Consider the following 144179-nt stretch of genomic DNA (forward strand, 5'->3'; position numbering starts at 1 on the left):
TAAAAGAAATAGGCCAATCTGCCACCAAGAGGGGCAGAAATGGCATAGATTATATTGCCCCCTTTGGGGGGTGACCCTTGCCCAAGGGGCCACTCCCCCACACAAAGCACACACACACACACACACACACACACATGATCTCTGGTGCTAAGTGGATTCTGCCCCCCTTGGGGGCAGATGGGCCTAAACAAATAGGCCGATCTTACTCTAAGAGGGGCGGAACTGCCCAATAGTGCTTTTTGCCCCTTGGGGGCAACCCTTGCCCAAGGGGTCACCCCCCAACACAAAAAAAGCCACAAAAACAATCCCTGGTTTCTAGTGTCTTCTGCCACCCCTTGGGGCAGATTAGCCTAAAAATAAAAGGCTGATCTGTCCCCAAGGGGGTCAGAAAGGGCAATAAGTATATTGGCCCCCCAAGGGGAGTGACCCTTGCCCAAGGGGTCGCTCCCCCACACTGTAAAAGCACACACACACACACACACTAATTCCCTGGTGTCTAGTGGACATTCCTGCTGCCAGATCGCAGCAGGAATGCTGAAAGAGACATAGAGGGAAAGGAAAACCCTTTCCTTTCCCCCCGATGCCTCTTTTTTTGCAACCCCCCCCCACACCCGGAGGAAAAACTCACCTCCATGTTCTTCGATGTGCTGGAAGTAAATGGTTTCCAGCGCATCTGGAAACCCCCTGATGATGTCAGCGTGCAATCCCCTTCCAACCCTGACCTGAGGGGGTGGCCCTCAGGGGGAACACTGGTGCTTCCCCCGAGGGCCGATACCAAGATGTAATGATTATATCCGTGGCGCCTCAGCGCTGCAGCCACGGACGTAATCATTACGTCCATGGTGGGGAAGGGGTTAACTTTATTTTTGGTTTATATAACAAGCAGACAGCATCTAATGACTTGTCGATCACTGGTGAGATAAAAAGTACACAAGAGAAGATAATATAGGCTTTTAGACCTGACAGACTTCGGGTGGTCTTCCCCAAACGTTTTGCTTGCCTCCATTTTTCTGACTTTCTTTTTGCTGATTTTAGGTCTCTGTACACTTTGTCACTGCTGTCCAGTGCTAAAGTGCTTATGCTCCCTCCCCTACACTTGGTAACATTGGTTTAACCATAATTGGCATATTTAATTTACGTATAAATCCTTAGTAAAGTGAACTACAAGTGCCCAGGATCTGTAAACTAAATTCTACTAGTGAGCTTGCAGAACTCATTGTGCCCTGACACCTTGGCATGGCAACATAAACCTCTTGCTAGGCCTAAACCTTCCTTTTTATACATGTAAGTCATCTGTAAGGTAGGCCTTTAACAACACAGAGGACATGGTGCAATGTTTTTAAAAGGTAGGACATGTACTTTTAAGTTGTACATGTCCTGGTAGTGAAAAACTCCCATTGTCATTGGGATTGCCTTATCACATCTTACAAGTGTAATTCACAATCTGGAAGAGATAGGTTTGTCAAGTGTGGTGTCACTGAACTCACAATTTTAAATCACCATTTATGGTGAAGTTTGAGTTTAATTTAGTTTTTTTAGAAAGTTTCATTTACTTTCTTTAACCATATTGTGACTTCTGCCTGTCTCTGGTCAGTCTGGGCTAGGTGACAGCTGGGCTTTGGGTATTGCCTCTATACAGCCTCACACACAGGGGACCGGGGTGTGACTGCATGCTATTCCTGGGAGAATAGGAGGGAAGGGCTTGGCCCAGCCTCACACTTACACCTGATTAGGCTGTGCCTGCACACACACCCCTGTTACACCTGGCATGCTACAATGGTGTTTTCCCATACATTTTTGTTTCTTCTAGTAGGTTTTTGCTGATTTGCGCTTAGTGGCCTTAGGGCCCTGGGCACTTTCTAATTATGAGTACAATGTGAAAGCACACATGTGTCTTCCCACATATGTTGGGCAATGGCACTGGTCTGTGTTTGTGCACTAGCACCACAGGTGTTTTTAAGCATGCAATCGGCCTGTGTTAGCAGGCCTGTGTGTGCACTTGCACCTATGGTGCTTTTAAACATGTGTCCAGTCTGCTAATGCATGATTGTGTGTGCGCAAGGGCATATATGACCAGAAAGTGAAGAATACCCATGTGTGTTTTCACTACAAATGAGAGTTGCTCTCCCCATAGGTTAAAATGGGGGAAGTATTACAATTACTCCTAACTGCAACAGTAGATTGCAGCGCAGGAGCCTCAAAATGCTTACTTTCATTGAATTCGTCCTGACAAACCCCTTTCAATGGTAAAGGGGGTTTTGTCAATAATCATTGAGAAATGACACTTCTAGAAAGTGAACACACTTAGGGGGTCATTCTGACCCTGACGGGCGGCGGAGGCCGCCCGCCAGAGTTCCCCCCTCCGAAATACCGCTCCGCGGTCGAAAGACCGCGGAGGGTATTCTAAGTTTTTCCCTGGGCTGGCGGGCGGTCGCCAAAAGACCGCCCGCCAGCCCAGGGAAAAACTCCCTTCCCACAAGGATGCCGGCTCGTAATCGAGCCGGCGGAGTGGGAAGGTGCGACGGGTGCTGTTGCACCCGTCGCGTATTTCACTGTCTGCCAAGCAGACAGTGAAATACTCGTAGGGGCCCTCTTACGGGGGCCCCTGCAGTGCCCATGCCAGTGGCATGTGCACTGCAGGGGCCCCCAGGGGCCCCGCAACCCCCCCTACCGCCATCCGGTTCCCGGCGGGCGGACCGCCGGGAACTGGATGGCGGTAGGGGGGGTCGGAATCCCCTCGGCGGCGCAGCTAGCTGCGCCGCCTTGGAGGATTCAAAAGGGCGGCGGTACACTGGCGGGAGACCGCCAGTGTTGCCGGTCTGACCGCGGCTTTACCGCCGCGGTCAGAATGCCCTGCGGGGCACCGCCGGCCTGTCGGCGGTGCTCCCGCCGACCCTGGCCCCGGCGGTCTAAGACCGCTGGGGTCAGAATGACCCCCTTAGTGGCATCCCAGTCTTCTCCTAGGAAATGGGTACAGACAATGCCTCACATAAAAATGCTCCTAGAGGAATTGTTTAGATATAATTTCTGTATATAATATCTAGTCAATTAATGAATAAGACAACTCTGTACTGTTCAAATCCAATATATTCATAAATAGGATTCAGGAAGTAAAAAAAAATGTCAAAAAATACAACAAATGTCCATCCCATAGACAACAACACTATATAACCCCCCTAGATCACACAATTGTATCCCAACAGAATACCCAGGAAGGGGTTTAACCCCGCTCGGGACACAGAACTGCACAATAATTGCCTTTGTCGTTAAGTGACTGTATCGGTCTTTTGAGAACTATGATACATGAGGGTGACTGCTCTGTGCCAAGCTATACAAGGGTGAGCACAGGTTATAGTGAGTGTAATTACCCACCTCTGACAGAAGTGGTGGGTTCTGCCTGGCTAGGGCCTCACCTCAGCCAACCAGAATGTGCTGCCTCCAATAACCGCCCTGTATATTGTCTGGAGCAAGGGCAGAAAGGGTGGCCCTTTGTGCACTTCAAAGCTCTCTTTGAAGTCTCTCCCACTTGTCTTCGCCGTTGACACTTCACTACCATATTGCTGCTGTGATGATCGAGGACACTTCATCGCAGTTGACGACAATGCACCACTGCTTTTCAAATCTGAGCACTGCATTGCCAACTGAGCAACAAATCCTCCCCTCTACATGGCCCAGAATGATGAATCGCCTTCATTCTCCAGGTCGATGCCGAAGCATCACTTCACTACTTTCTTCAGCGCAGACCCAGAACTGATGCCTCAATATTGTTGAGCCGATCAGACTGACACATCTCAAGGACCAGGTTCAGTGGGACCTGCGTGGGTGTTGTAACCAGGTCTTTCAGCCCTTTGTGGTAGGCCTGAAATTCTGACGTTGGTCCGGTTTAGCGTAACCAGATTGCCCTGGTTGGAACTTTCTGCTTCTAAGCAATGCAGTTTCATTCATTATTTAAACATTCATATCTCGACAGGGTGTGGTTAATTTATGTGTGGTGTTTTCACTGTTTTACTGTTTGAAGTGTTGCACAAATACTATACACAGTGCCCATACCGTTAAGCCTGACTGCTCTGTGCCAAGCTACGAGAGGGTGCGCACAGGATAATTTGGAGCAGGAGTCTCCAACCTTTCTGTGTTGTGAGCTACTTCTGATCAGTTAGTATCACCCGAGCTACTCATGAATATTATCACTGTTACAAACATCTAATAAGATTCCAATCTGACTGCCCTATGTAGGATTACCATTAGTAACCACCTCTTGCAGACCCATACACAAGCCACACTACCGATGCTCCTTCAGTCATTTTCTCATGGCTGAGTATTCATTTACAGTGTGTGAGTGATAGGACAAGGCCTCCAACATGATCAGTCGCTAGTCTGCAAGTGGAGATAGGTGGACATGCTGCAGGCTGTGACACTGCCATAGGCTGTCAGTGAGTGTTTATTTGGTAGTGTAGAGAACTGTCATTGGTTGGGCTTTCTGTTACTCCAAATATCTGAGCTACCCTTCCATGAGCTACTTCCAGGGAGCTGGCATGCTACCAGTAGCTCCTGAGCTACTGGCTGGAGACCTCTGATTTAGAGTGTGTTGTGACTTACCCTGACTCGATTTGTGGTCCCTACTTGGACAGGGTGTATACCTCTGGCAACTAGAGACCCCAATTTCTAACACAGGTCTTGGTGAATATGGCAGCAGTCAAGGTAGATCAGAACAGCACAACTGATTCAGTTAGCTCCATTACAGGCATTATAACTTCTGCACTAACAAACCGTGGAGTTACAGCATGCAACTTCCCTGCCAATGTCTCTGCCTGGAGGTGCGTACAGAAACTACTCTGCCTAGAAGTGACACCACACACCACAACACCCAGAATATCTTGTACCATAAAAGCATTCAACCATGAACTCATCACGGTGTCAGTAAAGCTACCTCACTCACTCTCCCATCCATAGCTGTATCAGTCCCAGAGCATGTAAGAAATGCCTGGTACAAGCCCCAAACGTCTTTCGGGTAGCTCTGGAGTCATGAGGTCATGATAAGCATCTGATTCAGTGTAACAATATGTCATATCCATACGCTAGTCTCGCAATGCTGGGAGAGGGCCTTTCAGCCAACGCTTTGCAATTCTGCGCCAAAAGTAGCCCCAAAGCTACAATCCAGCTGCAGGCCTTAAAGGACATCTTTTTCATAACCCAGCAGCAGCGGGTAGACTGAATGGCCTCACCCATGATCTCCAAGCCACAAAGGACTCCATCAGAGGAAAAATCACCCATAAGTAGTTCAAGCCCTTTTAGTTCTCATACCACAGCTCTCTCCTGCCCCAATGAAAAGCACACAACAGCACTCCAGTGCAGTGGTATTCAAACATTTTTAGGGGGAAAAAATCATTGGGGCACCCTCTGAATTTTTCACAATTATTCTATCAAATTGACAATGTTTAACTATGTCTACATGTATATATCATTGCAGTTAAGTTCTGTTACTGTTCTAAAAATACAATCTAATACATGATGCCAAACAGATTATTCTGGTCAGGTAGCCCTTACTAATATGGCAAAGTATCCACAGTGTTATTATAAAAGGTGGGGGGGGTGGTTTTGAAGAGTATATCCAGTCCTTTCCCAGTTTTCAGACCAACTCCCAGCTTTTTTTTTTTTTGACCCTCATATATCTTCCAAATTTCCCTCAGATGACCAGTAGAGGGGGGAGAGGAAAGGGAGGGACAGAAAAGGTTCTCACCCACCTGCACTCCTCCGAACCCTGACCTCGTCACCCCGGTCCGGGACAGACCTTCCATCCAAAACTCTGTTGCGGAAAGGAGAGGGAAGGATATAATCATAGGATCACCTCTTATCTATTTATACCTCCCCACTTCCCAACCAATGCTTCAACGGGTTCCAAAATCTGGTCCTCTTACAAACTTTATACCATTCAATGAAAGTAGGGGGGACAGGACTGATCCATTTCCTACAAATCTCCCTTGTCGCCACAACCATCATATAAAACAACAGTTTAGCTCCATCTCTACCCATCTTCCGTGTCTCAATGGTCTTACCTTTGGGCTTGAGGGAAGAATGTCATTAACTGCATCCCCCACCTCTTGCCAAAACATACGAAGTAAAGGGCAGTAAATAAACATATGTAAATCATCAGCTGATGCAGAACCACACTTCTTACACCTCACCACGTTGTCTTGTCTCAGCCTGGACAATTTTTTGGGACTCCAGAAGGCTCTGCGGATAGAGAATAGATGATTTCTCCTTAACGCAGCAGGTTTAACAGTGTCATACAAAAGTGTAGTAGATACTTGCCAAAGGTCTTTAAGCTGTGGCTCCGAAAAGCACACCCTCCAGATTTCTTCCAGGAGATTAAATTCCCCATCCCCAATATCCAGCATCAGCCAATACCATTTCGCCACTTCCTTCTTCATTGAGGTGTCCAGCTGCATCAGGTCGTCAAGTCCATTAGTACTTCCCACTTCCCCTGTTACATTCCCAGCCCAGGACTTCATCTGAAGGTATTTGAACTTAGACAGGCCTCCTCCCACCTCAATATTAAGATTATCAAAGTCTCTAAGTTCACCATTATAAAAAAGATGTTTCTATTGCAACAAACCTGCCTCTTTCAGGGGAATAGCCAGGGAGTCTTTAGTCCACTCCGGGGAACCAGGAGAGTCCCAGATCGGTGCATCTTCATTATAATATGACAACTTCGCAATCTTCCTCAGCTCATACCACAACACTGCCCAATCACATAATATCTTAAATATTTTTTTTTTGAAGAACTTCGGATCCCCAAACTTATACAAAAAACTGCTCTGAACCTCCTGGACTTCCATCATAACAGTTAACACCCGCCCCAGCTCAGAACGATGACATGCAACAAAACTCTGTCTTACATTTTTTAACAGATATGCCCAAGCATAGTACTGTATATCAGGAGCTGCCAAACCACCTTTTTCTTTCTTTCTCCTGAGCTTTTTCCATGATATACTAACACCTTTTGATGCCCAAATAAAACTACTACTTTTCCCCTGCAATTTCTTTAAAGCAACCTTGTTAAACATTAATGGCAGTGCATTGAAAATTAAAGTTAATTTAGGAACTATCACCATTTTTACCACATTAATCTGACCTATTATAGTTAGTGGAAGATTTAGCCATTTCCTCAGGAAAAGGTCCACCTCCTTCATAGCCCGAGCAAGGTTTATTTCCACCATTTTACATATATCCTGTGTCACTGTAATCCCCAAATATTTGACTCATTTTTTTACATTTGCTACCTCATCATTCAGTTCCATGTTCCATGCCAACATTTCGGTCTTTTGATTGTTAACCGCATAACCAGAGATCCCCCCATAATCCTCCGTTAACACTTAATGAACTGAATTAGCCTGGCTTAGGTTCGCTGTATAAATCATTAGATCATCCGCATATAAAGAGACCTTCTTAACCAGGTCTCCACAACAAAAAGGCGGTATTCTCTTATCTCTCCTAATTCTACAGGCTAATGGTTCAATATAAAGATCAAATAATAGAGGGGATAATGGGCACCCCTGTCTCGTCCCTCTTTCTATCTTTACTAAAGGAGTAAGTGTACCGTTAACCAAAATTCTTGCGCTTGGGTCCTGATAGATTTTCTTCAATATTCTAATAAATTGGCCTCTGGTTTTATATGATTCACAAACCGTCATCAAGTAACTCCAATTAACCCTATTGAATGCTTTTGTTGCATCCACCATTACCACCGCCAAAGGCATTTGCAATGATGTAGCTAAATCAATTGACCCTACCAATCCCTGTGTCAATTCATGCATATGCCTTCCTTTCAGAAACCCTCTCTGGTCTGTATGTATGAGCTTCCCCATCACCATCGCTAATCTGTCAGCCAGGAGTTTAGCAAAAATGTTATAGTCACAGTTTAACAGTGATATTGGGCGATATGAATCACACTTCCTAGGGTCCTTACCGGGCTTTAGAATTAGCATAATAATCGCCTCTTTCCAAGAAGGAAGAAGATTCTCATCTCCCCCCATAATCTTGTCACATAATTGCTTCAGGATTTTTTAAATGCTACTACCCAGAGCTCAATAAACCTCCATCGGTAACCCATCTGGTCCTGCTGCCTTCCCCAATCTAGCAGCTGAGATGACCCTTTCTACCTCACTGAGCTGTACCGGTTCATTAACCAACCTTCTCTCCTCTTCATCCAGAGTCGGTAACTCTAATTTCCCAAGCCACTCCTTCAATTTCTCTTCCAACGGCTTCAAATCTTCCGTATATAAATCATTAAAGAAAGTTAAAAAACCCTCTTACACCTGCTCAGTACCTTTACTAATCTCACCCGAGACCTCATCTCGAATTTCTGTCACCCAATTCCTAACCCTATCTGATTTTATCTTCCAAGCCAACAATTTACTGCTATTCTCACTATACTCGAAATGCATCACCCTATTAGCCTCACATCTCAATCTAACCCTGAGATCCAAAAGAGCTGGCAACTCCAAACTAGCTGTCTGACGTTGCTTAACAAAGTTGTCCAACTCTTCACCCTGCTCCTTACTTAACATTCCCTGCTCACATTGTCGTATTTGAGTCTCCAACCTACTTATTTCTTCATTATATAATTTCCTCCTATATGAAGCAATCCTAATCAGACATCCCCTCAAAAAGGCCTTAAATCTTAAATGTATCCCAAACTATCGCTAAGGGAGCTGAACCCAAGTTTATCCTAAAAAATTCCTCTGAATCCGCCCACAATTCCATAACCACCTCATCCTCCAGAAGCAAGATCCTATCTAGAGTCGACCTTTGCTCCCTCCTTTTTGTTGGCAACCTAAGAACTAAACTAACTGTCGAGTGGTCTGATAAATGGGCTCCAACATGTACAACTGATTCAACCAAGTCCCTCAAACCCATATCCAACAGGAAATAGTCCATTCTGGACTGATGCCGATACTTGTTATTATAATAAGAATGACCTCTCTCTGACCCCCTTTTATCCCTCCAAACATCATATAACCCCCATTGGGACATCATTACCCGAATCTGACCCTGCATTTTCTCATTTACTTTGGACCTACTACCCGCAGATCTATCTAATTCAGAATTCAAAACAACATTGAAATCACCTGCCCATATAACTGGATCTAAATATTGTAGAAGAGAATCTGAGAGTTCCCTCAAAGGGCCTACATCATCCTATTAGGACCGTAATATTCTACCAAAGTAAAGCAATATTCAAAAGCAAACAGCTTCCCCACCACCCACTTCCCCGAGTTATCTATGGGGCCTTCCAGAAAAGAAATACTGGCATGTTTCTTAGTTAGAACAGCCATTCCTTCACTACCACTCAAACAATTTGAACTAGCTATCTGCTGGACCCACCCGCATGTCTTAAAAACTTCAAAACATTCCTCCCCAGAAAGATGAGTCTCTTGTAAAATCAAGACGTGAAATGGGACATCTCTCAAATATTGCACCAACCTTTTCTGCCTACTCTTTGCCCTGAGACCATTTACATTCCAGGACAGGAGTCTCAAGTTCTTCATTGCCATTTTCCGACATCCAGACCACCTACCTTCTTCCACCCCACCCCACCCCCCATCCCTCCCCCACCCCCCAGGTCCACCTACCACATTGAGGATCTTTTTATCCCATAATATACACCCTACCCAGTGCCCCCCTCCACCCTCTTCCTGCACCCCACCCAATCCCCCTCCTCCCCTGGGAACCCACCCAAACATTGACCTGACCTAGGTCAGAGGAGGATCACCGCTCCTAAGTTAGGACCTTACCCACAGTACCTCTCTACCAGGGGAACTCTCCAATCTTAGGTTAGACCAGCCTCATTCCTACCTTCTTTCTCAATTTTCATAATCAACTCAGCCACCTCCTTCCAGTCCGTAAAAGTACACATCTAATTATTTACCATGACTTTTAGAGATTCAGAAAATCTCAACTGAGCCGTAGCCCCCAGTTTTCTCATAATATCTATTCTTTTTCCCAGCTCCCACTGTTTATTCAAAGTAACAGCCGCAAGGTCTGACCGAATTTCAAAAGGGCATCCGTTTACCATCAACGATTTCTTTTTTAGCGCCTGGGCGAGAATATGTTCCTTCAAGGAGTATGTCTGAAAATAAACTAGGATTTTCCTTGGTCTGACCTTGTTGGGAGGCATTTTAGCCGGAACCCGGTGCACCCTTTGAATATCTTTAGCAATGTCTCCCTCTGATATTTCCACATTCACCTATTGCTTTATCAGACGTGCCATAAACCCTTTTAAGTCACCTTCTTCCAGCCCCTCCATGACCCTAAGAAACCTCAAATTATTCCTCCTCAAATTATTTTCCAGTGATTCCATTTTAGCCATCACCCCTGTTTCTCCTTTTAAATATCTTATCTGCTCCTTATTTTCTTCCACCGCCATTCTTAACTCCCCCACTTCCTCCTCTAAAGCAGCAGTACGACCTGCCAGATCATCAATTTTCTTTCCCAGATCTTTACAGAGATCCCTTATCTCCACCTGATTAGCATTAGATGTCTCAAAGCCACTCTTCAATTCCATAGATAACGCTTTTAACATATCAGCAATTGATTGCCCATGATCCTCTCCGACAGGTTGGAAAACCTGCATTGAAAACCTGCACAGCATTCACTTCTGCTTGCCTCTCTATGTAATTCACAGGAAGAGGGTTCTGTAACACACTTCCCCCATCCACCCGGAGGTCTGAGCTTCTACCCTCTTGACTAGCGGCAAACTCTAATCTATCAATTTTGTCCAACTCTTGCGTATTCATCCCTCCAGCTAACACACTGGAAGCACCTATATAATTGAAAATAAGACCTAACTGAAGAGGTGACACAAGCTCTCCTCTAACTGAGCCCACCAACACTCTTTGCATCCAGTTGCCTCCTAACAGAACTATTATCTTGCTCTGCCTTACTTCTCACAAAAGACGATTTCTGGGGCGGGAGGACTAGACTTTCAATTTCAACTTTTTTCTTACTTTTCTTAGCGCTACGGAGGGAATACACTTCTTGGCCAACACAATTTTTAAATACCACCTTCCCCTCTTCTTTCCCGAACCCCACCTGCCCCTTTACCCTGTCCACCATAAGTTTCTACAGTATTTAAAATATAAACCTGAAAAAAATCTTCCAGTCTTAGTACTTTCCTACCAGACTCAAAAGTCCCCAATTCCTCAACCTGCTGAACAATCTTGAAGCACCTGTTCTTCTTGCTTCCACCGATATCCACACTTGTGCTGGCTCTGCCTTGATTCCCCCAGAGGGAAACACGAACTGCTGCCTCTCTGACCCGGTTGAGTTTCAGAGAGGCATTCAGCAACAGGGCATCTCCGTGCTCCCAAGAGTGCTGTCTCCCCGCCAGCTCCTTCGTCGTTGCAGCCCCACCGGATCAAAAAACTGCTAAAAAAAGGAAAAACAATCCTCTGCAGTCACGCTTCAGCCCCGGTAAAGATTATATTAACTTTGCAATATCTTTTCGTGAGCTGCATCCTCTGCGACCGGCTCCTCAGACGGCCGCCATGTTCCCCAAGGCTCTGTTGTATGTTGTCCCCACACCAACTCCCAGCTTGTATATAAGTGACAAAACATGCTGGTGATGGATGATTACAGAGCGGTTTACTGCTGCTCCTTTTTTCAGCCTAAAACAAAGCCATGTTATTGTTTCTTTTGGCCAGAGTCTGGTGACCCCCATGAGATGACTTGAGGACCCCCAGGGGGGGGCGCCCCCCCATTTTAAAGACCCCTGCTCCAGTGGTATCTGAGTTGAGTAAAGCAGGGGCCCAGCCTGCAAATCTGCTAGTTTCTTCCAGAAGTATTGCATAGTACCAATATGGTCAACAGTGTGATAACAACGAGGTGACAGCGGAAGAGCAGCAGCTCTTTCCAGCCAGGGGTGCAGGAGATCTGCTGGGCCATGCAGCCAGTAATAAGCAAACATGCATAGTGCGACCCTATAATAAGCCTCCAAGGATGGACATTCATGCTGCCCATTGCATAAGGGAGAGTAGGCGTATCCCAGCTCACCCACGGCTGCTTTCCAGCCCAAGCTAGGTGCACCTTCAGGGTGGGCAAAGTTTGAAAACCCACGCTGGGCAGAAGCATAGGGATTTTGGTGGACAGAAACAGAAAATGAGGCAGCACTACCATTTTCATGATGGGGATCTGGCCCCTCAGGGAGAAGAGTAGACAGATCAAATGCTCAATTGCCTCTGTTAGGCACTGTACTGCTCTTCCATAGTTCTCTGACATCGCTACCTCCGGGTCTGTGTAAATCTGGGTGCTTAGATATCGTTCCAAGTCCATTTTCCACTGTAGTGGATACTCCAGCTGCACTTGCATCTTGGCCACAGTAAGGGGGAATATGAAAGATTTATTCCAATTGATTCATAATCTAGACAGACCACCAAAAAGGACAACCTCCCCAACCTCCCCAAGGACTGGGAGGGGTTATGTTCTGGGTTCCAGACATACAAAAGTGTGTCGTCCGCATAAGCCAACACCAAAAGATTGTAGTGTGGAAAACGTACTCCCCAATGAGAGTGATATTCACGCCATGTGCACGTACAGTAGCGGAGACAGGGTACAGTCTTGCTGCATGGCCTTCTTAATAGCTATTGGGTTTGACAGTTTGCCTTTAATGTGAACATGAGCCATTGAAGCAGTGTAAAGAACCTGGACCAATTGCAGAAAGACCTCTCCCACCCCCATGTGGTGCAGCATGGAGAACATAAACCCCCACTCAACCAAAATGAACACTTTTTCAATGTTTAAAAAAACACAGCAGCTCGCACGTTGGAGTCAATGCAAGAGATTGCACCAAAAAAAAGTCCTTAGATTATATATGAGAGACAGACCGGGTATGAAGCCAGCCTGCTTGGGACTAACTATGCCTGGGAGCAGAGGCATCAGGTGGTTTGCAAGAATTTTCTCAAAGACTTTTCTGTCTGTAGTCAATAACGACAGGGGTCGATAAGACGAACAGCAGTCAACTGGCTTGCCTGGCTTGAGCAAAGTGAACAACAGAGCCTCCTGCATGGTAGGGGGCATGTGGCCATCCTTTGTTATTTCCTTAAAGAGGTCGACCAAGTGTGGGATGACTTTGGTCTATTAGGCCTTATAGAAGGCCACCGTTAGTCCATCTGTACCTGGAACCTTCCTGCCCAGCATGTCTTTCAATGGGAACACGGCCTTTCCAACATGACCTGACCCATGTGTGGGTTTTCATGCAAGCAGTACAACACTTGCCTAAATCACACATGTGCCTTAACCACGCATATGTATGGTTATGGAAGACAGCAGTCTTGCTGTGCAGATGTGTGGAAGGAGGAACAGGAAGATTCGGAAGAGGAAGCTCTGGACTGGGCCAGGTAAATGGGGTTGGGGCCGGGTTTAGAGGGGTAGTTTTTAGGGGTGGGGCAGTTTTAGGGCTCAAGGCGGGGTTGTTTTTTTTGGCAGGGGGCGGGATTTTAGAGCTCAGGGTGGGGGGTTTGAGGTAGTTTTTTTAGCAGGGGTCAGGGTTTTAGGGCTCAGGGCGGGGGATTTGGGGTACTGGGACTGGGTTTTAGAGCCCAGGGTGGGGGGGAAGGGGCAGTTTTCAGGCGGTGGGGGGTCAGTGTTCAGTGTTAGGGCTCAGGGTGGGGGGGCATGGGGTCACGATAATTTTTTCAGGCAGCATGATTTTACGCCTCCAGGCGGGAGAGTGGAATGGGTAGTTTTCAGGGCAGTGCAGGGTTGATTTTAGAGCTCAGGGCAAAGGGGTCAGAGTAGTTTTAAGAGCAGGGTGGGGTTGGTTTTAGGGTTCAGAGCAGGGAGGGTTCAGGGTAGTTTTAAGAGCTGTCTCCTGGTTTTAAGGCTCAGGGCAGTGGGGAAGAGGCAGTTTTCAGGGATGGGGTCAGTTCTGGGGTTCAGGACTGGGGGGCTGGGGTCAGGGTACTTTTTGGCAGGGTTTTAGGCCTCAGGGTGGTAGGAGGGGAAGGAGTATTTTTAAGTGCTGGGATGGGTTTTAGTGCTCTGGGTGGGAGGGAAGGAGCAGTTTTAAGGGCTCGGTGGGGTGGATTGCAGGGTTGGTGTATCGGGTGATAGGGCGCAGGGCAGAGGGACTGTGGTGTGGAATTTACCACGCATATTCCTTTAGCAATCATGCTTTTACAGCAAAATTCCTTGTGAAGGCATGCGTGGTAAAGACGCGGTCATGGTTCAGACCACGTTAGCTTAGGCATGCGTGGTTTAGGCAGGCGTGGTTGCATCATACAACCCTTTCAACAGTGCCATGCCCTCCGAACGGCGTAGCAGTTCCATGAGATGCTCACTGCGTGCCTCCATCAGCCATTTCATTGTAATATGGGATAGGTAGTCCACCATGGCCCACTTCGCAAGGGGTAGAGGTCTGAATAATAGGTCTGAGTAATAACAGCAGAACAGGTCCACTACCTGATCTGCCACATGAAGAGGCACTCCCTGTTCATCATTAATAGTCAGAATGACGTTGTCTTTGCGACAAAGTTGAACAAATGCTGCCAGCATCGTGCCTATCCTGTCACAATTGCCATACATCCGTGCTGTAACAAATTTTCTCAGGAGTGTAGCCTGACTCAGAGCTATCTCATCATATTCATCTAACTTAGCTCTGATATCCTTAGTTTCTCTATGGGATCACTCCAAGCCTGCCAGCTTTGCCTCCAGACGTGATAGGCGGCCCTGAATTGAATGAAGCACATCATGCTTTGAGATTGTGAATCCACAAGAAGAGGCCCTGAAAGTAGTGCCAAACTTCTCAATGGACCCCAGTTGTTGATTGCTTGCACAAGTTCCTCATGGAAAGCAGCATCTAGCAGCAAGTATTGAAAGAACCACCAGTAAAATGTAAGGGGTCGCAGACTGTCCAGTTAAAGAACCAGTAACTCCAGGAAATGGTCAGAATATGTTCACTGTAGGTGCTCATAGCCGGAACCGAGGCACCAAGCTCCAGGACAACAGCCAGTAATCAATACGTGTGTGAATGTCATGAACTGTGGAATAATGGGTGCACACCCCACCGGTGGGGAACCTATGATGCCATACATCCATCAGTATGCACTGGTCGGCCATAGAGGTGATAGCACAGGCCACAGCCAAGGGCCTCTGGTGAGGGACTCAGGAATGATCCAGGTCTGTTTATAATACATAATTAAAGTCATCGCCCCACATCTGGGTCGTCTCCTCATTGAACAAGCCTAAGATGCAAAGTAGAGTAAAACTGCAGGTCATTGTAGTTGGGGCCATACATCCCTCACCAACAATGCAGCAGATTGATCTTTGTGACAACATGATACACAGACTTACTGAACCTTGACCCCAGAATCATGCTGGACTCAAATTAGTATGCCTCATGCATGTGCAGTGAAGCCCGCTGCATAACAGGTGCCCCTCATGTGTCTTTGCATGAGCATCACACTTCCCACAGCCAGATGTGTTTACTGTAAAATAGCAACATCAATACCGTGCAGTTGTAAATACATTACCACCTTTCAAACTCTTCTGTAGTCATTCAACCCCCTGACTTTCCATGTGAGGAAATTCAGTTGTAACAGGTGCTTTCACTGACCCCCTTTTCCCAGCTGTTTTCCCGTATTAATGATAAGCAGGTTACATTCCCTCTCTCTGGTTAGGTGATCATTTTTATTGTCCAATTTGAGTCGTATTACAGAAAGAGGTGGCTTGGGTTATTGTCAGCTCTTCATCCTTAGTTCTGGGTTTTCTGCCTTCGTTCTCTCCAGGATTGTGCCGGAGGACCTCACCTCGGGGACAGGAAAAAGGATACAAGGCGTCAGGTACGTTTTTTAATGTATTTTATATAGAAGGGGTGGGGGTAGTGAGGTACCACCAGAAAAGAACCAATATAGTGCACTGATAGAGTTTGTAGCTCCTTATGTGCTCCCCTTTGCCCATGACTCTATTTATGTGTGGGTGGCTGTATATGCACTCCTCAGTGGTTCTGTTCCCCTCATTGTCCCTTTCTTCCCAGTTTCTTTAGCTCCCCCTTTCCACCCCGTAAGAGGAACCGTACCTTGTTCCGCCCCATTCCTCCTGAGACGTGGCTGGGAGTAGACTCCGGTTGTCCCCTTGAGGCTGGCTTCTCGTCTCTTCTCCTTCCGTTTTCTCCCTCTGGGCTCTCCTCGTTTTTCCCCTTCATGCCGTCTTCACTATCCTGATTCCTCTCACTGTTAGAATATTTGTTGTGCTCCCTCCTCATCTACTCCGTCATCTCCTCCATCTCACTGCTATCTCTTCTCTCCGGCATTGTCTGCTCCTCCCCTCATTCATTTCCGGCGTCGTCATTTCTGTACAAAGACTTCCTGTGGAGAACCTTTCCGGCCTGCCCACGGGGACACGGTGAGCAGCTCCAGGACCGCCATGTCGTCTGTGGCATTCGTCCCATCCACTGCTTCCCGGCCACAGGTGCCTACCACCAGCAGGGGCATCCATTGGACTGCCAACCATATCCATGCAATGCAAACTGAGTGTACCAGGCATACTAAGAGGAAGCTAGCACTGCCAGCACTTGCTAGGGCAAAATGAACAGTTGTAGGCAACCCAGTCCACCGTCCACCCACGCTGCCCCCCAACAAATATCATAGCAGTATACTACCCCCAAAACCTGCCCAATACCCAATAAATGAATGTCTAAAGCAAACAGTGTGGTACACGCATGGGAAGAGAAGGTTCACACTGAGCGCCCCTGCTACACAAAGTACAGGGTGTCACATCATAAGTATAGTATGTGCCAATCCAATATCAACCAATCTTGAATAAACTACACCCCCACTCAACCACCCGTGGGAACCACAGCATGTATAAAATGCCCATCTTCGCACGCTTCTTCAGAAATTGCTGCAAGAGTTTAGGGTCACTGAAAATCTGGGCCTTCCCATCAACAGTCACATGCAAGCATGGTGGGTAAACCAGGCTTAGTCCATTTTCAGTTCTTGCAGCTTGAATTTAGCCAATAGAAACTGTCTCTGTCCCTCCTGGACCTGTTATGTAAAATCCAGGAATATAGAAATTTCAGTGCCCTTGTAGTAAAGAACCTGCAATTTTTGGGACCAGCAAAGTGCAGCTTCCCGGTTATGATAATTGAGCAGCCCTCCAATGATCGGGTGGGGTCTTTTGCCCCGGCACTGGGTAAGGTGGGTATGCTCCATCACAAAGATGTCTGAAAATGTCTCTCACCCCATTAGATCAATAAGCAGGTGTTCCACAAATTTCTCCTTGTTTCCAGTATTCGTGGATTCTTCAAGGCCTACAATGCAAAGATTCCAGGTCTTCTGTCTTGGTCCATTGTGTAGCAAGTGTAGAAATTGCCTTCTCCAGCGGTTTCTGTGCCACCGAATCTTCCACCTCTCTCCAGCATATCCAGGTGCTCTGCAAGCTTATAAATGCTCTCCGACACCCTTTTTATCCAATGAGAGAGGGCTTATATCTTACCATTAATCTTAGTGAGGCTGAGCTGCTCTAACTCAAGAGGCGGCAGAGCCAGTCTCATGCATCATCCTGCCCTCCTCACACAGCACAGGGTTCTTCTCTGATTCAAATTGCAGCTTGGGCTGCACTTTTTTCAGCTTTGCACATAGAAGCCAGTGGCTACAAGCCCACTGCAGGAGACTGGGATCATGAGCCAAGCACTAGACACTGCTGAGTGATGGAAGGGCTATTGACTTCTGCAGGCACCTGCTGTTGGAGCCTGGGTACCTGGAGACACAATACCCAATCACAGACCCAGTCTGGAATCGGCCAAGAGAGCAGCCCATCTAAGTGTAACAGTGCCAGGGTTGGTGCTACGGCACTGATATTGTCCTCAATTACCTATGTAGGATCCTAGGCTCCACACCACCTCAAGGCATGAGGTACAGCTCTGGGGATCCCGACAGCTACAGAAGACCCAGCAGTAATGTCTCACAAGAACACCACAATCCATGGCCCCCACCCCGCTTTCCTCACCTCAGCTATGTTCCTGCCGGGGTGGGTGCAGCATGGAAGCTGAGCAGCGTCCAGCACCCCCACCGTGTTATCACAACACATGAACAGGCATCTAAGAAGTTCAGCATCGTTCAGCGCCTCTGTAATGGGGAAGAGGGCCCTCAAATGTTGCTGGTCGATCACAGCACCCCTGGAACAGCAGGTAAAGGGCTCAAGGCCTGTGCCCATCTGAACGCCCAAGCTGGGCTTGACAGCACACTGTGGGCCTTGTGGCAACTGCCAGCCCCTGCAGTAGCGTGAGGCCAAGACCACCCATCACGTCCTGCCAGCCTCACAGACAGGTGCACCCTCCACAATCAAGGGCAACCGGTCAGTTACAGAGCTCGGGGGCTCCCTTTGCAGAGCTCGGGGGCTCCAGATGGGTGCAAACAAGGCCCCACCTTGGTGTGAGGAATCCGCAACAGGACCTGTGGCCCACACTCTGCTCCAGCTGTGTGACAAGTGTCAAAGGGCAGTGACAGTACTAGTATAAAAATATAAGTTAAACTAATATTATGGCCCTCATTATGACATTAGCGGTAAGTGATCAAGTGGCGGTAATACCGCCAACAGGATGGTGGTAATTACCATCAAATTATGACCATGGCAGTGATAACTCCCATAGACAGCCAATGTACCACACCAACCCCCAGGGCATTGACACCACTGACCACGGCGGTAGCCGTCAACAGCCAGACGGAAGACAAAGTACCGCCAACGCCATCAAAAGCCTGGCAGAAACAGAACACAGAAGACCAAAGACTCATCATCGGAGACACAGGGAAGAACAACAGCACCATGGAACCGTAACTGCAAGTCTTCTCCCGATGCTCATCTACGTCATGCTCGACCTGTAACACCAACGCCAACGAAGACGGTGATAGTGAGTACAGCCACCTAGCACACAAGGGAGGGAGGGAGGAAAACGAGAGTGACACACACACGCACAACACACACCCGGCACACACACACACCATACACACAACCAGCTGCAGACGAAAAACAATGGCACACGATACATGGCAGAATCATGCAAGGACAACAAGAATGCAGTAATGAAAATGTATTGATTATAAACAGCTACCAGAAGAACCAATTGTACGAAAACAGATATGTACAAATGTATACAAAGGGCCAATGCCCAGTCCAAAGTATTAAGGGTCCCACATGGCCACATGGCACAGACCAAGGCCCAGTTTGAATCCTGACTTCATCCGCATAGATCTCTGCAGGGGCATCAGTTTGTAAGTGGGCAGGCATCTCAGGGGGATGGGGGCTGGAGAGCACCTCAGCAGAATACGGCAACAAGCCCACTGGTTCGGGAGTGGGCTCTATGCCAATATCTCTCTGCTGGGAAGTGCAAGGCCACAGTCTCTCAGGTTGGTGACTTTCACACTGGTTCTGGAGGGGGCTCTATGCCCATATCTCTCTGCTGGAAGTGTAAGGCCACAGTCTCTCAGGTGGGTGTCTTTCCCACTGGTTCTGGAGGGGGCTCCATGCCCATATTTCTGTGCTGGGGAGTGAAAGGCCACAGTCTCTCAGGTGTGGAACATTCCCACTGTTTCTGGAGGGAGCCCCTTGTACAGCAGTCCCTGGAGGGTGGCCCACATGACTTCCGCTGGTGGTGATGGCTGCACTGTGTCATCTGGAGGTGAGGGCTGCACTGTGTCAGCAGGTGAAGGTGCCTCCTTGGCAGCCTCTGCTGGAGGTGAGGGCTGCACTGTCTCAGCAGGTGAAGGTACCTCCTGGGCAGCCTCTGCAGGAGGAGCAGGCTGCACTTCCTAAGCTGGCAGTGAGGGCCTCGTGAACACTGGTGTTGGTGGTGTCATCCTGACAGCCTCTGCTGGAGGTGAGGGCTGCACTGTGTTAGCAGGTGAAGGTGCCTCCTGGGCAGCCTCTGCTGGAGGTGAGGGTAGCACTGTCTCAGCAGGTGAAAGTGCCTTGTGGGCAGCTTCTGCAGGAGGAGTAGGCTGCACTTCCTCAGCTGGCGGTGAGGGCCCCATGACCACTGATGGTTGTGGTCGTGGTGGTGGTGTCACCCTGACAGCCTCAGCTGGAGTCGAGGGCTTCTTCCCCTTCATGGAAGGAGGCATTGGATCCTTACTCTTTCTGGCAGGGTTTGAGGGCTTCTTCCCCTTCTTGGAAGGATGTGCGGGCTCCTTACCATTCCTGGCAGTAGTCGAGGGCTTCTTCCCCTTCATGGCAGGAGGTGCGGGCTCCTTCCCCTTTATGGCCGGAGGTGTGGGATCCTTCACTGACTTGTCACCATGACTAGGTAGTGCCACCACTGTCCACGTGGCTGAGGTGCTGGGCAGGGTCTTGGGAACCTGCTCTTATGGGCAGGACGGGGGAGGGAAGAGGTCAAGTTGGGCAAAGAAAAGCTTCTTATGGACTGTGGGGCGGGATGAGGGAGGAGGAATGGGAGCGGAGGTTGAGGGAGTGGTTGTTGGAGGTGTATGTCTGCTGGACTTGGGTGCAGGTGCATGGGCAGTGTGCTGAGGTGGATGGCTGTAGGGTGTGTGAGTGCTTACATTTGTGTCTTTTAGGAGGGGGGACAGACAGGGTGGGAGAGAACACAGGGGACGCGTGCATGGATGTTGTGGAGGTGTCTGCCAGTGAGGTGTGTGTGCTGCTTGGCATAGTGATGCTGGTGGTGGATGTTGATGCAGTGAGTGCTAGTGGGATGAAGCAGGTTGCCTGTGTTTGACTGTGCCGCCTATGTGTGTTGTCTTGTGTGCATGCTATCTATATGTGTGCATGGGATGGGTTGGGGTTGAGGAGACTGGGACTGGGAAGTGGTAGTTGGAGGGGGCACATTAGGAACAGCGACAGTGGCTGCCATCAGAGAAAATCAATCTCTGTTGGGCTGCCAATCCACCGTGGATGCTCTCCAGGAATGCACTGCTGCATTTGGGATGGCATTCACAATGGTTGACTGCCCTAAAGAGATGTATCTAAGGATGTCAATAGCCTCACTCAGGGCAGCAGGGCTCACTGGGGCAGGGCCTGAGGTGCCTGGGGCGAAGGAGATGCCCACTCCTCCTGGGTGAGCGGGCACGGGCAACTCGTTGAGAGGCTACTGGGAGGGCGGTGCTGGTACGGAGGGTGGTGGCTGTACCTGCAGCTGGGAGGGGTCACAGAGGTGTCTGCCACCACCAGGGAGCTTCCATCAGAGGAGGTATCTGAGTCTGTGTTGTCACCTCCTGTCTCTGCCGTGGTGCTCCCCTCGTCCTCCTGTCTCACTGGTTCCTGTGGCGTCAGTAGACTCCAGGGTCCTGTGGGATGCAGCTCCCTCCGTCGCGGGTGCCCCTGCTCCTCCGCCAAATTATGCTAATAATCACATGGACAGGATGACAGAAGAAAAAAGGGGGAGAGAGAGAGAGAAAGGGAACACTGGGTCAATTATTGCACAAACACCACGGTTGGCATACACAGCACTGTCACACACAGGGATAAGGATTGAGCTCTATTCACTGCCATGCCAGTGATTTGGCTAGATGCCATGGGAAGATGAGGGCAACACACCACCAACTGCACCGCTCCTGGTAACCACAAAGCCCTGATGGACATGGAATGCTAACAAGCTAGGTTACTTGCATTTCCCATACTCCCATTACTCTTGAGCTGGATCATGCTGCGATGTTTGGCCTGGCATTAGGAAGCACCCACTAACTCACACCCATCACCCGGATCCCATGTCAATTGCCAATTATTGTAGTAATGCCCATTGTACTCATACCCTTGTGGCTGCTGTGATGCCCTCAAGCGCCCATCCAGCTCTGGGTAGGCCACCGCCAGTATACAGGGGGGTCAGGTACCATCGGGCACCCCTTCCTCGTTGGGAGGCCATCCCCAGCTGGACGTCCGTGGTGTTCCGTGGCCAGGGTCTCAGGTCCTCCCACTGTTTCTGACAGTGGGTGCTCCGCCTGCCATAGACCCACAGGGTACGCATGTCCTTGCTGATGGCACGCCATAATCCCCTCTTTTGATGGGCGCTGACCTGCAGAGGTTATACAGACAGGAGGACACCATTACACATACAATCCAGCCTGTCACACATATGGCCCACCAATCCCGTTTCCGTCACCACTGGCGCACACATCAGCCGGCTGTACACCACCACATTAAATACCCCCGATGACACGATGCTTGGACACACATCTCCATGCATCCTTCCTACAAGCATTGTGCTCAAAGTGTGATCACTTGCTGGTCTGGAGGCCCATACAGCAGTCCGTTCTGGGGTAGGACCCCATGCACCAATCGCTCCAACTCCTCTGAAGTGAAGGCAGGGGTCATTTCCTCAGTCACACGGACCATGGTAGGTTACAGACACAGACCACAGCAGCACACGCAGTGTAGGTGTTCTCCTGTTGAAGGTCAGGAAACAAGTGAGGAATCAGAAAATGGTGGTCACGTCCGTGGCGGTGTACACTGTCACCGCCAGCGCTGATCCCCATTGGCCACTGTACTCCATGGAGCCCAATATTATCCAATAAGGAATTGCATGGCGGTGCAAGACCACCTGCTGCCAAGACGCCCAACGTTGGAGGAGTTACCTCACTTCCACCTGTCCCTACATACAGAACAAGCGGACACCATTTCATGGTGGCGGACAACAGTCATATCAACCTTAATTGCATCATAGCCTACATTAGCACATACCTCACCATTCCCACTGTCCCATCACATAAATGCACTATGTACACTGAGGTTGTGGTTCCATTGTTCAAATTATGACAGTCTACTCATTCTTGTGTCGCTTAGGTACCTATTGCTGCGGATGAATAGGAGGAGGAGACAAGCCCCTGTGCACAGACCCCTTGTGGACTTGGCTACACTGGAGGACAGGCACATTATACTCATCTGTAGACTGGACAGAGCCACAATCTCAGAGCTGTGTGCCCAATTGGAGCCTGACCTGATATCAGCTATCTGTCATCCCAGTACAAGTGCTATCAGTGCTCCAGTGATCTGGTTCTTTCCAAGTGGAAGTTGGCTTGGCAGCAGGAATGTCACAGCTAATGTTCTCAATCGTGCAGGCAAGAGTTTTGTCTGCCCTGGTGAAACACACATGCAGCTACATAGCTTTTCCCCAGGTGGAAGATCTCGCCGCTGTGAAGGCCGGATTCAATGCAATGGGACATACACCCAATACTGTTGGGGCGATTGACGGGACACATATTGTGTTAGCTCCCCTGCCAGAATGAACAGGTGCTCAGGAATCGGAACAGTGAGACAGTGCAAGTGACCATTCCTCTGACTATTGATGTTTTCTGTGTGGCTGTAGCATGATGGCATCAACTTCCATTGCATCTCAACTTACCTACTGTCACATATGGCTTGTCATTTTACAGATGGTGGTGAGATAACAACTGTGTGCTGATGTGATGAGTATAGACAGCTACTATGGTCTCACAGTGTTCAGAGCATTTGCACTAGATGTGACTGTTTCCATAAATGCACATTTTCAACACAGGGACCTTGCACTGAACAAAATGCCACAGTTTCAGTTCTGAAGGCAATGCACCAGTTCTGTCCACACAATGGTTTCAATGCATCAATGTTTCCCATGCAACAGAGGATTTGTTGGCTCTGATGGAGCAAAATAACCTAGGCCCACTTCCAAGGGTCCAGGACTGGGGTAGCACCACTTTGCAGGGCAGACTAACAGATAGCAGAGTCCAGGTGTAGAAGCAGGTTCTTTGAAAATCTTTTATGTCCCTGAGACTTCAGATCAGGAGGCCAGCCAGCTAGCCCTTGGAGTCACTCTGGGTACTGGGTTGAAGAGATGCAGTTCCTGTTACTTCTTACTCCCAGGCTAGAGGGCTGCAGGCAGCAGGTAAGTACACCAAAGCAGTCCAGCAGAATGGTAGTCCTGGTAGCAGCACAGCAGTCCTTCGTCCTGGCAGGATATCCACCGGTCTAGAAGTGTACTGGGTTGGTGGTGTTAGAGGTCCAGTACTTTTATCCAGTTGAGTCTTTGAAGTAGTGGAGACTTCAAAGACAGGCCTTTGAAGTACACAGAGGTCATGCCCTTCCTGCACTGGTTCCAGACTCACTACTGAGGGTTATGCAGCCCTTTGTGTGAAGACAGGACACAGCCTATTAAGGTGCAAGTGAGGCTGTGGCTAAATCCTCCCTCCCATCCTGCCAGGATGGTCCATCAAGGCCCATCAAGTCACACCTAAGCTGCCATTGTGTGTGGCTGTCTAGGGGGAATACACAAAAGTCAACTGTCACCCACCTCAGATGTGATCAGAAACAAGCAGCAGCTACCAAATGGCTCAAGTAAAACAGTGCCAACTTTCTAAAAGTGCCATTTTCAGAATTTCAATTTCAAATCCGACCTCACCAAAAGTTGTGATTTTAAATTGTGACCCCAGAGACACCAAACTCAAAAACGTTGAGTTACACTTGCAGTAATGAAAATTGACTACGGAAGTTTCTCACTACCAGGGCATGTAAAACAAGTCCTATCTTTTCCATGTATTGGACCATGCTGTCCGGGGGCCCACCCTGGGGGTGACATACATGTATAAAAAGGGAAGATTTAAGCCTGGCAAAAAGTTTATTTTGCCAGGTCCACATGGTAGTGTAAAACTGCACATACAGGCTCTGCAATGGCAGGCCTCAGCTATGGTTTAATGGATGCCTAAGTGGATGGCATAATGAGTGCTACAAGCCCACTAGTAGCATTTAATTTACAGGCCATGAGTAAATGTAGTGCACTTTACTAGAGACTTGTACGTACATTAAATATGCCAATTGAGGATAAGTCAATGTTATAATGCTGAGGGGAGAGAGCACAAGCACTTTTGCAGTGGTTTGAAGTGGTGAAGTGCACAGAGTCCTTTGGCTAACAAAAAAATGAATTCATCAAAATTGAAGGCAAGCAGGAAAAAAGGTTGTGGGAAGACTACCCTAAGGCTGAGAGGTCGTAGAAGATTAGGTATGTTAACAGACACTGGTGGAACATTAACTGAGTAACTTTCCTCTCTCATAGTGGAAGACTTGCCTGCAGCACTCCCACTGTCTTGCCCAGAGGGGTGTGACAACAATGCTGGATCCCGCAGGAGGCAAGGAGCCAGCTGGAAACATGGGTGCCTTCAGGCTCCCCCTGTGGTTTCCAACGGTGGCGACTGGGTGCCCAGGGGTGGGGTTGATATTGCCCGGCCCTGGGGGATGTGGTTCCTGGAGCCACGATCAGCCTGGGGATGAGGGCCATGTGGCTTTGTTATTTTGATGAATTTCTATTGTTTTTTTTTTTTAACATTAAGGAAGATGCCCCTACGCAATTCACATTGGGGGGTGGGTTGGTTGCAGGGCCGTGCATAGTGCTCTCACTCCAAAGATTGCAGCTCCTGCCCCCCTCCTCCTTGCCATCCTTTGTCCAAGTCCATTCCTCTGCTCGCTCCTTACAGCCCTGTGTGGCTGTTGTTCTGCCACTGCCCTTCCTGCCTTCCCCGAACAGTTAGCTTGCTGCCCCATCCATCTCTTCCCAACCCTCTGTTGTTCGAGTCAATGCACAAACCCTTCCTCCTGCCCTGCATAGTCTGGTAGCTGCCATGGCCCTCCATTTAGCTTGATATCCCTGCCCGCCATTGCCCAATTCTATGCCCCATTATTGCCCTCCTGCTTAGCCTCTGTGCTTAGCTTGCTGTCCCTACCCTCCTTACCCGTTCCCTCTGATGCCTGTGTGCATGCCCCTGCTCCCTCCTTTTTGCCCACCATGTCCCAAGGACCTGCCACTGACCCCCTATCTACTCTGAGGGGGTCATTCCGACCCCGGCGGCGGGAGCATCGCCAACAGGCTGGCGGTGCCCCGCAGGGCATTCTGACCGCGGCGGTTTGGCCGCGGTCAGACCAGGAAAACCGGCGGTCTCCCGCCGGTTTTCCGCTGCCCTGGGAATCCCCCATGGGGGATTCCGACCCCCTCACCGCCATCCTGTTCCTGGCGGTTCCGACCGCCAGGAACAGGATGGTGGTGAGGGGTGTCGTGGGGCCCCTGGGGGCCCCTGGGGGCACCTGCAGTGCCCATGCCATTGGCATGGGCACTGCAGGGGCCCCCGTAAGAGGGCCCCACTTTGAATGCAAAGGGCCCACTTTGAATTCCAGTGTCTGCTTTGCAGACACTGGAATTCGCGACGGGTGCCACTGCACCCGTCGCACATCCTCCACTCCGCCGGCTCAATTCGGAGCCGGCTTCCTCGTGGGGAGGGGTTTCCCGCTGGGCTGGCCTCCGCAGTCTTTTGACCGCGGAGCGGGCAAATTGCGGCTCCCTCCAGGCGGGCGGCTCCCGCCGCCCGCCGGGGTCAGAATGACCCCCTGAGTGTCCTGTTGAACTGCCACTGCCCCTCCCAAATGCCTAGAAGGGTCAGATTGCTGCTGCCTGTCCCTGCCACCTCCACCCGGCCTGTACAAGTTCCATGCCTCTATCCCCTCCTTCCTGTCCTCCATGATCCATTTTACTACCACTCCCTTTTGTCCTCTATGCTCTGTAGTGCTACAACTGCTCCTCCTGCCTGCCCTGCATGGTCTGTTGTGATGCCCCTTCCCCTGTCCTCTCTTGTCTGTGTCCAGCCCCTACCCATCCCTTATGTCCTCATTGGTTCTTTGTGCATGCCCCTTCCCCTCCCTCTAGCTCACCATGGCTTTTGTGCAGCCACTAATCCTCCTGCTTGCCATGCATGGTCTTCTGTGCTGCCACAGCCCCTCCCTCTTGCCCTGTGTGGTCAGTTTGCCACCTCTGACCCCCTCTCACCTTCCCTTCCTTGTCTGTGTATGCCATAATAGTCTCACTGTTGCCCTCCATGGTGTGTTGTGCTTCCAGTGCCCATCCCGCCTGCCCTCCATGGTCAGCTTACTGCTCATGCATGGCCCCCGTTCCCCCTGCCCTCAATTTTCCATGTGAAGGCCCCTATCACCTCTCTCCTGCCTTGTCTGGTCCATTGTTGTACCCCTGCCACTTCCCTCCTGCCCTTTATAGTCTGCTATGCTGAAACTGGCTCTTGTCTGTCCGGAATGGTCAACTTGCTGCCCTTGCCTCTTCCCCTCTGTTCTCTGTTATCCATGTGAATAGCCCTGTCCCCTCTCTATTGCTTTGCATGGTCTGTTGTGTTGCACTGCTGTCCTGCTTGCCTTGTGTGGTGTATTGTGCTACTGCAACCCCTGACACCTGCCCTGTAAGGTCAGTTTCGTGCATTTGCCCATCTCTCTCCTGCTCTCTATTATACAAGTCCATTTCCCTACCACATTCATCCTGCCCTCTGTGATTAAATGTACCATGCTTGCCAACATTTTGAATTGGGAAAGCAAGACATTTTGAAAACAAAACCTGGGAAATTGTTTTTCCCCATTGACATATATTGAAAAAGAGGACATTTTAGGCAGGTGACAGATAAAATAAAACCCTCTAGGACTTAAATACATCAGGTGTCTCCTGTCTGAATTGGGTCTGTTGGCGTGATTGGTTGTACCGCCACTGCCTCTTCCTTCTGCCCTCAATGGTCTGTTATATTGCTACAGCCTCTCTTGTCTGTCCTGCATGGATGGTTCATTACCGCTGCCCACCGTCCCCTGAGCTTCATTGTCCGTTGTGCTGCCACTGTCCCTCCCACCTGCCCAGAATGTTCAACTTGTTGCCTCTACACCCTCCTCCCTGCCCTCAATTATACAAGTCTGTGACCTTGACCTCTGCCTCCTCACAGTATTCTAATGAACAACTAGATTGCTTACATTCTATATTTTAACAAAAGTGTGCAACGCCTGACGTCATCTGGATGTTATCAAAACTGTTATACATAATGCATTTCCTTTACAAAATATAAAAATGAGGTCTTACTCCCATAGAAATTATTGTTAGGGCTTTAAAAACAAAAATTAGGACATATTTTCTGAGTTCCCAAATAGCGACATCACTTTTAAATTATTTGCTATCTTTATGTTTTTTTAATTCAGTTGATCACTTGATTATATGTTACACTTAGGGGAGAGGATGTGGAATTATGGACAGAGCTGACGACTTTGCAACTGTGGAGCCAGGTTCGAATTTCGGCATCAGTTCAACATCCTGTGATTCTGGGCAAATCACTCAGGGCCTGATTTAGATCTTGGTGGAGGAGTTACTCTGTCACAACAGTGAGGGATATCTTGTCTGCCAAAAACCAAATCCCATTGTTTCTTATGGGATTTATATTTTAGCAAATGGGATATCCTTCATTGTTGCGACGGAGTAACCCCTCTGCCAAGAGCTAAATCAAGCCTTTAATCTCCCCATGCGTAAATCAAAAATGAATGTGCCCTTGTGATGAAGTAACCCCTCGGCTGAGATCTAAATCAAGCCCTTAATCTCCCCATGCCTAAAACCAAAATGAATGGGATTTACATTTCGGCAGATGGGATATCCATCATCATTGCGACGGAGTAACCCCTCTGCTGAGATCTAAATCAAGCCTTTAATCTCCCCATGCGTAAATCCAAAATGAATGTGCCCTTGTGATGGAGTAACCCCTCTGCCGAGATATAAATCAAGCACTTAATCTCCCCATGCCTAAAACCAAAATGAATGTGTCCTTGTGTAAGGTAACTGATGCTCATTTACAGCACTCCAATACCTTCGGGTCAAGTCTGCACTATATAAAACTGCAAAAAGAAAACAAAAATTTAGTTTTGCACACTTTTGTCATTGGGCTGTACTTGGGCTACATTTTGTTGATATTTGTGCTACATTTGCGCTCTTTTGTCTCTTGAGGCCATCTTGTGAGTCATATTTGTTATGAAACTCTCTAATATCCTTATTTACTGCAGTATCCTCAGTAGAAAATGTTTTCAATTTTCCACATTGATTCAATCAAGATGGCGTTCAAGTGTGCCAAACTTTTAGCATAACTTTAGAATGTCTACACTCTAGTAAAACTGCTGATCACCAGGGATTTAACTGGCAGCCTGCTGCTGGTGTTGAAAGACCATTTTTTTAGGATGTCAGAATGTTTTAATGAAATAGAAGAGGAAGATATTTGGGACCTCACTTACAACATATCCTAATTTTACTTTCTACAGCACTAACCATAATTTCTATAACAAAACAAATCCCCTCATTTTGTTTCTTTCTAAATGAAATGCTTTAGGTTTTACCAGTTTGATTCAATGAAGATGGTTTCAGGTGTGCCACACTTTTGTCATAAGTAAGGCTGTTAGTGCTCTGAGGGCCAGATGTATTAAAATGTTTTGCACTCGCAAACGGTATGAATCGGTAAATTCGGCCGTTTGCGAGTGCAAAACAGTGGTCTGCGATGCATGAAATGCATTCGCAGACCACAAATAAGAAATCGCTAAAATTGCGACCTGGAAATTGTGAGTCGCAATTTGCGATTCGCAATTTCCAGTTCGCAAGGCTATGCTGGAAAAAATCACAAATTGCGATTTTTCCAAATCTGGCATTTTGCCCCTGCAAAATACCATGCTTTGCAACCAGGTGGGAACCTGGTGCAAAATTTAAAAATACAGTTAAACTGCATTTTTAAATTAAACATGTAAAGCACACATGCCCTTTTGGCATGTGTGTACCTTACATGTTGAAAAAAAAGGTTTTGGGGTGCAGCACCCTGGCCTTTTGCATTTCCAAAATTGCGATTTCTGGTTCAGAAATCGCAATTTTGGAAATGCTAAATATTCGCAGCTATGGGCCATCAGGCCCATTGCTGCGAATGGGGCCGGTATCGCAATTTGTGATTCGGTAATAGCATTTGCGTTTTTTAAGAAATCTCTATTACCGATTCGCAAATGTGATACATGGCCCTTTGCGAGTTGGTAATAGCGATTTCTTAAAAATCGGTATTACCGAATCGCAATGGGCCGTGATGGTACATCTGGCCCTAAATGTTCTGCAGTAGACCACAGGGGAACCAACTGACAGGCTTCTCCTGTTGGAAGTACGATTAGTACGTTTTACTGACTTCATTCTCATATGGCTGAGAAAGACAGTGTGAATTTACAGAAAATATGTTCTCATTTTTGCTTCTGGAGCACTTTCCATAACTTTTATGGGAAAATCATGGGGAAACAGTTTTCTCTCAACATGATTCATGAAATCCCAGTACAAGGCTTTTTCACAGGGTAAAATCACCTTAGAACACACAAATCCTGAAATTAGTATATTCTTGTATATTATATGTTCTCCTTTTTGTGACCTTCAAACCCTGCAATTTACTACAATACATTTCAGTGAGGTGCTATCATGTATATTGGTTCCACGATGGCTGCCAGCACTTTCTTGTTGAAGTACTGACACCTAATCAGATCGCACCAGGAGATCTGGGCTTGGGCTCCATCCAGATATCTACATTTGTGTTTCCTTTAATAACTTTAAAACTACTGAATGGATTTACACCAAATAACAAAAAGCTTGATCAGCGCACCAAGATCTAGCTTTCTGCCAAATTTGGTGTAATTAAGTTCAGCGGATTGGGCTGTAGTCATGTCTAAAGACCTTATGGAAAAATGCATGCGGAAAAGATGTTTTGGGACCCCCCTTTTTTTATCAGCCCCCAAATCTTTCAACAAAGCAGCTGAACTGACTGTGATATTAGTTTTAAAACTTTTGTGAAGATTCCTCTAACGGTGCCAAGGTTATTGGCATAACAAAAAATGCTTTTCATATAGAAAGGGCCTGATTATGAGTTTGGTGATCTTGGTACCACCATGGAATCATTGTCAGATTCACTGCCACAGTGTTAGTGGTCCGACTGCTGTATTACGATGCATGAAGTTACATAGACAAAAAACCACCACAGTCCTGCCGCCGCTGCCAGCAAATCTCGATTACATCAATGTAGGCCAATGCGTCTGTCAGAGGGCAGACCGCCAGTGTTACCACCGGACCAATTACGAAGTGCCTTCCTGACGATGTAACTGTGGTGGTCCAACCACCACATCTGAGCTGGCGGAAAGTGAGGGGTATAAGGCAGAAACTCACCTGTACTCACCTTCACACATCCTGTGCCACCATGGAGCTGATCGTACATTTCCTTTCACTACTTGTGTTGCTTGATAACACCCAAAACTAACACTGTCGCAAATGCAACTGTTGGTAAGCTAAACTCTTTCCTATTGTTATCAGCTCCACAGCAATCAGATGCCGTGGTATGGACCTGGCAAGGAGTTTGTGGTCCCTGTGCCAAAAATTCGGTCCCTGTTCAGAATTGTTCTCATTGTTTCACCCAATCACAGCTCTATGATGTCCTCTTTGGCCAGGTCACTGAACCTGCACAGGCACACTCTACAAAAGTCAATACATATGCACAATTCATAATCAGGGATAGTGATGTGTGCATTAAATTGTGTCACACAACAGCACCGCCTCATCAATATCACACCTATTAATCTAAGTGACACCCTTACATTGCTTCCTGTTGTGATATCAACAACACATCTGTATGAATGTGTCATTAAGCTGAAACACGTTGTTGTATTTACGTGCGTACCCTCGCGCACGGCCTCGCGACTAGAACCCCGAAGGTGAAGGGGTTGCTAGGCGTTTGGACGGCGGCGCGAGGGAAACGCCGAGGAGAGGGACGACGGTGAGGACGGTTGGACGGAGCGGCGGTATTTGGGGGCGCTTGGAGACTGTTGATGTGAGTTATTTTACCGTTGTGAAATAAAGAAGACTTGCGCTTACCGGCCTCTTTGATTACTTCATTTTGGCGACGAGGTGGTTCGGTCTCCAGGCACAGCGAGCCCACGCATCAGCTGTTTAACAGCTATTTTCAACTTTGCCCCCAACGCCTTATTCGTGTGCCAGCACGATCGTGGAGGATATACACGAAGACACAGGCTGATTTTGGATCTGGCTTACTCCACCCCGTGGGAGGAGTTTCTTCTTCCTGTGTTACGCCAACCAGATATAGAAATGGCCTTTTTGTGTCTTGATGTGGAGAGGTTACACAATTGAAGACGAACCTTTGATGAAGAAGGATTTGGGTCTGCAACGCCTCCATTGTACATTCAGAAACAAGTTTGCTAAAAAGTTAAAAAGGAAAGGAGCACCTATACTCTCGGTATACACATAATGGTCATTTAGAAGGTATTTGAGGAGTTATTTATTCATGATTCAACTAGCTAGGAAGCAATAAGGGCTGGTTGGATTATTTATTTGTATTCAACATACAAAAACATTTACAAGAAAAGGGGGTCACAATTTTTGTTCCTGTTTCAAGGAATATTTCTTTAGCAATTTATTTTTGGGTCCAACATGCAATCTGTTCTCCCTCCACCACCATTTCTAGAGAGCCCTGGCGAACCACATATAGTATGGAAGCAGTGGTACGATGCCTTCGAGACGTACTTAGGGGCGATAGGGGCATCACGGTACAGGCCTGAACGCAAAAAATGTCTTTTCCTGCATTCCATTGGTTTTGAAGGGAGGGCTATTTTTAAGTACCTACCGGACTTGCAATTGGCCGATGGTGAAATGGATGAGTACCAAATAGCTGTGAAGAAAATGAGCGTCAGGTTTGATGCTCCTCCTAGCTTGGTGGTGGCCAGGAACAAGTTTTTTAAGAGAGAACAACGTTCTGGCGAAGATGTTGACACTTACATTTCGGCGTTGCGTCTTCTGGCTGCGGAATGTCAGTTTGAAGCGCTGGGTGATCAACTCATCAGAGACCAATTTATTTGCCAAGGGACAGACAAGTCTATCAGACAGAAATTGTTATCATTGGACAATCCAACATTGACTGAAACCATAAACATTGCAAAGAGCATCGAATCGGCGATCAAGTCGTCCAGAGAAATTGAACAGACAGCAGCTACCAGGGTCAACGCCGTCACCAACAGAGAAGATAAAAAACCAGTAGTTAAAACAAGTGGACAGAAGAACATTAAGTTTGCTCATTCTAATGTTTTTTTCAAACAAAAAAATGTTTGCTTTAGATGTGGAAATATGCCTCATCAAAAAGGGTTTAAGGCTTGTCCTGCTTGGAATATCCAATGCAGGAATTGTGGCAAGGTTGGGCATTTTGCTAAAGTGTGTCAAGGTGGCAAACGTGAATCTGTTGTGACAGTGATGGATGAGAATGAAGAAGCAGTTGAACACCTCATGGGAGAGGTTCAGGATATGGTTTTAGTTGTTGATAGTGGTGTGGTTAAGTCTGGGGATCCCGATAACTGTGTGGATCCGTATGTGTGTGTTAGAGTTGGAAACAAGTCCTTGCGTTTGCTGGTGGACTCAGGGGCTAGGATCAGCATGATTACTCTCGACTTGTTCAACCAGAATTGGAAAGATCGCGCTCTGGAGCCACCAGACAGGGCTCCAGTGTCTTATGAAGGGAGGAAGATTGAGCTTCAAGGTTTTTTTGAGGATATACTTGAGTTCAGGGGGAGACGTATACATGGGAAAATTTATGTAGCGGCTAAAGGTTTGAACATCTTAGGTTGGTTCCATCAGGGTTTGTTTGGTATGGTGTTGCGACCAGGTACATTGGAACAGGTTGCAGTGATTAGAGAAACGGATGTGATTGAAGGTCTACTCAACGAGTTTCCCAAAGTTTTTTCAGGAGAATTGGGAAAGCTGAAAGGTTTTAAACATAAGATAAAAGTAAAATTGCATGCTACCCCTGTCAAGCATAAGATTAGGTCGGTGCCTTTCAGTGTGAGAGAAGATCTGGAAAGAGAATTAGAAAGTTTACAGAACAAGGGGATCATAGAACCCATTGAATCCTCTTTGTGGCTTTCTCCACTGGTCGTAGCTAAGAAAAAGAATGGAGAGTTGAGGATTTGTGTGGACCTGAGAGCGTTAAACAGGGAGATATGGGTGGACTCTCATCCCTTACCTAATATAACGGAAATGTTGTCTACCATTAAAGGCGCAAAGGTGTTTACGAAGTTAGATTTGGCCAGTGCATATCATCAGGTGGAGCTGGATCCCGATTCCAGGTATTTGACAGCATTTGTATCGCCTTGTGGTGTTTTCCAGTTTTGCCGCATGCCTTTCGGGTTGGCTTCTGCAGCCTCAGTGTTTCAAAGGATTATGTGCACATTGTTGAAAGGTATTTCCAATGTAATGGTGTTTCAGGACGATGTTTTAATTCACGCCCCTGATCTACAGACACATAACAATACCCTCAGACAGGTGTTGCAGAAATTCAAGGATCATGGCATTGTTCTTAGAAGGGAAAAGTGCCAATTCATGAAATCCTCTGTGGAATATTTGGGTCATGTGATTAGTCAGGAGGGTGTTAGCCCGAAACCTGGTCTAATTGATGCTATTAAGGCAGCACCTCCGCCTACTGACAAAGCTGGGGTGAAAGCGTTTTTAGGCATGTGTGAGTTTTACTCCCGGTTCATACCGGAGTATGCTAGTCGGGTTAGAGTCTTGTCAAATCTATTGAAGGATAAGACCAGTTTTGAGTGGAGTGCTGAGTGTGAACGAGCGTTTGAAGATATCAAAGTCCACTTAACTCAAGCCAAAGTGTTAAAACCGTATGACCAAAGGTTTCGATGTTGCCTAACAGTTGATGCCAGCAATATTGGATTGGGGGCTGTGTTGACTCAAACTGTTGGGGGTGATGAAAACACCATTGGTTTCGCGTCCAGAGTTTTAAGGGCGCCAGAGGTGCATTACTCCGTAATTGAAAAGGAGTTGCTGGCCTGTGTCTGGGCCATCGAAAAATTCAGAAGCTATGTGTGGGGGAGGCATTTTGAATTAAAGACGGATCACAAGCCTTTGGTTTCAATTTTAAAAGGAACTAATGATAAGACAGGCACACCTAGAATTGCTAGATTAGTAGCTAGGCTCATGCAATATGATTTTGAGGTCATGCATATTCCTGGCGGAAGGAATATAAGAGCAGACTATTTGTCGAGATTTCCCAGGCAGTTGAGCTCAACGACGGATGAGATGGTGGACGATGAATGTTGTATGATTGCAACGGTTGAGGTTGACCAAGTCTGTGTTTGCTCTGAGACAGAGTGGAAGGAAAAGTTGGCTGGAGATAATGAGTTGTGTGCTGTAATGAGGTTCATTGCTGAAGGATGGCCTTATGAGAAAGACTTGACGTTGGCGAGCCAGCCATTCTGGAAAATTTCAGATGAACTTACAATTGAGGAGGGCATTCTCTTGAGAAATGATAAACTCATTCCTCCGGAGGAATTGAGGAGTTTAATAGTGAAGAAGGCGCATGATGGTCATTTGGGCACCACTATGACCAAAAGACGAATACGTGACAACTTTTGGTGGCCACGTATGGACAGTGAAATTGAGCATTTGGTAAAAAATTGTGCGATATGTTCAAATTCTGACAAGAGTCTGAAAACTGCCACGCCACCCCTTATGCCTATTCCGTGTCCTGGAGGTCCGTGGCGGAAGTTGGGGGTGGATATGGTGGGACCCTTTCACTTACTTAATACCAGACTACGGTATGCATATGTAATAGTGGATTATTTCTCGAAGTGGCCTTATGTCAAATTTGTACAGGAGCCTAATGCTAGATCTTTAGTCGCCTTTTTAAGAGAAGTGTTTATGAATGAGGGCTTTCCAGAAGAAATTATTTCGGACAATGGTGTTCAGTTCGTGTCTGATGAGTTTAAAGCATTTCTGAACCAAGGTTCAGTCAAACACCTGAGATGTTCCCTCTATCAACCTCAAACAAACGGTTTGGTGGAGAGATTCAATCGTGTGGTGGGGGACTGTATCAGGTGGGCTCTGAAGAATGGGTGTGATGTGTTGGCATCTGTACAAGCTATGCTTTGGTTTTATAGAACAACTCCTCATTCTACCACTGGGGTATCTCCTTTTGAAGCTTTGAAAGGGAGAAAGCCCAATACCCAAATCAAACCTGGGTGGATGTCTAAGTTTTTTGAACAAATGCTAGTTGGAGAGCGTGCTGATGTTATCAAGGCCAATGTGGAAGACAAGCAGTTTACACAAAAGAGATATTTTGACAATAAGAAAGGGGCTAAAGAGTCATTGTTGGTGGAAGGTGATTGGGTTGTGATAAAACTGCCAACGTTTGTCAAGAAAGGTAAAGCAAAATTTTCCGAACCGGTGTGTGTTGAACGTGTTTTGGGCAATGCAGTGAGGGTCCAAGGCAACAAGTGGTGGAACAAATCCAAGGTGGTAAAACTGAAAAGGAACTGGGATCCTCAGGCTGTCACCAAGAGTGAGTCAATGTTAAAATCGGACGTGAATAAGAGTGGAGATGAGGGTCCTGTGTTACGCAGGAGTGTTAGAGTACGTAAGTTACCTTGGAAACTGTGTCATTGACGGAACGTGTTATAACTCTGCATACTGCATGATTTTTCTGCAAACTCAATCAATGTTAATGTGTTTTAAATGTCCTAGTTCTTTTGTTTTTGTTTTAGGGGGAGGTTTGTTAATATTGGGAAAAAAAACAAAAAAAAAAAACTCAATGTTGTATTTACGTGCGTACCCTCGCGCACGGCCTCGCGACTAGAACCCCGAAGGTGAAGGGGTTGCTAGGCGTTTGGACGGCGGCGCGAGGGAAACGCCGAGGAGAGGGACGACGGTGAGGACGGTTGGACGGAGCGGCGGTATTTGGGGGCGCTTGCAGACTGTTGATGTGAGTTATTTTACCGTTGTGAAATAAAGAAGACTTGCGCTTACCGGCCTCTTTGATTACTTCACACGTCTTCTCTCCTAAATATTTGTACTGGACACTCACATATTACCCACATTTCAAGGTAATGTTAGGAAAATGCGATTAAACATAATCAGTGTGCGAAGCTTTCAATGGTCACAATGTAATTACTCTGCAGATTAGGTTTGCCTTTACCAGAGGGACCCTGGAAGGCTGGTGCCCTGGACCACAATTCACTTTACACATGCCTCAAAACCTCTATTTTCACAGAACCTGTGGCTTCAAGTATATCATGGAGAACCAACAGCATAACCAAGTGCAATCCACATGTGGGAAATGTGTAAGTGCAAGTCATGAAAGCAAACACAGCAGTGAAAGCATTTGTCACACATTTAGATAAAGTAGGTATATGGTACACACACGAAAATGGACACAGGTCCATTAAAATGTATACTTATGCCCTCATTATAACCCTGGAGGTGCGAAGACCGCCAGGGCCATGGTGTCGGTCTCACTGCCAACAGGCTAGCAGTGAAAACCGCCACATTATGAGTGTGATGGGTTAGCCTCTGACAACCCACCACATCTCCGCTCATACTGCCAGGGCGGTCAGACCCGCTGGGCCGTAGATGAACATCTCCGACCCATTGGTCCACAGAAGACCGCCGGTGGTACTAGGAGTTGGCTTTCCACCAGGGTTTCCGCGGCTGTAGCACGGAAACCCTGGCAGAAAGGCTATCTGTAACAGGGAATCTCTTCCCTGTCACCGGTAGATGACTCCCCACCCCCCACCAAGCACAATCCCCCCAAACTCCCTCCTCCTCCCCTGCCCCACCTCCAGGTAGATCATCCCCCTACCCACATACATGCACATGCACACAGACCCCCACACACACCCCGCATGCACTCATGCACTAACACTGACATACATGTATTCACTCACATGCATCCTTACACGCATTCACCACAACACTCATACTCACATTCATACACGTATACACACATGCATAAACACTTACATTCATACACGCACTCACTTCTACATTCGTACACGCAGACAACCATGTAAACACACATTCACGCAGACAAAACCCACTCACACACAACACCACCTCCCCGCCCTCCCACCCCCTCCCCCGTTGGACAACCGACTTACCTTGTCCAGCTAGGAGGTCATTCGGCAGGGAACAAGCGCTTCCACCTCCAGCAGCGCCCCACCATCAGGACACCGCTGTGCCATATTACAGGTTGTAATACGGCAGGAAGAGTCCTTTTGGTGGGGTGGGGCCAGTGGTGGAACCGCCTCTGCCCGCCAGCATAGCTACTGCTGGATTTCCACCCAAAATGTAGTGGAACTCCGGCAGTACCCATAATATGATGGGCGGAAGACCACCAGCACTGGCCGTCTTCTGGCGCCCATGGCTTTAGCGGTCTTTAAAAAAGACCACCAAAGACATAATAAGGGCCTTAGTATGAAAATGAAATACCCTCCATGTGTGGAGAAACAAATCTCTAGCTTGCACATATTAAACACCTATACAACCTACATCATAGGGAGAAATACAACCCAAATGATTTTGACGTTGGCCAAGCCAAAATGAAATACTTACCATATGAAATACCACCCAATGCAATGTCAGCCCCAATTGGATTATATCCCACATATCCATCCACTGTACAGTTCCCCTTGTCCTGGACGATTCTAGCACTGGTTCGAAGGACAGATCATACCAACCACATCAAATGGATCATCAATCAGGGTGAAACAAACACAACTGTAGTCATAGTCATCAAAATGGCAGAAAAGTAATGGCAGGACAAATGTGTAATACAACTAGCAATTTTATTTTAAACAATTAACACATGTAGTAAAGTAAAGGGCAATGGCCAGTCCAAGATAACAATGTGTGGTCCACCACACTGCTGTGCCACTAAACGTGCCTCTCATGACACTCCCATAGGAAACTCCCCAGGAAGGGGCGTCTACTGGGCAGTCCAGGCACCACAATGAAGTCATTTGGGAGGGGTTGGGACGGTATTGGGATGGGTGGGTTTGGTTTCTGGAAGGGAGGGCTTGACTTTGAGAGGTGTAAACTTGGTTTTGTGAGGGGTGGTCCTGTCTTTGGGAGGGGTGTCCTTGGTTTTGTGAGGGTTTTTGGGTTTCTGTGGGGTATGGCTGGGTTTAGTGGTGGGTGGATCAGGTTTCACAGAGGAGGATGTGGATGTGGAAGGGATGGGTTGGGGTGTGGAAGAGGTCCTTTTGGCTTTGGGATGGGGTTTGGTTTTGGCGGGGGTAGGGTCAAGGGAAAAATAAACTTTCCTTGGGAAAATGGGTAAGATGTATTTGAGGGATTAGAGGTGGGAGGTTAAGGAGGTAGAAGTGTCAGGTGTGGTTGGGTGTGTTTTTGGTGCTGCTGTCTGCATGTCTGAAGTATCATGTTTGTGTTTTGTAGTTGTCTGATGTGTGGATGTTTGTGTTTTTTTGTGGTATGTGATGTGGACCTGCTGAGTATGCTGGGGTGGTGGATGGGTTTGGTGGTGCGAGTGTGGTGTCTGGAGGAATGCTGGAGGTGGTGGATGGTTGTGTGGGAGTGGTGTCTGGGGGAACGGCTGGGGGTTGAAGATGGGTCTATGGGTGTGGGTGTGGTATCTGGGTCAATGCTGGGGGTGGTGTATGGGTCTATGGTTCCAGATGTAGGGGGTCATTCTGACCCTGGCGGTCGGTGATAAAGCGGCGGCCAACCCGCCAACATGCTGGCGGTTAAAAAAATGGAATTCTGACCCTGGCGGGAACCGCCAACAGAGCCTGCCACTTTACCACTCCGACCGCCACGGCGGTACAGACAAACAGCGCAGCGGTCACCGCCAACAGGCAGGCGGCAGACAATGTACCGCCCACCCTATCACAACTCACCAATCCGCCACCTTATCCGGGGCGGGAGCCCCGACGATAAAAACACGGCGGAAACAGACTACGAACGGGAAAACGCTCACCTCTATACACTCCACGAGGACGGAGGACAGCATGGAGCCCGAAATACACATCCTACCCGCTCTCGTCTACCTGCTCATCTACCACGAGTACGAACTCCGGCGCAGACGACAACGGTGAGTACCGCACCTATGACACAGGGGAGGGGGGGAGGAGGAAGGGTTACGGGCACACACATACGCATCACACCCACCCCCCAACTATCTACACACCAATGCAGAGCACCAAGTCAAAGTGACCCCACCCAAACCCCCCGGAATAACGAAAAGATATGATTCAAGTGAGAAACAACATTTATGTACAAAATAGGTTCATGGAAGACATGGTAAAATAGGAAAATGATGGAAAAAATTTCAAATGTAAACATTGCGTGACCGAGAAATAGAGGCAGAAAGTCCTGCACAGTCACAGAAATTGCAAATGTTCGTGGGCCAAAGTGTATCAACACATGGGCAAAGCCCACACAGGAGACCTGAGTCCGTTGGAGAGAACACTGCAGGGGCATCAGATGACAAAACTACAGGCACCTCAGGGGGAAGGGAAGGGGGGGCACCATAGCCGCATGAGTCCACGACGCCAGATCCAAGAAGGGGCCAGGTGTCGGTCTCACTGCCAACAGGCTAGCAGTGAAAACCGCCACATTATGAGTGTGATGGGTTAGCCTCTGACAACCCACCACATCTCCGCTCATACTGCCAGGGCGGTCAGACCCGCTGGGCCGTAGATGAACATCTCCGACCCATTGGTCCACAGAAGACCGCCGGTGGTACTAGGAGTTGGCTTTCCACCAGGGTTTCCGCGGCTGTAGCACGGAAACCCTGGCAGAAAGGCTATCTGTAACAGGGAATCTCTTCCCTGTCACCGGTAGATGACTCCCCACCCCCCACCAAGCACAATCCCCCCAAACTCCCTCCTCCTCCCCTGCCCCACCTCCAGGTAGATCATCCCCCTACCCACATACATGCACATGCACACAGACCCCCACACACACCCCGCATGCACTCATGCACTAACACTGACATACATGTATTCACTCACATGAATCCTTACACGCATTCACCACAACACTCATACTCACATTCATACACTGTAGGAAGTTGGCTCTGTATGTGCTATTTCAAAGTAAGGAATAGCATGCACAGAGTCCAAGGGTTCCCCTTAGAGGTAAAATAGTGGTAAAAAGAGATAATACTAATGCTCTATTTTGTGGTAGTGTGGTCGAGCAGTAGGCTTATCCAAGGAGTAGTGTTAAGCATTTGTTGTACATACACATAGACAATAAATGAGGTACACACACTCAGAGACAAATCCAGCCAATAGGTTTTTGTATAGAAAAATATCTTTTCTTAGTTTATTTTAAGAACCACAGGTTCAAATTCTACATGTAATATCTCATTCGAAAGGTATTGCAGGTAAGTACTTTAGGAACTTCAAATCATCAAAATTGCATGTATACTTTTCAAGTTATTCACAAATAGCTGTTTTAAAAGTGGACACAGTGCAATTTTCACAGTTCCTAGGGGAGGTAAGTATTTGTTAGGTTAACCAGGTAAGTAAGACACTTACAGGGCTTAGTTCTTGGTCCAAGGTAGCCCACCGTTGGGGGTTCAGAGCAACCCCAAAGTCACCACACCAGCAGCTCAGGGCCGGTCAGGTGCAGAGTTCAAAGTGGTGCCCAAAACACATAGGCTAGAATGGAGAGAAGGGGGTGCCCCGGTTCCGGTCTGCTTGCAGGTAAGTACCCGCGTCTTCGGAGGGCAGACCAGGGGGGTTTTGTAGGGCACCGGGGGGGACACAAGCCCACACAGGAATTTCACCCTCAGCAGCGCGGGGGCGGCCGGGTGCAGTGTAGAAACAAGCGTCGGGTTCGTAATGGAAGTTAATGGGAGATCTCGGGATCTCTTCAGCGCTGCAGGCAGGCAAGGGGGGGGTTCCTCGGGGAAACCTCCACGTGGGCAAGGGAGAGGGACTCCTGGGGGTCACTTCTCCAGTGAAAGTCCGGTCCTTCAGGTCCTGGGGGCTGCGGGTGCAGGGTCTCTCCCAGGCGTCGGGACTTTGGATTCAAAGAGTCGCGGTCAGGGGAAGCCTCGGGATTCCCTCTGCAGGCGGCGCTGTGGGGGCTCAGGGGGGACAGGTTTTTGTACTCACAGTCTTAGAGTAGTCCTGGGGTCCCGCCTGAGGTGTTGGATCACCACCAGCCGAGTCGGGGTCGCCGGGTGCAGTGTTGCAAGTCTCACGCTTCTTGCGGGGAGCTTGCAGGGTTCTTTAAAGCTGCTGGAAACAAAGTTGCAGCTTTTCTTGGAGCAGGTCCGCTGTCCTCGGGAGTTTCTTGTCTTTTCGAAGCAGGGGCAGTCCTCAGAGGATGTCGAGGTCGCTGGTCCCTTTGGAAGGCGTCGCTGGAGCAGGATCTTTGGAAGGCAGGAGACAGGCCGGTGAGTTTCTGGAGCCAAGGCAGTTGTCGTCTTCTGGTCTTCCTCTGCAGGGGTTTTTCAGCTAGGCAGTCCTTCTTCTTGTAGTTGCAGGAATCTAATTTTCTAGGGTTCAGGGTAGCCCTTAAATACTAAATTTAAGGGCGTGTTTAGGTCTGGGGGGTTAGTAGCCAATGGCTACTAGCCCTGAGGGTGGGTACACCCTCTTTGTGCCTCCTCCCAAGGGGAGGGGGTCACAATCCTAACCCTATTGGGGGAATCCTCCATCTGCAAGATGGAGGATTTCTAAAAGTCAGAGTCACCTCAGCTCAGGACACCTTAGGGGCTGTCCTGACTGGCCAGTGACTCCTCCTTGTTGCTTTCTTTGTTCCCTCCAGCCTTGCCGCCAAAAGTGGGGGCCGTGGCCGGAGGGGGCGGGCAACTCCACTAAGCTGGAGTGCCCTGCTGGGCTGTGACAAAGGGGTGAGCCTTTGAGGCTCACCGCCAGTTGTTACAGCTCCTGCCTGGGGGAGGTGTTAGCATCTCCACCCAGTGCAGGCTTTGTTACTGGCCTCAGAGTGACAAAGGCACTCTCCCCATGGGGCCAGCAACATGTCTCTGGTGTGGCAGGCTGCTGGAACTAGTCAGCCTACACAGACAGTCGGTTAAGTTTCAGGGGGCACCTCTAAGGTGCCCTCTGTGGTGTATTTTACAATAAAATGTACACTGGCATCAGTGTGCATTTATTGTGCTGAGAAGTTTGATACCAAACTTCCCAGTTTTCAGTGTAGCCATTATGGTGCTGTGGAGTTCGTGTTTGACAGACTCCCAGACCATATACTCTTATGGCTACCCTGCACTTACAATGTCTAAGGTTTTGTTTAGACACTGTAGGGGTACCATGCTCATGCACTGGTACCCTCACCTATGGTATAGTGCACCCTGCCTTAGGGCTGTAAGGCCTGCTAGAGGGGTGTCTTACCTATACTGCATAGGCAGTGAGAGGCTGGCATGGCACCCTGAGGGGAGTGCCATGTCGACTTACTCGTTTTGTCCTCACTAGCACACACAAGCTGGTAAGCAGTGTGTCTGTGCTGAGTGAGAGGTCTCCAGGGTGGCATAAGACATGCTGCAGCCCTTAGAGACCTTCCTTGGCATCAGGGCCCTTGGTACTAGAAGTACCAGTTACAAGGGACTTATCTGGATGCCAGGGTCTGCCAATTGTGGATACAAAAGTACAGGTTAGGGAAAGAACACTGGTGCTGGGGCCTGGTTAGCAGGCCTCAGCACACTTTCAATTGTAAACATAGCATCAGCAAAGGCAAAAAGTCAGGGGGCAACCATGCCAAGGAGGCATTTCCTTACATACACGTATACACACATGCATAAACACTTACATTCATACACGCACTCACTTCTACATTCGTACACGCAGACAACCATGTAAACACACATTCACGCAGACAAAACCCACTCACACACAACACCACCTCCCCGCCCTCCCACCCCCTCCCCCGTTGGACAACCGACTTACCTTGTCCAGCTAGGAGGTCATTCGGCAGGGAACAAGCGCTTCCACCTCCAGCAGCGCCCCACCATCAGGACACCGCTGTGCCATATTACAGGTTGTAATACGGCAGGAAGAGTCCTTTTGGCGGGGTGGGGCCAGTGGTGGAACCGCCTCTGCCCGCCAGCATAGCTACTGCTGGATTTCCACCCAAAATGTAGTGGAACTCCGGCAGTACCCATAATATGATGGGCGGAAGACCACCAGCACTGGCCGTCTTCTGGCGCCCATGGCTTTAGCGGTCTTTAAAAAAGACCACCAAAGACATAATAAGGGCCTTAGTATGAAAATGAAATACCCTCCATGTGTGGAGAAACAAATCTCTAGCTTGCACATATTAAACACCTATACAACCTACATCATAGGGAGAAATACAACCCAAATGATTTTGACGTTGGCCAAGCCAAAATGAAATACTTACCATATGAAATACCACCCAATGCAATGTCAGCCCCAATTGGATTATATCCCACATATCCATCCACTGTACAGTTCCCCTTGTCCTGGACGATTCTAGCACTGGTTCGAAGGACAGATCATACCAACCACATCAAATGGATCATCAATCAGGGTGAAACAAACACAACTGTAGTCATAGTCATCAAAATGGCAGAAAAGTAATGGCAGGACAAATGTGTAATACAACTAGCAATTTTATTTTAAACAATTAACACATGTAGTAAAGTAAAGGGCAATGGCCAGTCCAAGATAACAATGTGTGGTCCACCACACTGCTGTGCCACTAAACGTGCCTCTCATGACACTCCCATAGGAAACTCCCCAGGAAGGGGCGTCTACTGGGCAGTCCAGGCACCACAATGAAGTCATTTGGGAGGGGTTGGGACGGTATTGGGATGGGTGGGTTTGGTTTCTGGAAGGGAGGGCTTGACTTTGAGAGGTGTAAACTTGGTTTTGGGAGGGGTGGTCCTGTCTTTGGGAGGGGTGTCCTTGGTTTTGTGAGGGTTTTTGGGTTTCTGTGGGGTATGGCTGGGTTTAGTGGTGGGTGGATCAGGTTTCACAGAGGAGGATGTGGATGTGGAAGGGATGGGTTGGGGTGTGGAAGAGGTCCTTTTGGCTTTGGGATGGGGTTTGGTTTTGGCGGGGGTAGGGTCAAGGGAAAAATAAACTTTCCTTGGGAAAATGGGTAAGATGTATTTGAGGGATTAGAGGTGGGAGGTTAAGGAGGTAGAAGTGTCAGGTGTGGTTGGGTGTGTTTTTGGTGCTGCTGTCTGCATGTCTGAAGTATCATGTTTGTGTTTTGTAGTTGTCTGATGTGTGGATGTTTGTGTTTTTTTGTGGTATGTGATGTGGACCTGCTGAGTATGCTGGGGTGGTGGATGGGTTTGGTGGTGCGAGTGTGGTGTCTGGAGGAATGCTGGAGGTGGTGGATGGTTGTGTGGGAGTGGTGTCTGGGGGAACGGCTGGGGGTTGAAGATGGGTCTATGGGTGTGGGTGTGGTATCTGGGTCAATGCTGGGGGTGGTGTATGGGTCTATGGTTCCAGATGTAGGGGGTCATTCTGACCCTGGCGGTCGGTGATAAAGCGGCGGCCAACCCGCCAACATGCTGGCGGTTAAAAAAATGGAATTCTGACCCTGGCGGGAACCGCCAACAGAGCCTGCCACTTTACCACTCCGACCGCCACGGCGGTACAGACAAACAGCGCAGCGGTCACCGCCAACAGGCAGGCGGCAGACAATGTACCGCCCACCCTATCACAACTCACCAATCCGCCACCTTATCCGGGGCGGGAGCCCCGCCGATAAAAACACGGCGGAAACAGACTACGAACGGGAAAACGCTCACCTCTATACACTCCACGAGGACGGAGGACAGCATGGAGCCCGAAATACACATCCTACCCGCTCTCGTCTACCTGCTCATCTACCACGAGTACGAACTCCGGCGTAGACGACAACGGTGAGTACCGCACCTATGACACAGGGGAGGGGGGGAGGAGGAAGGGTTACGGGCACACACATACGCATCACACCCACCCACCAACTATCTACACACCAATGCAGAGCACCAAGTCAAAGTGACCCCACCCAAACCCCCCGGAATAACGAAAAGATATGATTCAAGTGAGAAACAACATTTATGTACAAAATAGGTTCATGGAAGACATGGTAAAATAGGAAAATGATGGAAAAAATTTCAAATGTAAACATTGCGTGACCGAGAAATAGAGGCAGAAAGTCCTGCACAGTCACAGAAATTGCAAATGTTCGTGGGCCAAAGTGTATCAACACATGGGCAAAGCCCACACAGGAGACCTGAGTCCGTTGGAGAGAACACTGCAGGGGCATCAGATGACAAAACTACAGGCACCTCAGGGGGAAGGGAAGGGGGGGCACCATAGCCACATGAGTCCACGACTCCAGATCCAAGAAGGGGCCACCATGCCCACTGTTCAATCCTGGGGAGTGCAAAGCATCAGTCTCAAGTCTCTACAGTGGGTGGCTTGCCCACTGTCATATCCTGGGGAGTGCAAAGTCACAGTCCATCAAGTGGATAACAGTCTCCACAGGCAATGGAGGAGGCAGGGTGGGCAAGTGCAGCGTGAACATTAGCACGACACAGAACCGGCACAGTCATTGGGCCAGCGGTGCTTGAGACGGCGGGGCCCAGCGGAGCGGTGCTTGACAGGAAGGGCCCAGCGGAGCGGTGCCTGAGATGAAGGGCCCAGCGGAGCGGTGCTTGAGACGGCGGGGCCCAGCGGAGCGGTGCTTGACAGGAAGGGCCCAGCGGAGCGGTGCCTGAGATGAAGGGCCCAGCGGAGCGGTGCTTGAGACGGCGGGGCCCAGCGGAGCGGTGCTTGACAGGAAGGGCCCAGCGGAGCGGTGCTTGAGATGAAGGGCCCAGCGGAGCGGTGCTTGACAGGAAGGGCCCAGCGGAGCGGTGCGTGAGATGAAGGGCCCAGCGGAGCGGTGCTTGAGACGGCGGGCCCAGCGGAGCGGTGCTTGACTGGAAGGGCCCAGCGGAGCGGTGCTTGAGATGAAGGGCCCAGCGGAGCGGTGCTTGACAGGAAGGGCCCAGCGGAGCGGTGCCTGAGATGAAGGGCCCAGCGGAGCGGTGCTTGAGACGGCAGGGCCCAGCGGAGCGGTGCTTCACAGGAAGGGCCCAGCGGAGCGGTGCCTGAGATGAAGGGCCCAGCGGAGCGGTGCTTGAGACGGCGGGGCCCAGCGGAGCGGTGCCTGAGATGAAGGGCCCAGCGGAGCGGTGCTTGAGATGAAGGGCCCAGCGGAGCGGTGCTTGAGACGGCGGGGGCCAGCGGAGCGGTGCCTGAGATGAAGGGCCCAGCGGAGCGGTGCTTGAGACGGCGGGGCCCAGCGGAGCGGTGCTTGACAGGAAGGGCCCAGCGGAGCGGTGCCTGAGATGAAGGGCCCAGCGGAGCGGTGCTTGAGACTGCGGGGCCCAGCGGAACGGTGCTTGACAGGAAGGGCCCAGCGGAGCGGTGCTTGAGATGAAGGGCCCAGCGGAGCGGTGCTTGAGACGGCGGGGCCCAGCGGAGCGGTTCCTGAGATGAAGGGCCCAGCGGAGCGGTGCTTGAGACGGCGGGGCCCAGCGGAGCGGTGCTTGACAGGAAGGGTCCAGCGGAGCGGTGCCTGAGATGAAGGGCCCAGCGGAGCGGTGCTTGACAGGAAGGGCCCAGCGCAGCGGGGCCTGTCTTGGCGGGGCCATCTTCAGCGGTGCCTTTCTGGACGGCGGGTCCCTCTTCAGCGGTGCCTTCCTGCACGGCGAGGCCCTCTTCAGCGGTGCCTTTCTGGACGGCGGGGCCCTCTTCAGCGATGCCTTCCTGCACGGCGGGGCCCTCTTCAGCGGTGCCTTTCTGGACGGCGGGGCCCTCTTCAGCGGTGCCTTTCTGGATGGCGGGCCCTCTTCAGCGGTGCCTTCCTGCACGGCGGGGCCCTCTTCAGCGGTGCCTTTCTGGACGGCGGGGCCCTCTTCAGCGGTGCCTTCCTGCACGGCGAGGCCCTCTTCAGCGGTGCCTTTCTGGACGGCGGGCCCTCTTCAGCGATGCCTTCCTGCACGGCGGGGCCCTCTTCAGCGGTGCCTTTCTGGATGGCGGGGCCCTCTTCAGTGGTGCCTTTCTGGACGGCGGGGCCCTCTTCAGCGGTGCCTTCCTGCACGGCAGGTCCCTCTTCAGCGGTGCCTTTCTGGACGGTGGGGCCCTCTTCAGCGGTGCCTTCCTGCACGGCGGGGCCCTCTTCAGCAGTGCCTTCCTGCACGGCGGGGCCCTCTTCAGCGGTGCCTTCCTGCATGGCGGGGCTCTCTTCAGCGGTGCCTTCCTGCATGGCGGGGCCCTCTTCAGCGGTGTTTGTCCTGTAATTCCATGGAGTCAGACCTGGGCAGGACTCCCTGCTCAGTCGCCCTCCGACCGTGCAGTTGCTGGACCCTTCGGTGACGGTGTCCTGGGCCCTTGAGTGTCCTCCCTCACACCCGGGATGGGGCTTGTGGGGCCCTCCTGGTCCGCGCTCCTGCTGCCTGACTTCTCCGCCCTGCTGCCCTTGCCCTCCTTCGCTGTGGCTCTCTGGGCCTTGCCTCCCCTGGATGTTGTGGCAGGTGAAGTGTCCGAACTTTGGTCCTTGGAGGCAGCCGTGGCACTCCTCCCGCTGCGGCCCCTCACTTTCCGGGTCCTCTTTCCAGGGGGGGGTTGGCTGTCCCCTTGCTGCTGACCGATGTCTCACTGCTGGCAAAGGGGGGACTCCAAAATCCATGGACTACGCTGACACGTGAACCCGGGCTGGTGGTGGTTGAGGTGCTCTTGGGACTCTTAGCAGATGGAGGGGGTGGGTCAGGTGAGGGAAAGAGGTCAAGATTGGAGAGGTAAAACTTTTTAGGACCAAGGTAAACGGTAGGTGCAGTGGTTATGGGAGTGGAGGAAGAGGAGGTGGTTGCAGGAGAGTCAGGTGTGCTGTCCTTGGGTGAAGGTGCATGGGCTGCAGGCTGTCGTGAGGTGGTTGGCTGTTGGGTGAGTGGCTGCCTGCGTTTGTGTGTCTTGGAAGAGGGGGTGACAGACACAGTGGGAGAGGACACAGGGGATGTGTAAACGGCAGTGGGGGTGGTGACTGCACATGTGCGGACTGTACTGGAGGGTGTGCTGGTGATGGGTGTACTGGCTGTTGGTGGTGTGCATGCAGGTGTGAGTGTAGACGTCACAGGGAGGGAGGAGGGAGACAAGGAGGTGGGGGACACAGAGGTGGTAGTGGCTGTTGGCATGTCTGCATCTAGGTGTTGCTTGGGTGAATGTTTGTGTGATCTGTGGTGCTTATGTCTGGATGAGCTGCCCTTGGGTGTTGAGGTGTGTGCAGGCTGGTCTGATGGTGTGGATGGTATAGGCAGAGGAACAGGAGACAGAGACAGGGTGGAGGCAGTTAGAAGAGGGAGGCTGGAAACAGAGACAATGGCTGCCGTCAGTGCTGAGGCCAGAGAATTGAACGATCGTTGATGGGCAGACTGACCCGAATGAATGCCCTCCAGGTATGCATTGCTACGATGTACCTCCCTCTCTACCCCCTGGATGGCATTCAAAAGGGTAGTCTGCCCAACAATGATGGTCCTCAGGAGGTCAATGACCTCCTCACTGAGGGCAGCAGGGGTAACAGGGGCAGGGCCTGAGGTGCCTGGGGCGAAGGAGATGCCCGCCTTCTTGGGCGAGCGGGCACGGAGCGTAGGCTGAGGGGCTGCTGGGAGGGCGGAGCTGGTGCGCTGGGTGGCGGCTGTACCTGTAGAGGCGGGGGGCACAGATGTTGCCGCCACCGCTAGGGAGCTCCCATCCGAGGACGTGTCGGTGTCGCTGGTTTCACCACGGCTCCCCGTTGTGAAGCTCCCCTCGCCCTCCGTATCACTGGTGGCCTCAGTGTCTGTGCCATGGCCCACCGGGGCCTTGTGAGTCGCAGCTCCCTCGTGCTCCGGTGCCAAGTCTCCTCCGCCTGATGATGCTGAAGCACACATGCACAAGAAGATAAAGAAAAAGGGTGGGGGGAGACATAATAAAAGGTTGAGTACATGCATTGTCAACACCGTTGGCGGAGAGGACAGACACAGGAGCCTCATGCACTAAGCCGCGCAATCGGGGTACACTACTGAGTACTTGTGACTGGGCCAACAGGTCTAGGGACAACAAACGCGCACATGGGTGATGCAGGACCATGGCTAGCTGTACCTGGCACCGTACAGAGGTGGGGGGCGGGGGCACAGGGACATGGCTAAAGGAGAGGAAAACAATACAGAAAGCGCCCTGGCCTAATGTCACCCACAGCCCTCCTCCCCCACCCAGGCACCTCCACTGCGCGTAAAGATAGCTGAATGTGCTGGTACTCACCCCCTTGTGTCTGCTGTGATGTCGTCACGCGCCCATCCAAATCGGGGTAGGCCACCGCCAGGATCCGGGACATCAGGGGGGTCAGGGTACGACTGGCACCCCTCCTAGGTTGGGAGGCCATCCCCAGCAGTGACTCGGCGGTCTTCCTGGTCCCGCGGCGGATGTCCTCCCACCTCTTGCGGCAGTGGGTGCCCCGTCTGTTGTGGACCCCCAGGTTCCGGACTTCCTTGGCGATGGCACGCCAAATGTCAATCTTCTGATGGGCGCTGACCTATTTGACATGTACAGGGTGGAAATTGAAATATTATCAAATTTCCGCATGATAGATGCGATTGGCCCCCCCTCCACAACCTTGCCATGTAGCACATGCTCTCATCTGTCGTGCCTTGCACTCGTCATTGTCCCCCCACCCCACCATCTTACATCCACCATACACAACCCAGGCATAGCCCATTCAACGTGCACACAGTGTACTTACCTGTTGGTCTGGAGGACCGTAGAGTCGCGCATACTGGGGCAGGACCCCATCCACAAGTTTCTCCAACTCTTCTGTAGTGAAGGCAGGGGCCCTTTCCCCAGTCGCAGCAGCCATTGTATCTCCCAGACCGAGGTCACAGCAGCACTTGCAGTATAGGTCCTCTCCTGTGGATGATCAGGTCTCGAGTGATTAACCAGATAGAAAATGGCGGTCACGCCCGCGGCGGCGCGTACCGCCGCGGTGCGTTCCGCGACCGCCGGCGAAGCTAGTCATTGGCTCGTGAAACCCATAGGGTTCGATGTTAACCAATGCGGCTTTGCGCCACGGTCTTCGACCTCACATCCCACTGTCACACTTCTCAGGTCAGGCAGCCGCCATTACAAGGGACCACAGGGCTTAATTACTACTGCGTCACACAGGCCTAGGCCTTGCATTGCCACTCATACAAGCCATTCAATGCATTGAGAATCGTGTACTGTGCAAGTTGTAGTTACGTACCTGTGGGTTGCTTGACTCTGTGCTCCATGTTGTCCTTCCTAGGCACCGTCCGCTGGGACTTGCGAGGAGAAGGATGAATCCTCCAGTGTACCGACCGCTGGTGGACCTGTCGACAATGGAGGAACGTCATATAATACTTCACTACCGACTTGACCGAGCCACTATACATGAACTGTGTGCCCAGCACGAGCCAGCACTGATGTCCCCCATCCGCCAACCCACAGGAATTCCCCCTCTGGTGGAGGTTCTGTCAGTCCTCCATTTTTTGGCAAGTGGGTCTTTTCAGACAACAGTGGCCATGTCATCAGGGATGTCTCAGCCTATGTTTTCTAAGATTTTGTCCAGAGTGTTGTCTGCCCTGACGAAATACATGCGGAGCTACATTATTTTCCCTGAGAAGGGTGATTTGGCCACTGTGAAGGCTGACTTCTATGCCCTTGGACATATCCCCAACATCATTGGTGCCATTGATGGGACCCATGTGGCCTTGGTACCCCCAAAAGACGATGAGCAGGTGTACAGAAACAGGAAAAGTTACCATTCGATGAATGTCCAGGTGGTCTGTTTGGCTGACCAGTACATCTCCCATGTAAATGCCATGTTCCCTGGGTCAGTGCATGACGCGTATGTTATGCGAAATAGCAGCATCCCCTATGTGATGGAACAGCTACAGAGACACCGTGTGTGGCTAATAGGTGACTCTGGTTACCCCAACCTGCCGTGGCTACTGACCCCAGTGAGGAATCCCCGGACCAGGGCAGAGGAACGGTACAATGAGGCCCATGGGCGATCTAGGAGGATCATAGAAAGGACCTTCGGCCTCCTGAAGGCCAGGTTTAGGTGCCTGCATATGACAGGGGGATCCCTAATGTACTCACCCAAGAAGGTGTGCCAGATCATCGTGGCCTGCTGTATGCTTCACAATCTTGCATTGCGACGCCAGGTGCCTTTTTTGCAGGAGGATGGTCCAGATGGTGGTGTTGTAGCAGCTGTGGAGCCTGTGGAGAGTGAAGAGGAGGAAGACGACGGGGACGACACGGACAACAGGGACACGGTCATACAACAGTATTTTCAGTAGCACCCAGGTAAGAATCCCCCACGTCATTTTACATTTACTTCTGGCCTCCTGCATCTCTACTTTCTGTGTTTCCCCCCAGTTCCTTTCAACTGAATTGTGACTTTCCCTTGGCTTTTCAGAGCTGTATGACCCACTGCGTGACTTCTGGTTTGTTCGGCCATGGAGTAAAGCAAATTGACATTGGTATGTTGTCATCACAATGTAACTGTACATTTTTGACCCGTTATGTGTAATACATTTGTTAAGAATACAAGCAGACTCCTGAGTGTTTTAAGTGCAATAAGTGATTTATTTAAAGTGCTACATATAGGTCCATGATAGTAAAACGGTGATGGGTGGGGGTGGAGTGATGTCCATGGCAGAGTCCAGTTTTCGGTCGCACAGGTGCATTGTCCATATGCCTGTGGAAGGATGGAGCAGGGGCAGTTCAAGGTTGGACCGGGTGACGATGTGGGACAGTGGAATGACATCCGGGGGGATCTTAGGCTGGCGGGGGTCTTGGCATCCTACTCTGTCTTCCTTTGTGATCTCAGGCTCCTCTTGCGGGGTGGATGATCTTCAGCAGGAGGTGGGGTTCTGGTGGCCCGTCGTTGTGTGGGGGCCTCCTGTCCATTAGCGCCGGCGGAGGTGGTAGGCTGTTCCTGGTCCGGGCAGGTGACAGGGGCCCTTTGGGGTGCCACATGGTCCCGCAATGTGGTGACTATTAGGTTCAGGGCCTGGACGATGTTCCTGAGCTCCTCTCTGTACCCCATGTACCGTTCCTCCTGCTGTGCCTGGATCTCCTGGAACCTGGCCATTACCGTCGCCATCGTCTCCTGGGAGCGGTGGTATGCTCCCATGATGGTGGTGAGGGCCTCTTGGAGAGTCGGTTCCCTGGGCCTGTCCTCCCCCCCCTGTCGCACTGCAGCCCTCCCAGTTGCCCTGTTTCCCCAGGCCTCTGTCCCCTGGACGGTGTGCCCACTACCACTGCCCCCAGGTCCCTGTTGTTGTTGGGGTGTTGGGTCAGCCTGGGTGCCCTGTAGTGGCGGACACACCGCTGATTGACCTGTCCTGGAGACAGAGGCATGGGCCCGCTGGGTGGGAGCAGTGCTGATATTCCCAGAGGGGGTTAGGTCTGAGGTGGCCTGTGTCTGTGTGTGGGGAACCGACTGTCCAGAGGTCCCCGATGGTCCGGGCTGGTCATCAGGTTCCAGGTCGACAGAACTGCTGTCCTCACTGCGGGCCTGTTCTGGGGGTGGGATGGACATATCTGGACCCTCCTGGCCGGTGTGTTGGCGTTCGGGCCCTGCAGGGGTGAAAGAGTATGGTTATTGCTTCTATGTGTTCCATAGCGTGCGATTTGTGGGTGCCCTTGTCCCCCAGTGCTGGCATTCCCTTGTGGCAGGAGTTGTGAGGGTGGTTTGTGGGGGGGATGGGTATGTGCAGTGGTCATGCATAGGTGATGGGTGTCCATGGTTTGTGTTGGCATTCAGGGTTTGGTTTTGGGTTTGGTGGGTTGTTCTGGTGAGACATTGGCAGGGAGGCTGTGTGCTGGGGGGTTGGGGGTGAGGGTGGGGGTGTGGGTTGGCATGCTGGTGGTTGGGGGGGGGAGTAGTTGAGACTAGACTTACCAGAGTCCATTCCTCCGCCTACTCCAGCGAGGCCCGCAGGATGCAGGATGTTAAGGACCTCTTGCTCCCATGCTGTGAATTCGGGAGGGGTGGGTGGTGGTCCGCCGCCAGTCTTCTGCACAGCGATGTTGTGTCTGGAGACCATCGACCGTACCTTCCCCCGTAGGTCGTTCCAGCACTTTCTGATGTCTTCCCGGTTTCTGGGATGCTGTCCCACAGCGTTGACCCTGTCGACAATCCTCTGCCATAGCTCTGCCTTCCTGGCTATTGTGGTGTGTTGCACCTGTGTGCCGAAGAGCTGGGGCTCTACCCTTATGATTTCCTCCACCATGACCCGGAGTTCTTGGTCCGAAAACCTGGGGTGTCTTTGGGGTGCCATGGGGTGGTGTGGATGAGGTGTGGGGTGGTGTTTGCGGTGATGTGAGTGGTGGTGTGTGGTGATGTGTGCGTAGATGTGGTGTGGTTGATGATGTTGGGTTCCTGTGTGTGTTGGGGTTTTCGATTGCTGTGCTCGCTCGCTCTCTCTCTCTCGCCTTCTCTCCGATTTCCAACTAGTGGGGGTTTGTGGGTGATGTGGGTGTGTGTTTTATAGTTGCTTGGATGTGTGGGGGTGGTGTTTGTATGTGTATCAGGTGTGTGTATTTCAAATTGTCCAATGTGGCTGGGTTTTGGAGCCTGGGTGTGTATTTTGACCGCGGCGGTATGTACCGCCAATGGAATACCGCGGTTGAAAGACCGCCGCGTGGATTAGTGGGTCGTAATGGCATGGGCGTGTTTGTGTTGGCGTGGCGGTGGAGGTTTGGTCATCTCCAGTTTATCGCTGCCCGCTGATGAGGCGGCCTTCCGTGGATGTCGGGTTTTTGGCGGCTTGGCAGTTGTTGGTCAGAATGACCGTGGCGGGTTACCGCGGCCGCGGCGGTAGAATGGCGGTCTTCTGACCGGCGGTAAGAGCCTTTTACCGCCGAGGTCAGAATGACCCCCGTAGTGTCTGGATTAATGCTCGTGGTGGTAGATAGGTCTGTGGTTGTGGTGGTTAGGGTATGTTGAGGGTGGTAAATAGATCTGTGGTTGTGGGTGTGGTATCTGGGGTATGTTGTGGATGGTAGATGGGTCTATGGGCATGGTTTCTGGGCATATGTTGTGGATGGTAGATGGGTGTGTTGGTGTGGTGTCTGGGGGTATGTTGGGGTGGTTGTGAGGGTCTGGTAAGTGGTTGCATGTTTGTGTGTTTTTTGGTGTTTATGTTTGCATGTGCTGCTTGGGGCTGTAGAAGTATGTACATGCTTATGTGTGAGTGTGCTTGGGACAGGCATGAGAATAGGTAAATTGGATGGGGACGAGGCAAAATATGGGGTGGAAGTTTGGGATGGGTGGAAGACTGCCGTGAAGGAGGAAGTCAGAGCCTGAAAAAGATCTCTGTAGGGAAGACAAAGCAGTGTGGGTGCCTTCCAGGGAGGACACTATCTGTAGCAGATGTCTGCCCTGCATCTGGATGACATTCAGTAGTGCCGTCTAACTCACAGAGATGTTTCTCAGGAGGTCAACAGCCTCCTCACTCAGGGCAGCGGGGGTAACAGGGGCAGGGGTGAAGTGCTTGGAACGAAGGAGACAGCTCCCCTCTTAGGTATGTGGGCCCAGCCACCTGAGTGGGAAGCAACAGGAAGGGTGGAGATGGAAGTGGGGGTGGCAGACAAGGATGATGTAGGCCGTGGTCCTCTTTTCCACCACCACTAGGGAGTGTCCACTGGGGCTTGACTCTGATGATGAAGATGTTGAGGGCCTAAATTACAATGTTTTGGACAATGCAGCACCCCAAACCTTCTTGCATTGCTGCCCTGTGTCAAGCCAAAAGGGGAGGAATGCACCATATCTACAAGATACAGCACATTCCTGTCCTTTTTCCCCTGTGCTGGTGTACAAATCGCTGCTATGTGCCAACGTAGGCACCCTTGCACCATGGTGCAAGGGTGCCTGCATTGTGGGGATGATTGTTTTTGTGCAGGAAGAGACACCTTCCTGCACAAAAACAATCATGAGAGGCGTTTTCCTCCTTCTATTTGTGCTGTAAAATGCGGCACTCACAGAAAGAGAAAACATTAGGGAGAAATAAAGATATTTCTCCCATTTCTGCTATCCTTATGCCACCCTTGGGGTTGCGTAGACTTTTGACACATTCCCAGGTTTACAAAACCTTGTAAATCAGAGAATGTGTCAAAATCAATGGGTTTTGAGTGGGAACAACCTCTGCAACACTCATTGATCACCTCTTTGATGCAAAGTAAGGCAACGCAGTGACGTGACAAGCGTTGCCTTACTCCATATCTACAAGGCCATGAAAAGCCACACAAAGTGGCTTTGTGTGGCCTTGTAGATATGGGATAGCAGTCTGAGCCACCGGTGCATCACAAAAAAGTGATGCACTGGCAGCGCAAGCCACTTGTAAATGAGCCCCTGAGTCTGTGTCCTCCGTGGCACTCTCCTCACCCTCCGGGCCACTGGCACCCTTTGTGTCTGTTGTGTCACGACCGGAGATACAGTTGCCAGTTGGTTCCCCACAAATGTCAGCCCTGTCTTCTCCACTTACCTGGGAAGATGCTGAAATGACAAATAGGTTTATTGCATGTGCCAGAACACACTTGACCAACAGTTCTGATCACCGAACATTACAAAAATGTACAGAAGACTCCATCTACAAGGTCCACTAAAGTAGCTTCAACATTAGCAAGACCACATGCATGCATGCTACATGACCTGTAAACAGTTTCTCACAGTAGTCATAATCACAAACAGCTCCAATTGCTTGAGCGAAGTTGTCTGATCACAATACCCATACATCAAGTAGGATTCCTCATCACTCGGAATAGTTTGACTCTTGTAACATACTTAAGAAGCCTGAGGTTATCAAATGGTATGGCACTGCCAAATGCATTCCTACAGATTCCACACAAGGCCCTGCAGTGAGGAAATGTTCACATACTTAACACCACATCATCATGAAATGATGGTCAAATAATACAGCTATGTTGCAATGATATGTACTGTAATAGGAATATGGTGACCTTGAAAAACTCATATCACACGGTTGAAGCTCCCCAATGGTGAATTTCTAATATGACCATTGTAAGAATATTCTCATGAAAGTTGTAATTATGAAACTTTGCTATGTATTACATTTAGCACAGAAAAGTAGACCGGAGACAATTTAGGCAAAATGTCTGGGAGATTTGTCTACAAATATCCACAGCACAATCAATAGTCCATTGAAGGTTGCTGAGGCACAGGGAATCTACATTACCTGAAGAGGTGGTTTAATCTGTTTCCTAATGGGAAGGCACATCACTGTACCTTTTTTTAATGCAAACACGCATTCCATTGTATTACTGAGTGTAGACACACATGATTCCTACCTTTCTGCATGCCACTCCCTGATGCATGTCAAAAGTCAGTGAGTGAACCTTCGCAAATAAACATGTGCAAATCACTTAGCTGAATACATTCACACCAATGGCATGGAAATTTACATTGTGAGAAATTGCTGTAAGTCTACCTGTCATGTCCTTCATTGATTCAGTAATTGCACCTGACTATTGATATAGAGTAATGGCTTAGGGTATGTGTGACCCACCAACCAATGTTTATACACTCCTTTAAGTGGTAAAACATGAACTGTATACCCATCACATATAACTATTTTCTGATATAGTCTAACCTACATATACATATATGATAGAATCAGACATCAACCTATGAAGACATGTAGATCATGTGTGAAACGTAGTGTAAGTGATACTACAAAAGTTAAAGGTACAATTGCCAACATGTAGGCATTAACAATGATGGCACCAGTGATGTTTGCTATCTCATATAACTGTACATTTCCCACTTACCAAGGGGAAGTGTTGCTCAGTGACTCCACCCAAATTGCACTGCATGCTATGTCACATTTAAGAGGACCCCTATCACATGAGACACAGTAGAGAGATAGCATCACTCTTGACACACTGAAGACAAGTGGCTTGTTGGGTCCAAAGTCAACCACAACAACAAACATGAGCTGAATAATCACTTTACTCAGCCATGTGTCTGCTAAAGACAGTAAATTAGTAGTGGACTGGACTCTGTTGTGTTCCTGCTTAGAAGGACAATAGGCAAAGCACATGAGCATGCACCTACTACCAGCCATACACAAACAATAGCTCATCTTGTGTGTCACACATGGGCCACCCCCAATAGTGATGGGGAGATGCCTGTCTGTAAGACACACGGTTGGCAATGTAACATGTATGACTCTGGCTAGGACTCACCCATTGTAGCTGCTGTGAGTCCCTCAAACGCCCATCAAGCTCAGGTTAGGCCACCATCAGTATGCAGGCCATTAGGGGGAGTCAGGGTCCGGCGAGCGCCCATCCACACTGAGAGGACAGCCCCAGCTGGACCTCCGTGATCTTCTGGGTCCAGCATCTCGGGTCCTCCAACCTCAAGGTTTGCACCTTCCAGGTGATGGCTCTGCAAATGGTTTGCTTCTGATGGTCATTGAACTGTATGGATTCGACAGATGAATAAGCAGATCATAATTGCACATTTTAGGATATATATTTGGTTAACACACATTTTGTAAACACCTAGCACAAGCATTATTAAACTGTTTACATACTACATGTGTAATTCTCACATGCTAAATAGTACAGGGACATAAATACATACTTTCATAGTCATCTGCTAACCATCCTCAACCCTGGTCATGGCCTACACTGACCTAGCCAGCAAACTAACATCATGTAGCCCCGGGGCAATCAACATGTAATGTGATGTGAGCTACTATGAAACACAACACACCATTATGGCCTTCTGAAGGGTAAATTACATGTGCATTACTGTATAGACACCTTTACAGCCAACCCCATTGACTTGTTGCATACGGTCCATACAGGCTAGTACCATAGAATAGACTATATCCTAAGGCTTAGGTCTCAATGAAAGAGATGGCATGTGTGTTACCGAGACCTTCCTCCCTGGGGGGGTGTGGACATGTGGTCTACTTAATGGACTATCATGCTATGTCTGATTGAGTGTGTATGGTATGTACTGGCATCACAGGACACACCTTTTACCATATGCGGCACTGTTACAGAGATGACATTCAACATACCATTGTATGTTTTGTTTGATTGGTTGAATGTAACAAAGCTAGTGATACACATATAATGGTCTCTTCAGAATTAACCAACTATCTGCTCTGTAAGTTTGTCACTTGTGGTATAGGCCTATACAGTGCAAACATTACTTATGGAAAAGTGACAACAGAACTGTGGGAGTAAGGGGTCTGTCATCAGCAAAGGTCACACAGTGACAATGTGGGTCCATGGAAAGATGTACAATGTCAGGGGGTTACCTCAGTCACCATTCCAAATGTAGCTTATGTAAAGGCATTGAGGGGTACTATTGGTTCAGAAGACTCATTTTGGATCTGTAGGACTACAGAAAGATTACCCTGTGCATCGGTTGTATGGGATCGCCTTGCTCTCTGCAGGCTGTGCATACTGAACCAACATGAACATCACATTTCCATCACTTCAATACATAAAATTACATCCTGTGGCCATCCAATATGCAAGCTCAAGGTCGTGTGGTACTCAGAAGGGGTCCGTGAAGTTTAGCTAGCTCTCAGACAGCAGTTTGGCGAGGTCTGATGTGGGGTGAGTGATATGTGGGACTGTACACATAGCTAAGATCATCCTCAAATGCTTCTAACAGTGTACATACACAGCTCATGCTGTAATGCAAAGACATTTATATTTTCATTTACCTGATTATCAAATATACCATAGGTATCCTGAAAAGTATACTTGCATAGATATGTGAATGCAACACAAGGAGGATCAAGGGCTTATCACACATCACACAACCCAATGGTGATTTTAAATACACAATCCAATATATTTTAATCCTATGTATGGACCACAAAATGTAACTACAGTTTTCTAAATATCATTCTGGAACTCACAGGCACATTGTAGCCTGTGAGGAAGGAAAAGATGGAGTTGAACAGAGTAAAATACGTATATGAGATAGTTACCTGTTCCTCTGGTGAGCCATAGAGCTGACCATACAAGGGAAGAACCTCTTCAACCAGTTTTTCCAGCTCCTCTGGAGAGAAGGCAGGAGCCCTCCCGCCTGCTTGGCCTGGAATGATTGCTCCTAGAGGTGGCAGATGGCAGCTAAATTTGAGGAGGTGTTGACAGCAGTAGTGTCAGGAGGCAAGTGAGTTATTTTTGTTGGGACCACCGCCGCAGCTGTATGGCGGTGCAACCCCCAAACTCATAGTCAAGCCCTACATTCTAACTATAACTACTGACCGCCAGTAGGATTTATATATATATATATATACAGGGAGTGCAGAATTATTAGGCAAATGAGTATTTTGACCACATCATCCTCTTTATGCATGTTGTCTTACTCCAAGCTGTATAGGCTCGAAAGCCTACTACCAATTAAGCATATTAGGTGATGTGCATCTCTGTAATGAGAAGGGGTGTGGTCTAATGACATCAACACCCTATATCAGGTGTGCATAATTATTAGGCAACTTCCTTTCCTTTGGCAAAATGGGTCAAAAGAAGGACTTGACAGGCTCAGAAAAGTCAAAAATAGTGAGATATCTTGCAGAGGGATGCAGCACTCTTAAAATTGCAAAGCTTCTGAAGCGTGATCATCGAACAATCAAGCCTTTCATTCAAAATAGTCAACAGGGTCGCAAGAAGCGTGTGGAAAAACCAAGGCGCAAAATAACTGCCCATGAACTGAGAAAAGTCAAGCGTGCAGCTGCCACGATGCCACTTGCCACCAGTTTGGCCATATTTCAGAGCTGCAACATCACTGGAGTGCCCAAAAGCACAAGGTGTGCAATACTCAGAGACATGGCCAAGGTAAGAAAGGCTGAAAGACGACCACCACTGAACAAGACACACAAGCTGAAACGTCAAGACTGGGCCAAGAAATATCTCAAGACTGATTTTTCTAAGGTTTTATGGACTGATGAAATGAGAGTGAGTCTTGATGGGCCAGATGGATGGGCCCGTGGCTGGATTGGTAAAGGGCAGAGAGCTCCAGTCCGACTCAGACGCCAGCAAGGTGTAGGTGGAGTACTGGTTTGGGCTGGTATCATCAAAGATGAGCTTGTGGGGCCTTTTCGGGTTGAGGATGGAGTCAAGCTCAACTCCCAGTCCTACTGCCAGTTCCTGGAAGACACCTTCTTCAAGCAGTGGTACAGGAAGAAGTCTGCATCCTTCAAGAAAAACATGATTTTCATGCAGGACAATGCTCCATCACACGCGTCCAAGTACTCCACAGCGTGGCTGGCAAGAAAGGGTATAAAAGAAGGAAATCTAATGACATGGCCTCCTTGTTCACCTGATCTGAACCCCATTGAGAACCTGTAGTCCATCATCAAATGTGAGATTTACAAGGAGGGAAAACAGTACACCTCTCTGAACAGTGTCTGGGAGGCTGTGGTTGCTGCTGCACGCAATGTTGATGGTGAACAGATCAAAACACTGACAGAATCCATGGATGGCAGGCTTTTGAGTGTCCTTGCAAAGAAAGGTGGCTATATTGGTCACTGATTTGTTTTTGTTTTGTTTTTGAATGTCAGAAATGTATATTTGTGAATGTTGAGATGTTATATTGGTTTCACTGGTAATAATAAATAATTGAAATGGGTATATATTTGTTTTTTGTTAAGTTGCCTAATAATTATGCACAGTAATAGTCACCTGCACACACAGATATCCCCCTAACATAGCTAAAACTAAAAACAAACTAAAAACTACTTCCAAAAATATTCAGCTTTGATATTAATGAGTTTTTTGGGTTCATTGAGAACATGGTTGTTGTTCAATAATAAAATTAATCCTCAAAAATACAACTTGCCTAATAATTCTGCACTCCCTGTATATATATATATATATATGTATATATATATATATAAAACCAAGTGGTGGTCGCCACTAGGTAGTTATAGCGAGGACCTAGTTTCTATAGACTGACCATTTTTTGTTTTTTCTATAACTTTGGCACAGCTTGATGAATCTTCATAAAATTCTCAAAACTCATATTTTGGTCCATGCAGCTGTTGTCGTGAATGTTTTGAGGTGATCCGTCAAGCGGGGGCTGAGAAAAAGGGGTGGTTCAAAACATGTTTTCCCCATTTATTTTTCCACAGGATCTAGAGAAACGCCTACAGCTCAAACCGCTGAACGGTATTGCACCAAATTTGGCAGGAAGCTAGACCCTGTTGTGCAGTTCATACTTTTTTTGTGGTTTGGTGCGAATCTGTTGAGCAGTTTTGAAGTAATTTAAGGCCAAAAATATAGATATATAGGGACTTGGATCCTCCGCGGAGCCGGATCTGTGAATCCGGGGGAAAAAGCATGGCCTTGATTGGCTGGCCATTTTGTTTTGGCGTATTGGCTCAGGGTGGGAAAGCAGCAGTGAAATAACACATTAGGGGTCAGAATACAGGTATTCTGACCAGATAGGACACATAGAGGGATCCTTTAGGGATCCCTCATGGGCAAAAAATTGCTCTTTTTCCCCCCCAACCCACGGATCCGCGGATCCAGAAAAATACAAAAAAAAAAAAAAAAAAAAAACACCAACTTTCTCCAAGCTCATGCTGTGCACATCCAAAGGTGGTGTGCAGCTTGGGTGCATGCAGGAGGGTGCAGATGATCCCCGCTGTCCACGGCTGAAGGATGTGTGCAGTGCAAGGTTGGGTTATTATAGGGGTTGGCAGCAGTTAAGGCCCTGCGGTCAACCCCTGCTGTGTACGGCCAAAGGCCGTGTGCTGCACGAGATTGGGTGGTTATATGGGTTGGCCGCAGGGTCTGACCGCAGGTCAGGCGCTGTGGCCAACAACTGCCACGGTCCATGTGCAGTGGTGGTTGGATTAACTATTGTAAGGAAACTTACTTTACGTAAACAAAACCATAAAAATTCACTGAAAAAAAGGTTACAGGGACGTTATAGTTAGGAAATAGATTTTTTTTTAAACATAGAAATTCACTTAATAAACCAAAGGTTACAGCGACGTTAGAATTAGGCTCAATTTTTAAACATACAAAATCATAGAAATTCACCTGTTATAGTTAGAGTTATTTGAAGCAAAAATCCCTGTAACATTTGTTTTTTAAAGTGCATATATATATGCATAATATCACCTTACCCCTCAAAAACCCATGCCCACTTAAAAATAGCCATACCGCCCAAAAACCCTTACCCCGCTGAACCCTAAAAACATCTTACTATCCAAAAACCCATACCCACCCTAAAACCTAAAAATGCCCTTACCACCCAAAAACCCACACCCACTCTAAAACCTAAAAGCTCCTTTACCACCCAAAAACCCATACCTATCCTAAAACTCCCTTACATCCCAAAACTAATACCCACCCTAATGCCTAAAAATGCCCTTACCACCCAAAAACCCATGCCCACCCTAAAACTCAGAAATGTCCTTGCCACCCAAAAACCCATACCCACCCTAAAGCCTAAAACTGTCCTTATCACAAAAAAAACCATGCCTACCCTAAAGCCTAAAAATGTCCTTACCACACAAAAACCAGTACCCACCCTAAACCCTAAAAAACATATATATATATATAAATCACATTGTTACCCAAAAACCCTACCCCTAAACACCACTTGCCACTAGAAAACCCATTCCCACCCTGAACTTGAAAATACCCTTACCACCCAAAAACCCATCCACACCCTACCCAAAAACCATGTCTACCTAAAACCTAAAAATGCCCTTACCACCCAAAAACCCATACCCGCCCCACCCAAAAGCCATATCCACCCTAAACACCCCTTACCATACAAAAACCTATCCCCACCCTAAAACTTAAAAATACCCACCCAAAACCCTACCTCCCATAGGGACCCCTTTCTTTTTTTAAACATTTGTCCTGGGGAGTGGTGGTCCCCGGGGCAGCGTCGGGGCTGTGTGGCCTTCAGCAAAGAAAATACATTGTGACCCAGGGGATGGTGGACCCCAGGGCGCAGAGGGCCGTCAGCCCCCTGCTCCAACCACAGTGTTGCCCTGGGGGTGGTCCCTAGAGCAACGGGGAGAACGTGGCCCCCCCCACCAATACACTGCATTTTGCCCCAGGAGTGGTGGTCCCCAGGGCGGGGGGCCACAGGCCCACACATGATATTAGCTCAAAGTCAGGGTAAGGTGGTGGTCCCCGGGGCAGCGGGAGGGGGCCAGACGGCCCCCCGCATATTAAATAAAAGCCCTGGGGAGGTGGTGGTCCCCAGGGTAGTGGGGGCACAACCCCCGCATACAAAACATAAGTCCCAGGGAGGTGGCAGAACCCCACTTTTTTTGTTTTTGGTTGCAAAGAATACCCCAGGGACTTGGCTCACCAGAGGGCATTAGACTAACGAAGTGCAGCAGACCGTGCTTAATTTTTTTTTTTTTACAAGCCGATTCACAGATCCACCATGACTCTGCTCATAAATAAATAAAAACATGCTTTTTAGCCCTGGGAGGGTCAACCACCAGAGCTAAGGGGTCAGAGTGTTCGTACCCTTGCCCCTTTCTTTTATTTTTTACTTTTTTGGGGGGGACTCGGCTTCAGCTGAGTCCCAAGATGGCTGACAACACTTCAACGACTTCAGTTGTTGAAGTATATCAGCCAATCCAATCTCTGCACGAGATCGGCAGGGGTCACAAGTCCTCCCCGTCCCTAGATATACAAATTTGGATTTTCTTTAATTTCTCTACAACTACTGAATGGAATCACAACAAAACCAAATTTGGTATAGTTCTGTCTAGTAGTTTTTGCACTAGTGCTGTTCAAAATCCCTATGGAAAAATGAATGGGGAAAATGTGTTTTGGGACCCCTTTTTTTCTTGGCCCCCACTGGACAGATCACCCCAAAACTTTCCAGGCAGCAGCTGACGGAACTTGCATTTTTTTTAAACGTTTTGTGAAGATTAGTCATGCGGCGCCAAAGATACAAACAAGTAAAAATACACTTTTTATATAGAAAATAGGTCCTAACTATAACTACCTAGTAGTGACCGCCACTATATACTCGCTGAAAAAACCAAAGGTAACAGAGACGTTATAGTTAGGCTCACATTTCACACATACACAACCACTGAAATTCAGCAGTTATAGTTACCAACTAACTATAACTTGCACCCCCGTAATGCACTGCTTATGACCTTACATATTACATCACTCATGGCATGGTCAGTGACGTCACTGATGAGATCACTGATGACATCTCAAATTAAATCCCTGATGACATCTCAAATTACATCCCTGATGACATCACTGATCACATCTTCCAGTGAATGTGATTGCTTTTATAGATGTGAGAGTGGGTGTGTCAGTGGCCATAAAGGTGAATCGGTACATGTTTGCTTTCATGACTGAGTGACAGAGTGTGTCTGTGAATGTACCAGTGAGTGAGTGAGGCAGTGCCTGCACAGGTGAGTGAGTCAATGTATCACTAGTTTATTGCATGAGTATGTGGATGTGTCAAAGAGTTTGTAAAAGAGAGCGAATCAATTTATGAGGACCTATGTTGGTTACAAACTGTGTCTGTCAGTGTGTGCTTTGGTGAGTGAGTGGGTATGTGAGTTGGTGCATGGGTGACTGAGTGAGTGTGTGAGTGGTTGTATGAATAGGTTAATGAATGTGTTAGTGAAAGAATTGGTGAGTGAGTGGGTGAGTCAGTGACTGTATGAGTGTTTAAGTGGGTATATGAGTCACTGTATACATAAGTGACAGGCTGTATCAGTAACTATGTGGAAGAGTAGGTGGATGTGTGAGTTGTTTTCAGTCAGTAAGTGAAATGGTGTGATAGTGTCTCTATGGGTGCCTGCAGGATGTGTCAGTAACTGTACGAGTGAGTGAGTCAATGTGGTAGTTGTTATACAGGTGAGTTTCTTTGCGTACAAGTGTCAGTATTGGAGAGTGAGTAGCTATGTCTGTTACTCGATAGATGAGTGTGTGGGTGTGTGACTGCTTGTATGGGTGAGTGAGTGTATATATTAGTGGCGGTATATGTTTGTTATTTGTGTTTATGTGTGGTTGCACAGGTGTATGAGTTGGTGTCTGAGTGACTATATGAGTGTGTGAGTGGGTGTGTGACTAGCTAGTCACACCCTAATGTTATTGGCTATAAGAGTGAGTGTGTGTCTGTCAGAAGTGTTATAGATGTGATTGGGGACCTCATTAGGAGTTTGGTGGACTGTTTGCACCATCAACCAAACTTCCGATGGGGAGGTTGCATCCACACTGGCTATCTCCACCCCAGACCCATTAAGAGTTTCCCACTAGGCAGGTGGGCGGAAACCTCAGTTTACTCCCACCAGCCTAGCAGAAAACAGCCTACTGCATTGTTTCTGGCTTGAAATCAAGCCGGCGGTAATGCTGTAAGACCGCCACACTCGTATTGGGGATGGTCACTTTAAAGTTCAGACCAAAACTATCAGTGGGAGAGGGCAAACTGGATTGGCCCCTCACACTCAAAAAGAGGGGAGTTGGAAAGTCAGGGTTGGAAGACACCTCTTAAAAGTAGGCCCTCAAACTCCCTCCTCTTCAGAAAGTAGATGTGGATGGGTCATACGATATTTTAACTTCTTTGATAGAAAACCTTGCACAGAAAAAACAACTTTCAATCCCTGTTGAATACAGAGGTGTGCCCCTCGGAGATTGTAGAAGAGGCCAAATTTGGTGAGGGGCAAATGATGGAGGCAAAGAGAACAGAAGGGGACACCCCAGTGATATCCGGTGAGGGAGAATGGCATGCCCTAATGCGACATACAGTGAAAAAAAACTTGTAGGCATTGGCTATTGAGTCCTGAACATACCAGAGGGGCTGAAGGTAAGGACTTAAGGTTTTTTTTTTTACATCTCCCTGATTATGGGGGTTGGTCTATCATCTATCTCAGAGGCAGACTTGGCAAGGGATTCTCAGAGGAGTCATAGACATCCATTCAGGAGGCAACCGGACAAGACTAAACCAAGGAGGATATTGGTGAATTTTTTAACCTCGGCAAAAAAACGCAGGTCCTGACCAATGCAATAAGACAGAAATCTCTGAGCGGTCCCAATTTCTCCTTCGATATTAGATCAGATCTCTCTAGGGTCATGTTAAACAGTGGGAAATAGGTAAACGAATGGAAGAGTTCAAGGCCCTAGATGCTACTGCCCAGGTAAAATTCCCTGCCATTTTGAACGTTAAGCACAAAAAAGATGCAGAATTTAGGAGATCTCACTGAGACAGATAGGCTAATTGAAGCAATCAAAGTGGGTGGTATGGGCCAGTGTGCCTTGTGTAGGAAGGTATTGTACTTGGTCCTTCTTCCAGCCTTGTTTAGTATCCTTTAGTGTCAGGGTGTGTGTTTCTACTGTGGTCTTTCACTATGGGCACCCAAAGGCTTGAACAGCCATGAAGATATAGGAACGGGTTCTTCAGGGTGGGGGATGTCTTAGGTAGGAGGTAGGGTGCACTGGGTGGAGAGCAAAATAAGGAAAAAAGTTTTTAAAAGAATGCAAAGTCCTTCAGGAGAATACTCTGTTAGTTGAAATTTCACCTCCAGTGAAAAGGTTAGGCCAAGGTAGGAGTAACGGTTAAAATGATTTCATGGAAAAAATTTAATGGCCTTAGAACGACTAAGCATCGTATGAAGTTGCTGCAATATTAGAGGGAGACAGCTGCTTAAATTATAATATTGCAGGAGATCCATCTTACTAAGGAGGAATGTTGGATCCTTTTCTTAAACAAAAATAGGTCAGAGATTTTATCTGTTCTGATCAGACCTGTAATGTGAGGGGGGTAGCAATATTGATAAAACATAACATGGAAGCTACTATTGGGCCTGAATTGGACAGGAAGGGTAAGTGGGCTATTGACAATATTCAAAACCATGTAAAAAGATTCCTGTGGGTGGGATATTATAGTCCTAACTCGGAGGATACTGACCCATTGGTAGCGGTCTCACAAAAATTATTATCCTTCTCTGACCCAGTTATCATGGCAGGTGATTTCAACACAATTATGGACTTTAAATTAGATAGGTACGATAATAGTAAGGGTAAGGCTAACCCCAAAATGCAGGAGTGATGAAACAGATTATATTTTGCGACATTTGGAGGGTGAGATCAGGGAAACAATGGGAATACACTATTCATAATAAAAAGTATGGCCATCATTCTAGAATAGATTTCTTCTTGGTGGATCAGGTTATTTGTGAGGATGTCAGTAAGGTTGGCACTTTAGAGCACACCTGTCTGATCCTGCAATAATTTTCCTAGACCTGGTACTCTCTACAGAGTAGAAACCTCGATGTTGGATATTAGATAGGACCTTATTGTTGGATCCTGAGGTAGTTGATCGATTAAAGGAGGAAGCTGAGGAGTTCCTGAGTCTGAAAGTGGGTTCCTCCCCAACACCTAGAGTTTTGTATGCCTTTAAGGCATATATTAGAGAAAGATTGATTATGCGCCTTGGCTCAGAAATTTAGGCAGTATAAAAATGAGGTAGAGTCACAGGAAGTAGCATGTGCTTAGCTAGAAAGAAGTCTATTGGACCAGCAGGCATCAGTTCAAGAGAGAGAGGCCCATAGAGAACAAAATGTTAATAAAGAGGGAACAACTTTTATCAGTGGTGGAGGCCCGTACTAAGGCAAGGTGAGTGGCAAGTAAGTTGACCCACTTTGAGTATGGGGAAAATGCAGAGAAATTGCTGGCTTGGACAGTTAGGTCAGATCGGGCTAGAAACTTGGTTCAGGAGATTGAGGATGACACAATGGGACAAAGTACCTGAAATCCCCAGGACATAGAAGTAGTATTTCCTAAATCTTCTTCAGAGCTGTACTTGGATGGCATAACGTTATCTGGAAAAGAAATGGAGGACTGGCTAGCAGGGGTCCAACTTACAAAATTATCGAAAACTCAGAGAGACCAACTAGTCACGTTAAGTAAGAGGGTAAAACAGCAGGCCCGGATGGACTCCTTAATGAGTTTTACGTGGCCTTAGGAGAGGTTGTAATCCCCTTCTTGACACAATTATTTGGGAAATTATTAGGAAATCAGATAAGCCTCCCACCCTAATGGGCTAAGGCAGTGGTTACCTTAATTCTGAAGCCAGGCAAAAATTCTAAGCTCTGTGAGTCATACAGACCCATCTCACTTCTAAACAGCCACTATAAGCAGTTTAGCAATATTTTGGCCAAGAGGTAAGGTCGAGTGTCAGGGTCTTTGATTCATGTAGATCATTAGGGGTTTATGAAAGGGAGATATCTCCATGAGCTCACGCATGAAGTAATTGGTGTCATTGACCTTGCCAACACCTTTGGGTCTCCCTTAGTAGTTGTTACCCTAAACGCAACAAAGGCTTTCAATAGACTAAAGTTGTCTTTTCTGAAAGCAATCTTGGGGCTCAATAATTTAGGGGCAAAGTTTAAAAGTTTGGTTCAAATAATCTATTCCCTAAGGGCTACTGCCTCTGCCAAAATACTTATTAATGGAGGGACCAGGGCCAGTTTAAAGTCCAGAGTGGGATGAGACAGGTCTGCCCGTTGTCCCTGCTGCTTTTTAATTTAAACATTGAACCACTGGCACACAAATTAAGGTAAGAAGAGAAGAATGTCCCTTTTAAGTTTGGGATATGTAAAAAGATGATCTCCTTTATGTGGATGACTTGATGGTATATACAGATAGCATTCAAGCTTCATTACCAGTGGTAGAAAAGTTGGTGTGAGACTTCAGGAAGGTATTGGGTTATGATGTTAACACCTCCTAAACAGATATTATGACGTGGAACATGGAGGAGCCAAACTCCGTAGCTAAAAGGGAAATGAGGTATCTGGGGATTGAAATCATCAAAGAAGTGGATAAAATTCCACAGAATTTTTTTAGGAATGTGATGAAGGAGATACAGACCATCCTGATCAGCTGGTCGCATCTACCTCGAACGATTTTCGGTAGAGTAAACCTAATAAAAATGATCATTCTGCCAAAATGTACCTTTTTGTTGAGCACAATCCCCTTAGTGTTTAAGAAGGGATGGTTAGGGAGGCTCTACAGCAGAATTAGCACCTTTAGCTGGGCATCCAAGGGACCACTCATTTCATAGAAGAAACTACAAAGGAGATGCAAGAAGGGAGGATCAGCACTCCCAGAAACCCAGTATATGCCAGAGACTCCTAACTAGAAAATTGCACACGCTTACTTACAGAAGCGGTAGCAAGTAGGACCCTGTCTGAAGCTATGCTGAAAGATGTTAAGGGTGGTAAATCTCACTTTTTATATAAATGTGGGGACATGGAATTTTACAAAAAAGTGAGATTGCAGGTGCTTCAAGTTCTGGCCTACATCTGGGCTCAGACCCGGAGAGCAGTAGGGCTGGATTATTATAGTAAATGCACACCAATCTGAGACACTCCCGGAACACCAGAATGCTTTGCAGGTAAGGTAGCGACCCCTATTAGGGAGGCAGGGTTGGAAAGTTGGGGGCAGCTGATACAGGGTGGAAGTTTAACATTAGATGAAGGCTTCCAATGGAGGGACATCTTAGCTTTTAAGGCTTGGCAGATTAGGGAGGCCTGTGACCATAGGCAGGAGATAGGGAGCTCGGTTGAGCTTGAAGAATGGATTTGGACAGGAAGTGGAAAAAAGTAGGAGGCCTGCGGCTGGTATAGGCGGGTCCTGGATAGTATGGATGGGGACTTTGAGCTCCTGGAGGAGCTGTGGGGCAGCCTCACTTTTCGACACAGAATTTATGGTAAGTATCTATGCATTTACTTTATGATACAGTCAAGCTTGCCTACCTGAGAAGGAATCATCTCTTTTCTCTGCATAGAGCCTTCTTGTCCCCGGAAAGGTTATCAAAACTGGGGAAGTCAAGTCTGGTTTGCTGCAAGAAGTGCAGCTTGGAAAAAGCGGATGATATCCATATCTTCATGGAATGTCCGGAGATCATGCAGTTTTGGGAAGCAGTTCATAAGGTAATCTGCCAGCTACTCCATGTTTAAATCAAGATAAACCTTGGATTAAACATTTTTGGTAAAGTGGATCCTCCATTGGAACGTATTATAAGGAAGAACAATACTGGTGTTCTATTTGATTTTGCTGGCAAGGAGGGAGATAAACAGGAAGTGTGTATTGAAGAACTCTCCCTTCTTGGTCGATTGGATGAGTGCAGTGAAATGGTTGTGGAGTATGGACACTTCATCGAGGTCTCAAAGAAGACCAAGTTTCTGGGAGCCTTTTGCTGACTGGTTGGAGGGGAATTGCACCGCACCATATACTATTATTGTCCTATGATTAACCCTGAACCCCGATCTAGGATTAGTTTGAAAATGGTTTTTGTGTTCTTTCAACAGGCCTATAAGCCAGATAAGCTTCTTTTCGAGACGAAAATGGCCATATAAGGGGCTGAAGGTTTTGAGGTCAGAAGTAAAGAAAAGAAGGGTGAATGAGGAATAAAAGAAAATGATAGCACTAGCCTATGTCCCTGAGGTAGTCACCACTATAATTTACTAATAAAAATCCCCTTCTACCAATAAAATGAAGACAAACCTATCCCCCTAATGGGCTATTTTGAAGACACTTGGGGCCAGATTTAATGAAAAGTGGCGCAGCGCGGTACTGCACCACAGTTGGTAGCGCCGTGCTGCGTCACCTTAGAAACGCTGGGATGCGCCATATTTAAGGGAATACGGCGCAACCCTGCGTTTCCCCCTGCACTGCGCTAAATTTAGGTGCCAGGGGCAACGCAGGCATCCTTGCACCATCGTGCAAGGACGTCTGTGTTGAGGGGTATGATTTTTATCTGCGGGAAGATGTCCCTTCCTGCACATAAACAATCACTAATGGTGCTTTGGCACTTCTGTGTGTGCTGCACAATGCACACACACAGAAGTGCCAAAGAGTAATTTTCAAATGATGGTTTATTTGAAGGAAGGGACACCTTCCCACAGATAAACAATCATTTCTGGCATTTCGCTCTTTCTATGCATGCAGCAGAATGCAGCACACATAGAAAAAGCAAAAAACGAGGAGGAATAACAGTATTCCTCCTCGTTGCGCCCTGCTAATGCCACCCAAGGTGGTGGTGGTAGATTTTGGTGCTTACTCAGGTTTACGAGATTTCATAAATCTGAGGCAGCGTAAAAAAGCAATGGGTGTTGCTGTGGCACACCCACATCAACTCCCATTGCACACCCCTTCCAAGCACAGTGATGCGTGGGAAGGGGCCGTATTTATAAGGTGGCTTTAAGCCACAAAAAGTAGCTTAACGCCACCATGTAAATACGGCACTGTGCTTGGTGCCACCGGAGCTTCACTATAAGTGGCGCTCCGGTGGCGCTCCGGTGGCGCTAGGGGCCTATAAATGCGGCCCTTGGGTTGGCAGGCTGCATTGCTCCTGACACAGACGCCAACCCAAATTCCATGTATCATGGTTGAATATCTATAACAGCTTCTTGGCACAGGAAGCAAAAACAAACAGCACAGTGGAAGGATGGTACAATGCCTTCCTAGCTACACTAGGCAGAACCTACCCTACACTCAACCAATTTATAGAAGAATTTAAAAAAGAGCTAAGCTAACAACAATTAAGAATGGAGCAATCTGTTAGCCAAATTGCCCCTAAAATTAGCAAACGAAAAAATTGGCATGCCACTAATTAAAGTTTAACTTTTCAAAAATAATAAAGGAGTAACTTACTTAAAAATGGTAGTCAAAAGTTTGTTATAAAATAAATAGTAACATACCAAAGTCCTAAAAATAAATGACAAATTCTTAACAAACATACTCTTTTTTATTTTAAATAATAAATGTAAAGTTTTATTATATCAGTCAAAACCTTAATTAAAATTCCAATGTTAATAAAGACTGATATATTAAAATTGTATATTAATTATTTTTAAAAATGTAATCGGCACCAACCAAGAAAGTAAATAACAATCTGAATCAATCACATAAATTAATTACAACACATAAACTAAACAGTTCCAAATAACAATACCATACTATTTTCACGAACAATATAAAATCACTTTTCCCACCCAAAAGAAATTAAATAAATAAAACGTACTCTTCTGTAGCTCCAGATCTTTCTCTGTATCCACATTATAAAAAATAGTAATCCACCAAAAATGGGAAAAATATAGGGCCTCATTACGAGTTTGGCGGTCCATCGACCGCCATGGCGGAGGTGGTGGTCCGACTACCGTCGGATTGGCAGTCGGACCACCAGATCACAACTCATGCGGGCCTGTGGAGCAAAGACCACCATGGTTCCGACAGCACCACCAGCATGGCTATCCTTCTAAATCCCGACCCAACAGCTTTGCTCTGCTGACCTTGCCCATGCCACTGTCCCAAGCATTCACAGAATGACCGCCGGTGGCAGATCATTCGCCCACCACGCTGCCAAGACGTGTTACACTCTTCCCACCCACCTGCATCAAACAAAGGACCTACTAACCTTCAGGAGACATCTTAAGACATGGCTGTTCGAGCAGTAGCACCCCCCTCAGCACCTTGAGACCTTCACAAATGAGTAGTGCACCTTACAAATACTGATTGATTGACTGATTGATTGATTGACCGCTATGCAGCACAGACTGCCACGAGGCAGCACAAACAGGCCAGCGGAGCCTGTGTTGCCGCTGGACACATTATGAGGTTGCATACCACCAATGTGACCATGGGGGTCCATCCACCATGTCCCAGCAGGAGGAAACGGGGAGTACATGAGGAGAAATTCACCTGCAGGCAGCCTTGCATGTCCGGTGCTGCCATGGAGCCCAGCACGCACATCCTGCCATTGCTGTTGAGCATCTAAGGTGCACAAAACCATGGTGCTATGGGCGCAACTGACTGTAAGCTGTCGAGACGGGCCACTCACCTGAAAAGAAGGATGTCTGCAGGGGCGATGGTATGCCCCGACCTCCTGGAAAACCTCCTTTCTGGTGGACACAGAAACCCTGGCAGGTGTCCCAAAAGGAAAGTGGGAGTGGAAGAGAAAGAGACAAAACACTGCCACATCTTACCGGTCCAGCCAGGCACCCTGTATCTTCGGGGTGGGCAGGTCATTGTTGACAGAGTGGTAGAGTTAGTGCACTGAACTTCCTTGAAACTGAATCTCTCTTTATGATATGGGCACTGGAGTGGCAGAAGAACACCGGGATACTCCAGCACTTTTCTTGGATATTAATAACTGTTGGCACAATTACTAACACTGCATTACCAAAAACCCAAACTAAGTACCATAACAATAAGTACTGTGACACTAGGGCTGGCTTCACAGAGATTCACTGTTGCACACTACAATTAGAACTGTGGTTGCACTTATCATGCACAACAAAGACAAGCAAGGGCATTAATTATATCACGGATAACTTTCCTGCATGCATAGGGTTAAACTAAAAGGAACAAAAACAATCCAGGAAATACAAATGTCCCCTCTGGGTTTAAACAGTTAGGGTGGCACAGTTTGGTTTGGTTTCATTGTGTATGTGAAAAACCCTGCAAAAGCAAATTCCTCAAACCTGAAACACAGGCATGAATGACACCATTTAAATCCAAGAGTTATGCTATTAGAGAAAGAAAAGTCACGTAAATGCTCTTTTAAAATCGCACTGTCACTTTTTATAGAACTTGAGCTGAAGCAGATTTCCTGAAGCACATTTAGGAAAGTAACAACAATAATAATGTAGAATGTTCAGAAATACATTTGTCTCTTCAAGATAAGCACTCTGCCAAAATACGAGGTCTGAAATACACCAGCTGTTCTAGGAAAGCGCGGCGCTCAAAGAACAAACTCCCTGGAGAGTACTAGTCACTTAGCTGCAGCCTTTTCCGGAGTGCTGGAGAAATGCCTGGTGTCAGCTGGTACAAGAACGAAGAAAAGAATTGCCTCAAAAGTCCTGAATACGAGGATGACAGCAGGGGCTGGACTGCCAAATCAGATGCTGAGATCAGGAAGAAAAACAAAGCCAAGCAGGGAGGCATGCTTCACTCTGCTATTTATAGCCAATCAGGAAAGCAGTTGAGTTTCCACATGTGGATGAGTCACCACACCCAATTAGAAGCACATGTCTACACCACACCCAATTAGAGGCACATGTCTACGCCTGCTCACATCAGCAAACACACATTGATAAAACCAATTGTGTAACACAGCACATTATGTTTACTTAGAAACATAAAGGTTTAACCAAGAACAGAGATATGATTTAACCCTAATCCCTGGGGATGCTGACAGATAACGCAGGAGGCACCTTGGGGATTCCTGATTTAAGTACACACACCCACCTCTGTCATCAACTGTTACAACAGATCATTGCACAATCGTCCACATGATATGGGGGTCACACTGCAGGCACCAAGTACACGTGTCTTTGTGTCCACAGTTGGAGTCATTCACACAGAAGGACACATTCACAGTCACAATAAGCCTCCTTTGGGCAGGTCACTCACTCTGCACCACAACACTACATAAAAACACACATCTGCTCACTTCAGGCACAGGGACAGTGAAAGGTACACAACATTGTCTCACACAACACGAACACACCAACATCACATATACAAATACAACTCACACACTCACGTACCTCACATAATATGCACTGTTGTCACATTCAACACACATATATATAGATGTGTCATGGAACACAAACACTCCTAGTAAACAGCCCTGCAATGGACACACACATCACACACATTGCAACACAATGGAAGAATAATGGCATGCACAATAGTCGGAGAGACAAAGATCACTATGCACATAATATGTGCACAATAGGATGGGATCAGCAGGAACACCCAGGAAAGGAGGCTGCACTGGGACACATATCACCTTGCAGTTGCCCATAAACAACTATTGTATAGGAACTGGCCCTTTAGGTTCTTTGGGACAAACAATACTAGACCCAAATGACATGCCTATCTGCACAATGTGGAAGTGCAAGTTAATAAACCACATACAACTCCAAGTGCATGGGACAAACCTCTACATGAAGTAGCTGCAAGGTACACACAGCCAGATAGACACATGCACAACCAAATGTAAAGGAAGCAAGCAAAATTCAACACACTCCAAGTCTGCACAAACAAAACTCAAGCTGACACACATCAGATGGATCCATAATCCATATCAGGGGGAACAAGTCTAACAACATACATGTTCACACTGGACATCACAAGATGAAATACTTACTATAACAAACAGTACACAATGCTATGACACCACCAATGCATTTACACCCACATATAAGTACACTCAACATATACTCTTGTCTTGGGGGACACTAGCACTGCTCACAAAGTCAGATACAACAAACAACAGGAAATTGATCAGCAAGCAGGCTCAAACATGCACAACTGTAGGCAGACAACACTCAGGGACAACATTAAGGTAGAAAAGGAATTGCAGGACAAATGTGTACCCCAAAAAAGAAAAACACGTTTAGTTTATTAGCCTCAAATATTCAAAGTCCAAGGCCATTGGCCAGTCCATAGTGTGATGCACAGGCACATCATTGTGCCCTCACTTGACTCCTAACTGCCAAGGAACCTCCCCAGGAAGGGGCAACAAGTTGGCAGGCAGGCACCTCAGGGATCATCCTTGGGAGGGTGGGTATTTCGGATTTGGGAGGGGGGTTTGGTCTTGGATTTGGGAAGGGTGGTCTGTTTTTTGGGATGGGTGGGCTTCTTCTTGGGGGAGAGGTATGAGTGCTTATAGGAGGAGCGGGGGGAGGTCATGGAGGTGGAAGGGAGGACATGGGAGGTAGGTGGGGGCCTCTTGGGTTTGGGACGGGATGAAGGGAACAGGGGAAAGGGCAAAGTCAAACATATAACACACTGACATGTAGGCACAAGGAATGTTGGCAACAGTGATGGCACAGAAATTATGTCAATGGATATTCCCCACTTATCAAGGGAAAGTATTGACCAATAACTGCTTCTAAAGAACGTTGTAAGCTCTGTCACATGTATGTTGGACATCTTCACATTACAGACTGCAGTGCGGCAGCAGCACCCATCATATGCTGAAGACAACCAGCCGCTGGGTGGCAGGTGCCTATATACACATGCACCCAGACAAATGGCTGAGGACAGTGATCCATATTGCACAGAAATTACACACACTACTTAAAAAAGTAGTTGTTTGATCAATGTATCCAGCATATGTTGTCCCTGGGCCAATATGCAGGGCACATCCGTATGCACCACATGACATGTCTGAGCAATCACTTATCTACTGTGTGACACATGGATCATTTGGATTTGTCAGGGGGAGCATTCACAACCTAACTCATTCACTTGTAAATGTGACAGGCAGGAATATGCCCTGTACTCACCCCCTTGTTGCTGCTGTTCTGCCCTCAAATGCCCATCAAGCTCCAGACAGGCCACTGCCAGAATGTGGGCCACTAGGGGGGTCATGGTCCGGAGGGTACCCCACACTCAGTAGGAGGACATCTGCAGCTGGACCTCAGCAATCTTCCAGGCCCAGAGTCTCAGATCCTTCCACCTTTCACTGCAGTGGGCGCTCCACCGGCTGTGGACCCCCAGGGTCCGCACTTTCTTGGCAATGGCTGTACATAATTCCTTCTTTTGATGAACGTTGATCTGCAAAAGTCAAATCAAGATATCATGACAACAAGTTTCATCACAAATGGTTGAGTCACATACATGTCAGTAACATCAAGCTAGGACTTTCCTATTTGTCAATACTCCCCAAGTGTGCCACATACAACCCAATAAGTACAGGAACATGACTACATATATATATTTCTCCATCTGCAGACTAACACACTACCCTGCTCAGGACCTACAATGACTAAGCGAACTTGCTGACATCATGTAGCCCATGCTCTAGCAACCTGACTGTGATGTGAGCCACTATGAAACACATCACACTTATGTGGCTTCTGAAGGGCAAACTCCTTAGGCATGAAGGGACCAACACATTCACACTCTATCAGAATGACTCTCTGCATACAGTTTCTAGAGGTAACTGCCAGAGTACAAACTCAAATATTACACATGGGTAACTGTGAAGGCACTGGAATGGTAGGTACAGAAAGTGTCTTCCCTTTGCATGTGTGGACATGTGCCATAACAAATGCAGACTCATGCCACTTCAGGGGGTGGGGTTCTGAGTTATATACCTGTACTACCTGTACCACCTATATATACCTGTACCACAGAACACTCCTTTGGAGATATGTGTCCATCCTACAAAGATGGCATTCAACAAAGGCATACATTGTACAGTTTCTGCTATGTGACTAAGCTACTGAGTCACATATCATGCCTCCAAGGAATCAACACACGTTCCGCACTGTTTTACTGTCATTTATGCAATGAGCCTGTAAAGGACAAATATGACCTGTGTGAAGGTGACAACATGCTTATCCTGTTTTGTCCTGCAGGTCTTACCAATCAAACACCTGTTGTAGTATGTTGCAGGGCACAGATGGCATTTAACAGTGGGCAGGGCTGGCTCTAAAGTGGTGTGACCTGTGCCATCGCACTGGGTGCTGACTTTGGGAAGGGGTGCTGTGTTTGCAACTATATTATAGTTTTAAAAACCCCTGCTGCAGTGTTCCATGCCTCCAGGAATTTTCAGGCTACAATAAAAAGGTCAAGATAACTCTGGAGGTTAATGTTCTTCCTGGAGAGAGAGAGTTCAGAGTTTTCTTTAGTGTAAGTTTTAAGGTAGCATAGTGGGTTAATATGCCTCCTGCAAAGAAAATGTACCATGTAGATCACAAAGTGCACATAACACAAATGGGGCAGTGAGTTACTGTTTTTGGCAGAGAGGTACTTTTGTTACTAATAGTTTATAAGTAAAAATCCTAATATAGAACAGTCAGCTATTAACAGTCATCAAAGAACTGCATGCATTCCTCAAAGTATTGATTACAGCATTATCATTTTCCCCCAGTCTTTCATTATCCTAATGCTGCAAAAAGAGTTTATTTGGATATGAATCAATTCTTATTTATTCAAGAGAACCCCACCATGGTGTTACCTCTAATATTCCAAGTTTGTGATTCTCCAGACTAAACTAAACAGCCTACCAGTATATAGTGCTCTGTCTTATGTAACATATCTCATATACTGATTTGCAAACTTATGACTGATTGTCTCTGTGTAATGTATGTTTGATGTAAAGTGCACTGACACCCTACAGTGAAAAGAGTGGTGCTACAAAACTAATTAAATGCATCTGAGAGAGAGTAGTTAAGGAGAATTGAGGGGCACTGTTAAAGGGTGGTAGTGAGGGAATCAGTGGCGTAGGTGGTCATTGGGGGGTACCAACAAACACTGTTGCACAGGGTACTGCCAGCACTAAGGCTGGCACTGACAGTGGGGCACAGGCCTCCCCCACCGAAGGTCATTTTGGCAGTCAGGAAATCCAGTTGCATTTCAAGGGGCAATTGTGTTGCACATCCTTGAGTTTGGTCCAGATACATGTTGTGTACACATGTGTGGAAAACCATGGGGGTCACATGTGACCCTTGTGTTATTTTCAGCTGTGATGTATACTTGTTGCCATGTCTATCACTTCTGAAATGCCTTGTCACATGATATCATTGACATGCATCATGTATATTACTGTGGACACAATGACTAATGTTAGAAATCATGCCTTGTCATACATAGGTATCCAAGGAGAGGGAGGATGGAACAACCTCCTGTCTACTGTCCTCTGCTAGAACTTCCGACTATGGAAGAATGACACATAATCCTTCTTTACTCTTTGAATTGGCAAACAATAGTGAACTTATGTCGTCTGTTGGAACAAGATCTGATGCCAGCTATTAGTTATTCAACCAGCATACCACCCATTGTACAAGTCATGTCAGTATTGCACTTCCTAGCCACTGGGTCCTTCCAACATACAGTGGCCCTGTTAGGAGGCATGTCCCGAACTATGTTCAGTCTGGTGCTGAAGGATGTCCTCTCAGGAATGTGGAAACACCTTGACAGCTACATCCAGTTTCCCCGAAATCAGGATTTAGCCCATGTAAAGGCTGGCTTTCATGGTTTTGCATGCATACCACCTGTTGGGGGCCATTGGTGGCACACATGTTTGCTTGGTCTCACTGCATGCCAATGAATAAGCATACGGCAACAGAAAGAACTTCCATTCCATCAACATGTATGTTGTCTGTTTGGTGGATCTATGCATTTCACAGGTCTGTGCCCATTATTCGGGTTCAGCCCATGATTTCTTCATAATGCAGAACAGCACCATACCTCAGCTGATGTCACCACTGTAGCCAGAGAGGGCCTGGCTGGTTGCTAAGTCACTGCTTGTGTGTGTGTGCGTGCATTGTCAGGTGCTACAGTCATGAAGTGAGAGACTCATTGTTGCACATATGTCCCATTGTTTAACAGGTGACTCCGCATCTCCAAACTGTCCTTGGTTGTTGATGCCAATAAGGAAGTCCGCCCATAGAAGAACAAGGCGGGTAGTGAAGTGGGCTTTTGAGCTCCTGAAGGCCAGATAAAGGTGTCTGGGGTGGACAGGTGTCGCCCTCCTTTAGTCACCCGAGAAAGATCAGTGTGGCATGCTGCATGCTCCACAACATTGCCCTGCTGAGGAATATCCTGTACAGACTCATAAAATGCCAAGTGGGAATGGCAGTGGTGAAGAGGAAGGAGCTGACTTGCAGGAAAATCTCATCAATAGCTACTTTTTATGAGTGTATGTCATGTGATGTGATGACTGTGACTGTACGAAGAACTGTAGTTGTGAGAATGTGTGGAGTTGAGTGTTTTGGAAAAAACTGGGGAGCAGGTACTCTTCAATATTTAGCCAAAGTGTTCTTGAAAAGTTAGCCTTTGACATAGCCCCACCTTGATGTAGATACTTTGTATCAGTCTCATTGCAATGTCATTTCCTTTCCTGATGATTGCTATGTGATTTGTGTAATAGGTATGTTTTCAAGCCTATACTCCTTGTTTTGTCTTTGTACAGGTACCTTCACCATGACATCCTCATGTGGGCATTTCAGAGTTGTGACACTGGCAGGTATCGGATGCAGTTCCAATATAGGAAGGGGACATGGATTGTTCCAGTTAATGTAACTCACACATTTGGGGTGTATGAGACCTGTGCCAAGACAGATTGAACAGTGTTTGGGTGAAAGGTGAGAAGTGCATATTGTTCTTGTTTGGTGTGCTGTGTTAGGACGATTGCATCATGTGTGTGATCATGTGGGCATGAAATATGCTGTCACCAATTGCAAGCAAGGTATTCACCCATCACATAGACTAATCACTATTCTTGTATGACCTGTATGTTGATGTAGATGTGTTTCATCATTGCAGGCCACAGTGCCTGTGCCACAACACTGACATATGCTTGTGTCATATTTCCAGATGCATGGTAATTGGATTATGATGGGCCTGTGATCAGGCACTGTTGTACTGCCCTCTCTCTGTACTTTGGTTTATGTTGTGTTGGATTTCTTTGGTGTGGTATGTGATAAGGCTTAAGACACTATCGACTTTTCTGTTTGCCTATTCTACAGGACAATGTCTGACAAGACCCTCCCTTCTTTGGTCTGGGGGGCTGTACCTTGGTATGTGTACCTTGACACAATATGTGTCAGCCATTCTTGGTTATGACAGTCCAGACATTTCAACAGCCTATGTGCTGTACACTGAAATAAAAAGTTTTTATGTGACCAGATACTAGTAGCAATATGTTTGTGTGTGTTGCATGGTCTTACATCTCTACATAGAGAAATGTGGAACAGAAGCAAGTAGAAAATGACTTTGTGATAGATGGATTTATTGAAAATGTGTGCATAAAACTAAATTAAGGCATGATGGAAAAGAAAAGTGAAGGGTTCAGTCATGTGGATGAAATCATTGGAGTAGATGCTACACCGTTGGAAGTCCAAAGTCCATTGTGCTTCTCCCATTGGAAATGGAAGGTGGTTGAAGAGCAGTCAACAAAGTGAATATGTGACACACAGGTAGGGATGGGGGAAGAATTCCGCTCTGCCGCTGGAGTTCGTGGAGTTTTTCCCTACTCTGTTCTGAAAAACTCAGCGAAGCTCATGCTAGCCAACGTTGGTGAACAAGAGAAATCACTTAGGTGGTGAGCCCGAGCGATATTTCGGAATGCGAGCGGTCACGGTAGGCGACAGAAAAAGTTAGTGCCCTCTGGCGCTCTGCTTGATGCTGTTCATGCAAATTTTACTCCTGGCAGCACTGAAAATTAGAGTGAACAGCATGACTTACCCATTTGCCGCTGCTTGCGGAACTCCACGTAGCACAGCAGAGTTTTTTTGGCACTTCACAGAGTCCTGTGTAGCAGAACACCACGAACTCCACCCAAGCCTATGCACAGGTCATTTTGGAAGAGGTCCCTTGCTGGCAGTGGTGGGTGTCTTGCCATCCACATCGCCTGGAGTCTTTGCTGGACGTCCCTGCTTGCATGTGCATGGTGGGAAGGAATCTGCTGCTACAGAGTCAGGGGTGTCTGAGTGGGTTCTTCCCCTGCCGTGCCTCCCTTCCAGTGGCTGGCACCGATGAAGGGCCTGGTGTAGATGTGCCAAAGGAAGGGGTAGTGTGTTTTTGTCGAACCCTGCTCAGGGTGCTCAGGATGGTGTTAATGTACCTCAGAACCCCTGTTAGGGAGGCCATGTTGGTATTGTGAGCCTCCCTCTTTTCATACATTTCCCGATGGAAGTCCCTCTGAAGCTGCTTCATTTCCTGGAGTTCAGCAAGTACCTGGCCCAGCATGCCTTGGGACTCCTCATAGACCCCCAAGATGTGGCTGATGGTGTCCTGGCTAGGAGCATCCCCAGTGGCCTCAACCAGCTGGCCTACAGCATGCCTCCCATGCACCCTACCCCCACAGCCTTGTGCCCTTGCCACAGGGTACCCCCTCCCACTGGACCATCGTTGTCAGAGGTGTTATGCTGTGACTAAGGATCTTGGACTAGGGGCATAAGATGGTTGCCTTGTCCTAGGGACACAGGTTGGGGGAGTGAACAGCTGCCTGTGATGTGGAGGCAACCGGGGTGGGAGCTGATATAGTGGCTACAGTGAGACTCACTGTTGGGATCTGACCAGGTTGTCCTGATGGGCCAGAACAGGCCTTCCCTTCCAGACATCCAGGAGTATCATTGTCACTGAAGGCTTCATCCGAGAGGGTAGTGGTAGTCTCTTCTGTGGGCTCTGTGTGGCTAGTGGCAGCTCAACCACTGGTTGTATTGTGACATCTACCTCCAAAAGTTTACAGTGACATTTCTCAAAATCCTTGTACATAGTTGATTTTATCCTATTGTGACAGGTACCCATTTTATTGATTGTAGTGATCTGACATTTGTGAAGCATGCCAATTCCATTTAAGTCAAGATCATTATCCCTTGGGAGGATGGCCTGAGAATGCCATCTTACCACCAGTGCAGGCCAAACAGTGTCTAGGCAAGATATGGATTTTTCAATTTTGAAGCCTAGTTAATTGTTATGCAGACAGGCCCAAGACTTTGTTGTATATGTGACTAGAGTCATTACGAGTTTGGTGGTCTCAGGACCGCCATGTTGGCGGTCGTACCGTGAACATGCTGGCAGAGAATACCGCCAAATTATGACCTTGGTTGCTATTCACAACAGAATACAGCCAAACCACGTCCGGCACCGCCAGTGTGGTCGAGCTGCCATGGACGACAACAGCCACCTGCAGGCCGATAGAGACGATGTTCCTGTCGGACATATTACGAGGCTGCACACCGCCAAGGTTTCTGCCGCAGTTGCACTGCCAGTGAAACCCTGGAGGAAACCAACCGTATAAAAGTAGACGCTCACCTTCAGGAAGCCATACTCGTTCAGAGCCGTCATGGAACCAGAACTGCATGTCTTCCTGCTGCTCCTGCTCGCCAATGACTTTGGAACCAGCGACGATGACATCAACAGTGTGTACACATACTTACATGTCACTGTTGTCAAATGAATGGTGCTGGGGTGGTCCCAGAAGGGTCTGCTACCACCAGGGAGTGTCCACTGGAGGAGGATTCTAAAGATGATGTGCTGGATCCAGTCTCCCCAGTGGCACTCTCCTTGCCCTCCAGGCCACTGGGCCTCTCGCTGTTGGTGGTATCAGCACCCTGGGTCCCGTGGCCGGCAGCATCCCCACTCGCCTGTGCCCCCATCTCCTACGCCTGCCGATCCTAATGCCCACAAACAGAGACAGAGGGAGGGAGAGATAGAGAGGGAAAGAGAGTGTCCCCACATTCTCCACATACACACATTACAACATGCACAACTGTAGGTATACATCTCCTGGCAAGGTAATCCCATATTGAAACCCACAGATCCTACATCATGTCAAAACATGTTTCTTCTATCTACCCCATTTGTCATCTCTCTCACTAAGATCAAAATCCGTGTAAGGGAGCACTACTGGAGCATCTCATCAAATCACCTGTCACTCAAAGTCAGCATGCTCATCATGCCCTGGCTAAAGGTGATATATCATCCTCATCCTCATCCAGCTCATCACTTTCCATATTCTTATCACTTTAAGGAAATGTAGTTGACTGATTACACCATATCATGCCTAACCCGAGTCTACACCTGCCCAGTCTATGAACATAAGTTATGTTCCATGCAAGTAAAGACAACTCTCTTCACAAAAGACATAGCCCCTGCCCTTCCACTCATATGTCTAGCTGATCCCTCTGTACATAAATGACGCAGTGGCAACAATCTCTGATGAAGACACAACATGTGGCAGTCCCATACAGTGGCCATCACATTTTTAAATTACACATCTGGAGAACATCTATGTCAATGCATGAACCTAATCTTAGAGGATTAGCTGCGGTCACTATTCAAAGATATTTCCTATCACACCATAAATGCATGTACTGCTACTGTGGCCTACCTGGCACACATGAGACATCCACTGACAATCAGAGGACATAGTTACAATTCCTAAACAATGGACAGTCTACTAATACATTACATTCCACCTGACATGGAGATTCAGAGTCACATTACAACATGACTACACCTACATCACTCACAGCATTCCTGACATGTGATGTCCACTAGCTAAATCCAGATAACATGCATATCCCATTGAAAAGACATGAACACATGATTTACACATGCATCTACATGACTGCTAATGCACTGACAACATATCCAACAAAAACAACACCTGTATGAGAAATAGTAGTACAGCTAAACCATCAAATATTGTAATATATGGTGTGCCAATACCAATTCCTGTCTAAACTGCCCACATCAGCTATGCTGAGGGCAATAATAATTGTCCCACTCTATAAGATCTGCCCCCAAGTAACCATTGAGACATGATGTAGGCAGCTAATACCATATGTTGCACTCTTATTGGTAGGGCATTGGCACATCTAGCATGGACATTGCACATTGTCAAATGGGGACATCTCCACAAACCCATTTGAACAGGCCAATACTGGCCATACCTATTGACTGAATCAGATGCCAGCTTGACATGGAGTCAATACTTGTACTAGGACATAAGGTATCTAGGCCCTGTACCTAATATGTCAGACCTTATATAGCACATACAGCTGCTCTTTACAAATGGGAGTGGTCTGACACCTTAGAGATACATTCATATATAATCTTATTAATGGACCTGGAAATACTAGATGGGTAGGATGATACAGCAGCTTACAGACATATATATGGCAGGGTAGAGTCACACATGTGGCACTGTCAAATGTGCATCTCCACATGCAGTCATAGATATTTCTTAACACATGTGATCTAAACGTCCACATGCACAACCAAAAGGCCAGATCTCCATATTTTATTCAGGCAACTTGAGTACTATGTATTCCGATTAGTTAACATACATGTAGCACCTACTACAGTGTCACAGCTCCTAAAGTGTGACAGCAAACCCCAAACTACCAGAAGAAAGTACATGGAGTGAGTCAGTACTTACCCACCTGTGGCTTCTGTGCTGCCCTAAAACCCCCATTCACCTCAGGGTAGGCCACTGCCGAAATGGGGGCCATTAGTGGGGTCAGGGTCCGATGGGCATCCTCCCTCATTGGGAGGACATCCCCAGTGGGCGGCAGCGGTTTTCCGGGCCCTATGTCTCAGGTCCCACCACTGCTTGCTGTAATGGGTGCTCTGCCGGCTGTGGACCCCCAGGTTCTGCACTTTCTTGGTGATGACACTTTAAGTCCCCTTCTTCCGATGGGCGTTGACCTGCATGGATGACACAGACAAAACGAGAAAGTCATGTACACGTGCGCCATACCAATAGGAGTGGTCAGTACACACCAGTTACAGCAAGTAGGCACACATACCCATTGTATCTGCAAATACACCTTCACATTGTGCCATTTGCATGCATCGACATCTTCGCAAGTTCACATGCCCAGTGCAACATCATACAGAACACCTATCACACATTGCTAGGACAATGAAATCACCTGCTCCTCTGTTGCCCAATTTAGATGTTCAGAAAGGGGTAGCATCTCCTTCACTAGCCTTTCAAGCTCTTCCAGGGAGAAAGCAGGGGCCCTGTCACTTGCAGGACATAAAATTATGATGGCTCTCAGCGGCAGTACACAGCAGCTCACATTATGGAGGTCTTGCTGGCAACAGTGTTAGGAGTCAAGTGAGCAATAGTGCACGAACATGACGGTCACCACCGGAGGACATTGCCATTGGACCAAGTCTGCCAAAGGCAGAAATGTTTTCCAATTGCAAGTTAGACGGCGGTTGCGACCGCCTACCACTATGACGACTTCCGCCAGCGGACTTAGGTCCCTTCTACCTGTCCAATACAGTAGGTCAGACGCCTGCAATTTTGGGGACATTTCATGGATGGAAGTGTTTACTAATCTGGATCATTCACTTACTCCCCTAAAGTGCTGCATATCTGTATGTAGTGCCAACCTGTTTGGGTCACATTGTAGTGTAGCCATTTTTAATATAGCTTCATGCACGTTAGTTTAGCATACTAGGCCGCTGTGCACTTTGCCCTAGATATATTTTATTCAACTTTGTACTGTCATTTTACAATAACCAGTTTTACGGTCTTGTTTTAATTTCTTCTATAGCACTGTTTAGCTTAGTTCAGCACTGTGTTCTCAAATAATGCATTCCTGATTGCACTGTGCTTCAGTCAAGGTTACAGTCTGGTACATTGCCAGTAAACGTGGTAGAAGTTTAGTCTCCAGTATTCATAGAAAATACACATCATTACTTAGGGACATTTTCTTAGAACATTTGCGTGTTAGTATAAAAACACTTTCTAGTCTTAGTACACGCCAAGAGGGAGATTCCAGGCTGGAACCTACAACTAGATGCTGAATGCCCAGTTGCAGAAGCTGATGCAGATTACAGGCCTTTGCTCAGGTATGAGGGTTGATGTCCTCCCGGGTGAACCTGAAAGGCAGGCTTAGAACTTCACATGCTGTGCTCGAAATATAACTTAGAGAGAAAATAATCTAGTGGCACTATGATAGCCTTATTCTTGTGCTTCACTCTCATCGTTTCTATTTTAATCCCATTGTGTTCTGTAGTTCTGGTTATTGCAGCTCATGCTTTGCTATCCAAAATGCAGTCGTTTAATTAAACCAATCTTTAAAACTTAAACTGCCTTTGTCATTTATATATGAGACCGTACTGTGTATGAGAGAACCTGTTGTGACCTGAGTGACCACGCCTTCCCTGGGAAGTTCTAAGATGTCATGCGCTTGGCTGCCCAATTGTCTCTCCCATTTGGGAGAGATTAGGCACTGCTAGTTAGCCGGAGCAAAACCCGGATTTGAAGTGACAAGGGTCCTTCACCGTGGGTCAGACTTAGTCCCCCACACTGTGAACGATCTTGCCGCTCAAAAGCCAGTAGTCTCATTAGGATAATGAGAGCCTACGCGACAACATATTTTGCATATGTGAAGTAAAAGCTGTGTTGAGTGAGAAAATATAGTGATAGCTATGTACAGCTACTCAGAGATTCTTAGGGGGTCATTCCAACCCTGGCGGTCGGTGTTAAAGCGGCGGCTAATCCGACAACAGGCTGGCGGTTTAAAAAATGGAATTCTGACCGTGGCGGAAACCGCCAACAGAGACCACCACTTTAACACTCCGACCGCCACGGCGGGACAAACAAACAGCGCGGCGGTCACCGCTAACAGACAGGCGGGAGTCAATGTACCGCCCACCCTATCACAACCCACCAATCAGCCACCTTTTCCGGGGCGGTAGCCCCGCCGATAAAAACACGGCGGAAACAGACATTTCAAACGGAAAACGCTCACCTCCATACACCCAACGAGGAATCTGGACAGCATGGAACCCGAACTACCCATCCTACCAGCTATTGTATTCCTGCTCCTCTACCAGGAGCACGAACGCCGGCGCAGAAGACTACGGTGAGTACTGCACCTACGACACAGGGGAGGGGGCTAACCCACCAACAGGCTGGCGGTTTAAAAAATGGAATTCTGACCGTGGCGGAAACCGCCAACAGAGACCACCACTTTAACACTCCGACCGCCACGGCGGGACAAACAAACAGCGCGGCGGTCACCGCTAACAGACAGGCGGGAGTCAATGTACCGCCCACCCTATCACAACCCACCAATCAGCCACCTTTTCCGGGGCGGTAGCCCCGCCGATAAAAACACGGCGGAAACAGACATTTCAAACGGAAAACGCTCACCTCCATACACCCAACGAGGAATCTGGACAGCATGGAACCCCGAACTACCCATCGTACCAGCTATTGTATTCCTGCTCCTCTACCAGGAGCACGAACGCCGGAGCAGAAGACTACGGTGAGTACTGCACCTACGACACAGGGGAGGGGGGAGGAGAAAATATTACGGGCACACATACGCTACACACCCACCACCACCCTCACCCACTACAACACACACATCAATGCATAGCAATACATCACTGTTACAACCCCCAAACCCCCCGGAAGAATGCAAAGACAAAATTAAATGATCATAAACAGTCGAATATATTGTATTATCGGCATATAAAAATATCACACATTTAAAACTAATATATACATAAATATTAAAAGTCCGATAATTTTAGCAGTCATTGTCCGTGGACCACTGGGCCCAAATCACATGGGCAAGGCCCACACAGGATACCTGACACCAACGGAGAGAACACTGCAGGGGCATCAGATAGAAAAACTACAGGCACCTCAGGGGGAAGGGAAGGGGGGGCACCTCAGCCACATGAGTACACAACGCCAGATCCACGAGGGGCCTCCATGGCCACTGTCCCATCCTGGGGAGTGCAAAGCCACAGTCTCTCAAGTCCATACAGTGGGTAGTTTGCCCACTGTACCATCCTGGGGAGTGCAAAGCCACAGTCTCTCAAGTCCATACAGTGGGTGGCTTGCCCACTGTACCATCCTGGGGAGTGCAAAGCCACAGTCTCTCAAGACCATACAGTGGGTGGCTTGCCCACTGTACCATCCTGGGGATTGCAAAGCCACAGTCTTTCAAGTCTCTACAGTGGGTGATTTGCCCACTGTTACATCCTGGGGAGTGCAAAGCCACAGTCTCTCAAGTGGATGACAGTGTCCACTGGTTCTGGAGGGGGACTGGTGCCCAGAGTGCTTCGTGCAGCCCTGCCCGACACAGATGCGGCACTGCCCCTTCCGCCAATGGGACAGCGGTGCTTGAGATGAAGGGCCCAGTTCAGCGGTGCTTGAGACGGCGGTGCCCAGCGGAGCGGTGCTTGAGATGAAGGGCCCAGTGCAGCGGTGCTTGAGACGGCGGTGCCCAGCGGAGCGGTGCTTGAGATGAAGGGCCCAGTGCAGTGGTGCTTGAGACGGCGGTGCCCAGTGGAGCGGTGCTTGAGATGAAGGGCCCAGCGGAGTGGTGCTTGAGATGAAGGGCCCAGTTCAGCGGTCGTTGCCCTGTTCAGCGGTGCTTGCCTTGGCGGTCCTTGCCCTGTTCAGCGGTCCTTGCCCTGTTCAGCGGTGCTTGCCTTTCGCGGTCCTGGCCCTGTTCAGCGGTGCTTGCCCTGTTCAGTTGTCCTACTCTGTTCAGCGGTGCTTGCCTTGGCGGTCCTTGCCCTGTTCAGCGGTCCTTGCCCTGTTCAGTGGTGCTTGCCCTGTTCAGCGGTCCTTGCCCTGTTCAGCGGTGCTTGCCTTGGCGGTCCTTGCCCTGTTCAGCGGTCCTTGCCCTGTTCAGCGGTGCTTGCCTTGGCGGTCCTTGCCCTGTTCAGCGGTGCTTGCCCTGTTCAGCGGTCCTTGCCCTGTTCAGCGGTGCTTGCCTTGGCTGTCCTTGCCCTGTTCAGCGGTCCTTGCCCTGTTCAGAGGTGCTTGCCTTGGCGGTCCTTGCCCTGTTCAGCGGTCCTTGCCCTGTTCAGCGGTGCTTGAGTTGCCGTTCCTTCATTGCCCAGCTGGGCTGTGGCTGGCGCTCCTTCATTGCCCAGCTGGGCTGTGGCTGGCGGGGCCCTCCTGGGCAGCTGGGCTGTGGCTGGCGGGGCCCTCCTGGGCAGCTGGGCTGTGGCTGGCGGGGCCCTCCTGGGCAGCTGGGCTGTGGCTGGCGGGGCCCTCCTGCACACCTGGGATGGGGCTGGTGGGGCCCTCCTGGGCAGCTGGCCTGCTGCCGGACTTGTCGGGCTTGCTGCCCTTCCCTGGTCGTCTGTGGCCCTTTCCCACCTTTGGCGGTGTGCCAGGTGGCACCCCACTTCCAGCCGGAGCCAGGGTAGGGATTTTGGTCCCTGGTGTCCTTTGCCTCTCGCGCCGTGCACTGGTGATCTTTGGGTGTTTTTCCGGGGGTGGGCTGGCCGTGCCTTGGCTCCTACCAGAACTAGTTGCCCTTGAGGGTGGGGGACTCCACAGTCCTTGGACAACAGTCTTGATAGGTCCTGGTTTGGTGGTGGCTGAGGTGCTGATTGCAGTCTTATTCGATGGACGGGGTGGGGGAGTTGTTGGAAAGAGGTCAAGTTTGGAAAGGAAAATCAATTTGGAAAGAGAGGGACGGCTAGGTGTAGTGGGTATGGGAGTGGAGGAAGAGGATGTGGTTGTAGGAGTGTGAAGTCTGGTGTCTTTGGGTGCAGGTGCTTGGGCTGGAGGCTGTCGTGAGGTGGATGGCTGTTGGGTGGGTGGCTGCCTGCGTTTGTGTGGTTTGGAAGAGGGGGTGACAGACACACTGGGAGAGGACACAGGGGACGTGTAAATGGTAGTGGGGGTGGTGACTGCACGTGTGCGGAGTGTTCTGGTGGGTGTGCTGGTGATGGACGTAGTGGCTGAAGATGTTGTGCATGCAAGTGTGAGTGGAGACGTCACAGGGAGGGAGGAGGGAGACGAGGAGGAGGGGGACACAGTGGAGGCAGTGGGTGTTGGTGTGTCTGCATGTGGATGTTGCTTGTGTGAATGCTTGTGTGAAGTGTGGTGCTTATGTCTGGATGAGCTTCCCTTGGGTGTTGAGGTGTGTGCAGGCTGGTCTGTAGGTGTGTCTGGGATAGGCAGAGGTACAGGGGATTGGGTCTGGGTGGAGGAAGTTGGAGGGGGGAGGCTAGAGACAGGGACAATTGCTGCTGTCAGTGCTGAGGCCAGAGCGTTGAACGATCGCTGATGGGCAGCCTGACCCGAATGAATGTCCTCCAGGTATGCATTACTCCGGTGCACCTCCCTTTCTACACCCTGGATGGCATTCAGAAGGGTAGACTGCCCAACAATGATGGTCCTCAGGAGGTCAATGACCTCCTCACTGAGGGCAGCAGGGGTGACAGGGGCAGGGCCTGAGGTGCCTGGGGCGAAGGAGATGCCCCCCTTCCTGGGTGAGCGGGCACGGGGCAAACGCTGAGGGGCTGCTGGGAGGGCGGTGCTGGTGCACTGGGTGGCGGCTGTACCTGTTGTTGCGGGGGGCACGGATGTTGCCGCCACCACAAGGGAGCTCCCTTCAGAGGACGAGTCGCTGCCACTGACATCAGCACGAGTCCCCGCTGTGGAGCTCCCCTCGCCCTCCATCCCACTGGTGTACTCAGAGTCCGTTGCATGGCCCTCCAGGGCCATGTGGGATGCAGCTCCCTCGTGCTCCGATGCCACTTCTCCTCTGCCTGATGATGCTAATGCACACATGAACAGGAAGACGACAAAAAAGGGGATGGGGAGAAAGAAAGACATGTTGAGTGCATGGATTACCGCTACCGTTGGCGGAGAGGACAGACACAGAAGCCCCCTGCACTACGCTGCACTACGCTGCTCACTTGGGGTCCACTACTCAATCAGTTGGGCATGGCCTACAAGCCTATGGACGACAACTGCACACATAGATGACACAGGGCCATGAATAGCTGTACTTGGCACCCTACAGAGGTGGGGGGCGGGGGCACAGGGCCATGCCTTACGGAGGGGCCTAGCCTACAGAAATCGCCCTGGCCTAGAGATACCCACAGCCCACCTCTCCCACCCAGACACCTCCACTGCGCGCAAAGTCACCAGAATGAGAGTGTACTCAACCCCTTGTGTCTGCTGTGATGTCCTCACGCGCCCATCCAAATCGGGGTAGGCCACCGCCAGGATCCGGGACATCAGGGGGGTCAATTGACGACTGGCACCCCTCCTACGTTGGGAGGCCATCCCCAGCAGAGCCTCCGCCGTCTTCCTGCTCCCGCGTCGGATGTCCTCCCACCTCTTCCGGCAGTGGGTGCCCCGTCTGTTGTGGACCCCCAGGGTCCGGACGTCCTTGGCGATGGCACACCAAATAGCGATTTTCTGGTGGGCGCTGACCTATGTGACATGTACAGGGGGAGAAAAAAAATCATCACCTTCTGCATGCTTGATGTGAGTGGCCCCCCATCCCCACCCTTGCCATGTGGCCAATGATCTCATCTGTCGTCTGATGCATGCCTCAATCGCTCCCCTCCCCACCATCTTTCATCCACCCGACTCAACCCAGGCATTGCCCACAAAGCATGGTACCTGTTGGTCTGGAGGACCGTAGAGTAGCGCATACTGGGGGAGGACCCAATCTACGAGTTTCTCCAATTCTTCAGAAGTGAAGGCAGGGGCCCTTTCCCCAGTCGCAGCAGCCATTGTCTCTTCCAGACCAAGGTCACAGCAGCACGTGCAGTGTAGGTCCTCTCCTGTGGAAGATCAGGTATCGAGTGAATAAGTAGATGGAAAATGGCGGTCACGCCCGCGGCGGTGCGTACCGCGGCGGTGCGTACCACGACCGCCGGCGAACATCGTCATTGGCTCGTGAAACCCATAGGATTCTATGTTAACCAATGCGGCTTTGCGCCGCGGTCTTTGACCGCCTACCGCCACGGTGTGCCACGCCAGCGCATTGACCTCACATCCCATTGTCACACTTCACAGGTCAGGCAGCCGCCATTTCAAGGGCCCACATGGCTTAATTTCTACTGCGTCACACATACCTAGGCCTTTCCTCAACACTCATACAAACCATTCAATGCATAGTGAATCGTGTTGTGTGCAAGCTGAGGGAACGTACCTGTGGGTTGATTGACTCTGTGCTCGCTGTTGTCCTTCCTAGGCACCGTCCGCTGGGCAATGCGAGGAGATGGAGGAATCTTCCCGTGTACAGACCGCTGGTGGACCTGTCGACAATGGAGGAAAGACATGTCATACTGACATACAGGCTTGACCGAGCCACTATACAGGAACTGTGTGCCCAGCTGGAGGCAGACCTGATGTCACCCATCCGCCAACCCACAGGGATCCCCCCTCTAGTGCAGGTGCTGTCAGTACTCCATTTCTTAGCAAGTGGGTCATTTCAAACAACAGTGGCCATATCATCAGGGATGTCTCAACCTATGTTTTCCAAGGTGTTGTCCAGAGTGTTGTCTGCCCTGCTGAAACACATGAGGAGCTACATCATTTTCCCTGAGGTGGGGGATTTGCCTACAGTGAAGGGTTATTTCTATGCCCTTGGACATATCCCCAACATCATAGGTGCCATTGATGGGACACATGTGGCTTTGGTACCCCCCAGCAGGAGTGAACAGGTGTACAGGAACAGGAAAAGTTATCATTCGATGAATGTACAGATGGTCTGTTTGGCAGACCAGTACATCTCCCATGTTAATGCCAAGTTCCCTGGCTCAGTGCATGACGCCTACATCCTGCGGAATAGCAGCATCCCGTATGTGATGGGTCAACTCCAGAGGCACCGGGTGTGGCTATTAGGGGACTCTGGTTACCCCAACCTGTCCTGGCTACTGACCCCAGTGAGGAATCCCAGGGCAGAGGAACGCTACAATGAGACCCATGGGCGGACTAGGAGGGTGATCAAACGCACCTTTGGCCTCCTGAAGGCCAGGTTCAGGTGCCTCCATATGACAGGTGGATCCCTAATGTACTCACCAAAGAAGGTGTGCCAGATCATCGTGGCCTGCTGTATGCTTCACAACCTGGCTTTGCGCCACCAGGTGCCTTTTCTGCAGGAGGATGGTCCAGATGGTGGTGTTGTAGCAGCTGTGGAGCCTGTGGAGAGTGAAGAAGAGGAAGCCAGAGAGTACGACATAGACAACAGGAACACAGTAATAGAGCAATATTTTCAGTGACACACAGGTAAGAGTACACACCGGCATATTACATTTACTTAAAGACTCCTACCTCTCTACTGTCTGACTTTTTCCCCCAGTGTATGGTAACTGTGTTGTGACTTTCCCTTCCGTTTTCAGAGCTGTGGGCCCCACTGCGTGACATCTGCTTTGTTTCCCCATGGACTACAGCTGTGTGACAGCGGTTTGTTGGCATCACAATGTGAATAACAATTTTGGCACTGTCATGTCTAATACATTTGTTAAAATCACAGACAGACTCCAGATTGTTTATGTGCAATAAGTGTGTTTATTCAAGTGCTCTAATTTGGATGGGTGGTTGCAAATCGGTGAGGGTTGATGGTGGAGGATTGTCCATGGCAGAGTCCAGACTATCAGGCTCACAGGTGCATTGTCCAAATGCCTGTGGGAAGTGGAGCAGGGGCAGTTTAAGGTTGGACAGGGTGACAATGTGGGACAGTGGGATGACAATCAGGGCGGTATCCTTTGCTGGCGGGGGTCTTGACATGTTACTCTGTCTTCTTCCTGGATCTCAGGGCCCACTTGCGGGGTGGTTCTCCTTCTGCAGGGGGTGGGGTTCTGGTGGCCTGTTGGTCTTCTGTCGGGGCCTCCTGTCCACTAGCGCCGGCGGAGGTGGTAGCCAGTTCTTGGTCCATGCTAGTGTCAGGGGCCCTTTGAGGTGCCACAGTGGTCCGCAATGTGGAGATTAACTCATTCACTACGATGGTACCCATGGCGGTACTGATGTTTCTCAGTTCCTCCCTGAACCCCATATACTGTTGTTCCTGCAGAAGCTGGATTTCCTGAAACCTGCCCAGGACTGTCCCCATCGTCTCCTCGGAGCTGTGGTATGCTCCCATGATGGAGGAGAGGGCCTCGTGGAGAGTGGGTTCCCTTGGCCTGTCCCCCCCCTGTCGCACAGCTACCCTCCCAGTTCCCCTGTTTCTTTGGGCCTCCGTCCCCTGGACCGTGTGCCCACTACCACTGCCCGAGGTCCCTATTGTTGTTGGGGTGGTGGGTTAGCCTGGGTTCCCTGTAGTGGTGGACACACCGCTGATTGACATGTCCTGGGGAAAGAGGTATGGGCCCGCTGGGTGGGTGCTGTGCTGGTGTTCCCAGAGGGGGGAAGGTCTGCTGTGGCCTGTGCCTGTCTGAGGGGAACCGACTGTCCCGAGGTCCCCGATGGACCGGGCTGGTCATCTAGATCCAGGGAGACAGACCTGCTGTCATCACTGTGGGCCTCTTCTGGGGGTGGAGGGGACATTTGTGGACCCTCCTGCGCGGTGACCTGGCGTTCGGGTCCTGCAGGGGTATAAAAGTATGGTTATTGCTTCTGTGTGTGCCAATGGCATGCAATGGGTGGGTGCCCGTGTACCCCAGTGCTGGCATTCCTTTGTGGGGGCTGTTGTGACGGTATTTTGGGGGGGGGGGGTGATGGGTATGTGCATTGGGCATGCCTTGGTGATGGGTGTCCATGCTTTGGGGCCGCATGCAGGGCTAAGTTTTGGGATGGGTAGGTTGTGATGGTGAGACATTTGCAAGGGGTAGTTGTGATGGGGGTAGGGTGAGGTATATGAGTTGGGTATATGAGAGGGTATGAGTTGGCATGCAGGTGGGGTGGAGGGGATGAAGTAGTGAAGATGAGACTTACCAGAGTCCATTCCTCCACCGACTCCTGCGAGGCCCTCAGGATGCAGGATGTTCAAGACTTGCTCCTCCCATGTTGTAAAATCTGGGGGAGGAGGTGGGAGTCCGCAGCCAGTCCGCTGTACCGCGATGTTGTGCCTTGATACCATGGAACGCACCTTCCCCCGTAGGTCGTTCCACCGCTTCCTGATGTCGTCCCTATTTCTTGGGTGCTGTCCCACAGCGTTGACCCTGTCGACTATTCTGCTCCATAGCTCCATCTTCCTGGCAATGGTGGTGTGCTGCACCTGTGTCCCGAACAGCTGGGGCTCTACTCGTACGATTTCCTCCACCATAACCCTGAGTTCAGCATCTGAGAACCTGGGGTGTCTTTGAGGTGCCATGGGGCGGTATGGATGATGTGTGGGGTGGAGTGTGTAGTAATAGGTGGGGTGCTATTTAGTGGTGTGTTGTGTAAGGTGCGTGGAAGTTCTGTGGGTATTGGTATTGTGTGTCTGTGGATGCTTGGTAGTTGACTGTGGTGTCTCTCTCTCGCCTTCTCTCAGAATTTCTGGTCGTAGGGGTTTGTGGGTGATGTGTGTGTGTGTTTTACATTGTATTGGGTGTGTGGGAGTGGTGTGTGTATGTGTATCAGGTGTGTGTATTTCGAATAGTCCAATGTGGTTGTGTTTTTTACGAGTATGTGTATTTCGACCGCGGCGGTGTGTACCGCCAATAGAATACCGCGGTTGAAAGACCGCTGCGTGGATTCGTGGGTCGTAATGGCATGGGTGTATTTCTGTTGGCGTGACAGTGGAGGTTTGGTCATCGCCAGTTTATCGCTGACCTTTGGTGTGGCGGACTTTTGTGGATGTCGGTATTTTGGCGGTTTGCCTGTTGTGGGTCTAAATGACCGTGGCGGTTTACCGCGACCGCGGCGGTGTTATGGCAGTCTTCTGTCTGGCGGTAAGCGCCTTTTACCGCCGAGGTTGGAATGACCGCCTTAGTCCTCGGAAAAATATAGATTGATTCCAGAAATATGTGATTAGTGCAGGACAGCTAAGTCTTACCCACATATACTCTTACAGTAACATCATACGTAATATTCCATTGTCATAGTTGGCAATGTCCACCAAAGGGGGTTAAATCAGATGCATATCTATGGGCTGTACTGTCTGATGTGCTAGGCATCCTCTACAGATACTGGGTGTGAGGAAATAAACAAAGGGCCTGATTCAGACACAAGGTCCCGCCGACAAATGACCGCACCGCGGTCAAAAGACCGCGGCGGCCATTCAAACATTTCCGCTGGGCCGGCGGGCGCTCTCCAAAAGAGCGCCCACCGGTCCAGCGGAAATGCCCCTGCAACGTGGACGCCGGCTCAGAATTGAGCCGGCGTAGTTGCAGGGGTGCGACGGGTGCAGTTGCACCCGTCGCGTATTTCAGTGTCTGCAAAGCAGACACTGAAATACTTTGTGGGGCCCTCTTACGGGGCCCCTGCAGTGCCCATGCCATTGGCATGGGCACTGCAGGGGCCCCCAGGGGCCCCACGGCACACCCTACCGCCATCCTGTTCATGGCGGGAAATGGCGGCGGAGCGCGCTCCGCCGCCATGGAGGATTCAATCGGGCAGCGGAAACCGGCAGGAGACCACCGGTTTACCCTTTCTGACCGCGGCTGAAGCGCCGCGGTCAGAATGCCCTTGGGAGCACCGCCAGCCTGTTGGCGGTGCTCCCGTGGTCGGTGACCCTGGCAGTCACCGGCCGCCAGGGTCAGAATGACCCCCAAAGTGTACATGATGTATGCATACTGCATGACTCATACTATATTCACTTGTCTTCACATAGTTACCCTGCTATGAGGAGAGTGAGAGAACCACCAGCGTACCATCCATTAGTAGACCATGAAACCATGGAGGAAAGACAAGTCATCTAGACATATCGTCTTAATCGTCCTACCATCAAGGATCTTTGGACTCAGTTGGAGCCAGATCTGATGCCTGCCATTCGCAATCCCTATCTCATACCTACCATTGTTCAAGTCTTGTCAGTGCTACACTTCCTGGCCACAGGCTCCTTTCAGAATACAGTGTCTCTAACAACAGTGATGTCTCATCCCATGTTCAGTCTGGTTTTGAAGGATGTACTGTGTGCATTGTTAGGAAAGCTGGATAGCTACATCAGGTTTCCCCACTGTCCAGATCTGGCCTATGTGAAGGCATACCTTTATGAAGTGGGGCACATTCCTCATGTGGTAGGAGCCATTGATGGCACCCATGTAGCCTTGGTCCCTTCCAATGCCAATGAACGGGTGTATAGGAACAGGAAAAACTACCACTCAATCAATGTTCAGGTGGTGTGTCTGGCACACCAGCACATTTCACAAGTCATAGCCATGTATCCAGGTTCTGTGCATGATTCCTTCATCATGCAGAACAGCAATGTCCACTGCTAATGACACGACTCCACACAGAGAGAGCCTGGCTGGTTGGCAAGTTTCCATTGTAGAGTGTGTTTGTGATTTATGTCTCCTGTCATCACAATATAGCAAGTACCACATACATGTTTGTGGTCTTCAGCCATTGTGTTCACAGGTGACTCAGGCTATCCAAACCGTCCTTGGCTATTGACACCAGTGAGGTACCCAACCAAGCTAGGGGAACTCTGTTACAATGAGGCCCATGGGAGGACAAGGCGTGTAATAGAGCAAACCTTTGTGCTCCTGAAGGCAAGATTTAGGTGTCTGGACCTTTCTGGAGGAGCCCTCTTTACTTGCCCGACAAGGTATGCCAAATAATCGTTGCCTGCTGCATGCTCCACAATCTAGCCCAAGACATCAGCTATCATCGATAGCAGATGAGGGGGAGGCAGCTGGACCTGTGGCTGAAAATGCTGATATGGCACATGGTTAAGAGCCAGAGGAAGAAGGAGCAGGTGACTCTGGGAGCTGATCTCATCAATCAGTACTTCAACTGATGTACAGGTATGTGAAGTGGACCTTCTTGTTGTGATGAATGTGTACAACCAGAAGTACATGACTGCCATTACACCTTATTTCCTGCTTCATCTGTGGTGGTGTAATGAGCTCCAATGCCTATGTGTGAGTTGTGGATACAGACTGATAGATTGTAATGTGTATAGGGCAGATTGTTCTGCTTTCTCATGTGTTGTTACAGCAGATGCTAACATATACTTCTGGTAAAGACTTCTCAAATGTGAGGTATGTTTTGTGCAATCCCCTATCCTCTTTTTCTTTCACTTTCTGATTTACCTAGATCCTGTTTGGCTCTGCAACCTAGGCTTGAGGTATACTGTGTAAGAAGCCAATGTGAATTGCTGACAGACATGAGAGGTGTACCTGACAGATACCTGGTAACATGAGATTAGTTTCAGTGGAGTGGTACCTTGATAGTTTATCCTTCATAAAAGAGGGGTAGTATATGTTTAGTCCCTTTCTTTCACCTATGGGTTTAGGAGGATGTAAAATGGTGTATAACATGTCAGGTGAAGTTTCTGGCACATGTGTGAAAGTTGGATCTTGGCCTCCTGCTTCACAATGGGTGGAGTACTTTGTGATAGCCCTGGGACCTAGCTGTGTTTGTTTTCTAACTTTGCAGTCCAAGGTGCATGTAACTGCATATTTACATAGGTGAGTGACAATGCTACTGGTGTGGGGGCAGTGTTAGGGTATATTTTCAGTACTGGGTTCTTCTGTAATTATCTTTGTGTGTTCCATGGGATTTGTGATTTAGTGGCTATTGCATGGTTGTGTGAGGAGCCTATACATGGTGATACAGAGGACCTATCTGTGTTTCCCCCAGCTCTGTAGATAGTTTACCATGTGCCTGACTTCTGTAACCTGTGTATGTGCTTTTTGTTACACCATAGCTTACATCCATATGGTAATATCGGTCATGCTTTATTTCCTGAATGCAATACTGACTATAGAATAGTTTAAAACCTGGATTTCAACCTCTTAGACATCTGTTCTGTGACATTTATGTTGTAATGTGTCTCTTGCTGAGGGAGCCTCTGTATGATGAGCAATTCACTGGCTGCTCGATACAGGGGGCATTACCAGACCACAGTTGGCAAGCATGGCTATTGTACATGGTTTGTAAAGGACACATACACAGTTGCTGTGTTTAAGTGTGATTTACTGTGCTTGTCAAAAGACTATCAGTGACAAAAATACTAGATAAATGAACATAAAAGTGATGGGTGAAGCCATGGTGGATGATTTCATCAGGATAGCTGGTACACCAGTTGGTTACACAAATCCAGTGCCCTTTTACCATGGGAAAATGGAGTTGGGTTTCAGAATAGTCAACAGTATGTATCTGTGGCACACAAGGGTGACAAATCAGGAGAGGTTCACTTCCTAGTAGTGGGTTTGGTCTTGGCATCTGGCCCTGCTGGATGTCTGGATCAACGTCCACGTCTGTGGGGTGTTCTTCAACAACAGAGGGAGGGGTGTCTGAGGCATGGCCGTCCCCTGGCAGGGCCTCCATTCCACTGGCTGCCACAGATGTAGCAGGGGCAGATGTAACATTGCTAGTTGAAGGGGCCTGCTGATGTCTGGAGAAGGTAATCAGGGTGGTGTTGATGTCCCTCAGCATCCCCGCAATAGTAGCCATGTGTGCATTTTGTGCCTGCCACTGCTGCATGACTTCCTGGTGGTGTTCCCTCTGCAGCCTTTGATTTTCCCCCAATATGGGGATGATTTGGCCCATCCTGTCTTGGGAAATTTGGTAAGCTCCCAAGACTTGGGAGATGTTTTCCTGGTCAGCTGTGTCCCTTTGAGGCCCTATCCTCTGGCCCACAGCAACCCTCCCACATACCCTAGCCCCACATGCCTGTCCCTTTGGTACAGTATGCCTACTCTCAGTGGTTGCAGGTCCATCATTGGCAGGGGTGACAAGGTTAGATTCAGGTAGCTGTACTGTGAGGAACACAACAGATTGAGCAGTTCTTGGGACACAGGTTTGCAGGCGGATGGTTGCCTGTGAAATTGATGCAACAGTGTTGGGATGTGTTGATGTGGGCAGGGTGAGGCTCCAAGACGTTGACTGACCAGGTGTCCCGGATGGGCCAGGTTGTTCTTCAGTGTCCCGACATCCAAGGGTGTTGCCCTCACTGGGGCCTTCATCCTAAGGGGGACGGACAGTCTCAGGTATCCTCTCCATGGTGGCAATAGCAAGGTTACCTGTGGAGGGAGTGAGACACAGAGTTCAGGTTAGAATATATGTTTGGTTGCTTTTGTGTGAGATGCAGACAGTGGCTTTACATGAATCCCTACAATGACAGCTGCTGCACAGCATACCTTAGTTGTACATATAATTCTGTGACTTGTTTCCCTTACTCCATGTTGGGAGTTGTCATATTAATTGGGTGCACATTTTGGTGCAGATGTAATCTTATAATGTGTGAGATGTGACATGACTGTTCAGCTGTGATACCTACTGTACAGACAGGCTTGCCAGATGTCACACATGAAAGCTGCGCAATGCACAATGTTGTCCTAGTGGGATCACAGTATGTGAGAATGCAGGGGTAATTGTCCTGTAAGTATGTGTTGTACATGTGCATCGAGTCTGCCATCGTACTTTCCAACCCAGTCTGGCTATTTCTGGATTGGTATCTGTGATCTGTGGCCATTGGGAATGGTCATTGACCTGTAGCTGTGTTTTGCTTTAGTTGCTGTTGTGGGTGTGCCCTTGCATTACTGTCAGTGCCATGTGCTACTCACTAGAACAATCTAGATGGTGTAGCCAGTACTTTGGTTACTCATGCATGACGTGATGTGATGTGCATAATCCAGGTTATCACAATGATGGGTTGGTGCATTCTGGGAGTCGTAGTGATCTGATCAGCCTGCAGTTAACGTGCCATTTCCAAGGACTGTGATGGCAGTTTGGCTGAGTGGAGAGGTGGCATGCAAGAGAGGGGCATTAGGTGATTAGGTGAGAGGTGTAGTGGCTATATTAGTGGCTAAATTAGCTAATTAGGGAGGATGTGGGTGGTGAGGAAGCATGAAGAACTACAGACAGAGCCTCCTGGCCTTAGCAGTCATGTCACTCCCTCTATTTGAGACACTTGTTAGCTGTCATCCCCACAGATGAGTGCACTTCATATGTGAGTTAATAAAGAAGGGTTGGAGTCAGAGAACCAGTACCTCCTGGGAGTTGTAATCATGTCACTCTCACTACTCCCTAATACTTGACAAATGTTATCCCCCCAGGAGAGTAATCTTAATTTGGGAATTGACAAATGGTGGTCTTTGAAGAAAAGAACACAGTGCTGTTGGTTGGAGTTACAGAAACAGGGCCTGCTGGGATTTTTAGTCATGTCACTCTCTGTAATACACACACTATACAAATGTTATCCTTCCAGGTGACTATACTTCATGTGTGAGGTAACAAACAAGGGTATTTGGAGAAGGAAACACTGTGCTGGTGGTTTGAGTACCAGTGCCTCCTGGGAGTTACAGTCATGTCACTCTCTCTACTCCCCAATGCTTGATAAATGGTATCCTCCCACGTTATTACACTTTCATTGAGAGTTTACAAACAGTAGTATTTGAACAAGTGACCACTGGGCTGGTGTTTGGAGTTAGTGAAACAGGGCCTGCTGGGATTTGCAGTCAGGTTACTTCCCAGGTGAGAACAGCTCATTTGAGAGTTAAGACACAGGGGTCTTTAGACAAGTGGCCACAGTGCTGGTGTTTGGAGTTACTGAAACAGGGCCTCCTGGGATTTGCAGTCAGGTTACTTCCTCTACTACACACACTGTACAGATGATATCTTCTCAGGTAAGTACATTTCAATTAAGTGTTCACTAACAGGTGTATTTAAACAAGTGACCAGTGTGCTGGTAGTTGGAGTAACAGTAACAGTGCCTCCTGGGAGTTGCAGTCATGTCAATCTCACTACTCCCCAACACTTGACAATGTTATCCCCCAGATGAGTAAACTGCATTGGGGAATGGACAAACAGTGGTCTTTGGAGATTTCAACACTGGGCTTGTGTGTGAAATGATTGAAACAGTGCCTCCTAGAAGTTGCAGTCATGTAACTCTCTGTACTACACACACTATACAAATGTTATCCATGCAGGTCACTCCACTTCAATTGAAAGTTCACAAACAATGGTATTTGGATAAGAGAACACTGGTCTGGTGGTTGGTTTAACAGACACAGGGCCTTCTTGGCTTTGGTAGTCATGTCACTCTCTCTACTTCCCACATTTGACAACTGGTATCCTCCCAGATGGGTAAACCTAAATTGTGAGTTAGCAGATGTTAAACTTGGTATCCCTGGTGTGGCCACCCCTAACTTTTTGCCTGGCTTCCCAGGTTGTTGATGTGTGCTGGACTCTGTTTTCGCTGTTTATGATACTCCAGGCACTTTACCACTGCTATCCAGTGCTAAAGTGCAAGTGCTCCTATGTAAAATGTATGTGCAAATTGGCTTATCTACGATTGGCATATTTGATTTACTAGGAAGTCCCTAGTAAAGTGCACTAGAGGTGCCCAGGGCCTGTACATCAAATGATTCTAGTGGGCCTGCCGCACTGGTTGTGCCACCCACATAAGTAGCCCTGTAAACATGTCTCAGACCTGGCACTGCAGTGTTTGTGTGTGCAGTTTTAAACTGCCCATTTGACTTGGCAAGTGTATCCACTTTCTAGGCCCAAACCTTCCCATTTTATACATGTAAGGCACCCCTAAGATAGGCCGTATGTAGCCCCAAGGACAGGGTGCAGTGTATGGTTAAAGGTGGGAAATGTACTGATGTGCGTTACATGTCCTAACAGTGAAATACTGCTAAATTCAGTCTTCACTGTTGTAAGGCCTATCTCTCTAATAGGTTAGCATGGGGGCTGCCTTTAAATAACTTTAAAGTGTAGATTCCCTTTGAGAGCAGATAGAAATATGGAGTATAGGGTCTCTGAACTCAAAATCTAAGAATACATCTTTTAGTTAAGTTGGTTTTTAGTGGGTTAGTTTGAAAATGCCACTTTTAGAAGGTAGGCATTCTCTTGCTTAAACCATTCTATGACTCTGCCTGTTTGTGGATTCTCTGACTGGGTCGGTTTGACAGTGGGGCTGTTTGCACCTTTCCTCTAGACAGTGAAACAAAGGGAGCTGGGGTGTAGCCTGCATTTCCTAATGAGCCATCGGTGTTAGTAGCGGAGGGAGAAGTGGTCACTCACACCTGAAAGGGCTGTGCCTGCCCTCACACAATGCAGTCTCCAACCCCCTGGTGTGTGTCTGGGGCCTGGCCTGGGCAAAGCAGGATCTTGTGAACAACAGAGACTTTCCTTTGAAGTAGGCCTACTTCAAAGGCAGAAAAGGGTATAAGTACTGGACCCACAACCCCTGAAAATTAGAACACTTCTGGATTCAAGAAGAACCTCTGCCAAGGACAAGAGCTGAAGAGCTGAGGAGGAGTACTGCCTCTGCCTGTGAGGTTGCTTTGCTGGGCTATCCTGCTTCTGCCTGTGAAAGGGGACAAAGACTGGACTTTATGGTATATTCCTGCTTGTGAAGAATCTCCAAGGGCTTGAACTGAGCTTGCCTTCTGTTTTGAAGTCTCAGAGCCATCAAAGACTTCCTCTGCTAATATCTGGACTCTATGCTGAGCTACTGCCCTGCCAAGTGGTGTCCTATCCAGTCCCTGTGCACTTGAAAGGTGAAGTTGGCAGACCAGAGCTGAAAATCCACGCACAGAATGCTGTGCAGGGAAATTTTCGATGCACCATCTGCAAAGTAGCTGATAAACGATGTGCCTCCAGCCATGCAGCTAAAATCGATGCTCCACCTGCATCGCAGCTGAGAGATTGACACATCGCAGATGGAGAAATGACGCACAACACCCGCTTGCAGCTGCTGATAATGACGCAAACCCCACACAGTGTGGTTTTCTAACAGTGTGCAACAGGATTTTCCATGCATTAACGCTGGGCGTCAAAGTCAACCCAACTCTGCATGGATCCCAGGTGCCCTATCTGGAAATCGACGCATCAATCTCTTGCGAGGGAGAAGAAACGATGCATAGCCGACCCAACCAGAGAAGAAACAATGCACAGTCTCCCTTGTGAGGAAGGAAGCGATACATCGCTGGTGTTTCTCCAGTGTGGCTATATTTTTTTACGCTAATTAGGTACTTTGAGAAAAATCAACTTTCTCACTGTTTTCTATGGATTAAGACTCATATTCTTTTGAAAATTTGTATCTTGACTTGTGAATGTTGGATTTTAGTCGTTTGGGTCTTGTTTGATTTTTTCATAAATATCACCTATTTTTCTAAACTGGTGTGGTGTTCATTTTGTAGTGTTTTCACTGTATTACTGTGTGTGTTGGTACAAATAGTTTACACATTGCTTCTGAAGTTAAGCCTGCCTGCTCGTGCCAAGCTACCAGGGGGTTCAGCAGGGGTTAACTGATTGTGATTCTCCTTCACCCGGACTAGAATGAACGTCCTTGCTTGGACAAGGGGCAACCTGACTGCCAGCCAAAGACCCTATTTCTAAAAGCAGACAGTAGTCTTTCGACAATTGACCAGTGTTCTGGTGTTTGGAGTTGCTGAAACAGTGCCTGCTGGGAGTTGCAGTTATGTCACTTTCACTACCCCCAATACTTGACAAATGGTATCTCCCTAGGTAGGTAAACTTCATTTGGGAATTGACGAACAGTGGTCTCTGGACAGGTAAACACTGTGCTGGTGATTGGAGTGACAGTAAAAGTGGCAAAAGGTAAGCTATGGGAGTACATGACATAGCATTTTTGAGAGTTGTTTTGTGTTGTGACTTACCAGGCTCCACTCCCCCAGGTATTTCTGTCAAGCCCTAAGGATACAGGATGGCCAAGACCTCCTCCCATGGAAAGAGATGTAATGGGGCTCTGGCATGGCCATGGCCATTCTTCTTGACCTGCAGCTGGTGCCCGGAGACCATGGAATGCACCTTGTCACTGAGTGCAGGGTGGTGCCTACAGCATTGATTCTGTTGACTGTCCTGTCCCACATTTCCATTGGCCTACTGAGAGGAGTGTTCTGGACCTGTGCTCCAAACAATTGTGGCTCTACTCTTATGATTTCATCCACCATGCCCCTCAACTCAAATCCCTCACAGTAATCCAAGGTATCTATGAACCATAAAAAAAATTGAAAAAGTAAAAAAAAAAAAAAATGCTCATGGAAACACAGAAAAGGAAATCAAAGTAAGAAGTATCGGTTTATTATAAACCAAAAAGTGATTTCCTTAAAAATGAAACATAAAATACCAATGCCCGTAGTATTCAGTTAATCTTCAAAATACAACTAACATAACAAAATTTAACATAACATAGTGACATGCTACTAAAGTAGTTTAGAAAAAGACCAAACTACAAGCTAATGAAGAACACTAAGGGGCTGATTTACGAACCATTTGCGCTACATTATGCCTGCTCCAGGTATAATGTATGCAAAGGGGGCATTCCCCCATTAGGGGAGGACAGAAAAATGGTGCAAAGTAAATTAAAAGATTTCTTTGCATCATTTATTGCAGCACTTTTAATGCCTACTCAGAGCAGGCATTTAAAACAGGCATACCATTGTTTTTAATGGGCCTCAAAGGGCTTTGCAGAATAAGCATCACAAATTTTGACGCTAATCCTGCAAGGCTCCGAACTACAGTCAAACATTTTGATGCTAGTTCCCCTAACTACCGCCATGGTGAGCCATTCTTAGATACGGCGTACACATGGTGGCACTAGAGGGGCGCTAAAGGACACAAGAAAAGTGGTGCTGCACTGGGTGCAGCACCACTTTTCTTACATCAGGGCCTAATACTAGTACAAAGGCTCACAAACTAACTTCTAGACCTTGGCCACTAATTCTCCCAACACTCTAACCATTAAAAAATTCTTTAAAACAACTTATGTGTTTGGGTGTAAAAGCAGCACCTTACTGCGACCTGCTTCTGGGAAAATAAACTAAAAATAACATAAATGTATTACAAAAAAGAAGGTATCAGTTTAAAAAATGGTCGCTAAATGAAACAAAAAAAAAGACTATGGGCCTGATTATGAGTGTGGTGGTACTTGGACCGCCACACTTGTGGTGGCTGTTGGACAGCCGCAGTTGTGGTGGTCCGACTGCCACATTACGAGGTTGAGCGCAGGCCCGCCAACCTCCGCCATCTCTGCTGGGATCTTTGATCCTGATGGGCTGGCGGTGGTGGAGGTCGGAACAAGCCTAGGCAGCACTGAAGTAGGCACCGCCCGCTTATTACGACCTGGTTTCCACTACTATGAAAAGGCTGGCAGAGATCAGGTGCAAGGGGATACCGGAGGGGGGCTCTGCACTGTCCATGCACTTTGCATGGGCAGTACAGGGGTCCCCCTGTCCAGCACCCTCGCAATGCTCACTGTCTGTTTTTCAGAGAGTGAGCATTGCGAGGGTGCTAGTGCACCCTGTGGGTGGCAGCTTTGTCACCGGCTCGATTACGAGCTGGCAAAAATGCTGCTGCCACTTTCCTGCTGGCCTGACAGGCAGAAACCTTGGTTTCCACCCATCAGGCCCAGTAGGAAAGTTGTAATGGGCCCGGTGGGGAGGAAGCCAGTGTGGCGACAGCCTCCTTATCGAAGTTCATCAGACGGGTCATCCTGTCCGCCGAACTTGAAATCAGTCCCTATATCCCCACAGAAATTAATGGGAAATATTGTAAAAATGTTAAATAAATGTTTAAACAAATACAAACAATTATTAAAATTGTAAAAATAGTAAAAATGTTTTGGGATAACATGTTAAAAAATTATAAATTATAAATTAAAAAAAAAAAGAAACATATTAAAATTATTTAATATATACCTCAAAAACCTATGTTAAAGTTAAAATGCTGTTGAAAATATGTATATAAAACAATTTAAGAAATGTTAAAACTGTTAAACAATGGAAAACTTAAAGGTAAAAATGTGCAACATACATTAGTATGTGAATAAAATTTACATAATGATAAGATAAAATGCTAAACATTTTTTATTTACTTAACTTTATATAAACGTTTATTTTTAAGATGAAATATATATGATAAAAAATGCAATAATATACAATAAACTTTGAAAATATAAATAAAATTAGTAAACATACTACCTATTTTTTTCATTATATTTCTAATCACCACCAATACTAATAAAAAAACAAAATATTTCTGCTATGTAGAAATGAAAGAAAAATAAAATATTTCAGAGTAAAATTATAAAAATAGATAATCACACTCCAATATAAATCATTTTTTTTTAAATGGTAGACATTAAAGGGGTAAGTTTACTATTCCCACTACAATCTAAACAAATCTGTGGACAGTGTTGGACACTAAAAGGATGACATTTACTGTTCCCACTCCAATCCAGACCAATCTGGGGAAGGTTTGGGCCACTAACAGAATGGCATTTACTATTCCTATTCCAATATAAACCAATTTGGGGAAGGTGTGGACGCTAAAGGGGAGACATTTACTGTTCCCATTCCACTCTAAACCAATTTAAGGAAGGTGTTTGACACTAAAGGGATGATGTTTACTATTTCCACTCCAATCAACAGCAATGTGTGGAAGGCGTTGGAAACTAATGGGGTGACATTCCACTCCAATCTAAATATTTTTTGGGAAGGGATGATATTTACTATTCTCACCAAGGTTATTTGAAAAAGGTGATGGATGCTACAAAGGTGACATTTGCAATATCAACTTCAATATAAGATATTTAAAACAAGGTAATACAAAGTAAACAATTTAAATACACAATCAATACTCCAAACCCATACATATTTTTTTATTTTTTACTATAAAAGTTGTAAAAATAATCTAAAACTACTAGCCTAAATCTACACATACAAATATCAGAATATAGAAAAGTTTTTAAAAATTGTTATTGCTATTAATAATTCATTTATTTTTGAAACTTTTTGCTAGAAGTTCTAAACTTTAAACCATAAAAAGACAAATAAACTAATAATCCAAATTTAACATTCATAAAATATAAACATACTTAAATATATTATATATTTCAACAAATGTAAAATATATTTTAAAAATACAATTACAATTTAAAACAAACAACATATTTCTACAATGTAAAATACATTTTTACAAAACGAATCACTTTTAACATTGTGCATAAAAAATTAAAACATTTCTAAAGGAATTGTGTTAAATATGTAATTTGTTTTCATTTTTTACTTAATATATTAATATGTCAAATATTATGAAATAAAAATGTATTACAAATATTAATGTAACAAATTAACCTAAACATGTCACATAATTAATTTGCATATCTTCAAACTTATTAAAATAATATATCATTTAAAATAAAAATGTTTCAAAAATCTCCACACAAACATCCCCTAAAAACCCTACATGCCACTATTTACAAAAAGCAATCAACAATTATTTATAAACATCAATACAACTAAAAATACAAATTAGAACAATTTCAAAGCTAAATAATTACTGTCCTAAAAACAGAAATATTAAACGGATAAAATCAAACACACTACTACAAATCACATACTTATGAACACTTGCAAACAATATTAAATACAATATTTTCTACATCAATAATATTTTTACCTTCAATATTGCTGTTGACAATAATTCTGATATCCCAATATTCTTGACCCAATACTTTTTATTACAATATTTTTTTACTGATGTTCTGTCCAAATACCAGTCTCTCATTTACTTTTATTCTGTCTGAGGGGGCAGCATAAATCAGTTTAATCCAGTGTAACATATATTTACCAAACCCCTTTCTTTCCAGTATAGTATATATGTAAAGCCATGATTATGTGGGGGGTTAATCACAATCTGATGCTAAACCTATAACTGAATTGTACCATTGTACCGGTAGGGGCATTGAGATGTCACAGTGGGTCTAGAGAAGAGCTGGTAGATATGATGAGATATAACAAGCTGGTTGACATCCAATGCATTTCCATGTTTAGAAAAGTTGCTACAATGTCTCTAGCCGAATTTAGTTGGAGGGTCATGTGTGTAACTTATCTGCCATAGCCATACCAAGTATGAAACTAGATTAGTCCAGTTCTTATCAATGCCAGTATTAGCAGGAATATCGTATTAGCTAGAATTTCTATGAGCATTTTGCTATCAAGATTATTTGTGGAAAAGGGTCATTATGTACCACAAAGTTCTGATGAGTTGTCTAGTTGTAACATTGTGATAACAACTGCTTCTCTCATTGTTTGTGCACATTTGCCTGCTTTATATGCTTCCTTGCATACTTCTAACAGAATTGGAGCCAACTCCTCTGCCTATTCCAAGTAGAATTCTGTGGGGAGGCCATCACTTTATAGAGAGCTACCATTCTTTAATTGCTTTATAACCATCTTAATTTCCTTTAGAGTATTCAGCTGGCACACTGGAGCACACTTTTCCAGCTATGCTAGAGTAGCTCTGTCTACGTATGTCTGAATATCTTTTGAGGCGTTCGATGTACATGAGCTAAATAGCTTTGTATAAAACTTTGCAACTGCTGCAACAATGTTTGCTGACTCACACACGGGGCCTCAATACGATTTCCGTGGACGGAAAAGCCCATTACAAGTTTCCCGCTGGATGCTACTGCCATGAAATCGATGGAGGAGAACGAAGTCGTAATCCCCAGGGCAGAGCTGCTCTGGCGTATTAGGACCGCCATGAACCCCAGACCACCGGGACGACTAATTCTGGTGGTGCTGGTGGTCTGACTGGGGCACGATCGCCACAGTCGCAATATGATCTTTTCAACTAAAATAAACCTCATGTTCTGCTAGATCTTTAAACTCTTATTTTCTGTCTACATAAGCTCAAGTATGAAATGATCTGTTATCTCATCATAGCATTTTTCCAGCATTCGTATTTTCTCCTCCAGTCACTCTGTGTATAGAGATTTCAGAATTTCATATTCTGTGGCTGTGCACTCTTCTGGGTCACTGTCTCATGTGACTCCTACAATGTCGCTACAGTAGTAACTGTGGCCTTATAAAATAGGATATTTAGGGTGCTTCTCTTATCTCCTCTCAGAAGACTGGGTCTAACAAATTAGTGATCTGTATTCACCATATAAATTGTTGCATCCAATCATAGGGAAGGAAAAGGAACAGAACTACAGGAGAATGATCAGACAAAGTTTCAGGCAGGTATTGGAGTGTCTCAGCCCAGCCACAACATCCCTTGAGGCTATCTGAAAGTCCAATCTTAATGAGTGAAAGGTGTATTCTTTTTCCATCAGGTGCCTCTCCAGAGAGATGTCAACCAACTTGTTATATCTCATCATATCTACCAGCTCTTCTCTATACCCACTGTGACATCTCATTGCCCCTACCGGTACAATGGTACAATTCAGTTATAGGTTTAGCATCAGATTGTGATTAACCCACCACATAATCATATATTGTTCTATGGATTGGCATCACATCATCACAGATGTTGGAAACTTATAGAAAGCTTGAGCAATATTGCCACACATAGATATATATATAGAGAGAGAGAGATACAGATATATATATATACATACATATATATATATATTTATGTGTGATGGGCTTATACTTACTTATAAAATACTTTCATTTTCATTGTAAAGGCATCCGTGGTAAAGGCATACTTGTGGTAAAAATGTTGTTGTAAAAACAGTTGTGGTAAAGACTGTTTTTTGTAAAGCCTCCTTTGTAAAGGCTTTCATGGTTGTGCAGTCATTGTAAATGATATTTCCCATCTAAATCATGTTGGTTATGATATGCCAAAACCTGACAGCATTTGCAGCGGTTGCCCAACCATCTGACATTCCATTTCAGATTCCCTGCAGTGGTTAATAACAGCTTACTAGTCACCATATAGATGTTTAAACAGGAATGTTATCTGGATGGTCAATATCAGTTTCCACCGTTACATCATCTGTGTGTGTCTGGTTATGTATCCTGCCATGACTGATAACCAGGGGCACTTAAATTATGCAACAGTGGAGGGCCAAATTATGCAGAATGAGTGAGTAAACTGTGTGGCAAGAAAATGCCAAAATGACAGCATAATGTGGCACATTTTGTGATAGTATTACTTCATCGATTTGTCATTTGTATACTTGTTAACACTGTCTGTGCTTTGGTTGCACCTCATTAGTACTAGTTTAACACCCGAAAGATAGCAATAAGCAACAGAAAGGTGGCTAGACAACCTTTGCAAAGGGTCTTGCACTGCGCTTCAACATGTGTATCTGGGTTTTAGTAACTTTTGAACCATATGAGCAAGAAACTCATAATGTTTTGGGTAACATCTGCAGATTATGCAGCAGATGATGGCTTATATGGCAAATTTGGCAAATGAATAATTATGCAAGAAACGCACTTTGGAAATCACCCCATTCTCCCACCCCCTCCAACTCTGGGTCCCAAACACCAAACACATCCCCTTGAAAATCCCTTCAGTGTAACTAAACATTTGTGACATTCAAGTGTTTCTGGCTCTCCATACAGCCATATAGCCAGGTGGGCCCAGAGTGACCAATAGCATATTTAATAGATCTGCTGCAGACAGAGCCATATGTCTACACTGAGTGAAGAGGTCTGACTTATTTCCAACACAGCACAACTACTAACCCTTTAGGGTCTAACGGTATTTTTGATGGATTTGACAACTTCTGGAGAACCAGAATAAAACATGTAAGCACTGATCTAAAATCTGCTCACTAATTTTACCTCAATCATTTATTCCATTTTGACCATTATTCCATTTCATTTGGATTGGACGCAGTGTCTTCTTGTTCCGAGGTGAGGTTGGTCATCCAGACTTTGGATGTTTGTTCAAGTATCACTTGGCTTGCTGGGGATCCGAAAAGAAGTGAATCTGACCCTGCATAGAGATGCAAAGTCTTGCAGGGTATAACATGGCATAATGTATTTCTCATTCATTCATTTTTTTCTTAATTGGAGCAAATTTCCTTCTACTTTCTTGGACATTTAGTGTAAAGCTAGAGTAAATGAGATGGGCATCTTTTCATAATTGATTTCCTTTCTTCACCTGGCTAATTTTAGTATTTGACTCCCATCACAAGAGATAAGACGTTTAGTGATAATGAGCCTCAGAGAAGCCACTGGCACTGGTCTGAGGGCTAAGAAATGGTGCACTCTTTCAATTATCTTTTTCCTGAAGGAAGAGAACACCTATATCATGTTCTGTTCCAAAGATATCACACAATATTTTCAGTGTAAACATCTATGCAACCCATTGTTTTTTTTTCCACAAAATAACCATAATTCTGAGGTTGCTCCTTCATGAGTGGGCCTCTAAATCCTCATTTTTCAGTTAGATTTTTCCTTTTCGCAAGTCATCTCTTTCAAAGTCTTGAATTGTTGTACTGAGTTGTCTTCAATGCACAATATTCTACATTCCGCCATGATGAACAATATGTGCTGTTTATCCAACTTCTCTTTCATATCATCTAATCAACGAGACAGAATGTCAGTTTTAGAGTTAATTGTTGTTAAACTATCTTTCAACTCTAGAAGTAGTGATGTTATCCAAGGTGCCATGAAGAGGTCTTCTCAAGGTGTGTCAGGAGGATCATTTTATTAGGCTTCCTCTTTCGTCTGGAGTTTTTGAGAGAATCAAAGTTGAGGTGGGTCTGATTAGTATCCATTTTACTCATTATGTGATTTTGAGATCGCCAGCCTCGTGGTGGCGGTCCAACCACCGCACTCCAGGAGGTCCTAGCCCCACATTACGGTTTCTGGCGGTCTGACTTCAGGAACATGGTTCCCTATGGGCTGACAGCGGTCCGACTAGTGGTCAGCCACAGCGCACCGAGTTCAGGGCCACTGTGCTGGTCATGAGAACCCTACCCACCAGTCTTTTCATGGTGGTTTAAATTACTTTAAAAGCCTGGCTTAAAGGAAGTGCTGGGGGTCACAGGAGGGCCCCTACACTGCCTACGACCATTTTGTGGGCAGCGCAGGGGCTCCCCTGCCTAGCACCTTTGAAGTGTGCACTATCTGCTTTCCAAGTTGCTGTTGTGCTACGGTATTGGTCTCAGCTCCCTTAAGGGATCTGAAGACAATACCGTAGCACTGTGGCTGGCGGGAACATCATAATACGATGTTCCCACCAGTCAGCCGGGTGGGATCATTGTAATACGACTGGGGTTGAGGCCACCAGATTGACGGCGGTCTCATTCCCTCGAATTTGGCAGTCGATTCATCTGACTGCCAAACTCGTAATGAGGGCCCACATATGGTTGCAGTTTAATATCAAGCCATGTTTCCATTATATAGTATGCTCTGTTGTAGGCCCATGCAGTTATTTACAGCAAATGCAAAGATCTAAAAAGGGTCTTACCTAATCAGACCTATTGGTGGCAGTGGTTTGGTTAGTAATTCCTTAGATTTGCATGTTGCAGCCTGCCATTGCACCTGCGGCACCACCCAGTGGCTTTGGATAACTATTGGTGGTACCCCCCAGATCTCCAACATTGGCTCAGGTGCTTTCCCATGCTGTGTGTTCAGGTCCAGCCTAGGGTGGCCTAGTGCCCAGGAGCAATGTCCATGATTGCCTTTAAAGTGTTGGTTGCCTCTAGGGCTGTAACTCCTTAGCTGCTTTAAATATAAATATAGCCTTTTATAATGCATGTGCTACAGCTAGGGGAAGAGACTGTGTCTTACCAGGTTAGTGTCTTCTGCACATCTGTGAAGGGGATCCAGTGCTTGCCCCCATATTGTTTGCTTGCTCTGGAGTTATTGTAACAGGAATGCTTCACATGACCTCAGCCGAGAAGAGCATCCCATCTGTGGCTCCATTCCCAGCTCACGCCTCAGTGGCATGATTGGTGAATCAGCACAATCAGGCTCCCTCGCTTACCAGAGTCTGGCCCCAGGGGTACAGTGGGTCAGGGGCACAATCGGACATTCCCCATTTGCTTCAGCCGAGTCCCGGGATTTCACAGGCTGGTCAGAGCACTAGTAGTATACCCAGCCACCCACTTAGGCCCCTGGGCGGGATGATCTTCCTTCAGCTAATCACCTAATCCACCTGCTGTAGGTCTGTTGTCCCATCAATTGGCTGCTCCCCATTTTGCCTGAACAGATAAGTGGCTTTTTTAGGGTGGATGTTCATTCTGGAAAGATGATTCTTATGGATAGTTGCTCTGACTGCTGGAGCGATTTTAATGAGCTGCCATCTTGTATCGGGCTTTCTGGTGACCCTATGTCAATGTGACTCTTTAATGCATTTTTTAACCATTTTTTGCAACAAATAGGTTTTTTAAAGATATTAAACTGATGAAATGTACAGAAGTGTCCACTCATAACTCTAGTGAAAAACACACTTGAGTCATTCAGTTGATTACATGGTGCATGTTACACTGATTAGTATGAAACACTTGATTTCAAGTGCTATGTGATTTTTAACTGTATGGACAATGTAAACTTTAAGATGAAATATCAATTTCACTTAAAACAACTAATTAATTAATATAATTGTATTGTCTTCTTCCTCAAAAGTGACCCATCGTCCAGGTAATGGAGAAATGTAGAGAGAGGCTGTTATTTTAAATGTGAATGAGGTAATGATGAGAAGGACAGAGGGTACCCCATTTCTCACATGTGTAATGGAAGAGGACCCAATCAGATTTCTTGTAAAGTAGTTAAAATCTTCTCAGAATTTTTTTTTCCCCCATCATCACCATTTGGTATAACAAATTAAGAGACAAAACTAAGACAATACATTGATTGATGAAGATAAAAATGTAAACCAATATTGGATTCAACTGGATTTAACTGAACCCTATCCCTAATACATAGAGGCTAAGAAAAGGAAAAAAGCCAAGGAAGGCGGGAGGAAAATCAGATGTATTAGATAACATGTCAACAAAATAAAAAAAAGTGTGCATTCCGAGGGTGCTGGGGAGGGGGACACCTGCACTACTGATGCCATGGGCATGGACAGTGCAGGAACCCCTGTGAAAAGGCTGGCAGAGAACCAGGTCGTAATCAGCAGGGCGGTGTTGACTTCAGCTCTGCCCTGGCAGATTATGACCTGCATCACTGTCAGCCCATCAGGAACATTGTTCCCAGCTGAGACGGCGTTCGTTTGACGGTCCAACCACCAGACTCTTAATTTGGCGATCCTACCACCAAACCGGTAGTGGACATGACTGCCACTGAGAGTCTGCAGGTCTGATGACCGCCAGACTTGCAATGAGGGCCCTAATCTTGCCCTCTTCAAATACAAAACAAAAACACTTGCAAGATTACTATACCCAACCCTGGCCTTAGTTGGCCTCTAAAAAGAATTCTGTTGAGGTGAATACTTCACAAGGTTGGCCCCTGGACAACTTCCACACCTTCCTATTGATCACAAGAATCTACCAAGGATACCATGAACAACATAAACATCTCTTACAGACTGGGAATCTGATAGAGTGCCATGTGATGCATACTAAGAAATCATTGCATTCTTTTGTGGTTTGCTGTAACATGGCCTCTCTGTTATATCATTTGGCTCTCTTAACAGAACCACAGACCAACTGTTTTGGATATTCTATCTTTATCAGCTTTCCTTTGAATATATCCACATTTCTTACAAAGTCCTGAATGTTAGAACAATTCCTTATAATACAGAGGAATTGGCTAAAAGGAAAACCTTGCTTTTGGCATCTAGGATAAATCTCTGGAAATGAAGCAGAGTGTTTTGAGTCATGGGCTTATTGTGGAGAAAAATCACAAGCTTCTGATTATGATGTTGCATCCAAATGTCAAAAAACTTGTTGGTATTCAGAGAACATTTCAGAATATCATCACAAAGGTTAATCCACAAGAAAAATACTAAGAGCTGTTTTTCTTTGCTGTGCCAAATCAAAAAATATATCATTTATAAATCGTGACCAGTGTTTTTTGTTCTCATTATATATGTATTTTTCATCAAAGAGACCCATGTTAATGTTGGCTAATTTGGGGGCACAGGCCACTCTCATAGTAACCCCCGTCACCTGTTTCTACAATTCATTGTCAAATTCAAAGAACTTCTCTCACAATACAATTTCAAAACACTTTAGAAAAAATGTATTGGGACCATTCTGCATCTTTGTTCCAATAAATAAAAAATTCCTTTAAAAGTGTCCTTTTGGGGAACATTAGTATAAAGGGCCTCAATATCCATCGTGACCAGTATACATCTATCCTTATTAAACTCAATCCCTTCAAGTCTTGTGATCAGATATCTAGTGTCCATATATCCACCATCTTTACCATAAGAGGCAAAACCGCTGACAAAAGGTTTTAAAAAGAGTCAATCATATTTGAGAAAAAGTATTGCTGTAAAAATCAATTAAAGCTGTATTGTATTTTATTTATGGCTCAACAACATTCTATCTGATAAAATAAAAGAGAGACTGATGCAATTTATAAATGTTATGGGGTAGGTGGAATCAAATTTGTTCTGTATAGTGCACTGGACTGAACATTATGCACCCCCTTCAATATAACACTGAATAGTTCTGTTCCCACTTGTCACAATGCCTACCTCAGAAGTTAATCAGAACCTGGTAGAAAGTGTCCAAGTAAAATCTAATTTCAGATTTACGTACTACTCCTTATAATCCCTCTAATCAGTTTGAAGAGGATGTCTCTGCATTTAGGTTTTAGAGTTTTAGAACTTTAGATAAAAGTGTTCCTGGAAGACTAATTTACCCCACTAAGGCTACACCTACTGCTCCTTAGTATTTAAATAAATTGAAAATTACCAAAGGTCACTGTAAGAAACGCAAATGCTTTTGGAGGGAAGATGATTGCCTTTTTGCGAATGAATCTTACTGAAAGGCTATTATGAAGTATCAACAACCTAATCACTCTTGACATATCACCTTCTATACGACTAGGAGTGGTAAAGCTAAAAAATCCTCCTAAAGAGCTTTTTTTTATATTGTGAAAAGTCTTATTTTCCCCTCAGCATACAGCAGTAGGGTTAACCATTTGCTGGCTGTGCTAACCATGCACAGCTCTTTCAAGTTAAAGTTCAGATGTTATGGAACAGCAGTGACTCACTTGAGAAATTGATTATTGCTATTATCTCTGAGTCTATGTTACCTAGCCTATGCTGATCTAAGTTTGCCCCCATTATAGTGGAGGCAATAAATTATTTGATTTCCACCATTAAATCCAGCGCACCTTTTCATCATTGCCCTCAATCAGATCTTGCACATTGGACAATGTAACTCCTCCATTGGTAGATATCTGTGACAGTGCAAATGTTTCTTCTTGTTGGAAGCATGCTTATAACATCCTGAAATGTTTTCTAGATCAACCTCTGGAACACAGCCCCGAATTTGGTTCTCTAGACCCCTTGGCCCTACCGACTGCAAACACTCAACAACCCACTGAGTAATATATGAAAGAAATGTGTTTCAGGTAACAATCAATCCTATGAGAAATCAAAGGTATAATTAGTGGAACTCAGGCCATTTTCATTAAGGAAAAGCACATTCAAGAACACTAGGAAACAATGGATGTAATTTATGTATTTTTAAAATCAAAACCCTATCACAGTGCACACAGTCTGAATAAAGAAACATAAAATGGTAACTGCAACATTTACTAAAAGCAAGAACAGCAAGAAATATTCTATCATATTAGCAATGTATTTTGTAACAATCATAGCCTTATTTATTAACTTGCCAAACTAATTTTAGCTCCAAAAGAAGTCCTGATTTGAGTTTCAAATACTTGGTTGAACAATAAGGCTTTATGTTCAGTATAATAAAAAAAGTCTGCTATTCTTTACTCTGCTTGCAGCAGGACTCATAGCTCAGGAAGTGAAGACTGAGTGCCTCCCATTATCCTTCATCAAAAGTGGGTGCCATGCAATTCTTCCTGGTAGGGCTCTGACACCTTTTTTGTAAATCAGCACAATGGTAGATTCCAACCAGGTTGCTGGGAAGCCAACATCCGCAAATGTGTAAAAAACATTTGTTAAGAGCGGCCCCATAGATAATGGCAATCCATTAAAAGATCCACTGAAACATCATCTGGTCTGGAGCCTTAACCCCACAAGATCCCCGCAAAGCAGTTTTTACATCTCCAAGGTCAAACAACGGGGGCGGGAAGACACCAGACTGCCAGATACGACCACCACCCCTATGTCCTCCTGCGAGGATGAATACAAGTTAGAAAAATGCTCCACCCATTGGGCCATCACAACCCTCCAAAAAGCCACACAATCATTTAGCTGATTTGCTTGCTTAAGATCATCTCTATTATCTCTTTAGCCCGGGTCATCCTAGCTAACCAGTATTCTACCCTGGCTTGTCTAATCTGCCAGCTATCCCTAGGCTCCGCGCGTAGGGCCTTGTGAACCCTGGAAAGATCTTTGTTGCCAGAAGAATCAAACCACACCCCCCCCCCAGCATTAAACTTGTTCTTCTTGGGAGGTGGTTAAGTGCTTCACTAATGGCCTTAATAATCCCCTCAAAAGCCTCCCTAATCATGCCGGAATCTGCATCTGAGTCTAAACATATGGATAAGGCCTCATGATTGTCGCTCTCTGGTGATGGAAAAAAGTCGGGCTATTTATTCTGGACCACTTAATTCTGAAATGATTTTACTTCCCCAAGGAGGGCTGATATCTAGTTCAAGTCCAGTGCTTAGCCAGATCTGTGACCTTAAAACTACAAGATACTAAAGTGTGGTCACTAAAGCCGGAAAAAGTGGTCTGAAAATACCCAATAGCCCCCAACTATCTCAGAACTAAAGATCAATAGTGGGTGGTTGGGTTCGGCCTGCAAAAGTCGGTAGCAAATCACCCCCGCCCCCTGTCCATTCAGCATGCTTAGGTTAAATTTGACAATAAACATATTAAGAGCATTACCATAGACATCATGCTTAACATGAGCAAAAGGGTCTTCCCTACATTCCATAAGCCCAAAATGTGAAACCCTATACATAGAACAATAATGTGCATTAAAATTACAAACCCAAACTATCTCTAGAGGGTTTTGTGTGACGTTCATAAGACCTCATATGCTATTCTACAATTCGTCAATGACAAGATGGGCAGAGCCATCAAAACATTATTGTAATAATTAGTTAACAAAATATCCCAGCCAAAATTAAGAGCAAATAGGATGAATTGAAAGCAGGGGGAACCAGTGCAATGTTTAGAGATTTTCCCAACAAAAGCATTGCTTACAAACTTTACCAACCCTCCCTTTGCCCTGCCTGAATTGGCATGGCAGGCTGGAACACAAAATGACCGATACTCATCCAATTCAAGCAAATTAGTTGCCCATATTTCTTGGAGACCGATGATGTGAAAATTTGCCACCAAATCTACCCATACAGGGTCGTCTATATTCCCCCCAACAGTGCAATATTCCACGGTAAGATCTTCACCATTGTTGAATCAGTGTGAACAGCTACACAGAGACAGAGACTCACAAAATTAAATTTACAAATATGTGTCAGAAACATTTAGCAATTCCCAATAGGGTAGCAAATGGCCTACCTCATTAATATTCATGAGGTAGGTCGCAATTTGTGACCCCATTGGGAATGGCCACACTCACAGGGATGGTGGCCTGCTAGGCTCAGCAGACCACCATGTCTGTGACTGTGTTTCAATTATAGCAGTTATTTTAATGCAGCCCGTTTTCCTTAAAGGAAAATGGGATGCATTTCAAAAAGAAAAATGAAAAAGTTTTCCTTTCATTTTTTCAGAATAGGCAGTGGTCCGTGGGACTACTGCCTGCTCTGAAAAAATATTTTCACATGCATTCACAAAGGGAAAGGGGTCCAGTGGGACACCTTCACATTTACGAATGGGTTAACACCAATTTGAAATTGATGTTTACTGCCCTCAGAACGCCCCTTCCTAACTGCAAGTTAAAATCCCTATTTTGCAAGTCAGTAACTGTGTACCGTCTCGCAAAATAGGGATGGTACATTGTACCTGGCCTTTTTGCGTTCGCAAATGGAGATTTTTGCCTTTTGCAACTGCAAAAGGAGTCGTACATCGGGCCCCAAATGTTCTTAGTCATATGGATCATTCCTCTAGAGGGCAGATGTGAGAAAACTGGTCTGTTTGCAGAAGCTCCCTAACTTTTTGCTCTAATTTTCACTTTTTGCTGGTGTTTTCCTGATTCTTATGGTGCCCTGGGCACTGCTAAACAGTACCAGGGCCTGTGCTCTGAATAAAATGAGTACGTCAATTATTATAATTGGATACGTCAACCTCCCGATAAGTCCCTAGTATATGGTAGGGCATGAAGGTTTAGGGACTCCAGCGTAGACAGTACCCTCATAGGTGTACTGCTGAGGTATTTTTAAAGGCAGGCCTGCCTTGCTGGCTGTGTTTGAAATAAAGGGTCCTTCAAATTTGACTTTGGAATTAAAAGTACTTCAAAAGTCTTAAACTACCTTATTTTTACATATGTCATCCCTAAGGTGTGCCCTAAGTGCCTCTAGCAAAAAGAAAACTGATGGATTAAACCCAGATCTGTGACTGGGGGTGAATGTTTGATTTGCTCTGCATTCCATCCATCTTCTGTTGTTTTTGCATTTGTTTTTGCTAAGTGCCCCTAGAACTGGTTGCTATGCAATTATAGGCAGGGAACTTATAAAAGATGCTTTATAAGCCCTGGTGATGGAAAAATAGCCAAATTTGTTTTCACTCACTGTGGTGAATGGGCTCCATAGGCCAACATGGGAAGACTTTATTTTAATTAATAAAGTCCCAAAAGTAGCCAAATATTTCAAGTTAGGTATCAAACTGATTGTTATAATAAATCCAACAACTTGTCATTGTTAAATTATTATAACTAGTTCAGGGAAAGAGTTTTAGAACTCTACCTGAAAATGGCCAACTTCAGCTCTGTAGGGCCTTTCACTGATTGGCCAGCCTCTGGCAGCATGGCCAGGCTGCCTTGATGAGGTGTGAAGAGGCCTGGGCTGAAGACAAAGGAAGTGCATGGGAGAGGAGATCTGCCTCAGCAGATGGTGAAACAGGATGGTGGGAGAGCAGCCAAACTGGTCTTCAAAGGAGGGAAGGACATTTCAAGCTGCTTATGACCTCCCCCATTTCCTGCAAACCCAGACAACTGGGTGCTCCCTTGATTAGATTAGGAGAGCGCAGGAAATGGGTGTGTTTAGTAACTTTAGCCACACCAGTGGGTGGACTCAGCCAGACCTAATCTCCAAAATTCAGATTCTGCCATTTTGGATTTTTTTTAAAATGTTGTTCCCTTGGATTGATTTGTGCTACACTTCCCAAGAAATGGTCATCCAAGAGGGTGATGGGTTGCCTGTGATTGGACAGTTTGCCACCCCTGCTTTGCACCCCAGGAGCAAGGATAAATATGGCAGAGCTGCATCCACACCTCAGATCCCTACAATGAACAACGACAGAAGAGGAACAACCTCACTGCTGGACCCCTGACCTGCACCTGGACACTGTACTCTGAAGGACAGCACCAGCTGTACACTTGGGGTTCATAAGAAAAATGACTTTGCCTGCCTTCAACTGGTTGAAGAAGTGACACCCTGTTGGCTACAGGTAAAACAAAATAGCTGACCAGAGTCCCATGCATCAAAACCTGAAGAAACTGACCAGCTGACCAGTAGCCAGTGGCCTTTTTTGGATTTGAACTAGGTGCATTCTGGGAGTTGGAGTCCTAACCCTCAAGGAGCAACTCAGAGCTTCTGGAACCTTGGGGTGAGTTGTGGACTCCTAAAAGACCTTCTAAGACCTTCTGAAAGAACATCCAGAACTTTGGAGAACTTTTGGAAAAAATGCTCCATTAACGGACCGACCCGATGTCGTGAGTCAAGCGAGCTTACCTCAACTGTGACCCAGCTTGACTCGCAGGTTCGTCCAGATGAAAAGCTCCGAAGCCCCAGACTTCCAGGATTTTATGGGGCTCCTGGAAAGGCAATCCAACAACGTTGACTCAAAATCTGCTTGCTGTGGAGGGTTGTCCGATGTCAGAGAGAAAAAGCTCCAAAAAAGTAGCAAAGCCCGAACTTAAAAAGTTGATCAGAACTTCCAGCGCAGCATATCCGAAGAGGTCTCTAGGGAGGTCAGATCAGATTGGTGACTTGGTCCCACTGAAGAAAGTCTTCAAGAAAAAATTAAGGCCCTCATTATGAACCTGGCGCTCGGCGGGAATATAGTGGAAAGTACTGCCAACAGGCAGGTGGTACTTTCCACCATATTATGACATTGGCGGTTTGGCTGAAGCAAAACCGCCAATGTTCCAAACCGACCACTACGGTGGTAACGGCCACCGGGCTGGAGATATCAATCTCCAGCCCGGCGGCCGTCACTGTACCACCTGCGGGATTATGACCCCAACTACCACCATGGTTTCCATGGCTCCCTTACCGGCATGAAAACCATGGCGGTAGGCACTATCAGTGACAGGGAATCCCTTCCCTGTCACTGATAGAGGACTTCCCCATCCCAACCCCCTCCCCAGATTCCCCCCCACCCCACCCCTTCTTCTCTAAATCCCCCCCACATTCACACCCCCTTCACACACGCATACACACACCCATGCCCACATTCATCCACACATGCATACATCCATTCACACACACATCCGCACACACTTTCATTCATATACCCAGACACGCATCCACAGAACACAACATACACGTACTCACACCTCCATACATGCACACACATTCAACACGGAACGCACACCCGCATACACGTACACACAAACATTCACACACACCCCCACACACACACACACAACAGCCCCTCCCCTGTCGGAGCACCCACTTACCTGTGTTTAGGGGGTCCTCCAGCAGGAGACGAGGCGGGGTGCTGCTGCCACCAGCACTGTCCGCCAGCAGAACAATGCCAGGCCGTATTATGGGTCATAATACGGCTGGCGGCGGTCTACAGGCGTGGCGCTGCTGGTGGTAGCAGTGCCACTGTACCATCATCTGCCGGCATGGCCATAGGTGGTTTTCCGCCATCCTTCTGGTGGAAATCCAGCGGTGGTCATAATACTGCAGACGGCTGGTGGGCGAGGCAACAGTCTTTTGGTGGCCGTCGCCGTGGCGGTAGGTGTTTTTTACTGCCAATGACGTAATGAGGGCCTAAGTTAGAAGGTAAACTTTTGACTGAGGCCTCCCATTTGCTGTAGGTGAGCAGGGCTCCATCGCGGTCAGCCTAAAATTTTGACTTTGCCCTGGTCGAGTGCGACTAGATGTCCAGATTGATGTTAGTTTTTATGCATTAGAAAGAATTAATTCTTTAAAAACTCATACCTCCGTTTCCCCTTATCCAATTTGAATCATTTTGGTGTAATTTTAAATATAAAAATATAATCAATTTCTATAAATTGGTTTTGGATTTTTATTGTATTTTGTGTGGATGAGGAGGGCAGTCTTCAGCACCTATATTAATTTCACATCCACATTTGATGAGGTAGACTGAATAATGTGGGTATATCTCAGCACGTTTTGTAATGGGTCTTAGCCTTTCACATAGACACATAGGGCCTGATTACGACCCTGATGGTCTTGAGACTGCCAGGGTCGCGGCCATCAGTTTCTCTCCACAGGAAAGTCAAGCAGTGGTGGCAGTCCTAATCAACCAGGGCAGCGCTGCAAGCAGCTCCGCCCTGGGGATTATGACCCGCCCTCTCACCCAGCCTTTACATGGCAGTAGCACCGCCATGTAAAGGCTGGAGGAGACGGGGTAAAGTGGCCCCCATAGGTGCCCCTTGCACTGCTCATGGGCACTGCAGGGGCCCCCATGGCCAGCCTCGTCACGATGTTCACTGTCTGCTTTGCAGAAAGTGAACAACACGACGGGTGCTGGTGCAACTTACGCACTGCAGCATTGCTGCCGGCTCAATTGTGAGCCAGTGTCAATGTTGTAGGCTGTTTCCCACTGGGCCAGCGGGCAGAAACACCATTTCCACCTGCTGACCAGTGGGAAACTCCTAATGGGGCCTGCAGGGAGGCGGCCGCACTGGCGGCAACCTGACCGCAGGAGTTTTACAGACGGCTTTTCCGTCCGCCAAACTCACAATGACCCCTGTAGACTTAGTTAGTAATGGGATCTGTTGGTGGAATCCCATATAGGGTTCCAAAAGTCTCAAATAAGGTTAAGAATTTAAAAGTGTTTTGCTTCTTTATGCAGATGTTATAATATTTTTTGATTTAACCCCCATCAGACTCCAAGAAGATTGAATCCTCTCTCGCAATCTTCTAAAATACATCATTTACACATCATTTTAAACATGATTAAAATAAAGGCTTTCTCAAAATTCTCGAGGAATTTAAATTTTAACTGCAAGATTGAAGCTTTCAATATAGAAAAAGTTAATTAGTATTCTTATTTGGGGGAAAAGGTGAATCAGAATGTGTCTGCTATACCACATCATGAAAAACAAATTAACTTAGCAGTCTCTCATGGTATAGGTCTGTATATGATCCACAAAGCAGTTGGCAAGAGACACCTGGCTTTCATTTTAAGGGAGTATAAGGCTAGAATTGTACGTACAGTGTTGATGGGATTGAAATGTACCATTTGCAAAATTGACATTTTTAGAATAGACTGAAGTAAGAATTTGGAAATGTCTTCTAGGTGGGTGAAGTAGTTTATCTATAGAGACGTTTTGTTTTGACCTGGGTCTGACTAGTATTGGTACTAATGCTCACATGGCTCTAAAATGAGGCAGGCTTAGCATTTACAAATGTAACACTGACATACTCCAAGAATTAGTTTACCATGCACTGACAATGAATTATTCGGTTAATTCACTTTAATCCAACACCCAAAATGGATTTAGATAAAATGGGAATCTCCAGAGAAGTTACTGAGGGCTATTCAACTTTGAATAAGATGGGAATGGTAAAAAATATCAAACTGACATGTTTCACTGCTAACATCTTCCCTGTTAGCAAATCTTCTCCCCTGAATAATACTCAAAAACAGCTTTTATTAATGAATGATCATCATGTTTGAAGGTTTCATTTTGCTTTACGTGTGGAGTGATCCTGTTAGACGTTTATAAAGCAAAGTGGCCTATTTAAATTACATTTGTCAATTCTGTGAGAGTTGGATTGAAGTCTTGAAATATGTTCTATTTTTATGGCCAAAACAAAGTTTTTTTCAGTGGTTGTACCTGTGATTCATATAATAATGTTTAAGGACAAACAAATAAGACATTGATTTTATTTGTAATGCAACAAACGTAATAATCATTAAGGGCCTGATTACAACTTTGGCGGAGGGGGTTAATCCGTCCCAAATGTGACGGATATCCTGCCGGCTGTATTACGAGCTCCATAGGATATAATGGACTCGGAATCCGGCGGGCAAGATATCTGTCACATTTGGGACAGATTAACCCCCTCCGCCAAAGTTGTAATCAGGCCCTAAGTGTTTTATAGTTTTCATGAATAATCTATAGATAGTAGAGAGGAACATATTCTATGATACTGAATTATTATGATACATATTGCTCTCTTTCCTCGAAGGGCTCAATCAATTAATTCAATACTTTTTAAATTTTATGACCAAAAATGGGAACCATATAATAGTTATTTTTTCTGGCACCATCTCTGAGCTACCATCTTAACAGGGTGCAAACAACTGAATCCATTAAGGATGGGGATAAATTAGTGAAAGCAAATCCTTGCACTGGAAAAACACCTCTCTGATAGTGCAGTGTGTTTGAATATTTAGGATCCTGAAATTTGCCTACAACCAAAGACAAGCTTTGACATAATAGAACAAAAAGCCTTGTGACAGAAAACTCCTTGATTTTTTCCTGTGTCAGGAACCATTAGATAACAACCCCCTAAATGTCCTGTACTGGCTTCTAGCCTCCCACTCAATCTATCAGATGACTACTCAGAAAATTACCCCAGGGTCCCATGAAATAGGTACAGAAATCGTCCCTTTACCACTGGAGTTATTCTGCTTAGCTTTCTCCCTCAGGGCCTACATGTCTAACTGAATCTCATTCAAGAACTCTAGCAAGAGTTTCTTAACACTAGCCTTGTTTAGTTAGAGTTCAGGCACAAGAAGAGGAAGTCTGCGAGGAGGAAGGTTATTCCACAAGTGATGACAAACACCCAGAAAGGTGGAACAGGGAAGGTTGTATTAAGAGGATCTGTGAAAAGTTCAATTGTTGCATGAGCATTAGGACCTTCATTTATGGATCAAAGGTGAGAGATGGAGCTTTAAATGGCAGGGCTCTGGAAGTACACCCCAGAGACACTTAATGCAGCCATGGGGCAGGCAAGACAAACTGGGTTACTATGAACACCAGACTGCTTCAAGCACAATGGAGCCCAAAAATGACACAGTCTTCTCACCATGCCATAACTCACAATGTAAGACAGACAATGGCTTAAGTGGCTGACCTACTGTCCCATGTTGTATGCTGTCTTGGTCAAAGCAGAGTGTCTTCCCCAAAGTCTATCTAATTATGTATATGTATCTATTTATATTTATAATGTTTATTACAAAACTAAGCCTGTGAGGATTTCCTTAGGGTTCTAGCAAGACTTGTTACAGCACAAATCTTCTATCCTTAAGATTTGTTTGTCAAAGGGAGTAATTAACACCAACATCCTTTTCTACAAATGTAAGCTGTGAGACGTTATGTAACAAAAAAACTGAATATGTGTATGAAGGCTTTAACACGGTGCATAACCTTAAAGGCCTAGCACCTTCGACATAAGGGGATCATAATGAATAAATGGGTAATTTTACCTTTGCCATAACCTTTCATTATAAACATATCAGAGCTCTGAAATCTGAAATAACTGTTCCCAATGAACCAATCACACACACAGCCCTTCCCAATGGCATGTCGTCCTAATCAACTCAGACCTACCATAACTTTCCCACAAACAACCATCATGTATACCTTAATAAAATTACAAATATGTACAGAATCTATCCTATGAGAGTCTATTAAAGATCATCATAGTGTAAATATTCCATTGCCACTGTTTGTTCAAGTGGGTCATCAACACCAAAATGCTTGCCTAATATGTTAACTTGTGAGAGTCCATTGTAACAAAATACTTGTCTACAGGCTTTAGGAAAGCCTGATAACAACCAACCCTCTTAAATATGTTGCATGTAAAATATGCTACTCACAGTAAATAGGCCAGGCCCACTGGCTTTGTTATAGCTTTTAATAATAAACAGATCCAATCTATGAGAAATAACATAACTTGTCAAGTGAATCAATAAGGCTGTTAGAAATTGGGTTGCTGGTAGGCAGAGGTCTGCACCCTGTCTGAGCAGGAACCACAATCCTAGTCAGGGTAAGTCAGATAACCTCCATAAATTAACTTGTGTTGAACCTCTGGCAGATTGGCACACAGCAAGCAGGATTAGTTTAAGAGGCAATGAGTGAAGTAGTTGTGCAACACTTCAAACAGTAAAACAGTGTAAACACCACACAAAAAGACACCACACCTGGTTACAAAACAGGGCTTAATTTTTTGAGTAAAACAAGATCAAAATGACAGAAATCCAAACCATAGTGGTTGAGATATGAATTTTTAAAGAATAAATGAAACTGTACTGCTTAGAAACAAAAAGCGCCAATCGGCACTAGACTGGGTCAAATCTGAAAAGTCAGGCGACTGTGATGGAGCATGCGTCGGATACAGGGACCAACCTTGGCCCACTGAAATCAATAACTTGGTTTGTGGCTGTGTCGGCAACGAAGGAGTGTGTGAGGACCAATCTAAGAAGCAGCTGAGTTGATTATCCTGGTGATGTAGGCAATGCATTGGTTCCGAACCGCACATTCAGGTATGTGCCGCTGCTAAATCCCTAAGGTGTAGGCAATGCGCAGTCATTCAGCTGTGCAGCCAGAGATGCGTTGTTTCCTAAAGCGGCAATGCGTTGGCATCAAAGGAGATGCATCTGTTCCGATCAGCGCAGTGACAGTAATGGGTGGATTTCACAGTTGCAGCAGTTCACACCCACTTCCAAGGGCTAACGGCTAGATTGGCACCCCTTGGCAGTGCAAGACTTGCAACAAGCAAAGTCCAGATGCTGTTGCAGGATGAAGTGAAGTGTTTGATGTCCTTGAGACTTCAGAACAGGAGGCAAGCAAGCAAGATAGGAAGATAGGAAGTCCTTTGAGTCACCTTGATTCTGAGGTTGTAGAGATACAGGTCCAGTCCTTCTCATTTTCAGGCAAGGAGGGCAGCAGCGCAGGCACCACAGAGCAGGAGATTAGCAAAGTCCAGCAGAGTCCAGCAGATTGACAGTCCCTTCAACAGCACAGCAGTCCTTCTTCCTGGCAGAATGTCCTCAGAAGTCCATTTCCTATCCCAGTGGTGCCTTGGAAGTGGGGGAGACTTCATAGAGAGGGGTTTGAAGTGTACAGCGTCCCTTCCTGCCCTGGGTTCAGACTCACTACAGGGGGTTATGCTGCCCTTTGTTTTGGATCAGGATACAGTCCATTAAGGTGTAAGTGTCAGCACCTCCCTCCCATTGTGCCCAGGACGGCTGATCAACAACCACTGAGTCACAGCCACGCTCCCTTTTTGTATGACTGTCTGAAGGGAATGTTCAAGTGCCTGGCTGTCACCCACCCGTACATTCAGAGACAGGCAGAAGGCAGTAAAAGATTAACATAAGAAAATGTAAACTTTCTAAAAGTGGCATTTTCAGAATTACAATTTAGAATTTGACTTCACCATGAGTTAAGATTTTAAATTGTGATTCCAGAGACACCAAACTTGGGGGTTCCATTCCTTTCCAATTGGAAATCACACTTATATAATGTAATAAGGCAACCCCAATATTACCCTATGGAAAATATAGACATTGCAGTAGGGAAAAACAAATGTGAGAGTTTTTCACTACCTGAACATGTAAACTACAAAGTACATGTTTAGTTTTTTAAATACACTGCACCCTGCCCTTGGAGCTGTCCAGGGCCTACCTCAGTGGTGCCTTATGTGCATTAAAAGGGAAGGCTTGGGCCTGGCAAGTGGGTCAACTTGCCAGGTTGACATGGAAGTTTAGATCCACACTGACAGGCTCTGCAATGGCAGGCTTGAATCATGTTTAAAGGGTTACTGAAGAGGGTGGCACAATCGGTGCTGCTGGCCCACCAGTAGTATTTAAATTACAGGCCTTGGGCACAGGTAGTGCACTTTACTAGGGACTTAAAAGTCAATTAAATATGCCAATTGTGGATTAGCTAATGTTACCATGTTTTAAGCAGAGAGTACATGCACTTTAGCACTAGTTAGCAGTGGCAAAGTGCCCAGAGTCCTAAGACAACAAAAATGAAGTTAACAAACAGGATTTCAGAAGGCAAAAAGGTCAGTGGGGACCACAGCAAGTATGCCAGGTCTAACAAAGGCCCATAACCTTCACCATCGCAAATGCATCCCTACTGAGGTGCACCTAAACTGGCAACCATCGTGTATATGGTTATAAAATAACAAGTATGTACAAAATTACAGTTGACAAAACAATATACAACCCTCAATCATCTACTCCCAGGGTTTTACACAAAGTGGGACCAGCACCGAAATCCTTCCATAAAATGGTACACTGTGAGATTCCATTTAACAAAATGCCTCTTTACAGCCTCTACCACTGTCTGATAAACATCCACAATTAATGGTCTCTTTGCATTCAGAGCTTAGCTTCACAATAAATAAGCCATTGTTATAACGTTTCATAATAAACAGATCAGACCTATGGCATCAGCCATAACTTTTCCCAGTGAAACAATCAGGCCTATAGCCTTCATAATTGGCTTGCCTTGTCACCATAACCAACTCAGGCCTATTGTATGGAGTGTAAGCTTTCCCACAATACAGCTATCAGACATCAAACCATAAAATTACAAATATAGCCCAAATTACAGTTGGAAAAGCAAAAACTGTGCCACCTAGTAGGGAGTCTAACAATGATTTTGACAATGCAAATCTATCTCCATGGTTTGTCAGAAGGAATAACCAACACCAAAACCCTTTCCTACAATGTTAATGTGAGACATTCTATGTATCATAATACCTCTATGCAGGCATTAATACGGAGAAAAAATAACCCACCCTTAAATGAATACTGACCTTCATATAAGCTTTTCACAATAATAAACTGATCAGGTCCATAGCCTTGTACATTGGCTTGCCACTAAAACCAAATCGATTTTACTGAACAGAAACTTTCCCACAAGGCAAAAAGTGTAGTACAAGCACCTTTTCCAGTGGAAGAACTGATGATTTTAGCCATCTAACCACATTGATTACTGTTTTTTCTGAGCATGCTGTGGTTTCTAAAACTAATTTTAAATCAAGAATAAAGATTTCAACAATTCCCAAACAAACCGTCATGACCTCCACATTTGCGCATACAACAGCACATTTGTACTCAGGTTCATTGTATGGTGGCCCCTTCCCCTGCATTGTGTTGTCATGTTTGGCACTTATTGTAATGTCTGGGTCTTATTGCAATGTATACATTCATGCTTCTGCTTGGTGCTCCCACTATGCGCACGTTCATTTATATTTGGTGTACATATTGCAAGAGATGAGACAAACACTGCATTTTCCTTGGTGGCAGGGGTAGGACACTGTGGGACATTGAGCCCGATTACGACATTGGTGGTCTGAGGACCACCAATGCCGGGAAGTGGTCAGACCGCTGGGGTTGCAGCAGTCCAGCCACCACAGTATGAGGTTGGCAGAGATCAGAGATCCCGACGGGCTGACGACAGGTGCAGGTTGTAATCAGCCAAGGTGGTGCTGAACGCATCACAACCTTGTTCTCTGCCTGCATTTCATGAAAAGGCTGGCGGAGAACAGGTGCAGGGGGCTACAGGGGGTCCCTGCACTGCACATGTGGCATGGACAGTGGAGGGGTCCCCCTGCCCAGCACCCTCAAAATGCGCACTGTGTGCAGACAGTGTGCATTTGAGGGTGCTGTGCCCCCTGCGTGCAGCAGCATTGCTGCCAGCTCAATTATGAGCTGGCGACAATGCTGCCACCACTTTCCCGCTGGGCAGCCCAGTGGAAAAATCTGAATGGGGCCAGCGGGGGTCGCCAGCATGGCAGCGACCACCCAATCGGGAGTTTGGTGGACAGGTGTTCCTGTCTGCCAAACTGGTAATAGGGCACATTACCTTCCGGCCATAAAAAAAACCTTCAAAACACCTGTTTGTATTATGAGCATGTAAACCGCCTCTAGACTTACAGAACCTACATGTGCTGATTCCCTCCACGTGCAGTATCAAACACCTGGGGCCACAAGTGCACTATCAACAAGCAGACGTGGGTATTTAAAGCAGACCCAGGTTGCCTGAAGCACTTTGGCCACATCTATTACATCCTACCTGCACTACGGCCATCTATACTTCTCTGGCTTCTGCCTGCAGTGGTTCAGAGTCCTGTCCTTGGTCCTGCAGAAGCTTCTGTGTCCTGCTTGTAATGTATTCTTATTGAACCTCTTTTGAGATCAAACTAACTTTACCTGTTTCCACTGACATAACGCTGCTCCTAACATCTGAAACCAATACTGACACCAGCCTTCTCCCGCCTCATCCTGTATCCACCTGCTCCTGTGCAACCAACAAGAAGACGCATCCAGACCAGTGCGGTTTTGTCTTCTCTTTCTTATCCTAACCCCACTTCCCTTTCAGAACTTCCTCCTGTACAGCGTACTGGTTGCTGCTTATAAGGTTAGCTTTCCAAGGGCAAAGGGTCAAGTCATCACTTCATTGCAACTATCTGGAGTTCAGGTAAGTGGCTCATGACACAAACCTTAGTCAGTCTGAAATGACTCTTGAAAGAAGAAATGCTTTGGGTCTTTTCCCCGACCAGCAGCACTGACCAACTGCTTCTTTGTAAAACAACAAGGTGATGGATGGAATGCTTGAATTAATCTCAGCCACTGGCAATCGCTCAGGTTGCACACCAATCCATCTTTTTGTGCCCACCATTCCACCCCAGTTTGGACCCAGCAGTTCAGGCTGGACTGTTCCCATCGGGAACAGGGTCAAGACTGATTTGCATATGGCTGGATCCAAACTCAAATGGCGTGTTGAGCAAAACAAATGATGGATTTAAGCATATCTGTTACTGGAGGTGAATGTTTGACATTATTCAGCATTCCGGCCATCATCTATTCTTTTTGCAATTGTCGACCTAAGTGGGAAGGGTATGTCCAGGTCCCATCCTCATTATGCCCCTGGATTAAAGCTAGCATGGCTGATGATGGGTGATACTCTGAAACATGTCCCAGGATGCTTGTTTCCAGTCCAGGGCGGACCTGACTTGGCAGTTCAGGCTGGACTGTTCTCATGGGGAGCAGGGTCAAGACTAATTTGAATATGGCTAGGTCCAAATTGGATGGCGTGGTGCGCAAAAAAACAACAGATTTAGGCCTAGACTGGGGGTGAATATTTTATATTGTTCAGCATTCTGTCCATCATCTCTTATTTTTGTAACTGCTTCTTTGTGGCATCGCTGTGAGAGAATCTAGATAGGATTAAGTTGGATCGACGTCGCTCTTACAAGGGCCACACCAGAAACATAAAATAGAGAACCTTCATAAAAGCCAAAAATCAAATACCCAAAATGGAAAGTATCACATTTGTGGAAATATGATTTCCTTCTTATATTGCAGAAGGTGAAATTTTACATGGTTAAGAGAAGTCTGGTTTAATGTGAATTGCGGTACTAAGGTTTACTGTGAGATCTGATGGTGTGGAGGATGTAATGCTGTATTTCTGTGTGGTTTGGACTGTATTATATAGCATTGTTTGAAGAATTGTAATATGTAGTCTTTTATTGTGTGGGAAAATCAGCTGGAGTAGGCTTGTCTGATTTTGTACTGTATTGTTTTAAGAATAGTTGATGTTTGTTTAAGGGTGTTTTGTACACCGTAGGTTTATATTGTGTGGCTTATTGTGTGATGTCATATGATATGGTTAGATGGTGGATGGTGTAGTACAAGATGATGTGGTGTACGGTGAGCACAATGTCTGTAGTGATGTCTGGTGTTAAGCACCTTGGTGTGGTGAGATGTTTACATAAAACTTTGTGGTGTGCAATGGAGGCAGTACTGATGCAGAGAGTATAATCTTTTGATAATATAGTACGGAGGTGATGAATTGAAGGCATGTTGTGGTTGGCCTGATTTTGAGTGATGTGTTATGCTGTAACATAGCACATATTAAAAGAGTCTGGAGATTGATGCTATAGCCTGTCATAGTCGGGTGTACTAGATGAGGTTGTAGACTTATGAGGTGTGTTTAATTTATGAGTGTATACATGTGGTCTGTAGACCTGCTGACGTTATTGTGTTAGTAGCTTTGAACACACTACAATATTTCCTGGTAAGCATTATACTGTTTCTACGTCATCAATGTGAGTACTCGTGAATGGAAATGTCTCACGTAGGGAAGCTTAAGATTTTTCTGCGAACTGTGGCAGCATCACAAATTCAATTTGATACAAGCATTGATAAAAGCTAAGGAGCTGCCACTTTTTTAAATGAAGGTTTTACTGTTGGAATGAGTAGAAATGGTCACTGTTGGACCTGGCCCTCTCTGCAGGGTCACCCCCAAACATTTTGCCTTCACTCCTGTTTCCTTAATTAATTTTTGTTGGCATTAGGACTCTGCACACTTCACCACTGCTAACTAGTGCTGAAGTGCTTGTGTTCTCACCTCTTAACATGGTAAAATTGACTTACATCCAAATGGCACATTCAACTTGCTTGTAAGTCCCTAGTATGGTGCTACTAAATGTACACAGGACCTGTTAATTAAACATTAGTTTAGGGCCTGCTGCACTTTTTGTGCCACCCACCTAAGTAGCTCTTTTAGGGGTCTTAGGTCTGCCATTGCAGTTTGAAGCATTCATGTGGTTCTAACCGTGGAGACGATGCTGAACCTCCAGTCCCAGCTGGGGCATCTTAATGAAACAAGTAACAACTGTCTGGTTCCAGCAACTGACCCCAGAGGGGAAAGGGGAATGAGATAGCACAAGAAAAGATTAACGTGCATCACTGAAGGGACTGCTCTTCTGTCTAGTGCACTGCCTAATAGGATCAGGACTCCCTGGACCTCATTATCTTCAATACAAGTGTGTACACTAAAAACAACAAGAGACAATTTTACCCATAGAATCCCAACTCAGAATGATTTATCAATGGTTTAAATGATATGTACACTTACAGACTTCATCATAAATATGGCAAGATAGAGAGAAACAAAACCAATTCAAAAATAAACTGGAGATTTCCTGGCACTCTGGAACATATAAGGTTCAAATTCAAACTCGGATACCTCTTCAAGCTTTAGAAATTTCTCCTAAAATACTATTTACAACTGCTCAAGAAACACAGTGGCAAACTTTCAGTTTGTGTATAAGTTAAGTGCTGCAATGCAAGAATAAGGAGCGCTGGGCCTCAAGGGGGTAAATATACATTGTCCAAAGTCCAAAAACGAGCTGACACCTTCATCGGGATCAGTCTTTTAATTGTCTTTAAATTATATGGTAATCTATGAATTAGTGCACACTAACCTGAGTAGAAAGTACTTAGCCTTGTCTGGTACTTTATCTAGAATCTGAAGATGACAGGAGGCTAAGGTGCAAAAGTTCAAGAGGAGGCGGAATTGTAGATCTTGAAGGAAAACACTAGAAGGACAAAGAAGCCAGGATCATGAGATCATCAGGAAGGCGTCGAAGACTAGAGCACTGGAGGCTCCGGACAACAGAGGAGGTGAGTGCAGGGATGATGCTTATGCAGGACTGGAATGCGGCCAAGCGCCAATGCAGGTGCTGAGGGGGTATTTATGCTGGAAGAAAATATAGTTCAGAAGGCACATGTCCCATGTGGCAGCTGGAATATTCCAATTAGCCTGGGGAAAATCACGTTACAAATAATGGACATGATGCATAAAAGGTGGCAGGTGCAAACGGTAATTAGGAATAATTAACAACTATAACAGAACCCCAAGTGCATGATGGTACAGTTCAATGGGTCACAGTGGACAGTGTAACTTGTCCTAAAAATGCGTGATAATCTGCAGGTACAAAAAACAGACTAAACTTGCTTAGCAACAGAATAGGAGGTTAAATGGTTCAAGCTTCCTGGGAAGGGGGACCACGGAGAGCTCGAGAAAGAAGATGTCACACGGGAAAGAGGACTTGGAGTGCTCAGGACAGGGAGGTGCGACAGAGGAAGGATGACATGAGCCCAGCAAGTAAAACCCACAACACATAGGGCACAAGATAGAGTTGTGACCTGCAGTCTATGTGTGCATTTTTAAACTGCCATTTCGACCTGGCAAAATAAACCTTTTTATAGTTATAATTCAACCCTAAGGTAAGCCCTAAACAGCCTATAGGGTCCACAGGGCTATGGGGTAGGGTGCATTGTATTTATAAAGTTGGACATGTACTTTTTATGTTTTTCATATCTTGGTAGTGAAAAACTCTCAAATTTGTTTTTCACTTTTGGAAGGCTTACCTCTTCCATAAGATAACATTGGGTTACCTTATTGCAGTTAATAAGTGAGAAGGAATTCATGTTCGATGTTTGGGGAATTTTTATTTAAACCCCTGTTTAATTGTAAAGTTGCATTTTAAGTCACAATTGTGAAAATGCCACTTTGCCGAAGTTGGAATGCTCTTGTCCTAATCATTTAGTGGCTGAAGCCAGGCAGTTGGCCTTTATGTACTCCTCCCAGACCACCACCCAATATAGGTACTGGGAATTGGCGGGATGGCCCCCAAGGCAGCATGGAGGAGCGGGGCTGTCATCTGTCACACTGGAACTTCAAAGATAGTACCTCAGTTCACAAACGAGGAACTTCCTACTAGTCTATTGTGACTCCAGACAAACTGGGACCAGGGCAAGGAAGGAGGACATTTAAGAGACTTCTGTAGGAGGAAGATTCCAGTGATTTCTTCCACTTCAAAGTAGGCACCAGATATAAAAATGGGACCCTTCTGACCGACTCTTCAGTGTACTACTGAACCTGTGGATACTACAGAAGAAGAACTGCCCTGTTGGCAGGATACTTCTCTGCTGCTTGAGGTCTGCCCTGCTGCCTTTAGAAAGAAGACTGGACCTACACACTTCATCCTAGGTTGAAGTGAATCCAAGGTTCAGCAGATTGACCTCCTGTTCTGACCCACAGGGACACAAGTGGCTGGGGGAGGGAGCCACATGCCCCCCCAAAGAATTATGGTGGGCCCTTGGGGATAGGGTCCCGGGGGCTGAAACTGGCCTGGGGAGGGGGGCCACACAGCCCCTCCCTCACCATGGATTTTAACCCAATGAGGTAGCACTTACTACCTAGCCAGTAGAAAGTGCTCCAGTTGGGTAGACATTTAGTGCAAAACTGCGGACTCTTGTTGGATCAATATGTAGGCGAGCTTCTGTTCCGGCCATGATGCTCATTTCATAAAAATTTAACCTTAGCAGGAAGCACATGCAAATATGCACATATGAGGTGTCCCAGTTGAAGCTCCACTTCTGGAAAGAGCAAATAATCCTAACTCCTGGGTTTGGCGAAGGCAAAGCAAGTTAGCTTACTCGGCGCTTCCATAATGGAAAATATTCTGAAATCCTTTGTGGAGGTGAATGCATCTTTCATCTATTGAAGCCCAATCAGACAATCTCACAGCCACTCTCACACCACATAGACCATCCAAAACCCAATCTCACACCTAGATAGACACTCTCACAGCCACTTTTACACCCAGAGACACCCTCTCACAGCTGTTCTCACACCCAGAGAGACAGTGTACTGCGGCCATCTCCTGCTGCACATGGCCAAAGGCTGTGCCCAACATGGGGTTGGGTGGTTAGGTGAGTTGGGTCCCCTGGCTGGTCTGTGGCCAGTCCCTAAGGCAAACTCTCACTGTACACACTGAAGGTCATATACGGTGGTGGTTGGATTAATGTATTGTAATGAAAATAACTTTATGTTTAAAAAACATAGAAATTCACTGAAAAAACAAACCATCTCAAAGATTACAGCATTCAAGACAACTTTTGTAACATCAATGAAAATATCAATGAAACAATAGCAGTTGAATTATTAAAGAAAAAGTTGTGCATGGTGGGGGCGCAAGTTGTAGTTGCTTTAGGCCGCAAGTTATAGTTACTATAAATAAATCTAACTATAACTGCTGAATTTCGCTGGATTTGTGTGAGTAAATTCAGAACCTAACTATAATGTCCCCATTACCTTTGGTTTTTTAAAGTGAATATATATAAATATATATGTATATATATATATATATCTATCAAACCAAGGCCCTTTCAGGGTTAGAGTGACGCATAAGTTATGCAAAAAAAAAAGGAGAACTCTGGGAAGTTCCCAATGTAGGTGGAGAGCTGCTCTAGTAAGGAGCACTCTGCAACACCAGCGACACTCTAGAATTGCTCACCTCAAATGTCTGCTTATCTAGCAAAGTTTTTAAGCATAGGATCAGCACAGTGCTATCCTCACTGAGCTAGATAGTGACAAAGTCTTTTGCAATTTTTTTTAATATATATATATATATATATATATATATATATATATATATATATATATTGCCTACTGGCAGTCACCAGTTGGTAGTTGTAGTTAGGATCATTGTTAGAGGCTGGGTATTGGTAGGGATAAGTACACAACTACGGCTAGCAATACACCCCCAATACAGGGTTGTGCCCAGTTAGGGACCCACATAGTAGCCCCTGGCTCAACCCCTGGTATCTTAGCAACGAGCTATCAAGCTAAACTCAGGAGACAGGTATGTAAAACATTTAAATACACCAATACAGTTAATAAGTAAGACACAACACACAATAAAAATCCCGCACCAATTTATAAAAATAGTAACTATTTTTATCTTTAAAATGACACCAAAATGACAAAATCCAATATAGGGAGCCAGAGATATGAATTTTCAAATATTAAAATTAACTAGCGCTTAGAAGCCAATAGGGCTTAGAGGGAAGGTTGCATTGGATTGGGGCATAGTCAAGAGTTCCAGCTGTCTGCAATTTAACTCTTTACACTTACTTCCAGAAGTGTTTCTTTATGCAGCAAAGCGGTCACAATCTCAATCCAAGGTTCCAGAATCTCTGAGTTGCTACATGGGACGTCGGGACTACAATTCCCACAGTGCGCCTGGCCAAATCCTTGCAACTCCACTCGACGCACTCCAGGCTGGGGACTTTTGTGGAATTTTGTTGCAAGAAAGTGATTTACAACCCCAATCCAAGGTTCCAAAATCTCTGGGTTGCTCCTTGGGACATTGGGACTACAATTCCCACAGTACACCAGCCAAATCCTAGTTGCATTAGGCCGCAAATTATAGTTACTCGAAATAAATCTAACTATAACTGCTGAATTTCGCTGGTTTTGTGCGAGTAAATTCAGAACTTAACTATAATGTCCCTATTACCTTTGTTTTTTTAAAGTGAATATATATATATATATATAGTCTACTGGCAGTTACCAGTTGGTAGTTGTCATTAGGATCATTGTTAGAGGCAGGGTATTGGTAGGGATAAGTACACAACTACCACTAGCAATACACCCCCAACACAGGGTTGTGCCCAGTTAGGGTCCCACATAGTAGCCCCTGGCTCAACCCCTGGTATCTTGGCAATGAGCTATCAAGCTAAACTCAGGAGACAGGTACATTTAAATACACCAATACCGTTAATAAGTAAGACACAACACACAATAAAAATCCTACACCAATTTATAAAAATAGTAACTATTTTTATCTTTAAAATGACACCAAAATGACAAAATCCAATATAGGGAGCCAGAAATATGAATTTTCAAATATTAAAAGTAACTAGCGCTTCAAAGTCAGTAGGACATAGAGGGAAGGTTGCACTGGACTGGGACATAGTCAAGAGTTCCAGACATCTGCAATTTAACTCTTTACACTTACTTCCAGAAGTGTTTCTTTATGAAGCAAAGGGGTCACAATCCCAATCCAAGGTTCCAGAATCTCTGAGTTGCTCCTTGGGAAGTCGGGACTACAATTCCCACAGTGTGCCTGGTCAAATCCATGCAAATCCACTCAACGCACTCCAGGCTGGAGACTTTTGTGGAAGTTTGATGCAAGAAAGTGATTTACAACCCCAATCCAAGGTTCCAAAATCTCTGGGTTGCTCCTTCGGACATTGGGACTACAATTCCCACAATACACCAGCCAAATCCTTGCAAGTCCACTGTATGCACTCCAGGCTGGGGATGTTTGTGGAAGTTGGTGCAGGGAAACTCTTTTAACCTGTTGCTTCAGGTAGGCCACTCCTGAGTCCTTTTTGAAGCAGGACAAAGTCCTTTGGGCTGTGGTTCCAGTGTGCAACAGGAAGTCCTTAAGTATGCAGGTCTGTAGGTTGCAAACCAGGGTTTCAGCAGGACAGTCCTTCTTCTTCTTGTGGTTTCAGGCAGCTGATCAATGCAGATCAGCCACCTTTATTCCATCATCTTGAGGGACAGTGAGTGGGCACTCTCTTCAATGAGCTGCAGGGCGTCACCCAATGGAATGACAACTTCCTCCAAAGTGTAGCATCTTCTTGTCCCATGCACTTTAACAAACCAAGATGGTGGATTTCTCTCCAGGGGAGAAATACCTGGCTAAACCAACCCCCAGGTATAGCTCATTTCAATAAACTCCTCCTCTGCGAATTCCTTTCTTAAGCCAACCATCTATCTGTGGAGTACAGGGGTGAGTGGGCAGGCCTGGTTACATTACTTTCAAATAAAAAAACAAATAGATTTATAGAGCACGACTTATCACCCCAGGGGGTATTCAGGCAATGGTAGTTGTGGTTGAGAGCTCGCAAGTTTATTGCTATGTCTTGAGCTTTCTCCTGAATTCGGAGTGGATGGGTGTGGTTCAGAAATGTGTGGGTAGGTCATTCAAGTTCTTTGCATTGAAATAGGAGAAGGTGCGGCCTCTGCTTCGGGTGCAATGGATTCTCGGGATTTGAGTAAGGGTGAGTTTAGTTGATCGGATCTCTCTGGCGGGCTGCAGGAAGGAGAGACTGTGGTTGATGAGGCTGGGCTCGATGTTGTGGAGGGCTTTGAAGGCAATGGTGAAGATCTCAAACTTGCATCTCTTGTGTACCGGCAGCCTCTGAAGGAACTTGACGTGGGGTGTGATGTGGGTTCTTCTGGGCAGATCCAGGATGAGTCTTGCTGCCCGTTCTGGGTGGTGTGGAGTCTGTGGAAGAGCTGCATGGGGAGTCCCAGGTAAAGAGTGTTTCCGTAATCCAGTCTGCTACTGACGGTGGGCTGGGTTACTATCTTTCTGATTACAGAGGGATCCATTTGCAAAATCCTGCAAGCATGCATTGTTGGTGGGAGAAGGAAGATGCAACAGTGTTTACTTGTCTTCTTAAAGTCAGCTTGTCGTCTATGATGAAACCCAGATTCTGGGTGTGTTCTGTCAGGGTTGGGAATTGACCGAGAGTGATGGGCCACCAAGAATCGTGTTCAGTTTGAGGCAGTTGTCTTTCATCCAGTTGGCTACGTGACTCATGACTTTGCTGAAGTTTTCTCTGCGGAAGGTGTGACCTCTGGGAGAGGCGTATCCTTCGGCGTGGGAGAGGACCAGCTGCATGTCATCAACATAGGAGATGATGTTGAATCCGTAAGAGCGTACAATCTCTGCCAGTGGTGTCAAGTAGGTGTTGAACAAGGTGGGGCTGAAGGAGGAGCCCTGGGGAACTCTGCAAATGATGTCCTTGGGTCCTGAAGAAAATGGAGAGAGGTGGACTCTCTGGGTGAGTCCTGGGATGAAGTCGTCAAAACATTAACGGGCATTGCTTCTGATCCCTATGTGGTGGAGCCTAAAGGTGAGGGTGTAGTGGGAGATTGAGTTGTCTGTTGCGGCAATGAGGCAGTGTTGGTGCTGTAGTTGGTACGGAAGCCGCATTGGGAAATGTCCAGTAGGTTGTATTTTCCCAGGTATTCTGAGAGTTGTGTGTTGATAGCTTTTTCCAGGAGTTTTTGCCTGGAAAACAAGCAGCGAGATTGGTCAAAAATGTTGTTGGGGTAGGCTGTCAGCTTTTTGAGGAGTGGCTTGACTTCAGCTTGTTTCCAGGTTTCAGGTATGGTGGCTGTCCTGATGGAGGTGTGGATGATAGAAGTGAGTACTTTGCTGATTTCTTCTGACCCAGGTTGAAGATGTAGTGGTGGCATGGGTCCTTGGGTGAGCCGGAATGAGTGGTTTTCATGAGGTCTGCAGTTTCCTGGGTGGATAGGGGCATCCAGTCCATGTTCAGGTGGCTGTGGGAACCTCCTTCGGGGGTGAGTAGATGACCAACATTGGTGGGTTGGTGAGGAAAATTATTGTAGATTGCTGAAACCTGGTTGTGGAAGTATTTGGAGAGTGAGTCGCAGAGGGTCTGTGACAGTTGTATGGTGTTTTCGGTGGCCGCCAGGCACGAGCATTCTGTGATGATCTTGAATAATTATTTTGGGCGGTTGGTGGTTTCTTTGGTATGGTTGAGGAGGACCGTCTTTTTAGTTTCTTTCATGCGGAGATGGTATGTTTTTTGCTTCTTTGTAGATTGAGTGGTCTGTATGGTATTTGCTGTAGTGTCACCTTCTTACCAGTAGCTTGCAGTCTGTTTTGAGGGTGCAAAGTTCCCCCCATCAGATAACCTCTAGTCAGAGCAGGCCACTTATCACCTAATCAAAGCAGCCTAGCTAATCCTGTTAGGGCTGACCAATCAAGAGAGACCCCTAAAAGGCTAGAATTTTGCTTGCAGAAAAGAAAGTCTTATAAATTCTTTTCTGTATAAATTATGAAAATTCATCAATGGCAAATTGTTGCATTTATCATCACCATTCATTTGAGTCCACTTATGACAGTTTTATGTTTTTCCTAGTTATACTTAGGCTTATGAAACACATTTCTATTATAGTCCAGGGAGCTGACTTTCTACAATGGAGGAAATGAAAAGACGCAGTTGCTCCCTCACCAGGGCATGCAAAACATATTTTATAATGTTCCTGCTAATACTTACATGGCAACCCACCCCTGGGTCATCCAGGACAGACCTTATGGGTGATTTATATGTAAATATAAGGTAGATTAATACTTTGGAAGTACCTTTAATTCCAAAGTCGAATTTGCATACATTTTACTTTTTAAAGACAGTATGCAAAAAGGGCAGCAGGCACACTCCAGGAAATCTACTGGGCCTCTAAGCTTCATGCCCTAATATATACTAGGGACTTTTAGGTAGTTTGATTCCCCCTCGCCCTGTTATCTATTAGGGACTTACAGAGTCTGTCATTGCCAACTGGAATTATAACATTATCATTTGACCATATAGCTTTTATTCAGAGCACTGACCCTGGGCCTGTTAGGCAGAGCCCAGGGCACAGTCAGGATCAGTTACCATCAGTATCAGTAAGAAATAATGGGATGAACATGCTAAACGGATAACTTCCTCACAACCATGTTTGCATAGAAAAAGTGTTTTTTGACTTGCCTATATTTTTGGCACCGCTTGACAAATCTTCACAACATTTTTCAGAAAAAGTGCTCCTGAGAATCGTGTTGTACATGGGAAGTTTTGGGGTGATCTGTCGAGCGGGGGGCGAGAAAAGGGGGTAGGGTAAAAAAAAATGCATTCTAATTCCCTTAGGAGCTTTGAATACAACTACAGCCGAACCACTGGACGGAATTAAACCAAATTTTGCGGAAGATAGCTTTCGGTACAAAGACTACATTTTTTGTTATTTGGTGTAAATCCATTCAACAATTTTTGAGATATTAAAAGAAAAATAAATATAGACACCTAGAGGTGCGAAGGGTTTGCAAATCTTCTCAATCCTGTGCTGAGATCTGATTGGCTGCCAATGCTTCAACCAGGAAGTGTTGGCAGTCATGAAAGGACTGAGCTTCAGCTGAGTCCCCGGAAAAAAAGATACAAAATAGGAATAGGGGCTAGGGTAGGGAAACCCTGACCCCTTAGCTCTGATGCTGGTGTTCCAAGGGGACCCCCCAAGCAAAAAAAAAATATATTTTTTTTTTGCTGCAAATCTGTGACGGGGTTGCGAATCAACAGCAAACATTTAAATATACATACAAGCATGGTCTCCTATGCTTGTTTTAATAAAGCCCCCAGGTGGGCCACGTCCAGGGGGCATATAAAAAATAAAGGAGGGGGGCACACAGGACCCCTTATTAGGGTTTATTTATGCCTTGGGGACCGCCACCACCCCTAGCTTATATTTATTAGTATGCAGGGATACAGCCCCTCCGCAGCCCTGGAGACCACAGGCTCCCTGGGGCAGCCCTGGAGTCCAATTAGCTGGAATGTGACCCTTCCTGACAGCTAAGGTAAGTAA

Source organism: Pleurodeles waltl, chromosome 5 (genome assembly GCF_031143425.1).
Source record: "Pleurodeles waltl isolate 20211129_DDA chromosome 5, aPleWal1.hap1.20221129, whole genome shotgun sequence".
Classification (NCBI taxonomy): Eukaryota; Metazoa; Chordata; class Amphibia; order Caudata; family Salamandridae; genus Pleurodeles; species Pleurodeles waltl.